General features: G+C 37.6%; 1 protein-coding gene across 1 annotated transcript; it reads left to right on the forward strand.

Moving 5' to 3' along the window:
- The first annotated feature begins 11,795 nt into the window (after nucleotides 1-11,795).
- Nucleotides 11,796-121,438, forward strand: MAN1A1 (mannosidase alpha class 1A member 1). The gene is made up of 11 exons (XM_027692310.1): nucleotides 11,796-11,892; nucleotides 22,212-22,327; nucleotides 33,026-33,106; nucleotides 58,155-58,249; nucleotides 90,804-90,927; nucleotides 93,249-93,342; nucleotides 98,323-98,438; nucleotides 110,567-110,786; nucleotides 111,592-111,764; nucleotides 117,130-117,245; nucleotides 117,905-121,438. Exons 1-11 carry the CDS (start codon nucleotides 11,796-11,798, stop codon nucleotides 118,029-118,031), a joined length of 1,359 nt encoding a protein of 452 aa, XP_027548111.1. The 3' UTR covers nucleotides 118,032-121,438.
- The last annotated feature ends 16,970 nt before the right edge of the window (nucleotides 121,439-138,408 follow it).

Below are 138,408 nucleotides of genomic sequence, written 5' to 3' on the forward strand. Positions count from 1 at the left end.
GTCAAAAGCTGATGGCATGAGGATGAGTAAAGTATTTATTGCCAGTACTCAGCATTTTGGAAAGCTCAAAGTGCCCTGCACTTGAATTCAGGGACCACATCAAGCTCTAGTAAGTTTCTCATTAACTGAGAAACTCTAATAGTTCTTATAACTGGTTTGTGTTTTTACTTACTATTATTAGCCATTCAATTAGGTTGGTAATGGTCCCAAATCTACTAATAATGCATGGCTCACTGTTTAATTTTCTTCCTTAAGAAAAAAAGCTACCAAAAAAAAAAAAAAAAGAGAGAGAAAAAGAAGATAAGTACTTGCTTCAATCAAATGCAATGAAATAAAAGAGAATACAATTAAAGAAAAATTTCTCTTAGGAAGTACATCTGAAATTTTCCCTTTCAGAGCTAGTCTGGCATTCCTATCACAACTAAGACTTCTTACCGTCAAGGATACTGTCTTGTCACTCCCAATTCCCTGGTAGAGAAACAAGATTTTGGGATGAATGTAGACTCATTCTGCAACAGGGAGAAACTTCTGGAGGGTTGTTACTTTTTTATTTGTTGTTCCTCTTTGGTTTTTGTCTTAAAGACATCCTGGATAGGCCTGGACATACTGATACTTTCCATTTAACAGGGTGGCCAAAACTCTGTCACTTACTGACTTTAACAGTAGAGTAAAATTTAGAAGCATGTAAGTGAGACTGAGGTTCAAAATGTATGAAAGTAAACAGGTTCTTTAAATCCATCTTACTTCATTTTTGTGAATTTTAATTGTGCTCTGAAACAGCAGCTTGAATCACCTTGATGTTAATCACTTCATGTGGCTGTGTCGTACTGCATAACACTGTGCTTATTTTTTTATTTGCATTACCCTGCTGAGATTGGGAACTTCGCTAGCCACATGGCTATGGAGTGCCAGGTACCTAATGAACAAGCAGGAGATACAGTCTATGCCATGAATAATTTATAATCTAATTAGAAGCAAACCTTATCAAATAACTTTTTAAAGATCAGTAGGAAAAAAATAGAGAACAAAAGCATGATTGTATCATGCAGTTGCAGGAACCTAACTGTTCACACTGTTCAGCTTGGGAGTTCTTGGAAACTGTAGCAAGTCGTAAATAATCAAGGGAAAAAAAATTACACTGAGTGGGATGAGTCTGTGTATACCTCTATTCTTCGTAAGAGTAGTAATTCCGTGAATTGTTTTCTTTTTTCTTTCCCTTTTTATGATGTTAGTCAAACTGCGCATGATCTTCAGAGGCTGCTACTAATTCTGCTTAAGATCAAAGAAATACATTATTTTCTTGTACAACACTTTAGTGCTTTTCTGTTTTAAGTGAAAATGTTTCAGCTTTCTTTCTGGTTATTGTCAGTAATGAACAATGACTTCAGTTCTTCCACATTACCTTATGATGTGATATGTTTCTCTTTTGATGGACGTTTCAGTAACAGAAAACATCTGTGTGATTTGGTTCTTTAAAAATTAGGTAACAGTGACTCTCCTTAGGAAAAGAAAACAGAACATTGGAGCATCACTGATTTGTCCATCACAGAGATTAAAAGTGTGAATTTGACTTTTTTGTTAAGTGTTTGAAGAAGACAACTAGGGAGAAATGCAGTGGTTTTGAGTGACAGGCTGTAGGCTTCTTTTTTTTTTTCCGAAATGCAGATCTTGGTAACTGTTGCTAAGTTGTAAGATAGAGGCTCTATAGCTCGTTCTTTAGACTGCTCATTTGTTTGTAACTGGATAAGTTGGACGGTTCATTTAAGATTTCCATCTTGTGTGTGTATGTATAAAGGCATAAATGGCAACTGAAATAAGTTGAAAATAGAACATCTTCAACATTAATGTAATCTATGCTCAATTTCATAATGCTATACTTCAGTGATATATTTTTTTCTTTTTCTACTGGTGTAGTTACTGAGAATGTGTAGTTGGTTCGCCCACTAGTAACTGAGAATTGCAGGACAAAGCAGTTCAACAATATCTTAATTCATGCTTTCAAGGCAGATGTTTTCAGGAAAAAATATTTAAATGCCTACAGAACATACTCAAATCCTAGCTTACCTGGGAGGGGAAATAAAAAATAGTAAGTAAAAAAAACATCCAAACCCCTCAGTTTTATAAGGAAATAGTGTTTTCTTGCATGTCTGTTTTGTTTACTTTGGGTGAATGAATCTAAAACTGAGCTAAAACTGATCTACTCCGGATGGTTCAAGGTAGCATTAATGCTGTTTTATTACATTTGGGTAACTATATGGGCAAGATTTTTGAACCACCTTTTTTTCTCTTTCTCTGAAATTGATGATTTCATTTGGCTGAAATTAGCCAGACCTTTGGTTATGGAAAGTGCAAGGATGGTGCTCTTTGTGGGAATGGTTGTACGCTGTTCTTGCCTTCACAGTTTTTGATTAGTCAAGGAACGGATCTCACACAGGATGCTTCTGTGCTTCATGAAATAGTTTGTTTTTCATGTATCTGTAGCGGTGAGACGGCCAGGGAAGAAGCAGGCTGTAGATATTGGCTTGTACTGTATGATACCAATACTTGAAGTATGCATATGAACTCTAGTCTTCCTTCAAGTTCCTCTGCCTTATCACACTGTGACTTCTATTAAAATGAACCATTCAATAATTAAAACACTATAGCCTAGCTCTCAGAAACTAATAGTAAAACATTCTGGTATCTCCAGTTTTTCAGTAAAATCATAGCTTTAGCAGTGTGTTACTCTTTAATGAAGAGAGGTATGCCTGACAAATGATTAAAACATAGCTTGTTATCATGTTTGGTGTGTCATACAGTCATTTTCAAATGAACTAATTTATTTCTTTTGGTGCATATCAAAGCATAAGAGCTGCTGTTCTTATTAGTTTCTTATATGAAATAGTCTCTTTTTTCTTGTTTACTTATGCATTAAATAAAATATGCAGTAATAGAATAAATGTAGAAAATACCTTACCTGCAAATTTCCTGTTCTCCTTAGTTACCTTTTAATTAAATTCTTGTTACAGAATTAATAGGATAATTGATTCCTTTTAAAATAAGTAACAGAATGAAGCACTGTGCAACGTCTGTCCCTGGTTAACAAACGATGCCCAGAACAGCATATGATGAATATTAGTTGAATAGTTTAATACACTACTAAAGAGGCTTACAAGCTACTGTGAGGAATAGAAATATAAGAATAGAAGCTTATCTGTAACTTAACACATGAGGGAATAATACTTAGCATTTCTGTCAGGCTTTCCATTTGAGGAGTTTGAAGTGCTTTGCAATACAAATGACAAATTAATCCTCAGAATAGGCCTTAATGTTTTTATTTTCCCTCTTACTTCCTTTTTTATATGGAGGTATTGGATTTTTTATTTTAATTTGTCTTTGCAGGCAGGAAGTGAATTAGTGTGCGGCAGTGCCCTACACTGTGGGCAGCACTGTTGGATGAACTTGTGAGTTGTTAAGAGTTCTTCGTTCCTTTCACAATGAGCAGTGAAGCAGTGAGCGCCTAAATGTTCCCAAAACTGCTCTCTGCTGCTTAGTGGAAAACACAACTGGGAATCCTTGTTGCTGGCCCATTAACTAATACTAAATACTCCTTTGCAGTTTTTCTTGGCTAAGTGGAAGTCCCATCAGGAAGCACTCACAGGATCTCCTCCAGGCTTCTGAGCATGGTTATCATCCACCTGCTAAATTAGTAACAGTGTCACTTTGGCAGTGACTGTTAAACAAACATTGACAGTGTGTACCTTGCTTTTAACTTGGGATGATGCTGTGTTAGGAAATGAGATTATAAATACGAAAAATCTGTCAAACTCCTGATCTGCAATAAGCGTCCTACTGACAGATAGGAAGTGGTTATATAAATGAAAGTTCACAGTGACAGGATTTATTTTATGTGTCTTGAAGGTGAAAAACAGATTTCTATTGCCAGTAGCAAAAGCGAGTCTGTCATTTTTATCTTCATCTGTCTGATTCAAGGGAGAAAAGTAAATAGTATCTACTGAGATGAACCTTCTTTGTACATTTGAGATTGTTTTTTCAGCTTTGTTTCTGGAATAAGAAATAGTAACAGAAAATGAATAGTTTAAAATTCATACAACTATAATTGCTAATTTTTAGTTTGAAAATAAAGTCTAGACACAATTTTACCTACAGAAAACATGATCTGAATATAAACCAGTTTTAACTAGTTTTCTAGTGAATCTTGGTCTTCAGTCAAGAAGTTAACTTTGAGTTTTTGTTTTATGGAAAGTTGCTTAAAACAAATGTTCTCAGCAGGCCAGTATGACAGTAGACAGTGTAACTGAAAAAGCCAAAACCAGACATGTATCACTCTTAGTCATATCTGTGTGTCTGCTTAGATAAGGTTATGAACTAATTAGCGAAGAAGTAACTGCAGTAGAACACCCTACATCTTAATCTAGAATTTCCAATATAGAGCAGGTCTGAGCAGGGTAAAAAGCTCTGAATACTGATAAAAATTACCTTAAAAAAATAAATCAAGGCAGTTATAAGTGATCAAAACACTTCGATATGGAAAAGACATTAGATTATGGTACAATTACAGTTAGAACTGCAAGAAAAGATTTAAATAAAAGGTTTAAAATACTACCAAAGCAATAATAGTGAATATTGACAAAAGTAACAAAGATCATGCTCAGAAACAAGGGAAATTGTGAAATTATTTTGCAATGTAGTTGTGCTTACTAATGCTAGAATAAGTGTCATGTATTGAGATACAGAGAAAAATTCACCTATTACTTCATGTTCTCAAGATGCTTATTATTCAAGACAAGATCAATAAACTCAGTTAATAACTTGTATTTCTTTAAAGTGCAATGTTACATTAATTACCATTGTAAAGATGATGAAACACAAATGTAATACTTTTGATAACTAAAGAAACACAGGCTGTGTATTGCCAAAAATTATTCACTGTTATAATCAGTAGATTCAGTAAGAGCATAGTAAACAGAGCTCTTGAATATACAGCATAGCTTTATGAAAACTGATAGTGAATCAGCTGAAGGAGATCCTGCAGTTTTTCATAGAGTAATCCTAATTGGTGGCGGTACATTCAAAGGTACATTTACTAATAATAGACTTCTGAAATGTGGAATTTTTTTAGCTGTGCTGCTATTTGACTGGTACTTGAGGGCTCTGAAAACAGCTGAGAATAGGTCTTTTGATAGGGTTTGGGCAGGATGACTTTGAGTCCCTTCCAACCTCAACCCTTCTGTGATTCCGATTCACCGAGTCTCAGGTAGCTTGTTGGTTAACAGTAATGGGAACAGAATGTGAGAATGTACGGCTTTCTAAAGCTTGAGTTTTTGCTAACAGTTAATGTAATATTGTCATCAGAGCAAAGAAACTAGCTTTTGTTGTGGTCACAAACTTCCTGCACTGAAGATACGAGACACTGTGTTGGGTTCACCTGGACCAACAGCTAAGCAACCACACAACTGTTGACCCAGGGCTGCAGGAGAGAACAGGAAGAATGAAAGTGAGAAAACTGGTAGGTCAGGATAAAGCCCATTTATTAGGTGAAGGAAGGAAGGGGCAGTGATGCAAAGGCAATGACTCACAACCTCCCACAAGCAAACTGATGCCCAGTCTCTGAGAACAGCCATCTCGGAAAACCCCTCCTTCTTCCTCTGCCCCAGTTTTTTTGCTGAACATGGTATTAATGTGGTAGGGAATAACCCTTTGACCAGCTGGGGTCAGCTATCTCATCTGTGTCCCCTCTCAAGCTCATAGCCATTCCCTCCATCCTACTTCTTGGAGGGAGTAGAAAAGGGGCAGAAGTTGGAAAAAGAGAAAACCTTGTTGTTGTACAAGTACTGTTCAGCAATAGCCAAAACATTGCTGTGTTACCAATGTTATTTCAGGCACAAATTCAAAAGCACAAATTCAAAACACCATATGGACTCTTCTAATGGATCCTAATTGCATCACAACCAGACCAAGTACAGTCATCAGCCATGCAAGTTGAATTGTACAGGAGGAAAGTTTAAGTGGAACATCTATTGAGGTTTCTTACTAATTCTAGGGACTTCCTTAATTTCCCTTGCTGACTGTGAGAGAATGACATTTTAGTTGTAGCAGCAAGGAGAGAAGAAGCAGGGACACTAGACTGAGTGAACATGTAGTTCTGGTAAGGAGTTTAAGAGGTGAGAATAACTTAAATGTGTAAAAAGATCCATGTAAATTGAGAAAGAAAAGATTATTTAATCTAACAGTGAGAGTTTAATAGATAAACTGTTACATTTTATTCAGAGGTTTGTTTTGGTTTTTGGGGGTGTTTGTTTTTTATTGACTTGTCTCTTCATTTCTGGAGCTTTCAGTACCTTAGTCTTCTGCCTTCCTCCTTTGTCTTGGCAACATTTAAATGGCTCTGTTGAAGGTCAGGATGGTACTATTTCATGCAGTGAATTATTTTTTTTCCTCTAATATCCCACTTCTAGAAGGTGCTTTAATTCTTTTCCTAATGTCCTCTGACATCTCCCCCACTCGCATGTAACTGCTAAAAATAAACCTTATTATTTTCATTCCACCTGGTACTGCAGTAGTTTACATCTAAATACCACTATTACTGTGCTGATTCAACATTACTGTTGTTTTCTGGCAACATTTTGTGCCTGAACTCATGAGTATTCCTTTTTGAATAGAACTATATTTTGCAGATTTCAAGTGACTTATGTGTCCTCTGTAGACAGTGCATTAAGAGTGCCTTGAAAGGTGGCGGTAACTAAAATGCCAGTGAATTGGAGTGCATTACCATCATCTTTTAGTTGTCCAACATTACAGCTGTAAAAAAACAGCTGTAATTTTGCTTCTGGAGAAAAAATTACTGGGTTTTGAATTTTACTTTTTTATTTTAATTTCAGTGGTTTGAGAAGGATTTTAAAATTATATTTCAAAATGCTTCTTTTAGAGGTAAAGAAATACAGAGGTCCTTTTGTGTATAATGTCAGATCTTCACCTTTTTCTTCTGAGTGACTTAGCTGATAGCAATTACAATAGCACAATTCATTATTCTTCAAGAGAAGTGGGTTAGTGTTTTGGCATTTTCTGACTTCAAAAGTAAAACTCAGTGCCCCATTTCTTTCTGAAGATGGAAAAGCAGCCAGCTTACTAGTGAAACAGTGCTAGCTAGTCAAACCTTCCACTACCACATCTGACTGTGAGGGACCTGAGATAGGACTCCATCAGAAAGAGACTTCGCTAACGTCGGCATATGGCTTCCCAGTGAGGTGTCAGGCTCTTCTAGAGTTTGAAGTTCAAAGAACAGTGTCCAGTTCTGGTCTTCGCAGTTCAGGAAAGACAAGGAATTACTGGAGAGTGTCTAGCAAAGGGCTAGGAAGATGATTAGAGAACTGGAGCATCTCCCTTATGCGGAAAGGCTAGGGGAGCTGGGCCTGTTTAACCTCAAGGAGAGACAACTGAGATGGGATTTTATCATTGCATACAAGTATCTTAAGGGCAGATGTCTAGAGGATGGGGTTCCAGGCAATGGGCAAAAACTAAAACATGAGGAGTTCCATCTGAATGTCAGGAAAAACATCTCTACTGTGAGAGTGTCAGAGCACTGGAACTGGTTGTGGATTCTCCTTCTCTGGAGATATTCAGACAGAATCCTGTGCAGCCTGCTCTGCGTGAACCTGCCCTAATGGAGGGGATTGGACTAGATGATTTCCAGATGATTTCTCTCTTCCAATCCCAACCATTCTGCAACTGTTAACATATCTTAGTAAAACTAGAAGGACTGAGGGATACCTCTATGCAAATGTAACTCTGCCTATTAACATCCTGGAAGGCTAATAAGGAATTATTTGAAAGCAATTGGGTGAAATAATTTTGTTAGTTATACTGTAGAGGAGTTTGAGAGTATCTGGAATCATCTAGTCAAAAGCTCTTAGACTCTCCCTCATTGGGAATTTCTCTTTTTAACAGGATTGGTAATGTTGTGTTGATATACAGATGTTCTCAGTAACAGGTCTTTATTTAGAAATTTCAGGTGATCAACAGTACTTGTACAAGTAGTCAGAGGTGTGATCAGAAGGGCCCTTGTGAATTAAAAAAAATAAATCTGGAGATAATGATTTGTGGATGTCTCATGCAAACAGAAGGGGGAAGACTGCAAATATAGATCGATTTATCCAAAAAGCTGTTAAAATTAATTCCCTAAGTACCAGTGCTAGGAGTTTTGCCTAAGCAAAGAATTATCAGTGGGCTGGGTCTATTAAAATTGCTCCTCAATATTTTAGAACTTTTTCATTCTTACATAGAAAATAAAATTGTTAACAAATAGGAAGTTAACATAGTGGAAAACTTAATATAGTTTTGTAATTTACAGAGGAGGGAAAGCATGTAGATTATTTCTGATGTATGGAATTCTTGAAATTGAGACTTCTTGATAGGTTAGATGCCCAAACTCACTTGTGCAGCAGGCAGTGTTGATTGAGGTAGGGTTTTTTGGCTCTCATATGTAGGGGCTATTTGCTCAGCAAGTAACACAGGAACACTAAGTCCTTTTGCTAAATTGCCATTCGCTTTTGTGTCTAGTTGGAATGACTCACGTTCTTTTGAAACGCTAGAGGGCTCACTGACTACTTTTGGAGCTGCATTTGGCTTTTATTGTATGCCCATAGACCTCCAAATATCTAAAGCAAGTATGTTCTAAAGGTGCATTTTCTTAGGAGTAAATTTACTTACTAACCTTGGTGGTTTTGTCTAAATCTAGGCTTTCTGGAAGAGTTCTTAAAAAACACTTTGATTAGCCAAAAGAGATGAATTGATTCTCTTGCTTAGTAGATTCTGGTGGGGGTTTTCCTACTGGAATATTTCCTAAAGTTTTCTTTTTCTTTTGTGGGGGAGAGGGTGGGTAGTTTGGGGGTTTTGTTTGGTTTTGGGGGGGGTTTATTGGTTTGTTTGTGGTTTGTTTGGGGTTTTTTTTTAATTACTGTGGGTTGAGGTTTTTTTCTGTCTGCTTGGCTTTATTCACACATTGTAATTTCCTGAGAAGTAATTAAACAATTATACCTGAGTAGTTACAAAATGAGACAACATTTTGGAAAAAAAACCCAAATCAGTTGTTCACTAGCACACAATAATAAGTATTATTAGAGAGTAGTGTCTACTGTCTTCCTGTCTTATTACCTAGGGATTGACTAACAGTAGGTAATCAGAGTGGTTTCTATTACCAAATCACACATGCATTTAAGATACAATATGATTGACACATCAATCCATTGGGAAAAACTAAAGGCAACTGAGTGCATATAAGACATCTTGTGGCATCATGCACTTCATGACTGTTGTGGCTAGACTGAACTGGGTCTGGAGTTGTTCCTGCCTTTCCCACGTGGTAACTCTGATACTTAGGAAAATCTGACTTGAGGATCAGATGGGACAAAAATGATCCTCAGAACAAAAATTTCACTTGCAAAAGTTTTTGTTTCCTGAACTGACTTGGTATGGAAATAGGTGAGCACTGCATTTCTCATGCAAGAGAAGGAGCATGGATGTGCTAGGTGAAAAAGGACAGAAAAGGGGAAGGATCACTGCAGTACTGTCTTGAGCAATTTTAATTCTGTTATAATACTGCATCATTAGACACTTTGATTCAGGCCACTTAATTACAAGTTTAGTTTTAAAAAAGCCCTTTTGTGTGCTGTCCCTGATTGAGATTAAACAAATGAAAAGATTCTGACGTGATTTCATGAGAAAATAAGCTTTTACAAAGCATAGGATTTAGCCTCCTGAAATCTTTGAGAATTTAAAGCCGAGCTTGGAGGTCTGGCACATGATGGCAGGGCAGAATAAGTCTTTCTCATGTAATAGACAAAATTACCAGAAAATTTCAATTGGTAAAATAGCAAATATGCTGTGGACAAATGGTTGGTTTCATGTAGTCTTGATTCTTGTAGCCAGGAATTGGGAATGCCCCACAGAAATAAAGTCTACCACTTGGCTGCCTATTATCAGTTCTGCATTGGGACAAAAAGCTCCATCCTTGGAGAGCTCCTAAGCCATTACGCAGTGAAGTCAAGCAATGGATGCTGCTCCTGCCATCTAGCATATTGGTGCCATCCATGGCCTGAGACCATTTCTTTGGGCCTCTTGCTGCCTTTCAGCTGAGATCTGACACCAGGCTAACCTTCTGGTTGAAAATGTTCATGTATTAAATGCAGTTGCCAATTTTTGCATTTGTAACACTGGGCCTGTAAGGGCTGTAGCATAGATTAACATAGATGAATTTTCCTGCAGGATAGATGTGCATTTATGATTCCATAAATAGCAAAGAAATGTTTATTCTCATAAGTATAGCAGTACTCTAGAAAATCTGTTGTCATCTATTATAGTATGGCTTAATGCAGACTTTTAATTGACATAATTTCTCTGTGATTTGAGCAAAGGAAAGAGGAAGGGAGAAAGTGCAGGATTACTATTATCAGCATGTCCCAAGGCTGCTGCTTTTAAATTTAGGATTATAACTGTTACTTAACAGAATTATCCTTGACACACATGGCCTCAAGAAGAGGTCTGAAAGCAAGGGCAGAGCCGTGTTGTCAGCTGACAGCCTGAAGCAGTATTTTTGAAAAGGTCTGAAATTGTCACTTTTTGTCTAGAAGATGACCTCTGGCATTCCCGACACTGCTCTGCCTTGTGCAAGAGGAAAAGAGGGACAAAAAGGAGGCAAAATCTTTTTTTCTGTTATGCAAAATCAGGCTGCTTGTGGTGCTGCTTCTTTAAAGAAAACTCTTCCTGGGCAGGTGTTAAGGGTGGTGGTTGGTAATGGGAGGTGTTAGACCCGCTGGAGTGGCAATGGTTCATCACCAGGCCTGCAGAGCTGCATGCATTGTTCTCACTGCGTGCATTGTTCTCACATTGTTCTTCGAGGAGGAACAGGTGGGCTCCTGGCAATGCATCTGGACCACCCTGGAAAAGGACAGTTTGGGCCAGGTGTGTCTGGTGGTGGTGGTGGTAAAGAGTGTGAAGTGATCTTGAGTCAACCCACTGCCCTGGCTTCTGATGTGGGGTGCCCTCTGCTCTTATCATGGTGCTGCTGTTCTGGGCTCCCGAGGCTGTTTCCCAAAGCAGTATGTATTTGTGATGCGCCTCTTTTTATGCAAAACATGCTTTTTTAGTGATGTGTTTAATTTGTAAAAGTTTTGCCATTTGTGCAAAATGGCATACGAAAGTAGCTACAGATGAATTCATAGTAACAAAAAGATTATATCATAATAACCTAACACAAAATCTTTCCTAGCTGTTCTGTCTAGCCACTTTAGCTTTATTTTACTGTTATTAGCCATATTGAGCTTGAGCCAGCTAGTTTTATGCAAGCAAGTCTCTGTCAGAATCTGAAAACTACTGTGAGCTTAATTTTGACCTTAAAAATTCCTGCTCTAGGAGAAAAAAAGCTTCTTTAAAAATGTTACTTCCCTCAGTTTCAGAGGTGTGTGCTTAAGGGAAATAAAATCTTAATTGCATTGATATATGACACGATGAATTCCCTTCCTAAAAAACTAATTATTTCTAGACTGTCTTGACCATAAGGTTGCAGATAACAGTAGAAGTGGACAGTCATGGAATTCTTATAGTAACCATCCCACTGCCCCCTGGAAAACAGTGCCATTGTTATTCTGTACTGAGTATTTCATAGTTATAGGGCATACAACAGGAATTTGGTTAAGAATTGAAATAAATGTGTTTAATACTGAGAATATTCTCAAGTTGGTATTTGCTGTGGCTTCTTGCTAAATCAACATTATAATCCTGCTTTCGTTTCCCTACAGATGATGAAGCATGCCTGGGATAATTATAAGCGTTACGCATGGGGATTAAATGAACTGAAACCCATATCTAAGCAAGGACATTCAAGCAATTTATTTGGTGAGTAGAGTGTATTTTTGTGCTTAGTGACGTTAGCATAAAACAGTAAATCAGCTGAAAAGCTTATAGGTGATAAACATGTTTTCTTTCTGCTCTCTGTCATGCAGCATGATGTTTGTTGCTTTTGTTATGTATAAAAAGTAACAGTAAATGAAGATGATGCTTTCTGTGACTTTTATAGATTCCTGTCTGAATGAGAATCAACGGAGCATGGCATTGCTGCATGATAAAGATATAGTTTTGTTGCATTAAATACTGCCCTGTCTTAAACTTTTCCTGTGGAGTGGAACTCATTGACGCTACATTCAATAAACAGGGAACAAAAACTCTAAGAAGGAAATCCTGCACAAGGAGCAAATGATGCTCTCTACAGTCCTGAAGGTGGCTGAAGCTGTCTGCAGTTTTCCGGAATTTATTTCCATTCCTTAAAAAAAAACTCGTTAATCTATATCAGTCAGACTCCCTTATCAGGCTTTCTCTTTCATTAATATAACCATTATTTGCTCCTGTAAGTGTTGTACAGGTAATGCTAAATAACACCCAAGTTGTTATCGGTGTAGAACAAATATGGGGCTGAAAAGTTCTAGTAGGAGAGGCACAAAAATCACTGCAGAATTCCAGTGTAAAGAGGCAAGACTTTTCCAGTGTGGGACATACAGCTGGATAAATATCTGGAGAGCAACAGCATTCTGAGGAAGCGTAAAAAAGCAGTCCCCTGAAGTGTAATCATCAGTTTTGCAGAAAAATGAAGAATTAAACTGTTTAACATCAATTTTTGTATTCAAATGGCTTCTGTTTTCCAAACAGAAAGCTGAAAAATTAACAAATTTCTATAACTGAGACAAAATCAATACATAATTTTGATTTTAACAGGAATTAACTTTGTTGAATTTTTTGAAAAGATAGTTTGAAGTGGAAACATTTCCTGAAACGGTCTAAATAGAGCACTTATCAAATCCTCAACTATATTTGGAAGTTGCTAAGAGACAGCAGTTGTGATTACAAAAATTATTTTGAAAATGCAACATCTATATTGATCTTGCTGCACGGCTTGTCTACCCGAGATAACATCGAAGCTGATACAAAGTAATTATTATCTAGTTAGTTGTTGGACTTCAGACCTGAATTGAGTGCTTGAAACTAGAGTACTTTGGGAGAACTTCAGGGTTCAGTCATGCTTCTGTTTCCTTCTGTTTTCTTAAATAAACTAAAATTATTTATTATCTTCAGGTGACTTATGCAGTTTAAATCACTTGAGGAACTATTTAATGCAATCCTATTTTCTTGGAGGACAACAAAATGGCACATAATTTCCTGAAAATTGAAACACTTAATGTAGTTTCAGTTGGAATCAGAAGTGGTATGAAAATTTCTAAGGTTCAATAATATTGCATGGAATCACAGAAAAAGCTGTAGATGTACTGACTTGTGAAATTCTTAAGCAGGATTTCTGTGGATGTTGTATCAGTTTAAATCACTGCAGGCACAATTCACTGTGAAACAGGACAAGTGTTAAATTGGAAAGTAAAACTGCACTTAAAGGAGTAAGAGCCAGAGTCAGTCTAAATGCAGATGACTTTCTCGTCATGGTCATCTGGTATAAGATCTTATTGCTGAGGAGTTTTCCTTAGAAACATCTTCACTCTTATTGATCTTGGTGACAAATCAAAATGAGCAAGCAGGTCTTTTTCTGCTGAATAACTTTACAGAATACCAAAGAGCAGCATATCTGCAAGCAGGTCTGTCTCATAAGTACCCTTTCCCGAATCCATAATTTCCTTTTGGTTTTTAGAAACAAAACCTCATTTCTCTGACTGTCCTGGGATGATTAGATCTGATCTGTACCTTCATGTTTGAATTCAACAAATTGAATACCTTCTTTTTCATAAAACGATAAGAGAAAAGGGTGATCAGTTTGCGTTTTGTTTTTTTTCTTTGTGAAAGGACTGACAAATTTCCTTATCTCCCTTGTTTCTGTTTCTTATTAAAAGAAAAAGAGAGATTACAAATGGTTTACTACTTTTAAGGTAATTCTGAATTGAATTATTTGAGAATAAGTTCGGCTCTGTGTCCTGTGAATTTCCTTATAATCTTCAGAAATCAAGACCTTCAGTTCACTGTCATACGTCATAACTATCTCCAATTTGTCATGATTGTCTTTTCTTCTTGCTACCAGCTCTCAATTTTTTCAAAATACAAGTTTCTGATTGTCTTAGTAAGATAGAGCATATTTCATTATCCAGCTCTTTAATTTTAAACACCTCTCCTTCTATGAATTAATCGCTGCAGTTATGTTGCTTTGCATATAATAGGAGTGCCTGTTATGGGACAAAGACTTTTAGTACCTCACTGTGAGGAACAACAGATTCCAGTGCTGTGTGGTGCTTTGTGTTGCATATGTTGCAAGTACAGCTCTCCTGACACAGAAGGGGAGAGTTGTTTTCAAATGATACTGCTTCTAAGCTTATTTTTAAAAGTATAAATGCATCGCTCCTTTCTATAATGATAAGTCATTTTGTAGATGGATTATAACAATGATTGTGTCTTGAAGGCAAGTCATGATGTGTTCCTCCGAAATACAAAAATAAGATGGCTTTTGAGAGCTGTAATAAACATAGATGTACCATCATGAATTTGGCAACTATATTAAAATTTTACTTCAACTAAGAAAAGAGGAAAATGGCCAATGGGATGGGACAAAGGATAGGGACAACTGGTGGTTCTGATCTTGGGGGAAGAAAAAGAACTCTTCTTTAGCACTCCATACAAATTAATAGTAGTAGAGCTATTCTGTAGCTGAGAACTTCTTGTTGAACCTGGAAATGATATTTTATTTGTCCTAATCCCTGGCCATGAAAACAACTTTTGAAGACAAGGGCCTGCCTTGATCTTACTGGTAATCTGCGAGCAGTGTGTGTATTTGATAAGTTGAGAGAGTCTTTGGACTGGTGGAGTGTAGATATGTTCATGTTATGAGCAGAAGTTGCTTTGTCTCATGTGTTCACACTAAGAATAATATACCTTTAGAGAAACACTGAAACATATGTAAACTGAAACATTTCTCTTTGAAGCCAAAGCCACATACATGCCTCTGACCATTGCAATGTCTTTTCAGCACACCCATGTACTGTCTTCATTTCCTTTTTATTTGCCACATTAGCTCTTACCGTGTTGTAACAACCATTTGAAAAAGCAGAAACAAAAAATCATCAGTTGTTGTCTCTGTGTCATTCTTATTAGTTAAATTCCATGAAGCATACAACTATTTCTAGGTTAATCAAATAAATTGGAATAGCTTAGCACCTCTTTGCACCCTACCTGTGCATCAGCAAAACAGGGCATGTCTCCTATGCTGCTATGGCTTCTGCTGTGAGTACTAATCATTCTCTGAATATACCCAGTAGAAAATAGGCCCTGAGTAAGTGCTGTTAATTTTTAACACTTTAACCTTTAAAGTTTCAGATTACTGTTAACAATGATTGCTAAAGTAGAGATTTATTAATCTACCTTCCTAGTGTGAAAGTGGCAAACTCACAATTTTGCCAATTTTTTTCACCGCACTCTACCACCAGCCCCCCAGCCCAAGAGCTATTCCTTTCCAAGCCTTCTGTATTAATTTTAAAACTAATGAGTGTTGCTGCACTAACAAAGAGCTATTTCTAGAAGTGTTTTCTGCACTTAAGTTACTGTTACTGAAGGGCTTTTTTAATTGTCTGTAGCTGTGTTTCATGTGCAGTATTGCCAGTTTAATAATATTGTAACTTGTGGGCATAGTATAATTAGTCTCTGCAAGGGAAAAAGGACTTTTTCTGGAGGGGAAAAGGGAGGCATTTAATAAATACAATCTGCAAAACCAAAGTCCTGCTCTTCCCAATTTGAAGTGGTTCTTTTGTAGTTTCTTTTATGGAGCATTGAGGTGTATGAAGATTTTTAAAGCCTGCCAAAAGTTATATTCAAAGCTGTCTTGCAGTGTATAACAATGTGTATCTTTAGACTGTAAGTTTGTTAATATAGCTCTAGACAATTAATTGTGCATGTATTTAAACAGTATTTTAATTTAAATTGAAAGGCTTCAACATCTTCCCCCTGCCCCAATCTTCTTTCTCTTCACTGTTCCTACTGGATTCCTTGAAATTTTGTATTTTGATATGTGGTCTTAATTTTGGAAGTTAGCCTGCCATCTATCTCAACTAAATTAATAGAAACTTGTGTCAAGAATAACATTAGCAGATATGTGGATAAATGACTCAACACAGCATTTGTGAGAGGAGATCATGTTGCACAACAGAGATGTGTTTATTGTCTTTTTAGGTTTCCAAAAGGCATTTTTCAGACTTATTTCTAGCCTCTCACAGGGATCTGTTGCTGCTGAGGTCACACTCTCAAATTTAACTAATTTAATTTCACAGTACTGAAAAATCGAATGACCAGAGTGAAGTTTGACAGCGCAAATAAGTTAGTTGGGGTAGCTTCACCAGAGGCAAACTGCAAGCAGTTCCACAAACCCAGAAGGATTCCCAAACAGATGAAAACTGCACTTAGAAATAGCAAATGAGAACTAACATTCCTAATTTTAACTGGCACTTAGTGAAATGGAAGATATAATTCTAAGTTAATACATGGAAGTGGAACACTTGATAATAAGTGGTAAAGGTTGAAAACTTTCCAGAACAATATATGGAGGTCCATAAAAAGTGACAGATGGGATGAAAAAGGATTTATTGTTCCTTGTGGGGAATGATACCTTTTGTAAGGGGTGGAAATACCAAATCACTGGGAGGCATGTTCAAACAAAAGAAGGTAGTTCATAATAAAACGTGGCTGAGCTGCATGTGTGCCAGAAGTTTGGTAGATGCCAAAAGCTTCCACAGAAAACAGAGAGATAAGCTATGAAGGAAAAATTAATCAGGCTCTATCAAATACAAAGATATTAGAACTGGCTCTAAAATGGAGAGATGTATAAAATACTAGAGATTAGAAGAATGTTCTAGAAATAGCACAGTATTGTTTCATGTTACACGTGGAAAGCTAGATCTGTCGAAAATTGAACTTATTGTTTCTTTTCCCACTCTTACCAGCTGGTAATAGTCACTGAAATAAGAAATGTTATTGTTGCTGAGGGTTTGCCAGTACTTGAGTAAGAGTTTCGTGTTTTGGCATAGCACACTTTAATAATTAATCATTCTTGACACTTTAAATTGGTAATGATATTGGATAGGAACCTTTTCAGTGAACTTTAAATAAAGGAAAACACTGTTTTAAGATCTGAGTCAGCTTTTGAAACAATGCTCCAAGAAATCTACAGCTCAAAACAAAATGTTACTTTAGTCAAACCTATGTCTATTCTTGAATATGTTGAGAATAATATAGTTCAGATTTGGTAATGTACAATGTATATGCATATAGAGCTGAAAAAGAATTGGATACGGGCTTGATTTTTTAAATTTGCATGTTTAATGTTACAAAGTATCTCATCTTACTATGTTAAGAAAATCAAAAGTGTTATTACTGGCCAGATTAAGAAAAAAGTTGTGACAGCTAATTTCTGGGGTTTGGCCTGGAATTTTGAATCTGAAATGGCAGACTGAAAATAGATTGTATAGTATACATCTGTTTTGACTGAGCTTCTCCAACTTAGAATAACTGGAAGGTGACAAAAAAAGTTTACCTCGCTGGCTGAAAACAGCAAAGAGTATAAGAACAGGGTGGGGCTGAGTGTAATTCAAGTACAGCTATGTATAAAATTTTCTTTTCCACAGAAATACAAAATAGCCCTAAAGAGCAGTTCTTCTGACGATAATAGAGGAAACTTCTTGGAACATTCACTTTATATGAAGGGTTAGCTGTTATTTTTTGTATTTGCTTGAATTTCTGTCACATTAAAAAATTACAAATATTAATGTCCTATATTAATTTTCATACTTCATATCAGAAACACAGAAAGGTAACTGTTTTTCTGGAAGAAAAATCAGCATTCTACTTGCTGTTCTATCTGTCTTCTACAGTCATGCAAGAATAAAAACTCCTAGCTTATGATGCTTGTTGGAAGGTGAACTGTTGTAGGTCGGGGACCTGACCTCAGACCACTTCATAGTTCATCTTTCCTTATCTTCCATTTCTGTCATGTGTTTTGCCACAGTTTCCTTCCATTCAGAATATGACACAGAGTCAGCAAAAGAAAAACAGTAGAACTTGAGAAGAGTAAGGCTTCCATCCTCTAACAGACAGTGCATTAGAACATGTCTGAAACTTTCCTCCATGTCATGTTCTGTATGATATCCTTGCAGATCATAAATCTTCATCTATTTCAAACATATATATATATATGTGCATCTGTTTCATGCATATATATACATGTATGTGTGTATATTGATGTATATGTGTCTCAAAATTTATTTACTGAAGAGGAATGTGCATCTTCTGGAGAACCAATCTTGGTAAAAAGCAATAGGAGGAAAATTGTAAACAAACTATTAAGTGCAGCAGTATGCATTGATTCTGACATGCTGGTAGTATTCTGTTTCAGACTCTTCTGGCCAAAATATAAACCATGTCCAAAAGCCTGGACTAGACAAATAAAAACTTATTTTTGTCACAGTCTCCGAAGTGTTTGGCAGTAAGCCAGCTGTGGTTCTTAAACCATATGGCCACATAAGCTCAGACACAGAGCTGTGCTAATAAGGTTGTCATTCACATCCACAGCAGTTCTCTCTGCAATGTCACCCTGGAAACTCATAAAAAGTTATTCATCCTCTGATCATTTTTTTTATTCTGCTATTCCTGCCCACCCCTGAGATGCTACTCCATTCTCTAATGTAATCTCTTTTTTTATTTGCATGCACACACCTTTGCATTGTTAGATATTAAAAAGCATGCTGTTTAAATGGACCAACTCTGCATTACTAGATGGAGACCTAGACTGCTCAGTGCTTCATATCACACTATTCTAAAATGCTGGGTGATAAGCCGTCTTGGTTAATAGTCCACAAATCTTGTTAGCAATACGTTCTTTTTATTTTCTTCCAGATCATTGCTTAAGATTTTAAGTGTTAAACTGGAAAAGAATCTCTGTAGGTGTTTCTAGATAGTCCACTGGAACTTTCATTTTGACTGATTTTTTTTTTTTTGCATTCTCTTCGGTTAACTAGGTTTTAGGCTAGTTTATGAGTTCTCTATTAATCACACACATGGACTAAATGATACTGTTAGTAAAGAGGAGAGAGCACAGCAAAAGTTTAACAAAAGAAGTAAAATGGAGCATATACGAGTTCTTGGTCTGGAGGTTTTGGTAGAGACTAAAAATGTTTCGCTTTGGTACGCTTGTACATCTAGTTCTCTCTTTTATCATCTAAATTACTCACTTTGAGCTTATGTTTTATGAGTTTCAAGTTCGTTTTCTCTACCTTGAGTATACGTTTTTTTGGTATTATCTGCAAGACATCTGTATTTACCTGAGGTGTATGAATTTGCTCCAGGTCTTGTTTGTGATATCTTCCTCCTGCCTAGGGCAACTATGAAACTCTACCATGGTGACTGCAACTTTGCTGGCACTTTCTGTAATGCAGTGCTCACCATTTGTCAAATTTATAGCCAGTACTGTAGGTGTATAGCAAAACAGTCCTCCTGTCCAAATATTCAGTATCATGTGAGTGTGTACTGTAATTGCCTAGCAACAAACTTTGCTTCTTGTAGATCATGACTGCCATGTAATTCCTTGGGAATGTTGTACAGGAACTAATAAGAATTATAACTGTATTTAATAATATATGTGCTGTGCTTTGAGAAGCATTACTTATATAGGCTTGTGACGTATTTGATCTTATCGTATAATAAGAAATGTTCATTTAACTTCTTTGCCTTCCTTCTCCCCCACCCATTTGTCTGACTGGTTATTAATGAACTGTTCAGCATCACAATTTCCATAATACTCTTATGTTTAGATTATGCTGTTAGCTGACTTAGTGTAAACTGCAAAGTCATAATTCTGGCCTCTAAACCGACACTTTAAAAATTCATTCTGTGTTCTTTTGTTTTTTATCAAGAATTTTGAAGTACAGCTGTTTGAGACAAACTTGACTAATTGTCACATTAGTTGTTTTTTTCTGTTTTCTGGAGCTTTCAGAATAACAGCAAAAGTTATTTTAAATAAAGATCTACTTGAGATTCTAGCATTATCTGTCTGTCTGCCTGCAAGGAGGCGGGCCATATAGGTCACATTCAGGGGGAAAAAAAATCATTCATAGTAAGGGGTGACTCCAAGGGTGATTTCTCAATAAGGTTTCTCCTTATTTTCTCCTCCTTTTTTTCTGACTTAGTAGTGAGTTGCAGCTCAAGTACTAATCCTCAAAATTGAAAGCTCAACTGTTTAGTGGTGGTGTTAGCTGTATTACAAGAGGATTAACACAACGAATGTCATTGCATGGTGCACCTATCGCAATCCACTCAAGCAAATCAGGTTACAGATGATTTTTCCATAAGTAGAGCTCAGATGTATAAGTTCACTAGGAGCTGCTTTTGTTGTGGAGCAGATGTCTTCCAGCAGTTTTTCACAGTCACTCTGACTTTCTCATGAACTCAGGAAAAATAAAAGTTGCTTAGCCAAGTTTAAAGGAATACTTTTCTTTTAATATGAGAGAAGGGCAGCCAAGCTCTAACTGAGCTCTGGGAAGATGTGATGATGTTCTTTCCAAAGTATGCTGCAGTTTTATTAGTGGAATATCTGGAGGAAAACATATAGATTAGTTCTTTCAAAGTGGGAAAGTGATATTCCAAAAAGGATGGTATAAGCAGCTTCTAAAATACAGAAAGCGTCTGATTCTGTTAAATGTAGCAAGTAACTGTTATAATAATCTTAAGTATTATTTTGTTTAGTATGGTAGAAATGGAAAATTATTTTATACCTGAAAGCTTAAGTTAAGAAAGTGATGTCAGTCCTGCTATATGGAGCTCTCCGATCACCTTGCTGTTTCATGTGGAAGCAGAAACTCATGATAGCAGTAAACACAAGAATTGACTGAAATAGTAGATTACTTTCTTAAATATGGAAAATTGAATTATGATATTTGATAAGTTTATAAAATTAAGTTTACTTTTTCATCCAGTGTTTCAAGAGACAAGATGATAATCAAGTTCTTTAAAGTTAATTGTAGCTACTGTCTTGTTATTCCCCCTGTACAATCAATGCCTGAATAAGTAGTCAGCTACTCACCTGATTCATTAGCCCTGCTGTGGAGGTGAGGAATTGGACCTAATTATTTTCTCTGTTGCTTGCAACCTAAATTATTTTGTAATTCCGAATGTTTACTTCTGTATCAGAGTCTTCTCTAAAGTATATCATAACAATGGTTTCCATTCATAATGAAAACTGCAGGAGCCAAGTTTGTAAATATAAATTTTAGTAGAGTGGTTGAAATTGAATTTTTGACACTATTGAGTAAATAGGAACTGAAACTCTGCTTAGACAAAAGTGGTGATTTGAAATGGTCATCATAAATTTGAAGGAACTAGTGGGAAAGTAGTTTGAGTGTATTTTCTCCCCCACCCTCCACATTAACCTTTCAGTACAAGATGATGAACATTTAATCCATCCCAGAGCAAACAAACTGATGATATTTCATCTTGCAGTGTTAGGTGAAGGTTAGCTCTTGGCCATCTCCATAACAGAGATAGAAGGATGCCACTTATCCAAACCACCAGAACTTGCTCTGAAAACTAGTGTCTTTCAGTCTCTCCTCAGCTGAGAAATCCATCTGTGCAAGTTTGCCCTTTGCCTTCCCCAGTTCTATATTGTGCAGGTTATATGGTGGTGCACAGTATCAGAAAAATTGTTTTTCAGAGAGGATACTTCTTAAAGGGCTTTCTTAACTGAAATGTGATCAGTACTTACCAGCTTCTTAAAGTTTTGTGTATATTACTGAGTATAAAAACAAAAAATGTAACTGATTTTTTTTCACTCCAAACTGGAAAATCAGTAATTTCTCCATTATTGAGATTTATTAAGTTATTTTATTAATTTTACTTTACCTTGAACTGTTCCATCAGTGTTTAAAAATGCAAAATTATGGCTGAAAATGCAGTGCATCAGAACCGCTTTTCAAAACTTCATTAGTGGAAGAAAAATATTATGATGTTGTGTTGTGGCATTAGAATCAAAGTTAAAGCTGTGAATTACTAGTTACCACTTGAATGCTTATACACCCAATTTTTAGTTGGATTATTAAGCTTGGATTTTGAAGTTACAATGAATTTAAATTAATTAGATCTAACTGAAAAGTCTTCTGTTGGAAAGTAAATAAATCACTGCTCTTCATGTATTTCAGGTAACATACAAGGAGCAACAATAGTGGACGCCCTTGATACACTATACATCATGGAAATGAAAGAGGAATTCAAGGAAGCCAAGGAGTGGGTTGAAAAAAACTTGGATTTCAATGTGGTAAGTAGTGTTCTGATGAACATTTAATGCTCTGTTTAGTCTCCAGGGACCAATTGAGGACTGGGTTCTAATATTAAAAGCATGATGCAAGGCTGCAGAATTTAGATCATTGATAGACAAAGGAAGGCAAAAAGCTGGAACATAAGTAAGAAACTTACTGTTGTATTTATATGCTCTTTTTCAATCTAAGAGATTTAGGTAGATGGCAAGCTGGACTGAAGAAAGGAAAAAGGAAATAGAGTATTTACCATTGTAAAGTAAACAACAGCCTTTTCAGCTCTTTTGGATAGAAGAATCCAGACACTTCAAGCATTAATTTTTTTGTTATGTAAACACTGTTCATTTTCACTTCATGAAATCTTCCACAAATTTGACTTATGTTTAGAGAAAGCTACACGCCATACATACTACTTAGGTTCCTTTGTCTATTCCAGTGAAGTTGAATCCCATGAGTTAGGCTGAACTGTTGGCACAACTGAGCTGCTTTAGTCTTATGAAGCACCAGGTCTTCACAACTGCAAGTACAAATCACTCTATTAACTGGCAAATATGCAGCTGAGAACAAAGTTCATTATTGAAGGTTTTATTCTAGAAAGGCCCTGAACAGGCAAAAACCTCTGAAAAACATCAATTAAACTGAGAAGTCCTGGCTTTGGTCTTTTTTTCTTTTTTTTCTTTTGTGGGCCAGAGGATTTATTGTAATTGCTGGGTATAGCGAGCTGATAGAGTACTTCTGTTGATCAGTGTAATAAAGTAAGAAAGCATTGTAGGCACAGTACACAGAGCACTTAAAAGCTCTTGTAGTTGACGTGTGTAATGTTAGAAACACTTTCTGAAAACAAAGTACTCTTTCTAATAGGTAATGCAAAAGCCAGGATTAATTAGCTTCTCTTACATGCTTCAGAATTAATTATCATTTTAAGAAGGAGTTAATAAGAGTGAATATTACAGTTTATATAAGCAGTAATTTAGTGTGCATTTATATTTACATGTGTAATGTAAATACAGGATATTAAACAGTGCTTCTGAGTAATGTCAGAAGCCTGAATGACATGCTAACTTTATTTTGTGCATAAATTTTTTTTTCCTAAAAGAATTTTTATAATACTAAATTCCTGTCTTATTAGCTTGGCATTGTTAAGATGTTTAAAAATCTAAGAACAAAACAACATAGAAAATAGCAAACTCCATTTTAAAGGATGAGCTGAGCTCTACCTGGAGAAATATTGTAGTGTTGTAGAGTGATTTATGTTATTACCACAAAAATCTTTGTGGGTACATAAATCTTGCTATATGTCATACTGGAACCTTATGGATGGTATTGTCTGCAATTTCAGATCCTCTTGTTAATGCATTTATTTTTTCTCAGTAATGCTTATAAGCTATGAAGTCTTTCAAAATGTCTGAAATCCTGTATTGCATTAGTTGATCAATGCAGCAGTCAAGCAGATTTACCAAAGCTACTTCATAGATAATACTGATATGCATCAGTAACAGTATCTTGTTCCTGATATTCCTCTAAATAGCTGTCTAGAGTTTGACACCTCACAAAATTATTCTCATAATGCTTCATAATCATATAGGATTGAATTTTACTTTGGCATCAGCAGCGAGTAGATTAATTTTCCCAAATTGGAAAAAGGAAATGGAAATAAATAACTGCAACACCAACTTCAATAAAGGTCGTGCATTTGTTTAGTGGCCGGATTGTCGGAAGCTACTCAGCTTTCACTCTTCTTTAGTTTTTCACTTTAAATATAAGTTCTAGTTTTAAATGCTGTTTTGTATTTGTATCTTACTGAGGGTCTTTTGTGTTTAAGCATTTATAGTGTATCAGGCATTGCTCAACATTTTCTGCATTAATGTTTTGTGCACTCTTACATGCTCCTGTTTTAGAAACCTTTCTCTCATGAAAGTGATTTGTTTTTAAAAACTGACACACTAACATATCCTTAATGGTTATTTCTTGTGAGTAGTATAAACTTGTGTTTAATATTTCTGGTTATTTCCTGGGCAGTGACTGCCTAATCAGGTTTTGAGGAGACATATTTGGACTTTATTTGCATAAATAGGATTAGCTTTTCTCTCCATTTTTCCTTAGAACTATGTATTTTACATGTTAAATTGTTCTTTACAAAAATAGCTGTGACTGTAGTCTGTAGCAGAATCTTTTCTCTGTGTTCCATGTCAATGCAGCTGGATAAAGGAAACTGTTTCAAACTCTATAAGATACTCATTGTACACATTGAATTATTTGGCCAGCACTCAGATTCTCATCACTTGATCATAAAAGTTTCCTAATGTCACTTTGTAAAGTAGGCACTAGTTTATCCACATGAAAGCATTTATGGAATAAAGATGACTTAATGGGAGATGTCATCATCTCTTTATGTGTTAGATTTCAGTCCCGCAATTCAATGAATTGGATGTCAGGGTTACTCTTATTTACCTTTCTGAAAATAGGTTTTGATCCTGAAGGAAAATTGTAGAAAAGTAAATGACACCTTTTTCAGCAAACTTGTGCATTTTAGTAAGCTTGTGAGTGGATGTGTTTGGAAGCTTCCCCTTTTGGAGTATAACATGCTTAGGCTATTTTCGTTATAGCTATAGCTGGTAGCCCTGTGATTTTATAACTGAGATATCCATGTTGCAATGCTTGGAGCTGTTTTTCTGTTCAAACTGCTGAAATTTTTTGTATTTGACATCTTGCTGAAGTTTCAGCCAAACTGAGCCATTCCTTCAGGCATTAAGTTACGTTTTCTGATTCTGTCAATGTTTTAATAGATTTAGACATACCTTTGGAAAAAGTTGGCCTTTACAGTGGCTAAATCCATGCTCTTGCACCATGGATGTGTGCTCTCTTTTCTGTTAAAGCACTTCATCTCCCTGGGGGATTTATTTTTGCTCTTCTAATTAATATAGCTAAGGATTTGTTCTGACCTCCCCATGCATGCTGCTGCCCACATGCCCTTTCGCAGTGCTCGCACACAGCCCAAGGCTGCACCCGGCTGGGTTGTATATCAGTACATTAGAACGGAGGAAAAAGGAGCCAGTCTTTCATGGGATCTCTAGGGAGCTTGGCTGTTTCCTAGCTACAGCTACACACTGCTACGTGCTTCTCTGCCCCTATTTTTTATCATTTGCTTCAGAACCTGCACACACACACACACACACAGAGCATTCATCCTTTTCCATGATCCCAGAATAGCAAATATTATTTGCATCTAATTATTAACACTTTCAGCATTTATCATTGGCTCACATCTATCTGTGGTGTGGCAGTCAGTAACAGGGCAGACTTTTAGAACCCAGTTTGCGTATTTCAAACTTTATTTACAAATCAAAGTCATGCTACTTTCAAACTGTAGGTATTATGGTTGACTTGTAATTATATTTAGCAGTCCACAACCTAATGTTCTTACTTGGAGGCAGTTGGTTTTTTGGTGCTTTATTCTTGGTGGGTTTTTCTCTTCCAGTGAGAAAATCAGAATGTTTCTTAATACAACAATTTGGAACAGAATAGCTTTCCTATTTAAAAAAAAAATAAAAATTGTGTGGGAGGTGTGAGTAAATGAACTTCAGCTACATGTATAATGGGTCAATGAGGTATCTTAAGAAAGCCAACAGTTGAATATAGTTGTTTAGTTTTTGGGACTATTTGATTACTAGTTTGCAGCATAACTTGCTAGTACACCAAATGATAGACTTCAGTGTGATTTGATTTTGTTTTGCTTCTGTGTAAGAACTTATTTTGATGGGCTAAAAGGAGATCCTGCAACTTTATTACTAAATGCGGTTCTTTTGCTGCTAGAGTTCATTAATGCCTTCGTAGCACTTTATTTTTATGCCTGTTGAAGATCTTGCAGTTTGCCATACAGGGACTTGAGCAAGGTTAAATACCATGTTATGCAATAACCAGGCTTTGATACTTGCAATAAAAAGGTTGCTTAAATTGTTTCCCATGTCTTTGGGAACTGAATATTTTAGCAAGCTGCCAGTAAATTTCATTTGTGGAATATGAATGAAACTTTTTTCCCCACAATTGCAAGTAATTAAAATCTTGTTTAATTACAGTAGCTGAAAGTGAGCTATTGTACTACTCTCCATGGCTCTATCATACTTCCTGGACTACTTGAAAATGCTAAGATTTGTTGCTGTTCCTAACCTTTGTGCTTCACCAGGGAATACTATTATTTAATAGTAATAATAATTACAAGTTCATCTCATTTCACAGGAAATGTAGGTCCTTTGTGTCCACTTTTTAGTCTAAAATTATATACATTATTCAGCATTGCTCAGTGTAGGGCCCCTGGTGTTCTCTTGCACAGGTTGTTAAGGGATATGGGCTGCTTGCCATCGTACAGTATGGAGTGCGTGCTTGGGGGGAGTCGCTGTATTCCCTGTGTGCAGGAGCAATAGGTGGAAATGCAGATGAAGTGACTGAAGTTCTATGCACTCTTGGTAGTACAAGAACAGGAGAACTGAAGGAAAGAAAGTTTTGAAAAGAATCTGTGCAATAAATAAGACCAAAACAAATTATTTGGTAAGATTTGTGATGTTATTTTTTATTGTCTTTATAAATACTAAGATATTAAGCTCTTTATCAAATATAAATTAAGGTAGCCTGATTATTTGGAATATATTCTTCTGTGTAAAGAGCAGACAGTATTTTCTCCAATTGAACTGTGAGTGGCAGAACAAGTAACCAGTGCTGGTGAGTGCCAGGTGGAAGCTCACATTGGATAAAAAAATCAAGTTGTATTTCAGATGTTGTGTTCATAAATGAGGGTGACTTCCCATAAGAAAACACAGATGGAAATTGTTTTTATCTTGGTCTATGCATTGTGGAGAGGAAGACTTGAAGGAAAGAGATTTTTGGGAAGCTGAAGGAGTCCAATAGGCAAAAGGCTTCAGGAGAGCCCAGTTGACAGTCGTTATCTGAACAGTGCTTTTGATATTAAATTCAATCACAGCTGACTGAAGCTTCAGTAATTTATCAGTTGTAGACTTAATCCTCCAGTTTACAGAAGGGTAAGGGAAGTCAGGTGGTGAGATGCAGCTAAGATCAGATTGGCCATGTCATAGGTTTGCAAATAAAATAGAAATGCAAGAGTAACACAAGTTAGCCAATGTTCTCCCCTGCATCCCACCCCATTTGGTTATATTTGTTGCTTTTTGAAGATGAGATTTCCTAAGGTATTGTCACCCTTCCTTTCTGTAAAAAAAATTGGTTTAATAGGTTTACTGGTTAAATCTGTAAAGTTCTGCAGCTTCCTGAGTGTTACTGGAACTACAGTCCCTTTGCTTAAACACCACCCCTCTCCTCCGCCCCTGTTTTAGCATTTCCCCTTGTCAGGACAAAATGTAGACCTCCAAATAGCAGAGCAAGCTGATATTTCATAGAAACAATAAGATATTAGCACAGTTGTGTACTCACAAAGGTGTTTCAGATATTCTCATATGCAGCACATGGCCATGCAGTCTAATTGGGGTATTAATGAAAGGACCATAAAACTAGAAATGGTATCTATCAAATTGGTCGGCACCATCTTATAAACTTTTAGGATCTTAAAAAAGGGACATTATAGTCATGTTGAAATAAGCATGCCCAATCACCTCTCCTTACAGAATTTCCATTAGATATAATGGAAATAATTCAACCACTTCTCAGACCTGCTATGTAATGATACAATGATGGTTTGAAAGAGAAGGCTAAATTTGAAAGAAAAAATAAAATCAGTCTTACCTCTCCAGGTGATGAAGTAGAAATTTTGGGAAATTCAGATCGAAGTTTTTTCTGTTATATTTTGGTACTGTTAAATGGATCATAAGGTATTTATGTACAGCTGGATCTGAGAGCAAAATAAAAATAATATTGCTTACTTAGGATTTGACTGCTGAGTAGAAATATATGGACTTTGTTCAAACTGTATGTGGATGATTAAAAGTATGAAAAGAGGGTAGTGATCAGGGTGTTGCATCTTCAATGTGTCATACAAAAAATTTTAAAAATCAAACCAGAAAGAAGGATAAAGTTGGTGTAGCAGAAATTTGTTACTTTTAGGAGAAGTTCACTTTTCTTAACAGACTGCTTCTTCACATGAGCTTTTCATGAATGTATCTTTGATATGAAATTATAAAACTTTGTTTTGAAAATTGCTGTAAATTCTGTGCTAAGAATATACTAACCTGGTATAATGAGTTTAAGAATAACTATAATACATAGTTATTAAGCATATAGCTTTCAAATTTACCATTAATAAAATGTTTGTCCATTTCATTGATTGCATTTGCTTCGGTGACTTGTATAAAAATTTTAGTGAGAAACAAGGATTTTGAACAAAGGGTCAGAGGTGTGTTCAAGTGACATATTGGAAATTTGATAACATTAAAACAATGGTTACCTTCAAGAAATGTCCTGAAAGATCACCCCTTCAACAAACATTCAAGATTACAATGTAATTAATCTTTGTGGCTCAACAGTAAAACCTTTATTCACATAACTTCCAAGTCATCTTTTTGTCTGTAACTGATTTCTAGAAAAAGATCGGTGCATACATACTGAGTTTTTTTTAAAGGGCCTTTGCCTTCCTTGAAAGATAACCCTGGCTTTGTGAATTAAGTGGTCATATTAAATCCAGAAGGGCAAAATGTAAGGTTCTGGAGACAAAATATTCAGGTCATACATCACTCAATTTACTTCAGGCAATTGAAAAATCAAAAAGTAATTTAATTCAGTCCTCAAAGGAAACACAAGTGTCTGGGATATCTGATTAACTCATTTCCTCATCTAATACCTACCTCTTTACAGCTTCAACTTTCCCATCAAAGAAAAGTTCTTGACGTATGCTGAGACTTAGAATTGAAATGTAAAGAACCAGAAGTTCTGAAGAAGGTTCTCATATAAAATATTCTTCATAGGAGTTTCAGCTAGCTCAAACTCCAGGGAAGAGAAATGGCCCCTGTCACTCATTCAATCACCCTTTCTTCAATTAGATCAGGTCAGATCAGCCTTTCTTAAGTCAGACCAATTCTTTACTAGCTGTCTCAGGTGTTGGATTTAGTTAAGGCAGACTTCTGTATTTAACATATATATAATGTAGAGTTCTGTCATGGTTCGAGCAGGCCCAAAATCCAATTCTGATTCCTAGCCCCCCACCCACATCTCAACCCCATGTGAGATGGGTTTTCCAGACAAAAACACGAGACTCAATATGGGGGAAGGAATATATTACAAAGACTATACACATAAATAAATACTATAATACACTGCATACAATCTTAACTCTATATCTATCTCTACCATGACAGTAATATTTACAATGGGCCAAATCTCTTCTCCCTCCAAATAAAAGTCCAGGAGAGAAGAAGAAGAAAAGAACCCTTCCAGTCTCTGAGCAACAGGTCTCTCTCTAGGCAGCAGGCTCTCTGTGTCTTCTCTTCCAGGCAGCAGTAGTAGTTGCTGGCTCTCTGCCAGCACACACGAGGGGGTCTCCAAGCCCCTTGGCCCTCCGTCCTCAAACGGGGGTCTTTCCGTGGACTACGTAACCCCAGACAAGGTCGTTCCACCACGGTCATATCACGAAGCACGGGGGTCTTCGTGACAGTCTGGTATCTTCAGGGGAAATCAAGCCCCTTCACAGAGCTTCTGTGCTCTGCCTCAAAGATGGCTGCCAGCTTCTCTGAAGCTGCAGCAAGGGGGGGGGGGAAGCCCAAGGTCACCCCCTCCACACACATTCCTTTGGCCATCCTGGCTGAGCTCTCAGGAGGCCGGAGCTTCTTAGCTCCTCTCTGTAGTGCATACTGCACTTTAGGACTCCACTCAGTCCACCACCCCCTCCTCTTTCTCAGAGGGGTCTCTAGCGAGTTTGGGGGTTTTGGTTTGTCCAGTTCTTACCCTCCGAAACTCTCTTCCTGCTGCTGGCTCGGGTCTCTTGTCCTGCTTTCTGCTGCTGGCTCTTTTCGTTTCCTCAGACAACTCTGTGTCTGCTTCAGTTGCATACCGGCATCTGCTGCTTCTCTTGGTTCTTATCAGTTGGCTCTTTGCCACTGCTCTTCGGACACTGCTGTTCTGCTGCTGCTCCGTCGCTGCTCCCAGCGTCTCCCACTTCTATTTACAGGGAAGAAACTCCCCCAGCTCCTAGCTACAGGCACTCAGTCCAGTCTGACACTGTTCCGAGTCCCTGCAGCCCCCAACCGGGGGCTGGGGGGGGCAGAGGCCCCCAAGGGGCCGGAGCCCCTTCTCCTCGTGGCCTCTACAACATGGCCACCTCTTCTTCTCACAACAAGAACCACTGCTTCTCTTCCGGTCTCCAGAGATATGTTTATATTTTGCAGGAGCACCGATTGGGTCAAGCCCCAAGGGTCACCACCCCCTGGGGGTTACCACTTTCTTAGTTTCAGGGGGAAAACCTGGCTCAAACCACTACAAGTTCTTACACAGGTAGCCTGCTTTGGAGGTGTACAGGTTTATTGTCCAGGAAGTTCAGATTTGTAGAGGATTTAAATGTTTTTATAGCCATCTTCCCAGGTTTAACATGTATTACAGTATAAGAAAAAGGCATGCACAGAAATGTTGAAGTTGAAGCAAATACCTGTTTCCAGTTATTTCGTTTGTCTTCTTGCTGAATTCAGTGAGACAATCACTGAGCACTTGGAAGCAGAAATACCAGATTTTGAAAAAACCAGAAATGTTGGAAACAGAAACTAAGCTGCTTTTTTCCTTTGTAATTTTTTCCCAGAAAGAATAAGATTAGCTCTGTATTGGAAGAGCAGTGACAGAGGAGAAACTACAGAGTTTCAGTACACTTAAAATAAACTTGAAAAAATGTTATGTTCTTAACACTGCAAGACAGCAAGATAACTTTTTCAGTTTGCAATTTTAACACATGATGCCAGTCTGAGTTTTCAATAGGTAGATGTATGGGGTGGCTTTACTTTGTCTGCCCCTTTGAATTGCACTTCATGTGTATTAAAAAACTGTACAGACACACACATATATACTATATGAATTATATATTAATCAGAGTAATTCTGTGAATGAAATGATATCCTCAGTTTTTAGAGAGAGAAGTGCAGAACAGATTTTAGAGGAAAAAAGGTAAGTGCCTGAGTGTAAACTGGCTAGTATTGTAGCAATTCTGTGAGCGTGTTTTGAAGTCTGTACTTTTACAAGTTATAAAACACTGAACAACTCTGCAATGTGTCTAGATACCTTTTCTTAATCAGAGCACCTTGCAAACTGAAAAGCATGAAGTAATATTTCTAGTAAGTAGCCTAGTGCTGGGGTTTTTTTCCTTTTTTTCTGCAAAGGCAGTTTACTACAATTGAAAATCCATAGAAAACAGGGGGCAACAGTCTTCCCTCCTACTTAGAGTGACATCTGAATGTTTAAACTGGAAAAGCACAAAATCTAGCTGAATAAAAAAAAGCCTGTAAGCCCTTCAGAGGAAAATCACGCAGCTCTACCATGCATTGATTTATATTAAATATAGCTATAGTGTATGTTAGCAAATAGAAAATGGAAAAGTAACTCAATAGAAGCAACAGTAACTCAGAACAAATGAAAGTCAAACACCTTATTTACATGCCAAAAAATTTTAGAGGATTGACTGCTGGGTACCATTTCTCTACAGAAATACAAAAATGTAAAAAGTCATATTACAGAAAAAAGCAAAAATTAAGCAACTTCACTAGATCACCTTTTCAACTGAATCCCTTGAGTGGATTGAATGTCATGGTTAGGGTAAAACTGGAGAGACTTGGTGAAAAACAAGAGCATGTAGTGATCATGAGACTCAAATTTTTCATTTATGTTTGAATATTGGAAGACAAGGAAGAGTGTGCTTTGAGTTTTGAGATAGATAATGGCTATACTGCTCATTACCACAGACCTAGTCTCTATCGTTGGTAAAGACCAGGCCAGCTTGGGAAGGGCCATCATTGTAATAGTGAAAGATCATCTGCTTCCTTGTGAATACACATAATGATTACACTTTTATCATGTTCATGTAATTAACTCATTCTAATGTTACCTCCTCTTTTACAATAACCTGCATTTAGAATGAAGTAGGAAAACCCTTGATATAACATTCTGATCAAGAGCTGAGAAGCTCAGTGTCTGAGAAGAGATGGTGTGAGGTGAGGTAGTGTAGGACACATGATCTGAGAGCACTTTTTGGGCAAGTGATGAATCATCTGCAAGGAAGTATTTAGATATGTAGATTTGGAGAAAGCCTTTTGTCCAAATGGAAGAGATGGAAAGTTAAACAGTATGAAGAAAATGAAGAGGCTATTTTGTTAACATGAGGAAGAGAAGGAAATGCTATAAAATGCTTCACAGAATCAAGAATATGCTGAGTTGGAAGGGACCCACAAGGATCATCAAGTCCAACTCTTAGCCCTGCACAGGACCATCTCCAGGAGTTACACCATGTGCCTGAGAGTATCATCCAAACATTTCTCGAACTCTGTCAGGCTTGGTGCTGTGACCACTCCCCGGGGGAGCCTGGTCCAGCACCCAACCACCCTCTGGGTGAAGAACCTTTTTCTAGTATCTAACCTTCCCTTTATCTTCTGTGTTTTGCTATGCACATCTGTTGTGGCTTAATATCTGCATGTATATATATTAAAAAAAAAAAAAGGACAAACCCAAACAAACAAACTTGTATAGAAATAAATGTTTGTTTATTTCAACAGAATGCTGAAATTTCTGTATTTGAAGTGAACATTCGTTTCGTTGGTGGACTACTTTCAGCTTATTATCTTTCAGGAGAAGAGGTAAGATATTTCACATGGGTTATCTGATGTATCATCATCTGGATAAGTTGTAAACTTTTAGTTTAATAATTTTATGTATCCAAATTAAATGTGTTTAAAATTTTGAAAACCAGTCCAATGGGTTTTCTTCTATTACTGTTGCTTTGTATAAGTCGTAAAGCTATTATTTCATTTGAGTGTTAAATGATACTCAGGTCCTTTTCCTGTGTTGGAACCATACCAGTACATTCTTATTGGGCTTTGTGCTATAGTGTGTAATTATGGAGTTCCTATGCTATGATAGTGGTAGATTTGGTACATCAGCTTCCTACTTCACAAATGGGTTTCAAGCATATCCTTGAATTCCTATAAACTCTACTTCTGTTGGCCTTCCTGAAAATGAAGCTTCAACTCCGGTGGAAAAGACATGAAACCATCCAAAACATGAAAACTTGTAGGCCTATGCATGTGAATGTCTTTAAAGCGTTAATGACTTATTGATCTCTATTGCCTTTTGTGGGTTCTAGAGAGAATGAAGATGCAATTTCAGCTAAGAGCTTTGACTAAATGCAATTCTGTAGTATTTCTGGAGAAGTTCAAAAGACTCACAGGTCACAGGTACCATATTAAGTCACAGGTACTATGATATTTTAAATTTTTAGCTTGTGTAGTGGGTTGACCCTGGCCAGATACCCACTACAGCCACTCTTTCACTCTGCCTCTGCAACTGGACAGAGGAGAGAGAAAAAAAAAAGCAGCTAAGAATTCATGAGTTGAGATGAGAGCTAGAAGAGGTCAATTACTGATTACCTTCACAGACAAAACAGACTCAAAGTGGGGATAGTGCTTATATTTATTACTAACAGGATAAGAGCCAAAGAGTGAGAAATAAAATAGTCTTAAAAACACCTGCCCCCCACCCCTCCTTCCATGTTCTCCCTCCTCCCCCCAGCAGTGCAGGGGGATGGGGAATGGGGGTTACAGTCGGCTGTTGTTTCTGCCGCTGCTCAGAGAGAGGAGTCCTTCCCCTGCTCCCGTGAGGTCCCTCCCACGGGAGACAGCCCTTGATGGACCTCTCCAGTGTGAGTCCATCCCTCCGGCAGCAGTTCTTCCCAAACTGCTGTCCCATGGGTCACTCCTCCATGGGGTGCAGTCCTTCACAAATGAGCTGTACCAGTGTAGGTTCCCCACAGGGGCCACAAGTCCTACCTGGGAAAAACCTGCTCCAGCATGGACTTCCCTTTCCATGGGCTGCTGGTCCCTGGCAGGACCCTGCTCCATCTTGGGCCTCCCACGGCGTCACAGCCTCCTTCATATATCCACCTCCTCCAGCATGGGCTCCTCCACAGACTCACCCTCCTGCAGGTGGGTCTCTGCACCCCGATGGTCCTCCATGGGCTGCAGGGGCACAGCTGCTCCACCATGGTCTGCACCACGGGCTGCAGGGGCCTCAGCTCCAGCACCTGGAGATCCTCCTCCCTCTCCTTCTGCACTGACCTTGGTGTCTGCGTTGTTGTTCCCATGTTCTCACTCTGCTCTTCCCTGGATGGAATTCTTTCTGTGCAACAACCTTCTGTTCTTAAATATGTTATCACAGAGGTGTTACTATTGCTCCTAATTGGCTCAGCCTTGGCCAGCGGCAGGAAGCTCATCCTGGAGCCAGCTGGCATTAGCTCCTCGGGACAGGGGAAGCTTCTAGCAACTTCTGACAGAAGCCACTCCTGTAGCCCCCCCCCGCTACCAAAACCCAGCCACAGAAACCCACTACAGCTTGGCACTTGAAAAGTCTTTAATCTTACTAGTTTAAATTCGTATTTTTGTCTCTGTATTATAGTAGTATTTTATTGTAGGATTACACGAGTTAATACTCTTTAACTGTAAGTTGAATTTATCATTGGATTTCTTTAAATCCACGGTAATTACTGGTGGAAACTCCACAAAACCCTAAAAAAGATAATTTTTTCATATGTAAATTTCCCAAATACTTGATAGAGTTCTGTTTTGAGCCTGTCACTTTAAATTAACTTAAATTCTATGGTGTATGTGTTGGTTTTTGTTAAAATTTCTCATTACGTTAAATCTGCCTTAGCAGGTACAATTGGGGTCATGTACCTGATAAAGCAGTTAAAAGGAAACAAAGTTCCTCTGACATTTTTATGTGTGAAGAAGACTTACCTGTTTGTTTTCCATGGTCCTGTCCTGAGTGTAGCTGGTATTGAAAGGACATTAATGTCTTAAAATAAACAGCTTTTAGTATTTTAACTGCCTTGTAATTTTGGGGGGAAAAAATTGCACTTAGACAATTAACAGTAATGAAAAAAACTGAGGTGCTTGGGAGATGGCTTCTTGATTCTTCCTAAATATTGTTTAACTTATGTTTCATCTCTGACTCTTGAAGAAAATCACTCATCCTCCTATAGTAACTCAGCACAGAAATAAACATATCTAAGCATGTCTCCAGTTGAAAGCTCTTCTTGGATTAAATAGTTGTATCTTTCACTGCTGATCTATTTGGCAAACAGGAGTGAATTTTCCAGGATAACCTATTTCTACACTTTAATTAACCAGTTCTGACAGAAGCAGAGAATATTTCTTGGCAGATGACAAGCTGGTAGATGAATGCATGTGAGCCTTTACGTCAAGCAACAAGAAATGCCTAAACCATTTGTCATTGGTGCTGGTGATTTCACATATATGTTGATGGTTTGTATCTAGTGTCTGTTAATGTGCAGTCTTGCTTTCAATCGGTGCTTATAGTTTCTCCTAATTAACACCTAGTCATTGCTTCTCAACCATTCCTTCATCCTTAGAGAGGCAGCTTTACCACCACCTCTTGGACTAGATTGATAGCAACACCCACGTTCCAATAAAACTCTTGTACAAATGAAATGAGGAGACATCTGAAGCAAAAGAAAGTGTTTCACAGAGTGGATAATTAAGTGGAACTCTTTGCAGTGGAATGTTGTCGATAATGGACGCTAATGCCCATTCTAAAAATGACAGACTCATTAATGAAATTAAAATGGGCTCTTAAACACAAAAAAGAGGTGCATAATTAAGGAGGGTGCTGAGCTCTTGCAGGCCAGGAAAGGCACCGCCCATGCTTGCCACTAGTTCTCATACTCTTCGGTAGGCATCTGCTGTCTGAGACAGAATGATGTTCCTAAACAGTTGTCCTGGTGGCTTAGAGAGTGCAACTCAGCACATGCTGCCTTTATTAGACTTGGGGAAACTTCATAATTTGTCTCCTAAATCCAAGATGCTGATGCAATAGCCAGCCGCTGCCTATGGAAAGAATGGGATGCAGCAGAGTGAGGTTTTCCATGCTGTGTGGGTCTTCCTTCACTAGCACTGTTGAGAGGTGTGGAAAGGTCTGAGGGCCCCAGAGACTGGCTGCTACCATAGAAAATATATATTTAATCATCTGTTAGTCCATTATATTAGTGAGTGTTCCTAAAGAGGTGGCATAATCTGTATGCACGCTGTTTGGAGGATTAAACTTTCTCAGTTAAAAGCTCAATTAATTCTTTATCAGATTAACTATTAAAAAATCTTACATTTTCTGTGCTCACTTATCAATATCCTAATTAAAGAAAGCTATGTTTCAGTAAAAGGAGTGACGGAAATAATTATTGTTTGTACTTCTTAATTACATTTCCATGGGTAATGATCCAAAGCTGCAACACATTGTATGTTCCATAATCATTTGTAAGTCTAACAAATCATGATTAAAGAATATCCTATCATATTGAGTAGTTCCTAAAACATCCTGCTCATATAATAGTTCATTTAGATAAAGGCACCAATGTGAATCATTCTAAAAATGAACAGATTGAATACTTTGCCGTTTGATAACTATGTGTACTGCTCGCTTGCAAATGGAGCTATGAGATGCATTCTATTAAACTTCCTACAGTTTCTGCCTTACTTGAATTAATATGAAATACCTGAAAGTGCTAGAAATGTCATATGCTTTAATTTTTTTAAAAAATTAGATTACTACCTAAATCCAAGCTAGATAGATTGCCAGTCAAATATCAAACTTCATTTATAAAACAGCTACAAATAGCAAAAAACTTGATTTAATGTAACTGTTTCAGCGCTGCTCTGTTTTTGTTGGTTGTTTTTTGGTTTGTTTCAGTTTTTTTAACTCCCTCATAGTAATATTGCATGCGAATGCTTTCCTGGTATTTTTTTATGAGTCTCAGTGACTGTAAGGGATTATTAAAAATAAAACTAGCTCTTTTAAAGCACTGCTAGTATTGACATGAAAGTATTGGTAGGAGCCTGTAATATGGTAAATGTAACCCATCAGAATGGGACAGATTTTTTTTTTTTTGCAAATTTCTTGATCATTTTCTTTAAATTAAACCTGAATTCATTACTAAGTAAGTAATTTTAAGCAACTCTTTGTTTTGGTGCTGGAAAATAAGATGTCTAGTAAGGGAGAAATTTGTTTTATAACTGCTTTGCTGTACTTTGCTAGTCTGACGTAAAATTCTGGTATACCAAGGGTCAGGAGTATTGGATGCAACAAGATCCCCTGTTCTGCAGACCCAGATATTCACAAACTTCCACATGTAGTCATATAAGGAGATAATTTGTTAACTTTTGGAGGGCAACAACATTGTATCCTCTAACAGCAACTAAGGGCTTTCTTGGAATTCATGGAGATGATAAACATTACTTGTGAGCACTGTAATTTTCACTGTTGGGAATAACTGTGATACTGGTGCTGAAAGTCATGGTACATGTATGGTGCTGCTCTTAGTCCGATCAGCCTTGTATATTCTCTAGCTCTTCTGATTTACTCATAGCTGGTTCTTAAAGGCACTGCTAAAGCTGTGTAATAAGGAAACTGTTTAACTTGAAGGTTGGTTCCACAATCAGAGAATACATTGCGCAGGCAGAAATAGAAGGAGCTTCTAATTTGCTGTTTGTCTAAATAGCAAAAAAGTAAATCCAAAATGCTCTGAAGTGAATAAGGAACACATGAGTTTCAGATCCAGCTGGTAAGTTTGCAGATTCCTTTGAAGCTTTTCTGGTTTTTGAATGGGATAAGTAACTTTTTTTTTTGTCCCAGAATCAAAATATTTTGCATTCAACAGCTGTTCTTCCTTCATAATATGCTTATATTGCCATTCTTCTTCATGGCATGAAGCAGAAATATGACAGATTTTTGAGGTTTTTTTTTACTCTGGCAGTACAACCTGTTTGAAGGAACGTGAATTTATCCTGATTAGGATGAAGGAAGAATAATTGAAAAACCAAACCAAAACAAAAAAGCAACAACAGCAACAAACCAAAAAAACCCCCAGACCTAAAAAAACAACCAAGCGAAAAACCAAACTGTTCTTCTTGATGATAAATGTAGGACTTTGACTCTTTACCAGCTGTTAATTAGAGGTTAAAAAAAAAAGTGATGACATATCACCTAATTAGTTTATATCTGCATTTAGAATCAGAGTTACAGTGCCACTATTTAACATCACTTGATGATCTTGGCTTCCTGTCTGACTTCAGACCTAGTCATTGTTCACTTAAAACCACCATCCCTCAGTGATTGTAGAGCTGTCTTACTAATGAGGAGGAGGCATGAAATAATGATGCAGATGCTATTGATCTAGAGCTGCCTCTGCGAGGTTGACCACAGAAGATTGCTGACTTCATATAGTGCTGAGGCATTATCCAGAATTTAGCTGTAGCTATTTTATCTGTCTCTCCCTCTCTTGTAGAGGTGTCTCTTCAGAGAGAATATTTAAGTTCCATAAATGCAAAAGAATATATAATCCATCATTTAGCAGTCTTGAATGTTAGGAAAATGAAATTTGTCACCTTTACAAAGGTATTGGCCTATTAGTGCAAATCAGAATGTAAGTTCCCAGTGTATGTGCCTTGGGGATCTTAGCTCACCACTGTGAGAATTGACCACGTTTTATCTCCTGCTTCCTCTCGCTTAATTTGACACTAATTAACAAGAGGCCTTTTCCTTTTATGCCTTGGAAGCTTGATTTCTAATGCTGTTTGAAACTGCAGGCATGCTGTATCAGCTTGATCACTTCTGTGTGAATGCCACTTAACTCCTCCTTAATTGTTTTCACAGACTGGCAGTAGAGCTCCCTTTGTGGTACAAACCAGAAGATTGCAATTACCTGTAGTTTTCTGCAGCTCTGTTTTCAGATTTGGGTCCTGTTTCCCACCTACCATCCATCTGCTGCCCCTTTTAAGCAATACATCAGTATTTCAGTGGTGTCATGGTTTAGTTCCTTTAGAGCTCTGAAATGATCTTTAAGATTTGTTTCATTTTTATAGATTTGTGATTGAATCCTGGAGCCATTCAACTTGGAAGTGACCTCAGGAGGTCACTAGTTCAGCCTCGATATTGCAGCAGTGCATTAGGCTTGTTCTTTTAAGAACCTGCTTGCATGGAAACCTGCCTAGGCTCTTCAAGGCAGAACACTGGGGCAAATTTATCTTTTCTTCAATGCCTTTGTTTCATGTACTGTGCTCTTTTACACAGATCTCTTATTGTTTCTTCTGGCTCTCTAGTAAGCCTCCTGTTTCTCTTTTTTTTTTTTTTAACTTTAAACACTTGTTCTTGAAAAATTACTTTTAGCCTGACTTGAGAGTTTTCATTTAACTTGTCAGGCATTATCAGTTTCTGTACTTCTTAGCTGGACTCAATATACTTTTACTTTAATTAACTTCTTTACAGTCATACCAAAAGAAGGTAGAAGTCATCTGAGCCTTTTGATTTGATAATTTTGGACTCTGAACCTCCTATTTTATTCTCCAAGACATCTCCAATCATTTTATGCATTTACCTGTTTCTTTCTAAGTTCATTGCAGCTGGTCATCTTGATTCTTTTTCCAAACTTAAACATTAGCAAAATGAACCTTTTGTTTATAACAGCATGTTGAATTGGAGTGTGTGGCCCCTGTTAGATAGTAATATGTCAAACTAAGTTAAGAGCTACTTTTTCTCTTATGGACTCTGAGTTTCTGCAAGAAGCTGTCATTACAGTGTATAAAAGCAAGGTTTATATCAGCTCTAATGTAACACTTAACAGCCTACTCAGGGACAGAGAAGGATTTAAAATCTCCTCTGTTTCTCACTATCACAGTCTGTAATCTCCATTAGTATTTCAGTCTCTTCACCACCTTTAATAAATCTACGGCTGTTCACTTTCTGTGCTAGCTGCATCAAAATGTGCTACAGACTCCCTCTGGATTCTCATTCTGGAGATAACCTTGACTCCTAAGATTTTCTTTTATGTAGACTGTTCTTTGCTGTTGCAAGCAGATTGCCCTTCAGTCTTCTATTTCTGTCTCTTAAGTTCCTGTGGTGTAATTATGCTGTCGCTGTTGATGAAACCCATCTCTCTTAAATAGGTTCCCTTTACTCCAAAAGCTTTCTCATTCCTAATACTTCTGTCCCCTTTCTCCCAGTGCTACTTGCTCAGCTGCTCTGTGCAACTCTGCTGCTCAAGCTGGCCCTGCACATAACTCTGAGAAAAATTTGAAGATATGGGTAACAGAGATGTGGATTTCCAGTCTTGCACTTAATTAAAATGTTGCTTCTTGGTTTTCCTTCTCTTCCATCTCTGCTTTGGAGTTACTGATGCCACATATACATACCATGACACTGAACTTTCTCAGGTCTAAGTACCTGAAGCCTTGTGGAGACTCTGCCACCTGTACCACAGTCAGGCACACAATTAGCTGTCATCACCAACATTTTTTGTGCCTCAGAATAAAGGCCCTCAGGCAACTCTACTAATATAAAGTGAGAATAGTGGCAATTTACATTAATTCCATGAATTGCTGTCTGCTAGAGTCCAGCAGTGGGTATGTTTTGCTTTCGGTTCTCTATCATCAGTGTGAATATCCACAGCAGGAGACTGAGAAGCTATGGTAATAGCTTGCTGGAGCTGCCATAATTAATCCTCTATGAAACCAGGAGTCAGAGCCCTGATTTTGGTCTGAGAAACGAGTTTAGAACTTCAACCTGTACATAACCGTGTTCATCACTTTTAATGGTTTCCCTTTTGCATAACTGAAAGGAGTTTGTTTGGGGAGTTTTCTCAAAACAACAAAAAAAATCTCTTTGTCCCATGGCAAACAACTTGACATGTTGACTTTAGAAATAACCAAAAAGTTAGTTGCTCATTACATTAATTTTAACTGAAATCCCTGCTTACCTCCAGACTGCCGTAGTCTGATGGTAAATTGCTAGAAAGGAGAATGGATGGTAATGAGAGCTAAGTATTACCTGATTGTGATTGTAACAGCTGTTCTATTTGACACAACCTCATGGGCTATATTACTGAGTAGAATTCAAGCAGCTGAGAAGGAGCTGTTTGTTTCTTCTGAGGATTTGGCTCTCAACAAGCTCCTACAGTTTCACTTCATTCTGGTTCTACAGAACAGTTGGAGAGAGATTGTCTATCAGAAATAGCAGTGTGTATGCTTTCCTTTTGAGCAGCGGCAGCTCCAGATAGACCCAAAAGAAGAATTCTTTGCATGTGTGTTAATATATCGTACAGAAGAAGTAATACGCTGTTAACAGTCTGTCCAGAGTCACCATGCATCTGCAAAGAAGTTGTTTCCAAGATATTTCTCTCTTTTATCTCAGTATTCACTTCTGTCACTTTGTACCACCAAATGCAGTTGCAATTATAAGGAGTCAAAGCAGGGTAAAATACAGTGCCTGAAGAGTTGGTGAAGTTGTTCTGCAGAATTAATAGAAAATGTACAACATACAGGGTTCTGTGGAGCCATTTGCAAGTAGTGTTTAGATTGTTGCAAATATCCATATCTAAAGAATAATCCTTATCTATAATATCACAGCTGAGAATATTACTTCTTTCTGCAAATGAAAACAACATAAAAATATCTCAGTCGGTGCTGACAGTGGGAATAGATCAGCATTAATTTATTCTGCTTAAATTCAAGGCTATGTAAAATATTTGGGAAAGTATATTCTCTCTGTGGATATAGTATAAAAGTTCAATTAGGTGATAAGTAAAAGATGTTATTGAATCATCGTACTGATTTTTCCAAAAGAAAAAAGTACATGTGAAAATATTATTTTACTCTGGGTGTGGAGTAATTCTTCATTTCTTCATCTAAATATTTCACAGTGTATTGCTAGTTTTTGTAAGAGTCCATTTTGTGCTTTGTCTCCCTAGACAAAAATAGTTATTTTTCATTAAGTTGGGAGCTAAGTAGGTGATAACTCTTATTAGCTTAGAGAATATAAAAGCATAAACCATCCAGTAGATTACCATGTTTTTGATTCTGTTGGCAGAAGGCATCTGAGGGCATTACATCAGATTCTCAAAGCTGAGAGCTTACATCAGATTCTCAAAGCAAAGAATCTTTCTACTTTTGTATCTTTTTGGAAAAATTTAAATTACTTATATTCAAAATTATGTAAGCATTAATTAATTCTTAGTATTTTAAATACAAATCAAACAAACAGAAATTTATGATGAAGTTGGGAAAGTTTCTTATCCAATTTGCTCTTTGAAGGATCAGATTAGAAATTCATTACAAAACACCACTTTGTGCCACATACCAGTTCGACTGTGTCAAGCTAACTGAAAATCATTGAGAAAATTGAATGCCTGAAATCAGAAGCAGACATCATTCCTGTTCTTGCATGCCCTTCATGTCTCCAGCAATAGATGCAGATAATAGTATCTTTGCTGCAGAAGAAACAGGTTCTCTTTTAGTCTCCTTTGCACTTAGCAACACACTTGCTAAGCAGATCAAACGTGAAACAGATACATACGAGGTTCACTGGCTTTCAGTTAGCATGAACTCTTGGGGTCAATTTATGGCAAGTGCTAATTGGCCTGTCTAGTGGTTTTTTTGGCAGGTTTGTTATTTTCAGACAACAGAAATATGAAAGATTTGTAAGATGAGAAGGGAGCTTTCTCCCGTGTCTTTCAGTAACTGCAGGAATCCACATGCTATTTGTTTGCCGTTTGTTTACAAAAATGCAACAGTTGAATAATGTTGATAAATGTTGTGGTTGATAAATGAGTGCAGTTCCTGTTTCTCTGGTTCCAAAAGCTTGCCTCTGCCATACACAGATTGTATTTGCACCCTATACGCAAATGATTGAGAAGGATTTTGGACATGATGTTCACATGAAAAATCCTGTGCCACTTCCAGCATGATGGATGCTAAGGGGAATTTGTGTTTTTGGCAGGTGATTGTCCCTAAACAGAGCTGTCATGAAGTATTTGAAAGACAAATCATTTTTTTTCCCTCAAATCAGTAAATATAAGGGCACATTTTGCCCAGGGCTAAATGCACAGAATTGTGCTAACTGCAAACTTTTCTTAAGCTACAGACTGAGAAGAGGTTAAACATGAAGATCTGAAAACTGAAAAAGTGGAGTGGTATGTAGTGCCAGTGTCTCATACAAATCTTACTTGGTTTTCTCAAGGAAAAATAATTTAGGATGTACTTAAATAGCAAATTCAGTTTCTTAGCTCATTGTTTACAGTGCGAGTCTTTTGTCAAGATGTATACAAGCTTTTGTATTCCTGGAAGTGTTAGCTGGTCTGCTATCTTACTCTTTAATTTCCTAGTAAAGCATAAGATATAAGGGAGGTCAGGAGGTGATAAAACATTTTGAAAAACTTGGATTTTTTTTTTATGTGTTCTGCTCTGATTTTCTTTACTCAATGTCTTTAATTGCTTACATTAACCCACCCAACCCTGATGAACTCCTTCAAATAGTGGCTAATTAAGACAGTACAGTATAAGGGGACTCTTGTCATTCAGCTACATGGAGGCTCAAAAGCTTATTTTAACATCCAAAAAACCCAACCTTATATAAACTTACAAAATTCTAAAGCAAACAAGGAAGATCATTCCAGCACCAGTGTTACTGGAGTAGAGTCAATCTTCAATTAACAGAAAGCTGTCTTCTTTCTGGCAGGGCCAGTTCCATTGTTTCTTATGCTTCAGATGCATTGAGCTATCAGAAAGGCTGTGTAACTGGTTAATCTGAAGAACTAGATGTGTCTGGTTTGTTTCTTTTCCTCAGTCTTTAGGCATTCATCTGCTTTTGCAGGCTAAGCAAAATAACCATACTAGTTGGTTCGGAAGCTGGTTCGGTCCTGTTAATGCTTTAAAGTCGTGTTGTCCCTTGGAGGGCAAATTGTCCTTAAGTTTTGCAAGCATGACTAGATAATTTTACAGTCCAATAGATCCTAAGGATCATCACATGAAAAGGATATGCTATGAACTTCACTCCTTCCATTTTTCTTTGAAAACTCTTTTTTGTTTTCTTCAAACCAACAGCTGCAGAACAAAGTCAGCAGCTCACAATGCCGTTTCTTAAAGGATGCTATTTTCCCCAACTTGTTCTTAAAAACACTATTCATAGTATACAGACAATTTCAATCTTTTTGCTTTTATCATGCAAAACCAGTGAATAACTCAAACCTTCTCATCAGCATTTGCTACTTGTAGGGAATCTCTTACAAACATCGTTCAATCTGTGCTCAGTCTTTTCTTTCCAGAGTTGCTTTTATTTCCATTTATATTCAAGAGGGAAGAAAAAATAATCTTCCAAATTTCAGGCAAGATCTATAACTGCTGAGATGCTCTAGGCCAACATTGCCACGCTGCTGCAGGAAACTACAGCGGTGGTTCTCAGCATGTCTGAGCAGAATTACTCTGATGTTAATGCCATCAGCCTTTCTGATTTGCTTGAAGGTTCTGTGTTAATATGCTTATTAACTGACACAAGGTCAAAAGTAAAGACTTACTGAGATAACGAGAAGAACTTGCTCAACCATTTTTTTTCTTGATGGACTATGACAGTTGGTAATAGAATTAATGAGTAGAGCTGGTGCTAAGATGCCCTTTTTCTAAATCATACTTGGAAGACTTTTTTTTGTATCTAGTTCCAACTTGAAATTACAGTTAAGGTAATCTAATGTTTTGATTTACGTACCATCAAATATGAAAATAATTTAGTGCAACCTACAAGGTATTCTCTAGGAATGTGAAGGGTTCAGTCAAAGAGTAATATAAAACACTAGAGTCATGTCATGGGTTTTGTTAAAAACGGAGAGAGCTTACATGACTGTCATGCCTTTTTTTCTTTCCTCTTGCTTCAAGTGGGGGCATGGAAAGCAATGTAATAATACCTACACATGCTAATATGCACGCTTGAAATCTTTATGAATACTTCTAACCATTATTACCTCCGAATACGTACTGTCTTCAAAAATAATGTTAATCTTTACAAAGAACAACTTATTGCTACTTAATTACAGGAACGATTTTGAGGTTTAGCTTTAAAAAAAGTTTTAACTGCAGGGAATTCAGAGAAGCAGTTGAATTGCTCATAAATGTGACATGCTGGCAGCTCTGCTGCTCAGTCAGAGGACTTGTTTCTGATTCTTAAGAATTGGAAATGTCTGCTTGCCTCCTTATATCTTAGTCACTTTAGTTTTATGGCTTGTCCAGTAAGAGAAGTAGGCTTACAGTAAACAGAAAGAAATTGAATTAGTCTGCCTGATGATTTAACTTACAACATAAAAGCAGCTTCTTAAATCATAGTTCTTTGCTCTTGAAGCCTCCTGTTTGGCTTACATAAAAAGAACTACAAGAGTTCACATTTCTTATATTTAATTTAAGGAAAATACACAAGTGCTTTATTTAGGCTCATTTTGGATGTACCCATTATTCATCAGACAATTCACTGATCATTGTCTGTCAGAGAAATCTCAACAATAAGAAAGCAAACACTGAGTTAAGAAACCATCATCTTTTTTCCTGCTATGTAGAAGTTATTTCTTGTTACATTAGTTATATAAAAAGTCAGCTAGATTGTGTGTCAGAAGTGTCATAGAGAAAGGAGCCTGCTAAATTTTAACCTGTCCCTCCCCCTGAAAAATAACAGCTTAAAAATGCATTAATGCAACTGTTAGTGTTACCAAACTCACCTGTCATGGAGTCAAGCTGAGCTGTTTACGTGGTTGCGAATCCAAGCTGAATTTACTCAAATGGCACCTTTTCAATCCCATTATTTTTAATGGAATTTACCAAAACAAATTTACTTGAACCTGTGAAACCACTAAAACATGAGGGCTGTAACAGATAGAACAGTTGATTTCTTTTCCATATATTTATACAAGTGAGACAGAAGTAGTCTGTAACTGCTGGTGGTAGAGAAAGATCAGTGAGAGAGTTTTATGATCAAATGGCTTGTTCCTAAGCAATCTAGGCTGTAGATCTAACAGAGTGACAGTTGACACTGTCTTTGTACTTGTGATCATTTTACTTGTTTCCAGTATCTGCAATCACATTTGGAAAGGTATTGCCTTCAGGCCTAGTGTAAGGATTTAAAGAAGCACTTTACTGTTTAAACATGGGACAGCCTTAATGCACAACATTAATTTGCAGTGAATACTCATTAAATTTTATATATGTTTAAAGAGTAGAAGAAACACTACAAGAGTAGTGCTTAATTTATTCTCCTTGTATCTATGAACACATCAAATTAATGGTCAGTGGGGTTGTCTGTGTGTGAAGAGGAACAGAGGATCTCTGGCAAAGGATATTAGAGTAATGCAAATGAACTCCTTAAGCTTTTTGTGTTTAATGAAGACTGTGTGAAGCCTAGAACTTGGTAATTCTGTGCCTAACATCATGATTTGTTTTTGAAACTTCAGTATTCAAACTTGTCGGTCTGGATTCTCATCATATTTTGTTCTTTGTGCTAATTCTTTCATAACCTGTATTGCATGTAGTTCACTGGTTATTAGTTGGTTTTTATTGTTGTTATTATTATGAGTTTACTGCTTGCTTCATTCTAAATCAAGCCACTACGACCTTATCAAACGAGACTCTTGATAAATACCTTGTTTCAGTGTCTACTGAAGATTTAACTTGGACAAGTCACTTAGGACTGTGACACTGCCCTGATGTGTCCTAAGTGTCCTAATGCTGTGCCACAATACATGTATAACATTTATATAAGACTTTCAGCAGAAACTGAAACACCAGAGGTTCCCTGTGAATATCAGGAAACATGTTTTTACTATTAGGGTGACTGAGCACTGCAGTGATTACCCAGAGGCATTGTGCAGTCTCTCCTTGGAGATATTCAAAATCTATCTGTACATGCTCCAGGCTCTGGGTTGAGCAGGAGGGTTGGACCAGATGACCTCCAGAGCTCCCTCTACATAGGTCTCTTCCAGCCTCAACCATCCTCTGATTCTGTGAACTTTCACTGACAGCTTCATCAAAACACAGCCCCTTGACTATTTGGAGCACTTTGCATGAAAAGAACAGGGAAAAGGAAAGCTTTTCTTTCTTAGGGCCACTGCCCTACAACTGCAGACCCAGGATGACTTCTGTACAGCAATAGGAGTAATTCCAGAAAAAACAGAGAACTGCTGCTCTGTGCTACCTGGTCTGAGGACACAGTCAATACAAATTTTAACTGACTTAAAATACCTGTGGGGATGTCAGATTGAGACTAGGTAGTGATTGAGGAAGACCGCCCTTCAGAGGAGAAGCAGAACAAAAAGGCAGAGTAGTTATTTTTTTCTGTTTGCTTGGTGAGCTGATCAGATTTGCTAGTGGTCGGTTAAAGGAAGATGATAGAATATGGGAGATTCTGAGCCTTGGGCACTTTTGTCCAAGGACTTTTTTGATTCAAACTACTGAGAGCCATTTCATTAAGCTATTGTTCTGGTTAGAGTAAAATATTAAAGTGAGTAAATGAAGTTAGAAAAATACGAGTGGAAGAACAATTAAAGTAGGCATCCTTGATATCCTGATCATATGGCTATACTTGTATATTTGATAACCGTCTTTTAAAACTCTTACCATTAATGCCATTACAAGGGTCATGTAACACTGGCTGAAACAAACAGCTCCCCATTTGCTGTTGACTTACCATTAAAAAGCAAATAGAATTCCGTTTATGTACACAGAGTGATTTTAGCCTTCTCTGTGCCTGCCACCATGGTCTAGGAGTGTAGTTTCGAGTGAAAGCATCACTCTAAATAACTTAATGGTATTGGAATTAAAATATACGGCCGAATTTACAAGGCTAGGAATGAATCTTCTGTTAGCACTTTATGCTACATTAAGGATGTAATTATTGATTCACCATGCAAAGTTTATTAGGCTGCTCAACCCCACCCCCTGCTTTCACACAGATGGTGTGCAAATCACTTCTCAATGGTCACCTGCTTGAAAGGAGAGTTTCATATGCAAAGTGCTATTCTTTGTTTAGTTTTGATAGCTTGCAAGATATAAAATGAGGCAGCCATTTAAATTTGTTGTTACAACACTTGGGCTGGGTACACAAGATTAAATAAAAAGAAAATTAGGAAGCAGATGTTTGTGGCTTAACAGAAGAATTGCGCTAAAAGATACTCTTCATTACTGTTGGATATGAGTAATTTTACTAAGGCAGCTGTTTCCTTAATCAAGAAAAAAACTCAAACCTCTGAGATGACATCCAGATGTTTTCTGTATTGCTTCACAGTATAATGAGTTTCCATTGTATGTGCCATATTTTTAATTTCATTCATATTTACTTACATTCAATACATTTTCAAATGCATGTATCATCTTCCTGAACTGTAGAAGACCTGAGGACTAAATATACAATGTATTTTGTACTCTTGACATCCTTGCCTGGTGTTAGTCTATGAGTTGCTTCTAGGGCTGACTGTGTCTCTCACCAGCATCCAAGCATATCAATGTCAGATTTCCATAGGTTGGAAAGGGTTTATTTTTGGGGGGACAGAGGGGTCTTGGGAAGGAGCTTTTTAGTGCTGGTGTCTGTTAATACTTTAGTACACCATACAGTTGTATGGTGTCTCTTACAGTGCTGCCTGTTGTTCAAAGCAGGACATACCATTGTGTTAATACATATATAGTGGGTTAATATCCAACTATATGGATATTGGGTAAAAGCAGATATTTAAAACTTCCAGTACCTCTTAGGTGTGGGGTTAGTCCTCCATCATGGGCTGCTGACATTTATAATGCCTGTTAGCTTGCCATCTGTCCTTGCTGGAAAAAACATGCTTTTTTTGACTGAAGACCCAGTATTCCAGGCTTTCTATTGCTGATAGGATGCAAAACTGGCATCCCAAATCTTTGACACTGATTTGCTGATGCTGAACTGTTTCATAATTTATGTATTTGGGGTGGTGTGGTATTTCAGAGTCTTAAGGTCTGAGCGTAGTTTTTGTAGGTGTTAGGCTTATTACCCGTATTTTGTGCCTCAGGAGCCAGTTACCAGCACGCAGGTAATCTGTATATATGCAGCAAATCCATCTTGTTACTCTTCGTACATTCTGTGTATTGCACCTCTTGAAAAATTAGGGCTACCCTGAGTTAGGGGTGAGGAATTCTCAAAGGCTTTTATAAGTAACAAATTCCTTTTATTATTACAGGCAATCATTAAAGTTTGTTTACTACATTCATCACCACCTTTTCTTGAATTATCGCTGCACAGATATTATTAAAGATTGGTTCATGAGCTTTCCAGCTACTAATGGGTTGTAGCTGATTGTAGTTGTTCAAGTATACATAAGCTATGAAAAAACTTATGCTTTCTTGACATTAGTAGATAAATTAGCAGTTACTTTTCCTCTTGTGTTCTAAAAGTTCTTCCTGTTAAATAGTCCTCGGAGTTTGTCTGTGTAAGCAATCTTAAATGCACATGAATAACACGAGATGAAGTAACTAAATATAACAGGAACAAACTCTTCCTTTATGATTTTTTTATTCTGCAATTATTTAGAAATTCATTCCTTTATTTGAGTTCTAAAGTGCAAGTCAGATATGGATAAGTTACTGTACATTAACATTTCTTTGGTTTACGCCTGGTGTTCTTTCTGATAGTTTGTACCATTTATTACTAGCCTTCCTAAAATAAGATTTTCAAATGCAGTAGATCTACTTAGAAATTCTTTAGTTAAAAACCAACTGAAGTAATTACACACGTTAGCTACTGCTGATAACTTGAGGGGGTTTATGCTTGTTGCTATGTGCATTTGGATGAAACCTGGAAATCTCTCACTAATCCAGTTACTTCCATTTGATTAAGTTCTCTACTGTCTTTTCTAAAGAGGGGATACTCTTCATGGTATTATGTGAGTTCTTTGGTACAATAGTCAGCTAGAAAAGAAAACTAATTTTCTTGCCATCAGTGAAACCATAAAAAAAGGCTAATTGAATAAAAGAATGTATTTTTAAATTTTATTTTTTTTAATCTAATATACTTTTTGTAATAAGCATCTTTTTAAAGTGGATTTTCTTCCATGATCTGGTGACCAGCATACTGGACTATTCTGGAAAGGGTGGTACAAATGTAAAAGCTTACCCTTCTTTGTTACTTCCTTGAGTTATGAACAAGACATATACTGTTCTAGCAGTTTGCAGGTGAAATAGAACTGTTGCTCACAAATACCACAAGCTGCTTGAATCTCTTCAGTAATTTATTTGCATACTTCTACAGTCACTGTTTTCAAAAGCTGGAAACTTATGTGCACCTTCCTAAATCCCCCCGTCATCTTGGGTGGCGAGAGCTTTCGCAAGGTTTGAGTGCTCCGATGTCTGCTGCTGGCACAGATGTCACATATGAGCTTTGGATTCCCATACTGAAGATCTCATTATAAATACTACCCTGTGGTTGTTTCAGCCTTAGATTGGGATGCTCTTTTACCAAAGGATCTCTATTTTCCATGCTGTCTCCACTGAAAACCATTTGTCTTTTAACACGTTCCAGCCCCAGCGCTGTATGATGGCAGATGCTGGGCAGGATTGTGAGAATGGCTGCAGATTGTCATTATTTTTGAATGAGATATATCTCCTGCTTTATTCAGCTGTGGTTCTGTTTATATGTGTGAGGGGTAGATCTGTATGAAAACTAGCTACTTTGAGAATTTTAATGAGGGGAACATCGGAGATTATTTCCCAAACTAAGTAGATTTTTTAATTTATTCATTTTCCTGGGATTACTGACGTTTCCTAACCCCAAGATACCCCTATGTCATGCTGTGTAACAGCTTCACTTGTGCTTCCTCTGCTGATATTCCAATTGCTAGGAACAAGAGCAGTTGTACCATGCTAATCTCCAGGAAGGGGGTGTCTTTTTTAATTCTTAATAAAATAAAATGCTGCTCTGTCCAGTTAATATTCTCATGTGAAGGTGTAGCAACCCCTTTGTGAAGGAGCTAAAGCATATTGTGTTTCTTCTCATGGTGCTTTTACAGAATTGATGCCAATATAAATTTCCAGCGCAGAGTCATCTCTTTGCTGCTGGGGGTCTGACTGTACCTGAGATGCCCCTAAGGGTGGGCTTGGCTTGGCCAGTACAGAAAGGGGGGTGCCTTAAGGTGTGTAGTGCAGAAGCCCCCCCATTGCCTCTCTAGGGAAACTCCCCACATCCAGCCAATCTTTGGAGCTCCATCTTGGTGCAACCCCAGGAGAGCCAGGTCTCAGCCATCAGTGACCCTCTGGTCTTGGGGACTGAGGGGAGGCTTATCGGCTTTGAGCAAAGTTGTGCTGATGGGCAAAGGTGCTTGCAAACTGAAAAGCCTGCCCAGAGAGGTGAAGAACGTGATGCTGACTGGTATCAGTGTGTGCCCTTGTATTAATTGTTCTGGCTGGTCTTTGACTACTATAGGTGTAGCCTCAAGTGAAGCCACTTGTTTTTAATGCACTGTCCTCCTCTTCTGTGTCGTGGTAGGAAGACTTGAGGTTGGGTGCAGTTCTGGGCTGGAGGTGGGCTCATGCGTTTGTGTGGCAATTCACATGCTCAAGTCCAACAGGAGCAGGGCTGGCCCAGAGCTAGTGAGATGGTCTTGAACACAGTCTGTTTCCTGGGGAAAATGCTCAAAACACACTCCCAGCACTTCAGGGTCTGAATGTACAAAAATACTACTACAGCTTTGTAGTAGTAGTAGTCCTCAATGAAGTCCATTTGGCTTCTTTTGTTGGTACTTATTATCACACTGACATGACTCATTACTATGCTTGTTTCCAAAAATGTTATTAACTGTCTCCTCACCTTTTAGTGCAGAAAATTCATAACTAACTTGGCTCAGCCAGGAGTGAGGACTGAATGAAATTAAACTCAAAGCCACCTGCTAATGTCAAGGTGATGGCAACTGTAAAAGCAGTAATTGCTGCTGAATTAATGCCAGCTTCTGGGTAACTTACCCAGGTGTCATAAACACTGAAAATGTATTATAGGAAATGGTTTCAAGTAATATGGCACTTAGATGTGGTATCACTAGGTATTGCAAATAGTGGCAGAATTAAACTTCCACTATTTCAAGTATTATAGTACGTCAGGTGGAGTACCACAATTTTTGTAGCATTTCTAATCTTTCATTGTAAAAATAAAACACATGTAAATATAGCAAAAATACTGAATCATCTTTCAGTAAAGAAGGTATTGTAATAAGCTCTTCTGAGAGAGTTGTTTTGTTAGCAGATCGCTTTGAACCCAATCAACGTTTGTTACGCTGGAAGGATTTCTATTCAGTGTTCTGAAGATCAGCAAAGCAGCCTGTCCCTGTTCATTTGTCTGCTCTCGTTTTCTGCTTTTGCACTGAAATATTCATTCCTTACCCTACTGGGAAAGGCAGTCGGGTACAGGAAAGAAAGCAATAAATCTTACTTAGTGGCTTGTCAGTTTCTGTCTGTAAATATAAAAACAAAAATAAGAAATGCTTAATTTGACAGATATAGAAATGTTCAGAAAATGTCTTTGTCAATTGAAAAAAAATTAAAAAATAGTATTATTTCCTTTGGTGTTAAATTTTTACTTCTAGTTTCCTTCATATGGAGGACTTTTTAAAGCAGAATTATGGCTGTTGTTTAATTTATGATACTGTACTATGTTATGCTCTTTTTTAATTAGACATGCCTCATACACAATTCTAAGATATTTCTCGTTTCCTATGTTTTCTTTTCTTCCTGATTAGCAACAGCAATTAAATCTACAATGAGGTAATCTAACATTTTCAAAGGGATTTGTCATTCCAGCCAGAGGAAACATTTTTGTTTATCCAGAGGAGATAACATTCTTGCACTATAATGAAAGCCAGTGCTCACCAGATGACAGGTCTGGTCTTAGCCCTGCAGTTGCATCTTTGCAGGCAGATCCTCATTTCTCTGTGGGAATGCTATTTTCCCTAATAAGATTTGTTAATGGATGGGAGAGTCTGCAAGATCTGACTGATTGTGGCGTTGGGTGTTCTAACATGAGCATCGCAGTTCTGGATGTATGATCTATTACTTAGCTTATTCTCTCTTACTAAGAACAAAAATACTTATATGTATTTTAAAAATAATTAAGAATATCTAATGAGTGAGAATATGATGGGTTTTTTCCCTTGCTTGGTATGTTCATTGCCTGTGGAATGAACAGACAGTAACTGTGTGCAGCAGTGAGGTGGATTTCGTGTTTTGGTATTAGTGTTTACTGAAATGTTGTTCAAAGAATTGCTGGCTTGGAGTAATGGTGATTGTTGGAGTGACTTTTGTGTCTGTAAGGCACTCCATATTGGTAACTCAAAGGACAATGAAGGTGCTGCTTTATTAACCCTGAGCTCATTTTAACATTTCACAGCCTACTAATATAAACAGAGATTGTGATTGAAAATGTTGTAACTCTGTCTTCTATATAATCTATTGTATGATTATAGGAAGTATCTAACTTGCTTTAGTGCTAATATTGAGTAGGACTTCAGTGCTAATTTTGAATAGGGCTACAGAGGAATTCACACTCATTTCATGGAGGAGTCAATTTTACACAGTGAGAATCAGTATTATACCTTTTAAAAATGTTAGTAATGCTTTAGAGTTTGAAAAGAGAATTATCTTACATCCAAAGCCTGGCAAAAATTAGGTTAGAGTGAAATGCTTGAGAAAGTATTTCATATCCTGCCCAACTTTATAGTGTTACATACTGATCATGTATTTCTGACTGGTTTCAATGATAATTTTCTTTCCTGAATCACAATGCTTTACTCAGAATAATTTTCTTTGTTATGTTATGGCATCTAGCTGACTTAAATTTATCAGTGAAATTTTTAGTGGTTTTGCTGCTTTTTAAGGGTAGTTGGAGTACTTTCCTCTGAATCCTCAGTTTAAAAGAAGGGCTTGATGACAGTGTGGCTTACTCTGTGCATCACCTGATAAAGGGACTGCCGACATGTCAGGTAACTCCACACTCCCTCTTCTTCAAAGAGTATGCAGTCTAGATATGATAGAGCACTGGAGAAAGTGATGGAGACCTTGTGAGAGGTTTATAGACTTTTAGACTTGTAGGTAAATATTTAAACTAAATGTGGGTTGGAGGGTGGGTGCAGGCATGGGACTGTGAAAGCTTCTGCCAGGTCTGATCCAATTGGAATACTTCGTGTAAGTAATCCTTCATTATTGCTGGCTCACCATCCGTGAGGAAAAGCCAGGAAAGGTTCTTGAGCCTCTAAAGATAACTACTGGAATGGGAAATTTTGCTGTAGATATTTTCCTTTATTATATAATGTCTCTCATTTTTGTGCTCTGTCATTTCTGCCTTTGCTTTGTGCTTCTCAGCACAGCTGTTAGCATTTGTGCTTACTACAGTGCTGACTTTACTGAATGAAAATCAGGGCTTGGCAAAAAGTTGAAATTCATGTCAGAAGTGGAGATAAGAAGTAGAAGTTTCTGTTGTTTATTTACTTCTATTATAAAAAAAACCCACCAACTTTGTCCTGTACAACATTTATTTCTTGTCCAATACTAGAAGTTTCTGCAAAAGAAAAATAGCGTGAATGTTGTGGATGGTGTACAATAATTGCAGCATCTGCTTTGCCTATTTTTTCTTTAACTGTTAAAGCTGCAAATTGAGAAATAAAGTGGTTCCTTTATTAATCTTCCCCCTTTTACCCTTGCTGAAAGAGTATAATTTTACTGCATGAAGCTACTATTTAGTCATGTTTAGTCATTCAGAGTGATGTTGTATTCTTGTCATTCTTGTCTATACCGTTCTACTTAATAGATAGTGATTTCGCAGTCAGCTGTTCAGCCATGTTAAATTAGCCTTAGAGATAAAATTGGATAATGTCCATAGTTGACTTTTATTTTTAACTTTGGAAGGGGAAGGAAAATCACTAGCATACATTAGTAATAACCTGTTGAAATTCTCATGTAAACAAGAAGTGCATCTTCACCTCAGCACTTGTGCCAAAATTGTATGATGATTTAAAAATATTTTTTAATTCTTTTTCCTAGTTGCCTACTAGGAAAATTGTTTACTGCATCGGAACAGGTGCATTTTGGACAAGAAAGAAGTTAGAATGTGTTCCAGTGTTGGTCTTCACTGTGTTCTAATGCTGGTATTCAGAGCACTGTTTTTAGCAGGAGTGAATTACATTTTTCTTCTATATCCATATGTGGAACAATACTTCCTTACTGCTTTATATGGGATGTATTTATTTTTGATAAGCATTATTTGTGACATTTCCATAAAGCAAGCAATTTTTATTTTGAAAGAATTCGTGTTGGTAATTTATAAAATAAATACAGTAGAATTTAAAAAATATGTGAGTTGATAGAAATATTTGGAAGTAAAGCATTGTTGCTGTACATCAAACCTTTTATTAAGACAGTAAAATGTCACATTTTTGTCCAGAAGCAATTATTATAACAGACCTCTTTTTGAGCTCTCATATAATCTTTTTAATGAGAAGGGTTAATACAGCCTGTAAGGTACAGCAGTTACTGAGCCTTTCTTCGTCTGCTGTGGTTAAATATGTATGTGCCTTTTGAAAGGGAGATCTCCTCTTGTCATGGCATACCTGTCTAAAAAGAATACACGTGGCGCATTTAACCACATTCCCTGAGATATCTATCAAGCCCTTTTACATACAGGAAAAGGTAGAGTTTTATGCTGTGCAGCAGATTCTTCTACAGAAATTCTGGGTCCTGGTGTGCCCATTCCTTAGGAGGATCATCATAGCCACTCTCCTGTCAATATTTCAATGTTTCTGGGCAGAGGTGCTAAACTAGGCTGATGAGTTGATCTCACGGTATGTTGTGAAAGGCTGAGGGAGGTCTCTCTTGTGCTAAAAAACTAAAGACTAGGTTTGGCTTCAACAGACCAAGGTGAAAAATGTGGCTATGTAGTGAAACAAGGGGAAAGCTTGTGTTCTCATAGTGGGTTACTGTTCTCTTGCTCCTCCCAAGGAAATCTACTAAGACATAATCGTTCTGCACCAACTGTTGTTGAGTGTTCATCAAGGTTTTAACCCTTGGGGAGACTGTATTGTGTGCTGGATAAAGATCACAAATCCATAACTAATTCTCATCAGAATGTACACAATTGGGAAATTGGGAAGTTAAAAATATCATGGATTATGAAGTGATTTCCAAGCAAATTGTTTTCCCTGCTGCTTTGCTCCAAGTTTCTCCCAGCACTCACATGCAATCCACTTGAGAAAGTTTTCTGACTTCAGCCATAATTTGGCTTGAAATTACTTAGCACCCTCAAAATATCTTGTATTGTAATTCTTAATCTTGAGATATGTATCATATGAAGAGACCTTGGACTGGGATCGTTTGGAGCTTCTTTATGGTAATATGATTATCCCAGAGTTTTATATTTACTCCTGATCACATATTTTCAATAATAGAAAACCTTTATTCAATGTGGCTTTTAGGAACTGGGATTTTATGAATTGTATTTTATATGTGTGGAAAGAAACTTCTTCATTACCTTGTTTTGATCAGCAAATGTATTTATGTATTCACATATGCATGGCTACACCACAGGATGCATCGGATGTACAAGCTGATTTCTAATATATAAATAAATATAAATTCATCATAAATGTGTCTGAGAAGAAAAAATTAATTGAAAGGAACCATTATTAGAAAGAGAGAACAATGAAGGTGACTTTGCTATTTTGACTACTACACCTGGGATAATCCCTTTCAGTGTTGCGCAGGATCCCAGTGTAATTCCTAGGAAATAGGCCTTAAACATCATCATATTGAAATCACTAAATAGATTTCTATATTTAAGTTGGAACAATATTGCTTCTAATTAAAAACTCTCTTAGTAGAGCACTCAGTTCTCAAAAAATCAGATTAGTGTAACCTGAGCTGAGCTGGCAGTTGAAGGAAAGCAAAATCCTCTTTGTTTCAGCTTTTTAACTCATAAAAGTTCCTCTTGTTAAATTGTTTATCATTCTTGTGGGCATATGTTAAGCATTTGGGTTCCTTTTACTTCATGTTTTTAAAATGAAAGCCGAAACTTTTTAGATGCTAAATATCAGTTAAGTCTCAGTTGTCTGCAGGGGTATATTCTAATTTTTTTATTAATTATGGCATTGACACTATCTGGGCATAAGCCAGCTGAGTCCATAAAGACTGTAGTGCTGCAAAATTATTTTTTTTTCGGTGGTGTGTATGGGTGTTTTTGCCACAGATTGCCCATGCAGCAGATTGGCAGTAGAGCAGCTACATGGTGATGCAGCCCCGGCTCCCACAGCCTGCTGAGCCGCTGTTAATAAACCTCATGGAAAGCAGAGGCAGCCTTTCTGCGTCTGTATCCCCACCGCTCCAGCAGGAGGTGTTGCTCGGGGTAGGGAGCTGCTGGGGGTAGGGAGCTGCCAGCAAGCCAGCCTGGACGCAACAGCGTACCTGGCTCATGGCCCCCACCCTGAGCCCGGCGTATCTGACAGGGGCAACCGGGAGCGTGTAAGCTGCTCTGCAACATCCAGAGCAGGTCTGGCTGCACTGATGGCTCTAGTTTGGTGGGGTCATGCCAGAGGCTGGTTATCTGGGCACTGTCACTGTGTGATCCTGCTATGTGGGTTCTCTTGTTACCAGCTGCAATGGAAAACAGGTCATGCTGCTTTGTTCCTTTGACGTCATTCTAAAAGAGCAGGAATGCTTCGTTGTGCTGAGGTGGCTTGTACCATATGCTCAATAATGGTATTATTTAAATTAATTTAGTTTGAGCACCAATGCATTTTCCAACACTTGGTTTCTTCTCAACTTTCAGGTTTTCCGAAAAAAGGCAGTGGAGCTTGGAGAGAAATTGCTACCTGCTTTCAACACTCCCACTGGGATACCTTGGGCATTGCTTAACATCAAGAGGTAAAACAACTGTTTTTTGGTGACTAGAACATATAAAAATTATGTTGAACCCATCTTTACCACAGAATTATTAGAATTGCTGTACAGTTTTTGTCTTTTTTGGTTCTACAATTTAAATTGGGAAATTTAAGTGGATACATGTTGTACACACAAGAATACACATAGAAATATATTTATTCATCTCACAACTGGCTGGGTTTTTGTCAGTTAACATGTTGTTCATCACTGAGGTCCTTAATTGCTTTTACGGTTGTTTTAGGTAGAGTAAGAGCAAAAGGGCATGTGCTACTCTGAAAGGATAAGTTTTCTATCCACTTGATTTTTATCTGTTCTCAAATGCACCATCAGCATGTCCTTCATATTGAGAAACAAGAGTAATACCTGCTACAAGTGACTCACTGTTTTGTACCTTCTCCCAAGGAGTGGTTTTGCTTTGGGCAGTTGTGGTTTGAAGGCACAACTTTGTTGTAGGAGGTGCATGCTTTCCTGAAATCATTCTTGCCTCCAGACATGTCAGCAATTCCTTGGTCCATCTCAGGACTGCTAGCTGTAATACTGTGCTGGTAAAGAAAATTCTTTCTTTGCACTGCATGGGGAAGAATATTGAAAGTTACACCTGTGGGGTGTGTTTGTGTATTCGTAAGGACACCTCAGCTTTCTTCATACTGCAAATAAACCCCAGCATCACTCATCACAAGAAAGTCAATCAGGAAGAATTTCACATGTGCATATGTTGGTGGTGTGGGGTTTTTGCATGGTTCCCTCCTTGGCAGTCAGCATCTTCCACTGTTCTTGATCTGTATTTATGAGCACACCTTTCCCCACAGTGGGACATACATTGACGTGTTGCTTGATTGGCTGTGTTTGTTTCAGGCTTCACAGTAAACTGCTCAGAGGCAGTCCTGCAGAAACCCCCTGGCATGTCAGTTCAGACAGGCTTTTCTTCCGTCTTCCTTTCGAACAGCAGTGAGGTAGAAGGCAAAAAAAGCACGTCTGTGTGCAGGAGCAGGAGGGAATTAACAAATCCTGAACTTTCTCATCATTGAAGGAGCTGATTAACTGCTGCCTGGTGATGATTCTTGGACTTTGGTTAATTACATACATGCTAATAATTTCTTCTCAACAGGCTTTAATGAGTTCTTCACAAGTTCAATAGTACAACAGCTTGAGGTGTGTTGGTTATTTGTTTGTAAGCTGTTAGAAAAACTTCTGAATACAAAATGCTAGCATACGTTTGAAATTGCAACACAACAGTACCTTGCTCTACATAGTATATGTAAATGTGTTTAAGGTATTCAGGCTAAAAATTTGTCTTTTATCTAAATCCCTGCTTAACTACTAAATAAATTTTTTTTGTATATAACTCAAATGGTGTGATAGATTTTTATGGTTTTATTCCTACCTTCTCACAACAACTGCTATAGGGCACTACAGATGTCAGCCACAAACACTTCAAGGTGGTAATGCAAAAGGGATTCGTTTATCTGGCATAAAAGTGGAAGAGGATCTGTGCTGAAATAATTTCTTTTGCTGTGGCAGAAAAATTTACATTAAATGCTGAGTTCTTGGTTATTCATTTTGAATCCTTCCACATCTGCCTAGATTTGACCTTCAATAGATGACTCTTCCATAATACTGTGAGTAAACAAATATGCTGTCATCCAGGCTTAGGAAATGCTAAGCCACTGAAGCCTGCATATATTACAGATCTAATACGCCTCATTTCTGATTAGTATTTTACTTGATTTTATTTTGATTTATGCTTCAAATTGGAAAATCCTCACAATAGATTATGGGTGTCAGTGGTTATTTTTAAATTACTATTTTTGGATTAACAGATGGATATTTATTTCACTGTGCAAATGTTCTTCACAAAATAGTTTGTTTTCTCTGCTCGTCCTGTATCATCATAGCCAGACTTGCTCTCTCCTTGCATGCCCCTGTGTGTAAACATATATATGTGCCTTTGTCTAACATATATATGTGCTTACATACCAAAGGCCGAAGTCTTTTTCTTTTTATCTTCTCCATTGTTTTTCCTCATCTTGCTTCTTTCCTCACTGCTTCGTGACCATAGGACACTTAGTGTTTTATTTGTGGAACCCTAATTATCAAATATAATATAAAGTTCATTGTACTATTCTACAGCTAAGATTACTTGCCAGTTCTTGAGTGTGTTTGCTTGTAAAATTTCCTTTGGTCTCTAAAGTACATTTTAAGTAATTAGATTGGTTGTTTGTACTGGGATTTCCTTTTCTTTCTTTCTAAAGTTTCAGTTGCACTTCCTTATTTCTAATGTTCTTGGTATTGCTCTGTATCTTCATCTGCAGCATCTGTTTTTCACTTCTGCTTGTACTGCCAAATTTGAACTTCCTTTTATTTAAGTAACCAGGGTTATATAGCACATACTGACTATTCTGGCTAAAAATGCTGGTACAAAGAGAGGCTGCAGGCAGAGAAGTGTTTAAAGCAGTAGTGGGTTGACAGACTGGTTTGAGTCTTATTCTTGGGAATAAGGAACACAAGCTGGCAAAGCCACTTTTATTTATTTATTTGCTTACTTATTTATTTTCCTCCCTCACACAATCCTTTATTTAGATAGTTCGTCTTCAATACTTGTAAAACACCAACTCTAAGAGTTTCTTGAAACACCGCTCATTCATGATCCTCTATTTTTCTTCTCAGTGAGTTGTGATCATGGGGCTTCTCCATGCTAAAATTGTCATTTCCCTTTCTCTCTAAAAACTTCAAGTAATTTATAACTGAACAATTGGAATGCTTGTGTATTTCTGTAATTTACCTCTCAGATTCATAGAAATAAAAAAATCTGAAATTGTAACTTTCTTAGGGAATTAAGTAAGCTTAACAAATACCCAGCCTTGCATCAAGTTTGCAGGATCAAGTAATCTTTTTAATGTATCTATTTATTTTTACCTCTGTAACTATTAAAAGGGAAGCTGTTCAGGGCTTGTGTTTATGGGATGATGCCCAGCTGTGAAATACAGAGAAGAACCCAGACTGATATTATTCTGTTGGATCGATCAGGAATTAACTTAATATAAGATGCTGTGCATTTTTTTTTTTATATGGAAATTGTGCCTTCATGGCGCTTTCCCCCCTTTAAAAGCAAACCTGTATCTGGGTTCTAGTCACTATTTTTCCAATAAGACCACATTACTACTTGCTAATAAGCATTCTTATATGAAAGAATGTATTTTCTGTAAAATGTTTGCTCTTTATACATTGACCAGTTGCATAGTTTTTATAAGTTATTTATTTTGTGTTTTGGGCTATGATGTAGCAATACTGTTAAGCATTAAGGTGTCTGCCTTTTTATGAAGAATCAGTGTAGCATATAACCTTTAAGTGCATCTGAAACTTTGAAAAATAGTTATGCCTTACCTTAATGAAAAAGTTTTCAACTGGAGTAAATAATATTTTTATTTCTGGAAAGAGAACAAACTGGAAATGTTATCTAAGTATCTAAGGCTCTCATGGTATGCAAGGGGTATACCATACCTGTTCCTCTGTCTCAGTGACAAAGCTGAATTATGTAAACATTTATAGCTACAGCAACCATGGGAAGTGTTGTATAAGAGGAAAAGCTTTGAGGAGTGGTTGGAGTGGGTCAGAGCAAAGAAGCTGAACAGAAACTAAAAAGGAGAAGTTTGAAATATGTGATTAATTTTTATTGGAATCAAACCACAGGGTGTGGTAAGATTTACTCAACATAAATGTAAAATGCTTACTGTGCCTGATGTCAGCTCAGGGTCTTTGCCTTTCACACATTAACACTGATTGTACATTAAAAGCAGACCTGAGTTGAATTCAATATAACATTTTTTGAAGTGAGATAGCAGAGGCCTTACTAAATTGTTTACACAAAGTAGTTACTCATTTGTAGGTAACTGAGGTTGGAAGTGACAAAGCTGCAATATATACCATTGGGATGTTGTCAGCATGATTTTTAACAAGGTCCCCTTTTGACTTTATTATTATTGTTATTGTTGTTATAATAATTATTATTAATAATAAATAAAATACTGCATTTTGTACAGAATATTTAAGTTGGGCCACGGGCTTTTCCAGGTGTCACAGTTTTCAAAGTTTGAACAAAAGTTTATTGGAGCTACTGGGCCCTTGTAGCTGCTATGTGGATTCAGAACAAGATACACTCATAGCTTCAAAAGAGTTTTTTGTCTCACATCACTAGGAAAAAAGAAAATAGCAAGGAAAAATACGCCCATAGTTTTTTATTTTGAATTAATTTTTACCACCAGCTGAGATTCCTGTTCCATGACAGTAGTGCCGAGTAGGATAGTTCTCCCCACCATCTTTGGCTTGCCTTGGAGAGCTGTTTTGGTGAGGGCTTTTACGGTAAAATGCCACAGCATTTGCCAGGATGACACAGGCACAGGTGGTGTTCTCTTATGGGGCACTCATTTTGATACTTCACACTATCGGTACTTTTTCTGGTACTTCAGACTACCAGCAGTGGTTTAGGCTGTAGGCATTTAAAGGAGCTTCTCTCTGCGCCTTCCACCTCAGTGGAAATGTGGTCAATAAACCAAGCACTGAGGTATGAAATGTTGGTCTTCAGACAACAGAACTTGCTCGAAAATATCTTAAAGTTTCAGAGTAATTCCCAAATTCAAAATGTGTTTGAGGTCTCATGTACCAACAACACTTGAGGTCTTCAAAGTGTCTTTAGTGTGCTACCTCGTTAGAAAAACTCTGGTATTGCTAAGGAAAGATTTTAGCATATAACAGAATGGTTCTCTTTGAGTTCTGGGACATTTTCCAAAACATAATCAATGCACTTAGGAGTATATACCTTTATAGTTTGTAAAGGAATCTTAAAAGTTTGAAAATATTACAAAGAAGGGATCCAATCATGTAAATTCAGTAAACCTTTTTGGACAGCTTAATTCTTCCACTTACATTGTCACAAAATACCTGAAATGTGATTGTTGCATTATTTTGCAAAACTTGTTGCAAGTTGTTTGTATGATACTATATTCTTTAAAATAATTAACAGTGCATGCTTTTACTTGTCCTAGTGATGCAACAAGCCATTTCTTGCAGAGATTCAACCAGGATGGATAATTTAATTTTTCTGGTTTGCACTGTTAACTCCAGTGTCTAAATTAAATTTAAAAAAAAAAAAAAAAAAAGACTAAGACTACAGGGTTAAATAAAGGCTTATTCTTCAAATTTGACTGTCTTTAGCAAAAGTAAACCTGTTTTTTAAAGCAAGTTTAGGGAGGAAAAACTTACATTGTCTGCATAATTTGTTATTGTAGGACCATGCAGAAGTTGTGTTTAGATGAAATCTTGAAATCTTTAATTTTATCCCTTCTGTGTAATTTTGGCATAATGTTAGAGGAAGAAATCAAAAATACATAAAGAAAAAAGCTGAAGGTAGCAGACATGGTTTATAAAGGCTTTTTGTGTGTGGTTTTGGCAAATGGCTCCACTAATGTAATAAAGTGGTAATAATAACAAAAAGGATTTTGATATTTAGTTAAACACTGAGATTTCCCCTGTAGAAAAACCAACCAATTGAAAGCAGACTTTTGCCTTCAGGCATTTGGATCGTGGTGTGGATTTGTATTAGCACTGGATGCAAAGAGCTAAATCCTAGCTGAACTTTACCTCTCTAAAAATTATTTATCTGGTGTCAAGCATATGTTTGGGCATAGAATGATCCTGCTGTCTAGAGATACTGATCTCTTTCCATTGACTGAAGAAGACTGTACACAAGTAATTGAAAGAACTAACATCTTGAGTTGAGGAAATTAATTCCATCCTAATTTATAAGTAACTAGTGACAGAAATGATTTCAGCAAAGGGTACATTTTTCAGCACAGACATTTCAGTTAATTGTATGATTCATAAACAAGTTTACATTTCTTGAGTCAGTACTGAATGCAAAGAAACCTGGAAAAATAGTTTTGTGTTTGAGGCATTTTGATATCACCATGTTATATGTCATCTGCTAAGAAATTTCATTGGTTTAGGACTTGTTAGAACACTAAAGTTAAAAGATTTCTTACCGTGTCTTTGCCTCATCTGAAATTAGTAGCCAGCATTGCGTAGTGCTTTATCATAGAATCATAAAATCAGCTGGGTTGGAAGGGACCTTTATGTTCAATAGTCAGTGTATTTGACCTGTGGTGATGTCTGATTTGCCATTAGGCAATGTAAAAAAAGTCTCATTTATAATAATATCATAAAAATTCCATGAGAAAGTTCAAGGAACATAGCTGTTTGGCAAGGAAGAAAAAGAACCAAGAAAAAATGTTATTTTTATGATAGCCCTTAATGATAGGCTGTATTACTCAAATACCATTTTCAGTTCAATATTGTAATGCAGAATTTGTGTGGGAGGCTGCCCTCTGGCAATAACACAGGAGGGATTTGGGACCTATTATTTCTATTGCAAAATATCTTTCTCAGTTGAAGTGCCTTCTTTATAGGCAAAAGAAAGAGATTCTATTCCCAAATTCTAAGTTTAAATATTAACTCTTTCCCACAATTTATTAGTGCAATGTGAAATGAGTATAAATACTTACAAGTTCATAATTATCATACTATTTATCTATGTAAAATCCTGTGTGAGTATTAGTAATGTGATTCCTCAGCTGTACAATTGCAATCACTTTATAGTTCTCTGTGGTGCTAACAATAGGTAATGTTCTTTTAAAAAACAAGAGACCTTGTGCCAAACAGCCCCACAGAAGCCAACTGGTTAGAGGAGGAGGCTCTAGGTCTTCACTTCATAGGTCTTGCCCCCCTCCTCAGCAGACAGTCTTCAGGGATGAAAGCCTTCCGCAGCTATCATAACATTTTGTCTTGGTGGTTTAAAAAAATGGGAAATGGCTTTTGTGTTTGTGTGTTATTTGTGAAGAAGATATTAATGTTTCTACTCTGGAAACAGGGAGGGATTTGAGTTAGAATAGGCAAGTTTAAATATTTTGTGTTTTGCTCTAGAAATCAGGATAGGAAGTTCACCCGAGTCACCTATATACCAATAGATGTCAAGTACCAAGCAGGTATGGCAAATTTTCTGCTAGTCTGGTTGTAAATTAACCAGTCCCTCTTCGAAATGCAATGACATAAGGTGGGAAAGTTGCATCAGGTCCTCAATTCGCTTCCTGAGAGTTAAAACCATTCTTGCTCCCCAAAGAAATCTGCCTGCAAGATTTTGAAATTGCACGTATTGAAAATAGAATTTTATAAATTAGTATATGGATGTTGGTGTTGCTTGTACTCTTGCTTTAGCTGGATAACTGCTGTTATCACCTTAGGATACTTAGGAGTTATTTGTATGCCATATGTAAGGATTGATAGGCACACAGGTAACCCCAGACACCAGGCTGTGGCAAAAGTTTTGAAGAAAATTAATTTTAATTGCTGAGAACACTGCAATATATCTAAGTGATAGATACAGTTGGCCAAGAAGGCAAAAACAGAAACCAGTTTTGGTGTTAACACCTTTTGCATGTGCAGTAAAAGCCCAGGCTGTGTTCTCCTGGTGTGCTTTTGGATGCCCTGCAGGAGCCTCTGGGCATGTCTGTGAGAATTTTATCACTTGTAGCAAGGGAGTTATCTCTCAGCAGACAGAAAGAGAACATACACAGCATCCTGCATGAGAACAAATTCCTTCCCACATTGAAGCTCTTCCCTGCTAGCAAACATTTCCTTGAGTGGGTGCTAGCCTCTCCCTCCTCACTATCTCTTCCAAAGATCTGTTGCACCTGGACCATACCTTCCTGTTGCCTAGGAGTTGCAAGGGAACACTTAGCCCTGAATTGCCAAACGTATTGGAGTTGTTTTTAAAGATGTGCAGGTTGAGGCTCAGTTCCAGATGAAACACGTTTGTATGAGACACCAGATGAGACCCCAGCGCAGCAGGAACAAGCTCCCACTACAGTGGGACACACTACAAAGGCACTATGAAGCAGCTTGAGGAGCAGTTATCCTTCCTTCCCTGAAATCAAGTATCCAATGCCCAGCCTGCAGAGCTGCTTCTTTTGGCCCTATTGACTGTGCTGGGAACACCAACACCTGAGTGCAGGCAAAGTAATCTTTGCACTGTTTGAAGATCGTTTCCCTTTCAATTGCTTGTACCGTGTATGTCCTAATTTTAATCTTTACAGATTAATCTGTATAGATTAAAATTATAATAAATTATAATATAAGAGTAAATTATATTCTTATAATAGACAAAATGTAACTGTTAGAAGAGGCTTCCTTCAGAGGGAAGGGAATCAATTCCTACAGATTTCAGGTTTCATTAAATAAATAAAATGAGCACAACTACTTTTCAGTCACTTCCACCACAATTCAAGTAATTTCAGGAAAACACATCATCTGAAAATGATAGTTGTTGTTAGGATTGTTCCACCTAGGAATTTTCTAACTGGCAAATTATAAAGGCACTTACAAATTGTTCACTTTGTGTATTTGATACAATGTATGTACATTTGCAGGACTCTGCCTGCAAGAAGGGGAAAGAGGTCATTTACAGTGTGCTTTGCCTGTGTATTTTAGCCAAAATTACTTTGAAACATCTACCTGGCTAAATTCTCAGATTGAGCAGGTCATTCTTAAAAATAATAATTTCAAAATTTAAAAGTATGTCTTTATGATCTACATTAGTAGATAAAAACACTGTACTTTGAGTAAATTGTTGGTATAAAGGTTCAACATTACATGACTGGAGAAACAAGGTTTTCCTTTAATATTGAAAAGAAGGACTATTTTAGATTCTAAAATAAGCAGTAGTTTAAATAGCTGATGTTTGTAGTTACTCTGTATTCTTACTGTCCTAAAATGATGAGCGTGAACAAGTGTTGTTAACTACATTTTTTCAGAAATCATTACTGAGAACAGATTCTGCTCATATCTTCGCAGAATACTGCATTTTTTCCTCACTGAAAAAAAGCAATTTCCTGCAATACTTTTTGAAGTACATCTTTTATTACAGATAAACACATAGACTTATGTAGGTATTGGTAAATCTTTATTCTTCATTTTACGGTTTCTCATTACTACTGATATGAGAGGCTCTCTCCGTAACCTCCTCTAAACTATAACCTTGCAGCTGGACAGCTGAGACCGTGTCTGTAACTGATACAATTCCAATGCATCATGTTTATCACAAATAACAGTTTTACTTATCTAAATTTTCAACTTCTCTTTATAGCACTTCATAATCCTATTAATACTGTGAAACTTGAATTTTGTATTTTTCAGTTTCATAATGGCAATGCTAATGGGGGTGTGTTATGCATTTTTTAAGCTGACTAGTCATAACTGCTTATGACATCTTTTGTTCTTCTGAAAGTCATGGCATATCCGTTTTCATGGATACATTGGATACTCTTGCAGTACAGTTTCCCATTTAATTTTTTAGATTGGCCTTATAGTAATAAATCAGCATAAAATTGGGGATTTTTCCCCTAGAAATCAGTCTATTATATCAGAATAATAACATTCATGCATATTTAATTTTTTCCTTAAATTTTAACAGAAACAAAAGTTTGTTATTTGTTAATTGTTTAGTTATGTTTAGCATTAGGTGAGAATTGCGGAGTTTGCTTTCTTTTCAGAAATCTTAAAATTATTTTCTTCCTTGCTTCCATAATTGCTGATCATAACTTGGACTTTCTCAGCTTTATGACTAGCTTCATGTGTTGAGATATATACACACTTCATGGCCAGCTGAATAAAGACCACATAATTGTTTTTAAACAATAATCTCATCATTAAATGATACCTGTAGTGCTGTGCTTTTCCTTATCTTGGTGATGATAAATGTAACAAAATGGTTTTAGGTTGGAAAACAGCTACACTGTTTCTCATAGTGTCTCTTAAACATCCAGACCTTAATTGAATGCTTAGTCTACTTGCAAGTTTTTATTACAACTCTGAGATCATCCAGTGCCTTTTAGTGCTGTGTTTTCTGTAAATCAAAACTATTGCAATCTGTCTTTGATCCTGCTCTTCTTTATGTATTTTCTAACCCTGCTACTCCTCTTCCATGCTTGCTGCCCTCTTCTAATCCATATTTATTTTGGAGGAGAAGCACAGCAGTGATCATTTTCAGCCCTGGTAGAAGTTTTCTCTACTGTGATTCTGTGATTTTTGCCCCACATAAGAAGTATCTGAATCCTGGATGCATCATGTTTTCCAGATCTGTGGGTTGCTTCTTTGAGTCTTTTTTCAGATTTTTCATTTTCGTAGCTTGTGAAAATTAATATTTGAGAACTGTACTGGATATTGTCCACATATGTCTTCTGCGACTTCTGGGCTGACTGCTTTTCAGTTTCTTCCCTTCCTCTCTTCCATCCCTCCTTCCATCCTTCCTTCTTTACCTCCTTCCCTCCTTCTCTCCCTCACATTCTTGAGGTCATCTAGTTGATCTGCTTCTCTGCCTCTCTCCAGTACCCCGAACAGGGCATATACTAGAGATGCTGCTTTAAGGTATGATGCTTTATGGAAGAGTTAATCCATAAATTCTACTTCTCCTAGAGTATTATCATCTACTACATTGTTCATCAAGGTCTTAAATATATTGAAGTACTTAAATATTCTGGAAAGAGTGATAATCAAGTTTATGTGTGTTTTGGTATACACTGTGAGGTAGACGGGGGCTCTGTGTGTGTATACATCAACACACGCATATAGATGTTTTATATATATAAAAAACATATTTATAACATTTGGCAGTGTAAGGCAAATTTGGCTTCTTTAGGGAGGTTTGGGAGAAGAGATGTATAACAAAAGACTTATGCTTAGCTTTGCTACCAGAGGCTATATATTCTTTTAAAATCCTTTATCTCTGGTCTTTCACAAATACAGAATTGCTTGTTCTTTACCATCTCCTGGAAGATTTTAGAAACATTAAAAAAACACAAACACCCAAACTAAAAATATTTTCAGTCTTCATTTGTTACTGACATTCGCTCTTCCCATTCGGACACCTAAGCTTGACCATATGAAGACTTCTATTAGATCAAAATAGAATAGGTTAGCACTCTTTGGAAGCCATGATATCATAATTCTTATGTTTCTACACTCATTCCTATCTTTTACAAAGGAAGGGAAGTGAGAGAAAAAAAAATTTAAACAGTAATGAGGCTGGAGAAATTAAACAGCTTTCGGGCATAATGGAAAATGAAAAAAAGGTGCATTGATTTTACTCATTTCTCCTTTCTTCACATGACAACCCATGAATAAACCTTTCCATCTTATAAAATCACCTTTTTATACTAATGCAGATATGGACACAGAAAAATATATGCTGCTCGAATGCTGCATTAATTATCTTGGCTATATTTGTAACTGAATGCTCCTGATGGGAGCTGTGATGTACTTTAGTCTATATCTCTGTAAAGTTGTTTTCATTTACTAGTTCTTAAAATGTCTTGCACTATGTGCTCTGGAAAGGCCAGACAAGTATGAAGCACTTTTGATGGTTTCTAATGACGAAGTCAGCTGATGAAGAAATCTTAAAAGTCTCAGCAGTGAAGGCTTCCAACAATGCAACTATAAGTAAACCCTCTTTTCGAGTTCAAAATATGTTGAAATATACTATCCACTTCTAAATTTGGTAATGAAGAAGATTCTTTAAAAATTCATTTTTAAGCTTATGTAGTTTTTCTGCTAATTATACTAAGTCAAATTATAATTTATAATTTATTTGCCTTATTACAACACTTCATTAAAATGTCAGAAGATAGAGTTTCTAGGCAGAGTATTACCCTAAGAACTATGCATGTGGTGTTTTTTGCATGTAGAAATAGCTATGGCAGTTCTGTTCTGCAGCATGAATTAACAAAGATTGATTGCAATCTGTTTTTATTAACTCAAGGAAGAAAAGCAGTGTAGTGATATTAAGAAAATTAATTATAACTTTCTAATCTGGTAATTAATGTGCAGCTGGGCATGAGTGCAGTTACTGCAATTCAGTAATTTGGCAGTCCTGACAAATTATTATCATCCATTTTAAGGTAGACAACTGTTCTTTAATGTTAGCTCAGATTTTTATAATCTTTACCATTTCAGAACAGTTTTAACAACTTAGATATTTTATAGAGCCTTTTACCATAATAACAGGTGCTGAAGTTCAGTTGTATCTTTCAGAATTGGAGTTCAGTTGTATTTTTTAGAATCCCCTTTTATTCTTTTCCAGTGTTGTACTGAAGTTTCTTCTGAAGCAGTTGTATAAAACAGTGATTACTGGTAATTGACCTGCATATGTTGAATCATCTTAAAATGCTACCAAGGATTTAATGTATCCTGTAAATTGAGATTATTCCAATTAAATAGAGTTCTTAGGATAATCACTTTCAAAACTAATCAAGTAATATAATAGTGTTACTAAAACTCTTATTGACTTAATTTTGACAAATTAATAAATTTAACTAATGCAGTTACTGTAATGGTCATACTAGTTTGCATTTTTCATAACCTGTCCCTAAATGCTTTTCAGAAACGCAGTAGAAATTACCTAGGTGTATTTAATTAGCATGACAAGGTGACTTGAGGAGTGGGGGAGAGAGTATTTGTGCCCTTTTTGCCTTCTTTTTGAGGCGTGAAGGTTATTGTGGATCACCCCATGCTCAGTGCCTCTAGTCTAGTAGGAAATCAAATGGTACTGAACAAAAACTACAACTCAGATCCTAGCAGTGGAATTGATAATAGAAAATGCTCTTTATCAGACTGCCTGGTTTTGCTACTATCAAATCTAATCTGCTAAAATATTCAGGTAAACAAAGTATTGTAATCTTGTCAATAAGGTTTATATTTAGTCTTATTTTTAACAATTGAAGAGGAAAAAGCACAAAACATCTATAGATTAAATGTTGAAAACTGTCTAAAACCATTCATTATCCTTAAATTGTCAGTGAACAGATAGTTGAAACAACCTGCTTTATTTACATAAGACTTGTGGGGAGTTTGCTTGTCTTGTTTTAGGGATTTTGTTGTTGCTGTTTAAGTTTTCATTAGGAATGCATTAGAGAAGGTGTTCTGGGAGACCAGAATCCATGAGTTTTCAGTCCAGTGAATCTGTCCTTTCAGTTGTTTTGTGACACAATTTCAACAAAAGAAAAGATGGACAGCATTTTCCAGAACAGCTTCTTGCCTAGTACTTAAAACATTCTCCAGGAATTTAACAGGCATGGGTTTGAAACTTTTCAGCTGGAGGAGAATTAATTATGAGGTTTTTTACTTCTCAGACATGTGGTTCAGCTCCCTAGGTTCTTTCTTCCTTTAAAAGAAAGCATTAGATAGAGTTTAAATCAGTCTGATCTTACTATAGGTGAATGGTGGGTATGTTATGCCTAAGGGCTTTTGAATAATTAAGATCAAGGAATCAATATGGGTGTCTTCATTAACAGGTTAGTTCAGCTCAGGAGATGAACTTCTGAAGTGTTTCTCCCAGTCTTTGCTCTTGCTGTGTTGTGGTTTATGGGATAAACATGAAAGTACCTAAAAGTGGATGTTTGCTTGGCACCATTGACCTGCTTGTTCTGACATGTCGGGGTCACAAACTTGGTCTTAGATAGCTAAGCAAAGCAAAGCCTTCTATGTCTTTTGATCCAGCTTTTTGATCTGAGCAAAGCCAGCCAAATCAAAGATTTTGAGCAGAAATGAAAAGATTTGACTGTTCTCTAATAACTAGACATTTGATAACTATTTTCTTTGCAGTTACCACTGTAACACAATTTTCGTGAGCATTTCCAGTAATAAAGCTTGGTTTGCACATGGCAAAATAAGAGTAGTTACATGACATGCACCTGGTTGGAGAAAGAGGTTTTTTTAAAGTGTCTTATGTATTCTTTGAAGTCATTCTGTGGTGGATTAGGCACTCCAGTAACTGTAAATCAGTTTGATCACACTGTAACTTTCAGTTAGATCAGCTGGACTTTTTTTTGTGTTTTCTTGTACTATAAGATATTATTACTGACAAAGAGTACACATTAAAGAATTAGTTTGTAGATATGCAGGATAAAATATAACCTTAAATGATATCCAGTGCTGTAACTCATTCAGCTGTAGTAATACAATGGATGGTTGTAGAACTGACATGAGTAGTAAAGACCGAGAGTTCCTCCAAAACCAAATTCAGTCATGTATGTGAATGCCTCAGGGCTTTTTGTAGCTATCTGAGATTTTTCCTCATAGCACTAAAAAGTATGGAATGTAAACTGCGCAATTTTTCTGTCCAGTTTAGAGAGATAGTTTGACTTTTAATGTATTCTCTCTTTTTTTTCTTTTTAAGGAAAACTTTTAGCTTTTTTTTTTTAATCTCTTGATTACTGATGAATTGCATATACATATAACTTTGGAAACTCATCCTTTGTCATATCTTTGAGTTTCTATTATGATAGCGAATATGATATTCATCTTGAGAAAGAAACTGTAAAAGAAGATGCTTAAGTCTTCCATCAGGAGAAGTACAGATTACCAAAGAATCTCTATCTGCTGTTTTCTCTATGCTGTTTTGCAGTGAGTTGATGCTAAAAATCCTGTATGCTTTCAAAATAACTGTTTGTCATTATCATATCAATGTTACAGCTCAGTGACCATTTGATGCAAGTGTTCCTTTTGCTATTGGAGCCTGCCAGTGTTAGGGTGATTATTCGATGCTGTGTAGGCTGACTGTGCTGTTTTTTCCCTAATATTGCCATATATTTTGGAATTACTATAGCAGAGACCTAATGCCTGGCAAGTCAACCTTAAGAATGAATAACCCAGTAAGCAATACCTTCATGATCGTGTTCTGCTCTGGCTGACCTTTAACTCATTACAGACTGAATTTTTTAAGGGCAGGGAAGAGTAACAGCTCACTAGTATGTCTTTATGTTGCAGAAAACACTCAACCTGACTTCTTAGTCCAGTGGGCTGATGTGGACTCTTATCTAAGTGTTGAGTTAGGTGGATGCACCTAGCCAACATCCAAAATAAATTGTGTTCTCACTTTAATCTCACATTAAAATCTGAGTGTCATTGTTTTTCCTTCTTTGTAATGAGCATACCTTGCTCATTGTAGTACATCATAACCTAACAGAGTAGACTTGGCTTAGAGGATATGGTATAACTGAGTGTAATTTTAAAAGACTTACCAGAATAGTCTGTTGCTCTGTATTAGATAATCTGCTGCTCACCAACAAGCAGTAATAAAACCCCAGCAGTAAATGCCATAGATGCATGGATGTTGCTGTAGGAATCTATATAGCAGAGAGTAAAGACAAAATGAGACTTGTACAATGATGAGGTAGTTTGAGACCTATTGAGAAGGAAATAAAAAGAGGCTAGCAAGACATCTGAGTAGTTTGTTCCAGAAATTTGCCTTCATTGGTTTAAACTTCATGTTAAAATGACAATTTTATTGTTAGAACACTGACACATCTTTAGGAGGAAGTTAATAGGAGAGACCAGTCTTTCAGCAAATTAAATGAAAGGCTACTATTTCCAGCTGACACCTGTGAAACTGCTGCTACATTCATTGCAGTACTGCTTAGAGAAATAAATGAGCAAGTACTCATTATAATTGAGCTTTAATGGTATCCATATGCTATATATCTTGTAATGGTGCTCATGTTGTGCAGTTTCTGTTTAGTATAAGAAAACTGAGTATTAGTCAAAGGCCCATTAATGTAAATGTCTTGATTCAATACTTTGCCTTGGAGAGGCTTATGTGTTTTAAATACATCCCAGCAAATTGTGGTTGGTGCAGCAAGTTTGACAGTCTTTCTGGTTGACCTTTCAGGTTGTCCACTTCATGTCCTACAGCATCCTCTCTAGGTAATCAAATCTACTGGAGCAAAAAAGATTTTAAAAGTATATAATTTTGATTTTAATTCTTTTCAAATGAATGTTTTCTAACAGGCATTAGAACATGCAGTCTTTCAACAATGTCGTTTTGCATCATGTCATAATATTCTACTGAGGCCATAATTAAACTATTTTTGCTATCTTCTACCCAGAATTCTTTTTGTAAATTAATTGAGTTTTGCTTAACTAAGTTTGTCAGCACTGTTTTAATGGCTAATAGCTTTTGAGCCAGTCTGTGAAGGCTTAAATCTGTCAGTTTGGTATTCAGCCTATTGTATGGTTAAAGTTTACTAGCATCTGAGATTTTCATGAGTAGTACTAGTTCACAAGCCTGCTTATGAGTAAGTAAACTTTAGACAGTGGTTCAAACTTGCTTCTTTTTCTCCACTTAAAGAAGTCTGAACTGTCCAGGTTTTGCATGATATACTGTTTCTTCTGAATGACATATCACAGATGCTTTGATAAGGCATACCTTAAAAATTTCAAAAGGACTCCTTATGGGCTTTACTTGATTCCCTCCTCCTGTAATGCACAGGGATGGGATGCTGTATAATTTTTATTACTATTTTTAAACAAACATTTCCTCAAGAATATATGATTTAGCTTTGTACTGCTTTATCAGATGTTTTTGGGGATGATTCAGGAATGATTTAAACACAGAAAATAAGACAGAAATCCTGTCATCAATCCGTATGTTTCAATACTGAACACCCAAGTACCATCTAAGTTATCACAAACGGATGTCTGTCTAGCCATTTCTTCAAGAACTGCAACATGGGGATTCCATGCTTTTCCGAGGGAGCTTATTCCAATGCTTATGTGTCTTCACTCTTGAGAGGTTTCTTTGAGTGTTGTTGTGTGTACTGTTTATTCTGAAACGTAAATACTTCAGTATTTTGGTAAAAGATTTATCCTCTTCTATGTGTTGGAAGAAGACTATTGACATACTTAATCTACTATCTGTTAACAAGATGACTCTCCCCTCAATCCTGCCATTTGTGTTCCTGAGAGTTCTTGTTACTCTTCTCTAAGCTTTCTAAATTTTTCCCTGTCTTTCTTGAAATGTAGTTGACATCCAATGTTGGATGCAGATCAAGGAAGGCCTTTCCGTGAGTGAGTAACATAGGCCTTACATCATCCTCATTCCTCAGTTTACATTTAAGTCACATCATTCACCCCATGACATGCCTTGTTTGCATTTTCCGTATAGCCTGCTCATTTCTGAAATATTCTTCCCCAGACCTGCTTCTCCAAGCTCGTGGGAATGCTTCAGTAGCATATTGTAATCCTAGGTAGTAGTCTCATGAATACTCCAGAGCTCTTTTCCATACACGTTCCATTTTTTTGAGCCAGCAAAATACTTGTCTTCTCAGAGCAGCTCTGGTATTCACTCAGCATTCTGTTTATTTCCCCTCACTCAAGCACAACAGAAAGAGAAAACAAACGTTGGACAGAACTGTGGCATCACCATCACTTTAATGTATTTTTGTATTATTCTATACCATATCAGTACTTGATTCTGTAATGTGGGAGACTATGTTTCCATATCTCTTGAGCCTCTTTGAAGTAAACAACCAGCTTACTTTTTCCTCTTTTTCCTTTATAATCCTTTGTGATTGTATAGCATTTTGTTTGCAAGCCAGATTAGTTTGTTGTTAATCAGTCATGAATTGACTAAACATGTCTTGGGTACTTTAGAGGATTAGAGAAAGACCTGTTACTGTCCACAGGGACTGCAGCTGTAGCAGAGATGGTTCTTCATGCTTGCTTTTTAGGGAGGAGAAGAGAGCTTGCATTCTATCCCTGCGTTCACCCACGCATCACAGAAAATTTGGACTCTGGTTGCTGGCCCTTGAAGACGCCCTTTGGAAATCTGCCTACCTGAAAGAGACAGGAGTCAGAAAAGAGAGGCATCTCAATTTTTTTAATTTACTCTGATCATTTTGACTTGGGCCAGGGTGTTGCTCTTAAACTCCAAAATATGTAATATAATGAGACAAGAAATAAATACTTTTAATGAAGTAGACCTATTCTATTTTAAGAGACCTAAAATAGTTTATTTTTATGGCTTTTGAGTTCAAAGTCTCTCTGGTACTAAAAAGACAATTGTGCACCTTACCAAAAGTACTTATTTTGACTGACATTATCTTTCAAAAGTTTCAAAAAAGCTAACTAGTATGCCATATCTATCCAGAATATACTCCATTCCAGACATGGAATTGTAGTTGAAGAACAGATATGGTGCTTCTTACATGACAATCCTTGCAAAATATTCCATGTTATATTATTCCAGTCTACAGCAGGACATACAAAAAAGAAAAAAAGTAAAAAACAGCAGAAAACAAAAAAGCTTAAAATAGTGATTCTTGCACTAAAGCCATTAAAAGCAGAGAGAGATTACAAACAACATTTAAAACCTTTGACCACATATTTTGCTGAAACTGGGACAGAAACCTGATTTTCTTAAATGCTTTATAAAACTATAGTATCATTGTTCTCATTGATAATTTATAAAAGAAAAATAGTAAGGTACTTTCTCTGTGTACGCTGTTTAATATGCAGCAGCTTTTTCAGCATGATTAATGAAACACTGTATGCTGGTGCAGGAACAAACAGTACACATATTGTCTCCAGCAGGATTCCAGAAGCGTGGGGGGTTTTCTGAGCCTTTTTATTGTTCTATTATTTTAAATAGTAATCCCTTCATCCTGATTTCACTTCATCCTTTATTATATATTTTCATTGTATTGATTAAAATCCCATTATTGTTAAGAAAAGCTTATTTGACTACTTCATGCCAGGTCCTTTATTATCTGATAATCTCTGAGTCTGAGAATCCTCCAAGGAATATCTTCAGTGTGGTCATGAGTATTAGTGCATGGATTGTGATTACATTTTAAAGTACTTTTAGAGTAAATGTTTGGTACTTCTCATTTTTCTGCTCTGCCAAGGTAGCAAATGTCCTTCAGCCTTTTGCAGCTCTATTGAATTGTTAGGTAATTAGATGGAAAACTCCTTTCCTTCTTCAGGATATTCACTGAAGTAAAGTGTCCTTGTATCATAATTTAATACATGGATTCCTGAAAAAAGATTATGGAACGAAATTACTTTTTGTTTAAGAGTCTTGCGTAATCTGACTTTACTGAGTTTTCGAGGTAATGTTTGTCCTTTTTTTTTCTTTTTCTTCTCTTTATGATGAAATCAGACTGTCCTGGATCATAATTTTTAGTGCAAATCTGGGAATTAAGCTGTAGTGCTCTGTGCCTTGCCATTTGAGATAATCAGCATCATTGGTTTCTTGTAAATAGTATGAGAAGCAGCTCTGTAAAAAGTATTTGTTGTTTGAAGTAATAGTTGATTGATAGTGAAGTTTGGGGTTTGGTGGAACACAATTGAATAACTGATAATTGAGACTATTACAGGAAAAGTGGAATAGGGTTATTTCCTCAGTTGAAAATCAGGTGTGTATTAGATTATGTGTCGTTTGTCGCCTTTTTTTTTATCTGCTACACAGTAGGAAATATTCTTGATCATACCTTAGTTAATGAATTTGATCATATTTTAGCCATTGGTTTATTTTCCTTGATGACACAAACAATGAGGGGCTTGATTCATCTATAAATATGTGATCCAATAAAATAACATTTAATGTTTATTAAACAGGGAGCACAAGCATAACATTCAGAATCAGAAACTGATAAATAGCATGTATATCTTCTCTAGCCTAGTGATATGCCTGAAACTAATGTCATTTGAAAAAAATAAGGATGGCTCTTTGTAGTTAAATTGCCTGAATTGTACTGAATAATACGTATCTTCCATAAATCTATAAAGTAGGAAAAAATATGTAAATTGTATGTAAATAAGTACTTATTTAAAATAATTGACTTTAATCTTGATCTTTATATAGCTAATAGACATTGAAGGATAAAACTGCGCATAAGTAAATGTGTCATTTGCTGGGGAAAGAAACTAGAAACCAGAGTCTTTCTTTTGCATTGTATTAACTGATTTCCAGAAAGAGAAGCAGGTTTCAGTTCCCAAATCTGAATGGTGCTAGCAGAAATGATTTATACTGTGATACTGGCGTTTCAATCTGGCTGCAGGGGTATCCCCGTATTCATATTAACTTGTCGTCTCTGCAGCAGGTTTAATGACAGATACAGGATTTTAATGCTTGATCAGCGCCTGTGGAAGCCACCAGGAGTCTTTCAGTTGGCTGTGAGTAAGGATCAAGCCTTTTAGTGACTGATGCTGAGAAAAACAAATGTTTATCTGATCCTAGACCAAATGGATTTATATGACACAGCAATGTGTGGGTAAAGAGGAACAAGGAGATTGAAGCAGACTGGAAAAAGGGGACATTTATACTTTTCTTAAAGCATTTGTCAAAACAGATTATGTCTTTAACAACACTAGTCTGAAAAAGGCTACTTCAGTATTTTTTTATGTGGAGAAGCTGTCCCTTTCAGTGAACCAAAATGCCATTTCAGTAGTGTTTCATACAGCTGTCACAGCATCTGTGAAAGCAGATACTGAAGAGAGGTTTCCCTTGACAACAGTGGTGTCTCTGTATTGTACGTTTAGATTGATACACATATCTGTAAATGCATATGCAAGTGTAATTTACAGCATTTGTAAGTTAATGTTAATATCAGCTGAATATCACAGCTGCAAGTCTTGTGACAAGCCATCCAGTATTTGAAACTACTGTTGATCCAACAGCTTGTATTGGTGAAATAGTTGACTGTCAGTCAGCAAGCCTTTGACGTAGTCTCCTTACGATGAATGGTAGCTATAAAACTGCTTAAAACAGAGCTTTGCAACTTATCAGCTCCTTATTTTTAATAACGGAGCCATGCAGTTAGTGTAATGATTTTGATTCTATGATTCAAATGTTCGATGGCACCACATGCAATATCGAGCACAAAAAATGTGACTAGATGCTTTGATAGACTTTTTTACTTAAATGACTGTGAACCCATATAAAATATTTTCATGACATGAGAAGCTAATACAAGCTAATTGAGTTCAGAGAAGTAAAAGATTAAACCCGCTTTTTAATTTTATCATCTGGTGGTAAGAAATGAATATGAACTGTATAAACAAGGTGATGCAGATATATTTAAAATGACTGAGATTGAGATTAGGACTATTTAGGGTATTGAAAAATTAGTGCTATGAAGTGGAAAAGTGGGAATTAGTGGCTGAGAAGTTTCATATAGCTGTCACTTGCCATCCTTGCTTTGGTCCTTTGAATCTTTACCCTTTCTTGTAAGTCCTCATCATACTGCAAAGAGCAAATTCTGGGATTTTGTCCTTTTCAGAAGATCAGTTGTGGCTTTCCTTGAAAACATGACTACTGCTCTTGTGATTGAGAAGCCATTGTTATCACAATATTTCAGTACACTAATATCTTTGATTGGGTTGTGAGTGTCCTCAACCCGAAATGGAGTTGATTGCTGTTGCAGGATCTCCATCATACAAACACATCTTGCTGCTTTCCACTTGAGGCTGTGTGGAGACAAAGATCTCCAGTGACTGGCAGTAAAGGGCAGAACATCTGGTAACAAGAAGGTCAACTGGGAGAGCAAGAGGAGAGTTTTGGGGTCAGAAAGGAAGAGCAGCAGCCAAAAAAAAAAAAAAAAGCCCAACAAACAAACACAGCAAGAAGAAAAAAAGAAATGATCAAGAGTGCTGAATGCCGTGGCTCTTGTGGTTTAAGGCAGCAAGGACTTTTGATGTGAGATGTAAAGTTCTGAAATAAGCTTTACACTTTAACAGTTAGTTTGTCTTTTAGTATTAAAAGGTATGGCAGAGAGGAAAAGAACATATATAAATAGCATTTCTCAGGGACTCTTCCAGAATTCTTAATTCTTTTCCTTCCCAGTGAATTTGTTAAGAAAGTGTTTTCCATTGGCTTCTCAGGAGCTAGTTTTTCTTGCTTTGGTTTGGGTTTTTTTGGAGTTGGAGAGGCTTGTTGTTTCATTGGGTTTGGTTTTGTGAGTTTTTTGGTTGTCAGTGACACTGAGTTAGACCACCTGCTACAGTAGGGAATTTCATTCTAATATCACCTTCTTTTACACCATCTTCACTTATTGCATGGATGGCAGAACTGTGAAATTCCATTCATGACTTTTCATTTCCTGTTATTTTCACTTTTCTTTGGGGACTTGATTAAAAATAGTCCATGCTAGTACTTATTATTTCTAGCCTTGCTCTGTTGTTTTGTATTCCCTCTTGCTTTTTTAGCCTTTGGAATTGATTAATTAAACCTTAGTGCATAAACTAATAGCATGCTTGAATTGTTTAGTTTATTCATTAGTGTGTTGTGGGAGACATGTAGGTCTGTGCTGTGCTCAGATAACTTTTATCAGAAATTATTATAGTAATAAGTACAGTTTTAGTACAGTTTTAGATGGTGACACTGAAAATTACCTTTAAGCACTTGACATGTCTCATAGTGATATTTCAGATCATGTACTGCCTGACTACTAATTGTCTCTCCCTTTCTCATACTCTTCCATGTGGGTGTGTACATGTGAGCTTACTGCTCTGTGGGTTTGCCACAGAATACCAGTTCCACAAGCTCTGATGCCCCTTTAGAGCACCAGTAACATGAGAAGTGTCAGTAGGCAGACAGCCATAAGGAAAGGGTTGTACAAACCCTGCCTGTAAAATCCTAAAGAAATTCAGCCTTTTTCCACAGAGAAAAGTTGCAGGAATTTGATGTAAACAAAGCAGCCCAACACTCTGAATGGACTGGTAAAAATAAGATACTCTGATTATTTTAAGCATCAATAGACACAGTATCACTAGATCCAGATGTTCAAAAACTCTATATCAGACCGTTAAAGAAGTTCCTAATGGAGTCTGGTGGGTTTTGGAGCCCATGGAGGAGGTGATTTATTTTTATTCTCAGCAGCTGTCAGACTTCAATGCATACAGTGAAGCATGATCTTCCCACAGGCATTTTCACTGGCCTTTGCTTATTCTCTATTGCTCTCCAGAGGCAGGTGAGATTGTTTCCTCTTCATCTTGGTTCTCTCTGGCATTTTGTTCTCCATCTGGGTCTTGGCTCCCCATGCTCCCTGTGCGGCTGTTTCCATTCACTGTGGTGTCCACTCGCTTCAGTGCTTCCCCAGGAGCCATCACTACTCTGACTTAATGGTGAGCAGATACATTTCACCACAGAGGATACTTAGCAGGCTTTCAGGTACTATGGCTTGGACATGGAGCAGATAGAAGACTCTCACCTCCCTGTGTCCTCCATTGCTGACTGATCCTTCTGGGAGGTGGGGACCTGTCCTGGCATAGGCCATAGCACAGGTTGGTATTGGAAATCCTGTACTTCATGCATCTTTTGCTCACTTTCTGGTTTCACATTAACAGTGCTCTTCAGTCTCTGTTGCTGTTCTGTCCAGTTTCAAGAGAAATTGCCTGTCAGATGGTCACCTCAATGAAGATCAGCCCACTGGATAGCATCCCATGATTGTTGAACATTTTAAACTTTTGCCTGCAAGTACCTTAAGGAAAAGTAGGACAGCTTTAGAAGTGCTGGGTAGGTTTCCTTATGGAGGTAAAAGGCAAAACTGCTGGGAAGAGGGTAACTTTTGTTTTTGAAAAATGTAACCACAAACAGTGCAACTGATGTGCCAAGGTAGAGTATCTGAAACAACTGTTAATTTTCAAGAACCACAAAACTATTATTATTGGTCCCATCTTCCTAAAATTGACGAGGGGAGCAAGGAGACTATTTCTTCTTATCCTACGCTGTTAACAGATGAACTTCAGGGAGAAAAACAGAGATCTTGTTTCAAATTAGTATCTTTTTGGAGCTGTGCTGGTAATTTCTCAAAAAATGAACAGTTAGCCATAGTAATCTGACTTTTCTACTCTTCTTTCCAGACAGATGATGATGTGCATGTGCCTCCAATACAAATAGATACATCTCCTGCATTGCCAGCACTGAAGTGGCCAGGAGATGAGTGTAATATTAATGCTGACACTGCATATGACTAGGCAAATAGACAAAATTAACGTTCTCAAACTAAAAGCTCTTGAGGCTGTACCTCTTCATTATATCACTTGTTACAGTAAAAAGCATTTGTGTTTTGTGTGACATTACAGCATAGAAATTTTTTTATTCCCTGTCGTACCACAAAATTGAGTAACCACTTCTGTTAGTCTTCCTATTGCGGTTGCTGATGGTACTAATTCATGTCTACCTCCTCCTGCTAAGTCAGCATCCCTAGGAATCACCTCACCAGGTGATAGCTGGTATTAGTCTTCAGAGAGGGCAGCTCAGTTGAGCAGGAAACTGCCAGCTGAGCAGTGATTAGGCAAGGGCAGTAGTTACACATTCATTGTCACAGCTGAAAAACTAACCAGCTGTTAGACTTTGCCTAACGATCCACCTTTCAAAGAGGAATAAAACAGATATCAAAAACTACCACATAGGCTAGCTAGCTGATTTTCAGTTTCTTTTTCAGCTGTCTCCAGCTGTCAGGACAATGAGTAAGAGGTGCTTAAGCAGATTATAATCATTTTCCTGTGTCAGGAAAGGGATACGGTGGAAAAGTCAGAGCTCCAGCAGGAATCTGGGTGCCTTGGGTGATGCTGGGACCACTTAGGCCCGCAAAAAGTTAATTACCATTTACTGGAAGTTGGACAGGAAGGTGTTTCACACTTGCTACTGGGGCTAGAAATACACAGCTACTATGCTAGTTCTGTCATGGGTTCCCCCATTTGACCCTGCCCTGACAGCTCCTGCCATGAGACTGGGGTGGAAGAGTTGAGTGCCAGTGGTGTGCACAAACATGGGATTTCAGTTCCTGTCTTTCTTCTGTCAAACAGGAGTAAGGATGGTTTGCCAGGTATGGTGAAAACAAAAACATATTAAATATCTTTGAAGTGTTAACAAATAAATCAGTGGTTTCAGTGTTTGTGAAGACAGGCCCTTACACCAAGATCCCATATATTGTACTCTTGAAGGTGGGGGTGAAGGAGGTAAATTAAAAAAAAAAAAGATCTTTTGAGCATGTAGTGTATCAAATATAGTAGTTAAAACTTTAGCAAGCATTACCTGTGTGCTCCGTGGTTGGGTTTGTTTTTTTTCTTTTGCTTTAAAAGTACAAGCCTCTAATTAAAAAATTTCTTTCTTCATTATAGCTTCTTAATAAATTAAATCATACACCATAATTTATTAGCATTGTTAGTCAGCTGCAGTACTAAAAGTAGAAAGAGGTAGCCCAGGAGTTTGAAGGGAATCTCTTCTAAAAATTAATAGCAGCAGATCATCCTTTAGCTTCCCCAGTGTGGTCTATGATATTGGATTTAGTAAGTTGTTAGGAAGGAATGTGTGTCTAATGTTCAGTGTTGATTTCTGGGAAAAGAAGAAGCTGCTCTTTTTTTTTTTTTTTGGTAACACATTGACAAATGGTTTCATTCAGGGCAAACCAAAAAATCATTCCTGTGGAAGCATTTTCAGATGTGGCAATCCTAAATAATTTATGAAACAGATATTCTATGAAAATGGCCTCTAAGAATCATCTTTTTGGCTGCCATTTGACTCCTTGAGCTAGGGAATCACAGAATCAGAAAATGAGTGAGGTTCGAAGGAACCACAGTGGGTCATCTGGTCCAACCTCCCTGCTCAAGTAGGGTCACCCTAGAGCACTCCTAGAGTATGCCACTACAGTATCCATGAAGTATTTTTTCCCATTATTTGATTATTTTTATGTTGAGGTGTGTGTCACAAAGTATATTTAGAACATATTAATTTTTTGGTTGTGAGTTTGTTCCTTTGCCTAGGAAATGCTGAAAGCAATTAAGTTTTATTTATTTTTAAATATATTTTGCTTAAAATGACAAATAGATACTGAGTATGTAAATGAAAACATGACGGTTTACTGACCTCTCTTGGTCTGTTCTAAGGGGACTGAGTTGACTTAATTAAAATATTATGAAAGACTAGTAGAGGCAGAAAAGAAATAGACTGAAGACTGGCAATGTATAGACTGAAGGCTTTTGCAATGTATAAACACTTTATTAGAAACACTGTGACTGGGCATTGGGTAGTTATACTGAGTTTTTGTAAAAGGAAGACATAGAAATAATGAGCAATTCTGCCAAAGTGGAACAGACCTTAAAATCATCTAGTTCCGACTGCCCTGCCATGGGCAGGGACATCTCCCATTAGAATGGGAAAGAAAATAATAAATTGACATGTATTACTTATGCGAGAGAAATTTTGGACATAATGCATTGTGTTAACTTATTTATTTTACTAATTCACAATATGTGGCACTGGCTGTATGACTTTGCTTGACTAGGTATAGAAGATTCATGGACCTTGAGATATCCTTTTCATGGCACACTACTGCAGAAAGGTTTTCTGTATTTGTTTTTGCAGTTTAACCTGCTAAAACTTATCTTGCAGTATTTTATAAAAATGTCATGCAAATGTGGCCAGTACCAAAAAAAATCACTAAAGATAAATTATGAGCTAGGAAAAATCTTCTTTTTTTATAATTAAAGAATTAAAAATATAATATTACAGAGGTTTTATCTCCAGTCCTTCTTTTTGTTATATATATAAGCCTGTAGAGAGTTAAAAAATTCATCTGGTACCTGTGAAACTAATTGAAATTTTGAGATTTGGGCACCTGGCAAGGGGTAACTGTAGAAGACTGGTCTCCCTGGGTTTACTCTGTAACCGGAAAGACTCCATCTTCAGCTTAATCTCCTCTGTGAGGTGATTTAATTTTGTTATCTCCCTGTACTGATTATCAGGGGAGTCCCAAAGAGATTAATTTCTGTGAGTTACCCTTGCTGGAGTTACTTGTGCTCTTGCATTTCTCCACCTTCTTTCATGGTCAGGCCTGTACCTGGCACACAGTGTCTGTCTGCTGAATTACAGTTTGGTATTTGAGTTGTGCAGCCAAATCACATGTGGTTGTAATTTTAAGACTAAAACATGGAAAAGTGTTCATATTATGCTTTCAAAATTGTCTGAGGACCACAGGCTTCCTTTGGGGAAAAAAGCGGGGGATGATGATGTTTTTCACACAAAACCTGATAATTCTACTTTATTTCTGTTTTCAAGGTATGTATGCTTGGGGATTGAGACTTGAGACTCAATGAGAAGTATGAAGTACATCCTGGGAGAGGGCAGAAGGATAAAAATAGCTGCAGGAAAGTTTTTGTGTCCTTTGCATCACTCTCTGCCTATTTCTTGACCTCCTTTTCAGAAGGTCCCTCTCCCTCCTGGGTCTGAGTGATGGCTGGTGGTGAGGACTGAGGCAGGTGAGCCAGGATCTGGGCTGAGCAGCACTCCACTCCGGCCGGTTGCTGTTAAAACAGGATTAAGCCCAACCAATTCCAGTCATAAGTTTGTATTCTCTGGGCAGATTCCCATTATCCCCTCAGCGCTGCAGGCACAGCGCTGCGTGCTCCACTTCGAGTCCCAGCTCTGGTGAATTTCAATGGATCCTTCGCAGCGCCATCTTTTCATTTCTCTGTTGAAGCGTTTTGTATTTTCACCCACCATCATAGTTGGGGTAGTTTCGTAAAAAAAAAATCAGCATTAGTAAAGTCCAAAGGGGCTATTGGGAGTTATTTTCATATTTAATCCTGAAACCTTTCACAGCAGTGGCACTTGGACACTTCACATTGTTACTGCTGCTTTTATTCTGGCCTTTCACTTTTTTCACTGGCTAAGTCTGCAGGAGGATGCTGACTATTCGATTGTACTTATGTATTTTGCATTAAATATTGAAATTCTGACTTCTTGCTCTACCTCCAGCTTGTGGAGTTGTCCTAGCATCCTCTAGGAAAGCTTGGGGTATAATAAACAAGATGTCTGTAGAGACAAACAGTTCTTCTCATTGGTGACAAGAATTTTGATAAGTGTTTTGACCCTTTGAAGTATTTGTGTGGTTTCCCTGAGGATTTGCTTTTCCTTTCAGTTGAAATTCAGCTGCTGCTTTATATATATTGGGGATGTGCTGTGATTTTTAAAAAATCTTTTCAATATTGTTGTGCCTCTGAATTTCAGTGATTTTAAAAAAGCAACCTTTGAATATTTATGTTTCCTCTATGGTTCCCTCTCTTGGTACATTCTGTACATTTTAGAAGAGATACTGATCTCATACGTTCTGTTCTTAGGTACAGAAGGACCAACAGCGGTCTACTGGAAAAATACTGAGTTGGGTTAGCAGCAACCCGGGTCAGTCAGGCTGACATTTCCTGAGAATGAATGACAGTAGAATTACAAACACTGATTTTCAGGTTCTGTGGCACTCGGTGCTCAGAAACAAAATTTATAAAATAAATGAGAAATGTTATAAACCAGTGATGATCCTGCTTTAATACACTTCTCTGATCTAGATCCTCACTTCAAACTTCACTTACTTACATAATACTAATTATAATCAGTCCTAAAGCTCTATGAATATGTTACTGAAAATTTTTATGTGTTTTAAGCAGTATGAAAAGTATGATTTAAGACGCAGTGATTTGAGACACATTAAAATAGTGCCCTGTAAACTGAACTTATTTTAGTAGTGGTCCGGATCTTCAAAGAAGTTTGAGTAGTGTGTCTCCTTCCTTCCTTCCTTCCTGAAGTGTAGGAGTTTTATTTCTGACTCTGGTGTTAGTATATGACTGACACTTAGTATAGGTTGTAGTCAGTATCAACACAGTAGAATTGAAAAATGCAGTGGCAAAGTAAATTACAAAAGGAAAGCAAGACAAAGGAATGTAGGTAATAGAAAGGGTATCGTACCTGGCCCCCTTTGTTGTCCTCCATCTCTTTCTGAAAAGTGCATTTGTCAGCTTACAAGACATTTAGGACATAAAAACCATTTTGGAAGAATAACTGAATGAAAATAAGATGCAAAAAGTTTTCAGCACTTTACAGATTTTGCTTTGATTGGGAGGAGTAATCTACACGTAAGTTTGTGGATCTCAGAGTCATAAGCCACCTTTTGAAAAATCCCCCAAATACCCTGATAATTTTTTGGGTTCAGATTGCTGCTGTAATTTCTTGACCTGAGTAATGGGTGCCCTTGGAAGAAAAACTGTAGGAACTTGCAGTGTTACATGGGTTTGCTAAATCTTGGGACTAGAAACAAAACCTTTCACCAGAGCCTCAGGCTTGCATCTCAAGACTTCAGGAAGATAGTGCATAACTTCATAACTGAAGACTAACAAGATACCCACCATTGATTTTATGGCTGAAGAGTAAATAGGTACCTAGCATTGACTTCTTTAATTTTACTTTTTTAAATTCTGTTCTGTTTAAAAGTATACAGTATTTAGGATTATTTTTGAGGGGAGGAAGGGGTTGTGGAGTGGTGAATAAAGAGACCCACTTCTTTTTTTTCTTTTTTAAGCCAAGAGACTGTTAAACAAAAGTCCAAGTCTACTTTCCTGGTCAAAAATATCTCGCATTCTGTCTGTTGAAAGCTGTGTTGAGTATCTCCTGAGCTCTAGTAATGTCTCTTCAGGAGCTGGCTGTCTGCATAGTGCACACTGGACTATCATCTTAAAATAAGGATGGAGTTAAATGGAATCAGAAGCAATACTGTGGCTGTTCCTGTTAGTGTGAGGGAATATGGAAAACTCACCTGTTCCATTGCTCCTTAAGATTAAATGTATGCTTTGAAGATTGATCAGAGGGCTGGAGCACCCCTCCTATGAAGACAGGCTGAGAGAGTTGGGGCTGTTCAACCTGGAGAAGAGAAGGCTCACGGTAGACCTTACAGCAACCTTCCAGTGCTTAAAGGGTCCCTGCAAGAGAGCCTTGTAAAAAGAGACTTTTTACAAGCACATGTAGTGATAGGACAAGGGGAAATGGATTTAAACTGAAAGAGGATAGGTTTAGAGTAGATACTAAGAAGAAATTCTTTACTGTAAGTGTGGGGAGGCACTGGAACTGGTTACCCAGAGAAGCTGTGGATGCCCCATCCCTGGAAGTGTTCAAGGCCAGGTTAGACGGGGCTCTGAGCAACCTGGTCTAGTGGGAGGTGTCCCTGCCCATGGCAGAGGGTTTGGAAGTAGGTAATCTTTAAGGTGCCCTCCAACCCAAACCATTCTATGGTATGAGAGAATACCAGACATCCATAGCAGAGGGTTGTATGAAAAATGGTTAAGGGACTGCAGTGCAATTCTTGGGTTCTACCACTTATTGAAATGAGCCTGTCAGTTTTGACAGAGCTCTCATTTGAGACTAAACCAACAGACAGCCTCATTATTTTGCAGATTTGCCAGAAATACATTCATGCCTTTTTTTTTCTAAGCAGCTGCCCTAACTGAAAAAAACAAAAGCTATGTTAAATAGTACAAAAATGCAACATGGATGTTTATTTCTACTTTTTTTTTGTATTAAGAGTAAAGAATGGGAATTTGTAATTTTCAAGCCATCTTAAAACAAGAAGAAGCTTCCACTCATGGTAAAACACATTGCTGCATGCAGAAAAGCTCTTGACAGCCATGCTTGGAAATTTTTCTGGTTAACATCAAAATGTTCTGAGAGGTTGTTTTGATATGAGGAGACATTGGGGTGGAGTGGAAGTGGGGACCGTTAACATTTTCTGTCACTTTTGGTTGATGCTTTACTGCAGGAACAGCTTAATGTGTCCACTTTGAGATTTACTGAGGAACTTAATAGAAAAAACAAGAGGGCTTTTTCCAGATGTACCATAACACAGTAACTTTTCAAAACCCTGAAATATTTCAATTCCCCCCCCCCCCCCCGTGAGCTTTATTTACCAGTAGTATCTTATATCAGCTCTTACAATCTGAGTGTTTTGGAAACAAGCTAAAATATTTTCCTCTAGAAGTCAGCAGTTAGAACTTGAGAACTTGGGTGTGTCCCAGATATGGTGCCTGTTCTTGGGTGAATAACCAGTCTGTAGCTGCAAGTTCTTCAGACTGTAGAGATTTCCACATATGTTGTCTGCTGTACTCACCTTGATCCTATTTTCTGTCATGTCTGATGGTTTTACTTTACCATTCAGAAAAATTCTAAGCCACGGTAGATTGAAGTGCAGACAGCTTGTAAACCAGATGGGGTTTTTTCTTCACTTTCTCTTTTAATCCAATGTAAAAAGCACCCTAATCTTTGTAAGATAGCTCTTAAAATGAGATATTTAGGTCCCATAAAACTTGTGTTCTGTTTCGGTCACACAAATACTATATCAAAATTGGATTGTGTGCATCTTTGCAGTACCCTGATTTCATTGTGTCATTGATTTTTGTCTGCAGCTATGAAGATTAGAAACATTTTTATCCTTTGGATTTTTGGGCAATCATTTGCATTCTAGGACTTCAATGTGCCCCAGCCTCCTGCATCTTTATGGTCAGCCAGGGGAGGCTCATCCGATCTCTTTCCTTTGTGCTCTCCATTTGTAGCTTTTTCTCTGCTGTTAAAGTTTAATGACTTGGTGTTATTTTGCATGTCTGGCAAAAATCTCAAAATAATGTGTTAATATAGCTAGTAGGGAAATTAATTTAATGGAGTCTTAATTTCCTTGTATTGGATAAACTTCAGCTACAGATGACCTTTTGAAAAAGAGATTTTAATATAACTGAGGACTTCCATCTTGATGAACTGAAGATGAGGTTTCTTGGGTTTTTTGCTTTGTTTTGTGGGTTTTTTTAATAATATGAGTCACATTTTAATGGAGAAGAATACCGTATTTTCATGGTTGTGCAACTGCTAATTGATGACTGTAGTGGCTGTTTATGTGTAAAAGTAAAATTAAAATTTTATTTATATATGTATATGTGTTTAATGCTGTTTACAACTTGCAAATAAGGAAGGCATTCCAGTATCTAGTAAGTGTATTTATATCTAACATTCATGCTAATAATATGCCACCTAGATACTCCAGAAAGTTGGCTAATTTTTCTTTAATTTCAAGGGTTTTTTCTGAATATTGCTGCTGGAAATTTCAAGGCAAAAAAGAAAACCATCTTTTTGTAATGAAACTTCAGTAGATTTTTGTCCCGAGTCTCAACCAGCATTAGTTTCTGGTGGGGATTTAGCAATAAATGTGCTTTTCTCTACTCTCAGCACAAATCCTGAGATTAACTTTGCTGTGAAGTATCTTTAGGTCTTAATGAAAACTGAAGTTACTCATCCTGGTAAGAGTGCCCAGAGAGACAATGCCTCCATATCCTACCCTATTAAATTTTCATGTATTAAGAAGGATATACTGCTTGCAGTACTTTTAACTTAAAGCCTATCCTGTATATATGCATTATTTTAAATTAATAAACAATTGTACTGTGGAAATAGGTGTTAGAATTGGAGAGTGTTGTGCTAAATACAGGGGAAAACAAGTGAAGTATGAGAATGTTTTCTCATAGTGTTTTTTAATGTCTTTAAATGTGATATCATGCAATGAAACAGTTACAGTGAGAAGTGTAATGGAGCTATTCATAAGCTAAAAGTTTGGGTTGTTGCAAGAAGCGATTTTAGTAGCCTAAGCAGAACTAGACTGAGGTAATTTAGGGCCCTTTGGTGAAGTCATGGAAGGCTGCTGAAGCATGACTCCTTACATATATATTAAATACATTTTAAATTAATTGTCTTCTCATTATAACAGTATAGCTACTGCCTGTTTTATTTTATTAGCATTGCCTTATAGATGCTTTGTGGTTATTTTCTGTCTTTCTCTTTCCCCTATCTTAGTGGAATCGGTCGAAATTGGCCATGGGCCTCTGGCGGAAGCAGCATTTTGGCAGAATTTGGGACTTTGCATCTGGAGTTTGTGCATTTGAGCCACCTGTCTGGAAACCCTGTCTTTGCTGAAAAGGTTAGACTTCTCAGTCAAAATCATGTTGTAAAAATCAGATGTTGGGAGATTAATATCAGTTGGGAGAGATTTGGATTTTCCTCAGTTGTAAGCATTTGTCGCATTTTCCCTAATCACCTTGGCATGGTTTTGTATTAAAAAGTCAAAAATCCCTTCCAAAATTATTCTGATGCATATTCTTGTATATGGCCTCATAAAACACATAATTTCTGTTTATGTTCTAAATTACTATCACATTAAACAATCAAACTGTAGAGCTTTCTTTAGTTCTTCACCTGAATAAGGTGTAAACAAATACTGACATTATATTGGGGATAATAACTGATGTCTAGAGAAAGGAAAGCACCATGGTGTTTTCAACAAGTTTATTCTTGAAAATGCTGTATAATATCACTGCTGTCAGCGAGGTCATATAGCGCTTCCATTGCACTGACCTATAAGAAATACACTTTGAACTTTCTTTGGGGGAAAGAAAAAAAAATCTCATCCTTTGACAAAACAGTTGTTTTTAAGGCCCTTTGACAAAACAGTTGTTTTGTCAAACAACTAATTCTTCCAAAATTTGACAACATTTTATCTACATGATAAACATGATAAAAACAACATGTTTTATCTACAACTTTTTATTTACATGAGCCATGGAAAGCAACTCCTCCTGCCCTTAATTCCCACCTAAACAATTTTGCTTTGCTTTTGGGTGTATAAATAGCCAGCAAGTCCGGTTCTTTATAATTCACTGATTCATTTATCTTCTTCTTTTTTTTTTGTAATTTAAACTTACACTTGTTTTGGTTTTGTATTCTTACTGCAGCTGCCACATGTTAGCTAAAACTGATATTATCAATTTAATAATCTAGCTAATAACAAGACTCCAAATGTTTAGCAGTAGGTCTAAAAGCAATGGTCAAATCTAAAATTATTACTGGATAAGGACTGAATGGCTTTACTGCAATACTGTTGTCAGCATTGGAATAAATTTTGTGAAGCAAATTCCTAGAAATTTTCATGTATTTAGGGGTGAATTTAAAGAGAATTTCTCTTAAAGAAATCTAATCTGCAGGGGATGTATGGGAAGGGGGTGGCAACACTGAGGAATAGCCAGAAACAAATTTACTACATAAGTTAATTATCTTTTTGACATTTATGGTAATGTTAAACATCTGTGCTACTAAGAGACAATGAAAGTGTGTATCTTAAAATCCTAGTCTGTGGTTCTCTTACAGAATGGCATCATGCTCTAGCTACAAGATGCTGGAAATCTGTTTATGTAATCTGTTCTGAAAACCCTTTAGAGATTGTGATTCCAAAGCCCTCCAAGGCAAACTTTTCCAGCACTGGTACACTTGACAAAGAAGAGAAAATGCTGGAATATGCTTTTCATGGAACTGTTTGTAGAAGAACTCATTAATTGAAGTCTAGGACACATTGCAACCTGCATTTGGGCAATGCATTTGGGCAGGAAGTAGTTTACGTACCACAACAGAAATCCTTCTGTATCTTGGTATAAGCTAATTTATGTTCTTTTTCAGTAGCTAATTCACTGGATCTCTATACATTCAGGGTGTTTTAATGAAGGTGTCAGTACCTTTTTGTTATGATTTCTGGCCTGCAGTGCTCAGGATCCTCATTCTCCCAAGTTGCTACATTTGCTTTTTCTGTGAATCTTAAAAGTATAACTTATTTCATGTGCTCTGCAATGGATTGTGCTGCTGGATGACTCCAGCTGCAGAGCATCTGGACTGCAATTGTTTCCCAGGGCATCTCATTTGTAGCAAGCTCCTTAACAGTGCCAGCAAACTGCTCAGGGCTGCCTGGGTTCCTGCTGGGCAAGCTGGTTGTATGAAACTCAGTTCCAGCAGTACTCTCCTTTCCAGGCAAAACTGCTTTAGAGTTCATTTCCACATCTGAACTAGGTGATAGGCTTAATATTTAATACCATTTCTGATTTAGGTATATGAAGAATATAATGCTGCCATAGGTTAACTTAGTTAAGGCAAATATTCTCAGTGAATTTCAGTATCCTGTGGAGGAGTGAGATAGTCTGTATGGCAAGCCCCGAACTTTGGAGCTTGCTTCTGTTGTTGTGTTGTTTCATTGTTGACACTCGACACACAAACTCCAGAGGTTTTGAGGGACTTGTTTGCGCAATGATATCAGCTTTGAGAGTCCTTTTTAATAGTAATACAATTGCATTGAGGTATTTGGGCATATGTGTTGAATAAGACTGGGGTTTTTATTTTTAGGCATATTGTACCAACACTGTTTTATTTTATGTGGGGGGAAAATGGGTCAGTGTTCAATGTTTTGTACCCTTCCAATAGGTAATGAATATTCGAAAAGTTCTAAATCGACTGGATAAACCAGAGGGACTTTACCCCAACTATCTGAATCCCAGCAGTGGCCAATGGGGCCAGCGTAAGTAGCTCAAGTCTGGTACTGTGACCTGTCTGTCAGTGTGCTGCCTGCAGTCATTAAATTCTTTCAGTCACTGTTACATGTTTTTTGTATATATATATGGAGAACTTTTATAACTATAGAAACTCACATTATATTTGATGTTCTATAAAATGTAAAAAATGCTACAAATATAAAACTAATAATTCTACTTGCTGTATTTCAATGTACATTTTTGGATCATTCAATATGGCTTGTGCAAGCAGGGAAATGTCTGAATATGTATGATTTTGGAAAGGAATTGGTAAACTACCTCTCTCTTATTAAAAAATCTAAAGTGCTCTCTGAAGTAGCTGTTTAAGAAACATTATCAGCTCATCTGAATCAAATTCCATATTTTTAGAGTGGTGTGGGTCCACTGAAGAAAAAAAAGCAATAAGACAAGTCTTCCCAGTTAGTACCAGCTGTGATTTCTGTTGATGTTTAATGCCAACAACTTGTTTGAGGAAGCAAATCAAACAGAACTGTGGCATGGCATTAATCCCCTTGGAACCATCGTTGAAGACACCAAAATTAGATGGCAAAGATGCACTTCACAAGAAGCAATGGATCCCCTACCCTCTCACCACCAGGCAGAGGGAGCGAACCTTATGGGGCATCCCTTTGCACCCCTACTAGGATATTGATACAATCAAATACTTACTGTAAAGTGCCTGCACACCAGTGCATGCAGTATAGGGAACAGGAGGAACTGGAGATCTGTGTGCAGTCATATGACTTTGACCTCACTGTGATTACAGAGACATGGTGAGATAGTGTGCATGACTGGAATGCTGTTGTGAAGGACTACACACTGTTTAGGAAAGACAGATCAGGAAGGCATGGTAGTGGAGTTGCCCTCTATGTAAGGCAACACTTGGAATGTACCAAGCTCTGTTCTGGGGTGGATCACAAGTGAGTCAAGAGCTTAGGGTTAGGATAAAAGGGCAGACAAGTAAGGATGACACTGTTGTGGATGTTTGCTAATGTGGAGGAGGAAGTGGATGAGGCTTTCTACAGGCACCTTGAAGTACCTTCAAAGTCACAGGCATTGGTTCTTGGGGGAGACTTTTAACCACTCTGACATCTGCTGGAGAAGCAACACAGCAAAGCACAAACAGTCCAGGAGGTTCCTGAAGAGCACTGATGACAACTTCCTGACACAGATAGTGGAGGATCCGACAAGGAATGGTGTGCTGGGTGACCTCATACTGACAAATAAGGAAGGCCTTGTTAGAGATGTGAAGGCTGGGGGCAGCCTTGTCTGTAGTGACCATGAGACTGTGGAGTTCAGTATCGGGTGAGGAGGAAACAGGAGGGCAGCAAGTAAGATTGTAACCATGGATTTCAGGAGAACTAACTTTGGCCTCTTTAGGGATCTTCTTTGAAAAATTCCATGGGAACAGGTCCTTCAAGGAACCAGAGACCTGGTTGGTATTCAAGGATCACTTTCTCGAGGTTCTAGAATTATGTATTCTGATGAGCAAGAAATTGGGCAAAGGGGGCAGGACACTTGCATGGATGAACAAGAAACTCCTGTTATTGCTCAAGCATAAGCAGGAAATACGCAGGAGATGGAAGCAGGGTCAGGCCACTTGGAATGAATATAGGGAGTTGTCAGAGTAAGTAAAAATGAGACGAGGAAGGCCACACCTAGGCAAACTTTACAGCCACAAGTCCATAGGCCCTGAAGGGATGCATCCATGAGTGCTGAGAGCTGGCAGACACCATAGTGAAGCCACTCAGGATCATCTTGGAAAGGTCATGGAGTTCAAGAGATGTGCCTGAGCACTGGAAGAAACCCTTCAAAAAGGGCAAGAAGGAGGTTTCAGGGAACTACTGGCCAGTCAACCTCACCTCAGTCCCTGGAAAGGTGATTGAACACCTCATTTGGGAGGCCATCACTACCCAAGAAAGTGGGGCAGGAGTAGTCAGCATGGATTCAGTAAAGGTAAATCATGCTTGACCAACCTGATTGCCTTCTGCAATGAAACAACTACCTGGATAGATGAGGGAAGAGCAGTGGATACTGTCTACTTGGAATTCAGCAAGGCTTTTGACACTGTCTCTCACAGCATCCTCATACACAAACTCAGAAAGTGTGGACTGGATGAGTGGACAGTGAGGTGGATTGAGAACTGGATGAAAAACAGATCCCAGAGGGTTGTAATCAGTGGCATGGGGTCTGGTTGGAGGCCTGTCACTAGTGGTGTCCCCCGAGGTTCACTATTGGGCCCAGTATTTTTTAACTTACTCATCAATGAATGACTTGGATGAAGGGGTAAATGCCTCCTCAGGAAGTTTGCTGACAACACAAAGCTGGGAGGAGTGTCCCATCCCTTCAGAAGGACCTCAGCAGGTTGCAGAGAAGGGCAGAGAACAACTGCACCTGTGAGCCAGATCCAGTTAACTCCTTCCTTGGCTTCTGTCAGCTTTTTGGTGAGCTGCATGAGAGTAGATCTTTCTAGTGGCCAAGGCAGTTAGTGGCTCTGCCTTATACACTTACTCTGCTTTATGATCTTTGCCATTTCCATATTTTTAATATAATTGCATCTTATACACTCCTCATTCACATGAATGTTGGTGTGCACAGGAAAATGTATAGCTTGTACTAGCTTTGCTTTCCAATAGAATGTAGTATTGACAAATAAGTAGCTTCCTGTGCATGCAAATGATGAACACAGATGTTGATGCAGGTCTATCCATAGCATGCTAAAGCAGCAAAAACAAAGTCCTTCTTGTTGCATCTCTTCCATATTGGTTGCCTTCATTCGCAGACATTGACAGACTAATTTTTTCCCATAGAGAAGATCAGTATGTGAGACTCAAAAGTTGTTTTATTTGGGAGTGCTTTTCTAGGCTGTTTTCAGTTGATTACAACAGAAGGAAAAAACAAACAACCAAGACCCTTAACTGGTATAAGACAGAAGTATTTTCTCTCAAACATCAAGTGGGGAGGGAGGAATGATTTCTGAACATTTCTTCTCCAGCAGTGCCATAACTGTGAAAGCCACTGCTGGATCTCTGCCATTGTTCCTGTAAATTCATTTAGCCCTTGTTATTTTGACAGTAAACTGACAGTGATTTGCTGCAGCATGCGTCAATTGGATTTGTCTACTGGAATAATGTATATAATAACAGGGCTTATTATTGATGAAACTGTGCTTGTGCTATTTAGTTTGCAAATGTCAGAGGTTTCTATGGTAATTTATTTAGGAAACCGTAAAGGTCATTTAAATGCTGCTGTTCAAAGATCAGCCTTTGATCATAGGAAATATTCCATTGTTTTAAGAAGCCTCTTTTCCTTTTGGATCATGAACATTTAATTAAAAAAATGGTGTAGTCTTCCCAGAAGTTTAATATATCTCATTCAAAGGATAGGGAGGGGAAAAAAAGCCATTTAAAACCCAGGTTTGATGGTACAATATATTTGGTAGGCACAGGATACATTCAGAAAGCTACATTATTTTTTGCATATCACTGGCTAGTGGAGGAAAAGGACACTGTTAGTAAAGTTTGAATAGAAAAATATATATCTTCTATGTTTGCACATCTTTGCAACCTGTTTGTAAGGTGAAAGGAGGCTTTCCATGAAGAGAAAGATACAAAGTAGTTTAAAAATAAATTCTCTCTGTTCTTTTGAATTCCACCAACAGGGGCATAACTTGGAAGCTAAAATGCAAGTTAGGTGTCAAGGAAGTTTGAGCTCAGTACCACTAACCCTTCTGCATCTCGCTTTATGAGCGGGTTGTTTTTGCTTTACTCATGCCCAGAATTTTGTGGTATGACTCATGGACTTGCTGCACGATCTGTGTAACTACATCTACATCCTGGATGTCTTGGGTGAAATTAGTGGATACCTTCCTTGCTGTAAAATTGACAGTTATAAATGAATAGTCCTGGTAAAGCATTTTGACATCCTTTCACTGAAGACACAGTAAATGCCAAATCACTTGATTTTACCAGGCAGCATCAAGTTTTAGAAGAAAACCTCTAGCTAGTGTTCTTAGTTTAATGGAGCTTAGAAAAACACTTTACATATGTATATAGTAGTAGTATTTCCTGTATTAAGGGGATCTATGCTGAAATCATGATAGCCCATTAAATTTTGCCAAGAAGCTCTTAGGTTCCTGCATAGCAAGTGGGTGCAACCTTGTACAAGCAGCTGAGAGCATCACTAACTTTCCCATCACTGGTGCAACTGATGTTGAATGTCTGACTTGTGTGGTGTTAGTGTTTGCAGAGTCACGTCCTAAATTGTGCAATTGAATAATCACAGCATCTGTAGTACCAGATCGTTTCTCGTAGTAAGCATAGGGCAGAATAATGCAGTATCACAGCAATAATCTTCTGTAGGTGTGGATAAGTCTTTTTTTTTCCTTCTAGAACCACTGCTGAGTTGTGAGAGCAGTCAGATGTTCAAAAATATAGTATTATTTTTAAACTTATGGCTCAGCGCTTTGAAATACCACTAAATAACCTGAAATTCAACTCTGCAGCAAGGAGCTAAAAGCCTTTTTTATGAAGTGGCTTAAATGGAAAGTTAGTGAATAAAAGAGCAAATAAAAACAATGCCTGCACATTAAGAAGGGAAAGCATTTATCAAATTAGAGAGCGCTTTCTACTTTTTTTCCTTTTTAGAATAAAAAAGACCTTAGTTTAACACATTTTTGTGTGGGATAGACTACATGAATTAGAACTAACAACTATAAATTCTTTTTTTCTTTGCCATGAACTCTTCAGGCATGTTATGGATATTAAATAACTATGGTGCTTTAGCTAGATTAAAAATTTAGAAAATAAATAAATAAATCTCTGCTTATACCAGTAAAGTTTTTCCTGAGGTTCCAGGCTTATGTTTACTGAAGATGTTGTAGAAAGAGATCATTGCAAACTGTAATTGTATTTTATTGCCTGGGCTGAAGATGAAATTGTTGTTCAATCTCTTTCTTCCCTATTAAGATCATGTCTCTATTGGAGGGCTTGGAGATAGCTTTTATGAATATCTGCTCAAGGCATGGCTGATGTCAGACAAAACAGATGAAGACGGCAAGAAAATGTATTATGATGCTGTTCAGGTAAATAAGATATGTAAATCTTCCTTTCCATAATAATCTAATCTATTGTAATCCTAAAGAGACAGGCTCTGGGGACAATGTGAGAGATTTATGTATTTGCCACCACAGGGTGTTTTTTTAAAGAATTAGTTTCTGTTTTAAAAAGACTTCTTCAAATAGAAGTGCTAGAGAAATACAGATACTGTGGGAAAGGGGAGAATCTTGATGGATAACTATTTTTTTTCAACTGCAATGTAGTCAGTTGTCTCTGGAGGAGAAAAGTATAAAATAAGCAACAAAAGATGCATCTACAAGTACTTCCCAGATAGACATTCAATTGTTTTTCCTTAGTCTTCTCTAAATATATATTACTCTTGTCTTTTTCCCTTATATCCTCAAGTATATTTCCACAAGAGGGAATTCCTCTCTTGTGTTTCAATCTCATGTTTCAGCCATCAAAAGTGTTTTGATTGTGGTCCGCAAATGGATCAATGTGATATGGTAGGTAAGTATAAATGAAAATAGGGGCTTTGTTGCACAATTACTTTTTGGTCCAAGAGCATATATTAGCCAGCGTCTGTGAAACAGCCAAATTGGACACAAGAGAAAGTTTTCAAAAATCAGAATTGTTCATACTTACATTTCTATGTGGTATTTTATTTATGGTCCTGCTGGTCTGCAGTTTGCTTTGTTATTGATGGTATTTCCTTAATATGCTGTTTTGGGAGAATTAATGGGTTTGCGGCACCAGATTGAGACTTGAGAAATATTAAGTTTAAATTCATATTTACAGGCTTTCCTTCCAGTCTTGGGCAAATGACCTAATTTCTCGGTTCTTTGCTTTCATATATATATATATATGAGATAATATTAGTTGGGTTTTTTCCCCATCCTTTTATCTGTTTTGACTAGAAGCTGTCTAGGGCCAGGACTTTTATCTCTTATTAACTGTATCTAGGTACACTGCCTCTGTAGACAAAGCTTCAAGATGCTAAGCAATATCTGCTTATTCTTTCATATATCTGGAAATGCACTGTCCCTAGGGAAGTTATAAGTCTCTTTTTACTTCTCATACACAAAAAGTTGTGACATTAAAAAATACAACTCTGACTTATTGCAACTATTCTTTTTTCATTAGAAAGTCATATGTGATGATTTGAGGGAGAGTGTGATTTTTGGTGGTAGGAAATTTGATGACCAAGTATCCCCTGCTAAGAAAATCTTGCCTTTAATTTTGTAAGTGCAGATTTGGATGCAGTTGGCCTCATTTTCACTGCTAACATGGTTTCAGCTTCAGAGCAAAAGGTGGATTTTAAATTAGATTTGAGTGCATTTGAGGCTATAGCATAAGAACAGTGCTACTGTAAATAGCTCAGCCATCGGGTTGGCAGCCAAACAGAGAGAACAAAGTGTCTGATAATACAATATCAATTCATCTTACCATGGAAGGCATTTTGAAGCACCTCAAAGCTGCTTCTAGCCTTCTGCTTCTGTTGGCTTAATAACGCCAGGTTTTTCTTTTAAATACATTCTCAGACATCATAAGTGCTAGTGCATAGATGCATACGGTAAAAAAACAATGTGCTTTTGTCTGTACAGCTATTCTGGAAACAATTGCAGGTAGACTGTCCCAAATGTGGTGTGACCATCACCCTTGCTGGCAGGACCCTGAGTGCACTGCCCTCCATCCTGCAGAGGAGGAGCAGGGGCGCGTTGATCCTAGCTGACAGCATTAGAGAGTCCAAGAGAACCCAATGCCTCGGTGGCCTTCTACTAAGGTGGAACTTCACCTTCCCCTGTTGTGAGCATTGCTGGAGCGAGGTACATGAGGAAGTCTATCTTGCTTTACACCACACAAGCATGTCCGCATCCCATGCCAGCTGCAAGGTGGCAGCATGCCTGTATCTCTCCTGAGCCAGCCCAAGTTGTCCATAAGCTGGAGAACTGCCTGTTGTCGGCTGGTCACTGGAGAAGAGGGCCAGGCACACTCTGATATGTGTCTATGCGGAGTGCAGGAGCATGCCTTTCTTTAAACTCACACCTTATCTATACTAGGATAACAACCTCCTTGGGTACAGAAGTTATCACAGGCATCTCGAGGTCGCAGTGGGAAGCAGAAGTGGTGATGGCCACCACATTACAGAATCACACAACAGTTCTCCCTGCTTGGGTTTGAGCTAGAGAAGCAGAATTGCCTGGTCAGCAGCATCACCAAATGTGACAATATCAATGACAGGGTCTGAGCTCTGTTGTATATGACTGTTAAAAGTACCTATTTTCTTAATACTTTTTAGTAGTACTAGCTCTTAAGAAGTCCAAGCATCATGTATTAGCGTTTGAGAGGACCAAGTGATCACTATAAAGATGTGCTAGATTTCCTTATGCTGCTGGCTGAATGCCACTTCCAGTATTTTCTGAGCAATGGCATTTCTCCTGTTGGCTCTTTTCTGTACCAAGGTACATCTGCACCAAAGTTGAAAATGTACATTCAGCATTAGGAGTTGCAACTTGATGTTGTAACGTAGCTTGTTCAAAAAGCAGAGGCAAAGTTGCAGTCTCACAGAAACTACAGAATGTTTGTGCCCTACTGAGATGCCAGGTTCTTCCCTGGAGCAACAACCCAGATTTGAAATCCATTCTGATATTGGCTTTATTGCTATCGATCCATTACTTATCTAAATTAAAGCTAATTTGAGAGTCTGCACAAGCTGCAGTCTTTCTTTAAGACTAAGCCTACACGGTTTGGGCATTCTGAGTCTGCTTCATATTTTCTTAGATAAATTTCCCCTGACGCTTTCAGAATCTTTTTAAGACTACGCCAGAGGGAACGGTGTGATTATTCCTGGCCGTTCGGTCCAGCACATACCCAGCAGATTCTGAAAGAGTGATGTGAAGGTTCGATGCCTAATTCAATATCATCTGCTATCCAGAAACCACAAATGAAAATATATGGTGAGTGATATAGTTCACTGTGAAAAGCTAAAATCTATTTGGATAAAGCTTTGGGATTATTTCTCACATTGTTCCGTAAATCATATTTAAAAAAAAGAGTTCTTTCTATTAGAATTTTTGTATCACCTATAGATCGTATAATGGCTTAAGTTAGAAGTAATAACTAAGATGTCAAACTACATTTACAAACTTCTTCTGCTTGCCATGAATAAGATGCATATTTGGCTAAAACCTTTTAAAGAACAGTTTATTTCTAATAGGAAGAGGGACAGAGATAGTCTTGTTTTGAATACCAGAGCTTAATATGAATATATAAGGCCATCAGAGGGGTTCATAAACTCTAGAATTCACACAAAAAGACAAGTGAATGCATTTTTAATGTAAGTTATTTTTTCTCTTTTGAAAAACAATACCTATAATGTCCTGCTTCACATAATACATGAAGTAAGAGATTTTTTTAAACAGGTTTCTGTGGATAGCATGCAAAATTTAGTTACAGAACAAATGTGTATTCAGCTTTTAGCCATATTTTGAGGATATAACTGCCAATAAAATAGTCTATGAGTCTTTGCAAGTATCCAGGACAGGAATCATCCCACTCTTCTCAGTTAAAAAGCTGACCTCTGAGACACAATCAAGTTTAATAAGAGAACATCATGATAATTTTGAGCAAAAATGGACATTGTGGGTTGACTTATATCTAGTCTGGCAACAGCAGTGTCATAAACAACTGCATCAAATCCTCCCCTCTTGAATGTGTCAGCCCTCATTTCTCATTGAAACAAGGGAGAGAACAGTGTTGTTAGCAAACTGAACACATGATGTTGGCAGAAAGGCCCTTTTTATCTCTGGAGTTTCATGAGGGTCTGTTTAATTGTGGTGACAGTCTGGTGGCTGGTCTGTGCTGATTGCAGTTTCCATTAATTTGCTTGAAGTGATTTGCTTTGTGATTGTAGTGATCTTAAAAACTACATAACCGATCTGGACAATGACAGAACTGCAACAACTCAGTCATAATAGTTTGTCATACTGGGTAAAGCGAAAAGTATATTAATGAATTGAACATTCAATACTTGAGCACTTCTTGGCATTGAAGAAAATACATAAACAGGGCACACAGGGTGCTGCAATAGGAGCCCCTAGAATGAAACAGGGGACCCAGCAGTCTCACTGCATAGTTTGTTTGGGGGGTTTCTGGTGTAGCAGTGGGGAGGCATTGTCTGTAACTTATATGTGTTAAAATTAATAAACAGGCAGTTTATTTACATTTTGTCAGCAGTCGCATTTAAAATATTTATCACCCAGGTGCACTGGTGTTCTGCACGTAGCGATAGTATAGCTGTTTTGTGTAGATTCATTACACTTTGCAGATGAGAATGTCCAGAGGACTCACTGCTCCTTGTTATTCTCTTCACTATATTTCCCCTCTTAACAAGAGTTTTGAGGCTCTCTACAACTGCTTACAGAAAGCATCAAGACTAAAGACAGGCTTCTATTTTTAAATTGTTTATAATTTACTTATGACTGCACAATGCCTTGTGTTTTGGACTATGGAAGGTATTTATTCAACTTTTTGCTTATTTATGGACTGTCAGGAGAAGCAGCGAGCTATATAATGTTGTTAGAAGTCTTTCAGGAGCATTTTAACTATAAAAGTCCAGAGAGAAATTGTCTGGTTTCTGCTTGTGACCTTGGTCGTCTTGTCAGAGCAGCCATGTCCTTACTACTCATGCTATTTTCCCTTCCTTTTCTGATGACAAAAGAAGCTTATCAGGAGCAATAGATACTTATTCTAGAATATTCAGAAAATGCATAATATAATATTTTGAGAGTGGCTTGATTTGATTCTTGCCAGACCATTAGTACTGCTTTAAGAATATGAATAAATTTAGCCTTCTGGTAACAGACAGCATTAACTACGTTTAGTACTAGGGCACTGGTGCTCTTAGAGACACTAATAGATCTATAGAGGGAAAAAAATAATGATTTTCAGACAAAAGTAAATTGTCAGCTTTCCTCTAGAATTTAATCATCTTTTTAGTGATCAGATGAATAGATATCATGGTAGTTAAATATTTGCCGATGTTTCCATTTTAAAAATTTAGGCATCTCCATTATGAGCACGCATATTTCATTGCACTTGTAAGCTTGTCTGCATAACATGTCTTAAGTCCAAAAGCAATAAGTGCTTTAGTGCTTTCAAAATGTTTCTTACATACTGTGTTTAAACAAATGAAAGTTCTTCTGTGTTCAGATTTCAGTTTTGATTTTTAAAGCTCCATTTAGTGAGCAATGAGGACCTCAGGATAAGATGCCACTTTTCTTTGGCAGAAGTATATTTAACTTGTATGTAGCAAGGGCTTGAACCTCCTATTCCAGCTATAAACTTTTCATAATAAACTCATTGGAATTTTTGATAAAGGATAAATTTAATTAATTATGAAGGTTGATAAAAAAAGTATCTATTGCACTAGATCAACTCAACAGAGAAAACATAAGGGAAGTAGCAAAGTCAAGAAAATAGACAATTGACTTAAAAAGTCACTGCATGAAAACCTTACCTGCCTGCTGTGTGCTGTTTCAAAGCAATAAAATGTATTGGTGCAAGCTGTAAATATTAAAATAAATAAGCAATTGACATTATACATCTATGAATTATTGGAAATATCATGTGGTAGAATTCTCTTTCGTCCTCATTGTTGCTTCAGATCATCAAAATACTGTTTATGGGAAGTCCTAGGGGAAGAAAAATATATTAAAAGTTTGAACTGAGATATTTTGTAGTGCTTTGTTATGAAGACGCCTGCAGAATTGTAATTATCCCCAAAACAAACATTATAAACCCTTGCAATTTAGAACTAGAATCATATTTTTGAAGTTTCAAATTTATTAAGGTATGGAAATATGTAACTGTCTTGGAGGGCAGTTTTATCTCCAGCTGCAGTGACATCTTGAGGTGGGAAATGAAACACCTGGTTTTTGTTAAAACAGCAGTAAACATTGAAATTCATTAATCATAATTTAGAAGTTACCGTAAAAGGAGAGGTAAAATGCCTAAGTGCTAGAGGTAGTAGAACTGTGGGATTACATGGCAATTTGAGGTTTGTAGTTTGTTATTTCTGCTCCTTTAGCAGAGTTAATGTTTTTGAGCCACATGTTTATTTTGAACTGAGCAACCTTGAGGTGATCATTTTTCCTAAGAAGCCTCCATCTGTGCTCTGTAGGCATCTCTGTTAGTGTTTTTATTACCTGTCAGTGTAATCCACCAAGACAATACATGTAAAAGTAAGCTTGTTGATTGGGGGGTTTTAACTCATTTGAACAGTGAGATGATTCAGTTCTCTATCTTCGGTGTTTCCCTACAAACAATACAATTTTATTTTAAACAACTCAAAGGGTAAACGAAGGACTTACCAATGACAAAATCAAGTCAGGGTTGGAGGAAGAGGGTGGTGAAGACATCATTTAAGCTGCATGAAAATCTTAAAGGAGTGAAGAACTGAATGAAGGAAAGTGGGTATTTATTAGGAGGATCCAGTTCTACTGAATTGTGCAAGGATAAGAAGTGGCAGTATAATGTATAGGTTAAGGAACAGGCTGATAAGCAGAGAACACAAAATGTTGCCTTAACAAAGAAGGCAGGAGGGGATGCAAATCAGGTTGAGAAAAGCTGAAGAGTTTCTCTTTTGTGCTGTCAATAACATAGATTACACAAACGTGCAATTTGCAATCCTGTAGTTAAAACAATTCCTAATGTCTCATTTACTGTGACAGATAGGCAAGGGCATAATTTTAACATGCAAACTCATGAGAAAGATGCCAGTAGTAATACAAGGAGCACTTGAGCCACAATGCAAATTGTAAAAGGGACTATTATTGTTTCTAATTGAGTGCTAAAGCATTTATAAAGTTGTTGTATCAAAGGAAAAATTTCCCACAAGATGGAGAAAAAAGTTATTTGGCTAAAGGCTTTACTGTGGTAAGGTCTGTAAGCAGAGCCTTATGTAAAAGCTCAAAAAGAAAAATTGCCAGGAACTGTATCAGCTGTAAAAGTAAGTCTGACTCTAAAAACTTATAGGTATATGTGAGTACAGGACAAAGTGTATTCCATAATGCATATCAGCTTTACATGTAGTAAATTTGTTTCTTTAAATATCTAGAAAATGTTTATTTACCTTTAGTTTCTCTTCCTTGCTCTTCTTTTTTTGTCCACTACAGTCTCAAGTTAGGCTGTCTCTATTTTTATTTTTTATTTTTGGTCACTCCCAGGTAGTGTCTGGTATTCCTACCTTCGGCAACATACATTGGTAGCCACCTTTTCTCTTTCCAGACTTTTATGTTGCACAGTCTCTCTGCTTTACCTTAATACATTCTGGAATGAAATTTCCATTTACTTAAAAGGAAAATTGTACCAGCTCCAAAAAACAATTATCCATCAGTAATGTATTTTCAGCTAATCAAAGACCACATTATTTTAGCTTTTTTGATTATTTTCAGATCCTGTATATTGGTTTTCATTGAGAATATTCATTACAGTGCAAAGAAATAATAATCTCTATAGTGATAAATATCATAGAATGGTTTGAGTTGGAAGGGACCTTAGAGATCAACCAGTTCCAACCCCCCTGCCATGGGCATGGACACCTTCCACTAGACCAGGTTGCTCAGAGCTCCAGGCAACTTGGCTTTGAACACTGTCAGGGATGGGGCATCCACAGCTTCTCAGGGCAACCAGTTCTACTGATACACCACCCTCACAGGAAATAATTTTTTTTGCCCTTTGCCTCAGTTTTCAACAGTAAGACAGGTTGTCCTCGGGACAACTAACTTCCGGAACTGGTAGACAGAGACAGGGAGGTGAATAGCCCCCCTGTAATCCAGGAGGAAACAGCGACCTGCTGAGCCACTTGGATCCTCACAAGTCTATGGGACCAGATGGGATCTACCCAAGGGTGACGAGGGAGCTGGCGGAAGAGCTCACCAAGCTTCTCTCCATCATTTACCGAAGTCCTGGCTCACTGGGGAGGTCCCAGATGATTGGAAGTTGGTGAATGTCACGCCAATCCACAAAAAGGGCTGCAAGGAGGACCCAGGAAACTACAGGCCCATCAGCCTGACCTCAATGCCTGGCAAAGTTATGGAGCAGATCATCCTAAGTGCAATCACACAGCACCTACAGGATGGACAAGGGATCAGACCCAGCCAGCACGGGTTTAGAAAGGGCACGTCCTGTCTGACCAACCTGATCTCCTTTCATGACTAGGTGACCTGCCTGGTGGATGAAGGGAAGGCTGTGGATGTGGTCTATCTGGACTTCAGCAAAGCCTTTGACACTGTCTCCCACAGCATACTCCTGAAAAAGCTGGCAGCCCATGGCTTGGACAGGGGCACTCTGTGCTGGGTTAGGAACTGGCTGGAGGGCCGGGCCCAGAGAGTAGTGGTGAACGGTGCTGCATCCAGTTGGCGACCGGTCACTAGTGGTGTCCCCCAGGGATGAATGTTGGGCCCAGTTCTGTTTAATATCTTTATTGATGATCTGGATGAGGGGATCAAGTGTACCATTAGCAAATTTGCAGATGACACCAAGTTGGGGAGGAATGTCGATCAGCTGGAAGGCAGGAAGGCTCTTTGGAGGGACCTGGACAAGCTGCAGAGATGGTCTGATTCCAACGGGATGAGGTTCAACAAGGCCAAGTGCCAGGTCCTGCATTTTGGCCACAACAACCCCCTGCAGCGCTACAGGCTGGGCACAGAGTGGCTGGAGAGCAGCCAGGCAGAGAGGGACCTGGGAGTTTGGATTGACAAGAAGCTGAACATGAGCCAGCAGTGTGCCCAGGTGGCCAAGAAGGCCAATGGCATCCTAGCCTGGATCAGGAACAGTGTGGCCAGCAGGACCAGGGAAGTGATTCTTCCCCTGTACTCAGCGCTGGTGAGGCCACACCTGGAGTGCTGTGTCCAGTTCTGGGCCCCTCAGTTCAGGAAGGATATTGAGGTGCTGGAGCAGGTCCAGAGAAGAGCAACAAGGCTGGTGAAGGGACTCGAGCACAAGTCCTATGAGGAGCAGCTGAGGGAGCTGGGGTTGTTCAGCCTGGAGAAGAGGAGGCTCAGGGGAGACCTCATCACTCTCTACAGCTCCCTGAAAGGAGGTTGTAGCCAGGTGGGGTTTGGTCTCTTCTCCCAGGCAACCAGCAGCAGGACAAGAGGGCACGATCTTAATCTCTGCCAGGGGAAGTTTAGGTTGGATATTAGGAAGAAATTTTTTACAGAGAGAGTAATCAGACATTGGAATGGGCTGCCCAGGGAGGTGGTGGATTCATCATCCCTGGAGGTTTTTAAGATGAGACTGGATGTGGCACTTAGTGCCATGGTCTAGTAACCATGGTGCTGTTGGATCAAGGGTTGGACTTGATGATCTTTTCCAGCATGGTTGATTCTATGATTCTATGATTCTTTTGGTTTGAATCCATTCCCTCTTGTCCTGTCGCTATATGCTCTTATGAATAGTCTCTCTTCATCTTTCTTGTAGCTCCCTTCAGGTACCGGAAGGCACAATTAGGTCACCCTGAAGCCTTCTCTTTTCCTGGCTGAACAAACCAAATTCTCTCAGCCTTTCCTCATAGGAGTGCTCCATCCCACCACCTGATCTGCAAACAGTGCAGGAAGGAATTACTTTTAGGTGGCAAGCAACTTGTAATAGAGCTGCAATTCAAATAAATGTGTCCCTTTGAATGAGTACATAATTATATCAAAATAAAAGTAAAGTGATTTTAAGTATGAAATGCAAAATTAATTATACCAGACAGAGCTTTTCACTTGGGTGAATCTTTGTCACCATACTACCTATTGTCCTTTTATAATAACTTGTTTTACTCACTTTATTTCCCTACCAAAACTGCACCCACAGCACTGCAGATACCAAGTAGCATTTCCCTATGAGAATGTAGCCCTACCTTTCCATCCGACTGTTAAACTTCAGATTTCATGTCTAGGTAAAAATGATTAGTGACCTGGCAGGCCAGGTATCTAGCACTCAGAGACCCATGATTGTACAAAGTATGACAAGGCAATCTGAGAGTCTGTAATATATCAAATAACTACGTAATAAAAATAGCTTTAAGTGAGATGGTTACATAATAAAATAACTTTTAATAGACATATGTACTAGTTCTTAATAGGACCCATTTATAAAACCGAGATGATTTGCTTAACGGAACATGAATACTTAAATTGGAAATATTTGTAACATTCTTGGCATCAATCAACATCAATTTGTTAGTTTCTTAACACCCATTTGTTAGAATAATTTTAAAATTTCTCAAGTGGAAGTTGTCTTTTTTCAGCCTGAGCTTTAAGCTTGAGCCACAAGAGGGGCAAAAACTTGCAATGACTAATTGGTATCACAAAATCCATTTTCATACTACAGGAATCAACTCTGGTCTAGTTACTATAGTTCAAAAGTGCATCACTGCTGTTATTTCTGTCAGTTACTTCTTTCTGTCTTGCAGTAAATATTTTCTTTAAAAAAATGCAATATAGGTAAATTTAATCATCGGTCTATTTTTATAATTTTTTGTTTTTTAAATAAATTCTGACCCAACAGCTAACTGACCAGTAGAGTTATCACCTGTTGCCAGAATTGTTGTTTTGGTGAGATGGGACATACTATGCTGAAAAATTTAATGAAATGTAATTAAAGTTTTTTCCTTTCTGAACTTGGTTTTAGGTAGCTTATTTTTTAGAATGCTTAAGTAGTCTGAAAGCTATTTCCCACAAAATTGTTGTGTTTTCTCACCATTCCCCTTTCGTGTATAATTCCTCTTTTTATAGGTGGAATTATGCAGGATTTGTTTAAAGGGGGATTTGTTTAAAGCACAGGAATCGTCATTATTTACTGCAGCTTAAAATTTAGGTATGCTTTCCAGTAGGTACCTAGTGCTAAAAAACATACAATCAAGGAGGAAACAAAGGGATAGAGGAGTTTCCTGAGCTAATAGTGACTCTATATCTTGGCAGAAAACATCCCTACTAAGTGCTTTGCACTAATTTTAGTGGAAAACGAAGTGTAGTTTTCAATGTGACATTCTTGGCAGAAAAAAATAGTACATCAAAATTGTACAATTATTCTCCTATTTCTGAAATCTTCTATTTCAGAGAAGATTTTCTGTGCTTATAGAAACAACCTTTGCAAATGTTTAAGTAAGAAGAAGTAAATACAATCATTACTTTCTCTTTATAACACTTAAAAATAAATCCTGGCATTTTTGTTAATAATTGTCTGTACTGATATTTATTAATGTTTTATTCTCTTGTATAAGGCATGTTGAGTACTGTTTCTGTATCTTATGATTTCAATAAAACAACCAGAGCACTGCTGGATAACTGATTGTATGATAGCATTGTTTATCTCCTCTCCATTACCCTTTGAAGAGTAATAGCTTACTTTCTTTGTGGGCTTCTTATTAACGTGCTCTTCTGCATCTCCTCTATTGTTTTAATTCTGTTCCTCCTACAAGGGGAGGTTATTTCCTGGATTTTGTAATCAGTGACCATATGCTGCTAGCATCACCAACTTCTAATTCTCTCTAGATCTGTATATTTTTATTCTGATTAGAGGTTTTTTTTTCCAGAAATCTCAGCGAGACCCTACTCTTTAATGATAAGTAGAGAATTTCAGTCTGGGAGGGGAAACTCATGGAACTTTGGGAATGCCATCTAGACTCAGAGGCCTGACATCATTCAGTGCACACACTGAGTAAAGTGTTTTGAATATGAGTTATGTCTGCATATAGTTTACATGAAATTATATCAATAACCATATCCTTTAAGTCAGAATTAAAATGGGAAGCATGGAACTCAAGTGATGGCTAATCACTATTAAAAATGAAATTACCTGAAACTGCTCAAAGTAGAAAGGGAAAGAAAATAATTCAAAAATTGAATTGTATTTTGTAGGTCTTTCCAACATTTTTATAAAATGTATCATGTAAATTGTTCAAAGTTTTAGCAAAATTAGTCACTATTACTGATATATGCTAATCTGCATTGGTTTGGCTTACTCTGATTGTGCTAGCTCATGTTATCCATTTTATTTTATAAACAAAGGCCATATGGAGCAAAAATAGCCAACATACAAGACAACTTTGTCCTTCACACTTTACCGATTGGTACCTTTGTTTTGAAATCATGTACTTTTGCAGGCCATAGAGACCCATCTCATTCGAAAATCAGGCGGGGGGCTGACATACATCGCTGAGTGGAAGGGTGGACTGCTTGAACACAAGATGGGACATCTCACTTGTTTTGCTGGAGGCATGTTTGCTCTGGGAGCAGATGGAGCACCCAGTGACAAGACGGGCCATCACATCGAGCTGGGTGCTGAAATTGCGAGGACTTGCCATGAATCCTATGATCGTACACGTGAGTAGTGTATTACAGAGTTTAGCTTCACAGCTTGACTTTGTGAAGGCAGCCATCGGTATTTTTGTATAATACTGAATGAAAATTGTAGCAGAATGAGAACTATTCATCTTTTTTGAGCAAATGCTGCTTTGCTTTAAGAGTAATTTTAAAAATGAATGCTCTGTTTTATAAATAATTTCTGTGCACCTGAGTTGTGCCTCCTCACCGCAGTAATTAACATGACATCTTTTTTCACTATGCCAATTTCTGAATACAAATGAGAAAGGGACCCTGTTCATTTATGCATCCATGTAGCAGTTAATCACATTTTATGCAGAAAAACCCCTATTTTACACTCAATTTTGTTGATACAATGCTGCAAACAATAGAATTACACAAAGAAAGTGGATTTCTGTGCAGGAAATTTCTTTGAATTCTTTCATCTTCTTATAGAAATAACCCTGGCAGTATTTCAGGTCCCAGAGTATATTTTCCAGTTTGATACAGAAAAGTAAATATCCTCATCTTTTAAGCAAGATTTCACATGTTGCTAGTTATATGAAGTCTTCCAGAATGCAAATGTTAGCATCACTGTTCAAAGTGTAATCCCTGTTTAAGGCATTGGTGAAGAACAGCTCTCTCCTACTCTGAATTATTTACAAAATATTAAAAACAGAATGTGCTGCAATATCTTTCATGAATTATGTACCTTTTGGGCAACCTGGATTTGTGCCACAGGAAAGGCTAGTTGATTTGGTATGTTACATAATTTGAAACCTTTTTCAATGCCTTTATTTTTAGCCTGTGTTTTTATATTGGCTAGGCATGAAACTGGGACCAGAAGCCTTCAGATTTGATGGTGGTGTTGAGGCCATTGCTACAAGACAAAATGAGAAATACTATATCCTACGACCAGAAGTCATAGAAACCTACATGTACATGTGGCGGCTAACTCATGATCCAAAGTACAGGCAGTGGGGATGGGAAGCTGTTGAGGTAATGTTCCATTGGACTTTTTTCATGTTAAATCCTAATATCTTGTTAAATGAGCTATGGAATGATATCTAGATATTGTTTAGCAGTTGGAGAGTAAATATTTATTTTAAATCAATAATATCAATTCAAATTTCCAGAGATTCATTTACTAATATATTAACTAAGATCATTTTGACAAAAAGCAAATACTGCTGGTATTGCATAATAGAAAAATACCTTGTGATTTCTCCTTCTTAAATACTTCTAGGATTAGAGTCACATTTGAACGTACTGTGCAAGATGTTGAGTATTGCTGCATGTGAATGGAAAGTGCAGACGTGTGTCAGATTTAAGCCTTCGGCATGGAAATAAGTTTTATGAAATATATTTTCAACAGTAATTTTACAAAGGAGATTTTAATTAAGGTGATGAAGGCCAGGATGAAGTAGTAGATAGTACTGAACATTTAAAAACTGGGTGACTTTCAAAAAGCATAGGTCATCTGGACAAAACTCCATAAATGATAGCAATCTCTTCTAGATTTAAATTTCTGTGTCCTACTAGCAGTTGATCTTCAACCAGTAATCCTGAATCTAGCTCTTTTGTGTTTGTCTAGCCCAAGCCTTCCAAGAGGGCAGCTAGTCCATACGGCAAAAATTAGCTTGCCAAATCCATTGTTTCCCTTATTTCAGTGGTTAATCACTCTTACTGCTAGGGATGAGAGCCTTTAGACTTACCATGTTTCATCCTCCAGGTATGGGTCCCTGTTACACTTACAGAGTTCACTTATTTTCTCCTCACATTGATGTTACCCATGTTAAATTATATGAGGTCTGATAGGAAATACAGGAAGCTAAAGAACATTATTTTTGTGGCTCTGTGTAATTAAGAAAAATTTAAAAAAAAAGGGAAAATAACCCCACCACACCTCTATGTGGTATTTTTTTGCATAGCAACCTCTCTTGTGCAGAGGTATTGCTTTCCAGGATTTAAAAAATGTCCTTTTTGTCAGTTTACCCAACACCTCTTGCTTCTAGGAGTGTATGATTACAACTTTCTTGGAGGGGCCTACACTGTTATTTGTAGAAGATTGCTCTATACTAAGGCTAGAACATGTAGACTTATGCCCTGAGGGACCCCACTAGAGAGCTTTTACTGGGTTATGACTCCATGTACCCAACTCCCTCAACAGCAACCAAGATCTGTAAATGTATTCAGTATTCACCATGTGAGATACTGAATGTATTGCAAATGCTGTGCAAATGTTTTTGAGCATTGTGAAAAAAAAGGCATTTCAAGTTCAATAATCAGTTATTCTTGAAGAATTATAGGCAAAATCTGTTTTGCAAAAAAGACTAATAGCATTAAGTGTACTTATACTCTCAAACTTCTGAATATTCACAGTCATTCTGTATCTTCAATGAGCACTCTATTCAGCTAGGTAGACTGTAGTTATTTAGGGCATTATATTTGCCTCTCTAAGGTATTGGCTCTGTGGTCCTGAAACACTATGCTTCTGAGTTAATGATTCCAAAGCAATTGTTTTTTTAAAACCTCTAATTTAGAGGGCTGTTCCCTTACTTTCTTCTTTGGTAACACCACCCATAGGCACACATTTTATTACTGGAATCTTCCCAGGCAGATTATAATTGGCAGTCATAAATGGAAGTCATCCCGCCAGGCTTCAGCAATTCCAAATGTTCCTTCTCCAGGAGGTGTTTTTCCTGACTCATTGTTACTGCCCACACTGATAACATTGTTATAAACAATTGAAATGTTTTCCTCATTATTATTCTTTACCCTGTTGGTTCAGTTTGTTTGTGTTTCTTTCAGGTTTGTACACTTGTTTACCTTCTTAGCACTCCCCATGTGTTCCTTGTTTAACATTCTTGTGGTTACTCTCATCTGGCTCTAACGTAGTGGATTACAGCCTGTGTGGGGGAGATGCAGCTGGTCCCATTCTGCAGGGGGCCCATCTTCCACTATCCTAATGTGCAGTTGTGTGTTTCACAAAAAGAAATCTTACAGCTTCACAGAAGTTATACAGTCACAGTTGAAGGCTTAAAATATTTTTCAATTTTTTGTTCTTTCCTCTTCTCCCTTGATGTTTATAGTACTACAGCTCCACCTTATAACGTTTTCTGTTCCAGCACTTCATGATAGCTTACCACAACTATTTCATAAATTCTGCTCCCTCTTGCTCCTTAATGTTGCCCCAGAGACCACGTAACTTCACCCTTTGTGAAGGTAGTTGGTTTAATTACCAGCACCTGTTGCATGAAACAGAACCTGAGACTGAAACAAGAAAAAAGAGGGAACAATCAGACCATTTGAGTTTTGCCCAAAAAAAGTTGTTCTTCAGGTATTTCATGTCCATTTTCAAGTCATTACTCTGGCAATAAGAAATCATTAGGTTTGTTTCCCGTTAACCTTGTAATACAAAAGGAGGCTGCTCTAGAGTCATGACTTCTAAACCCTCCAACAAGTCTATTAAGTCCTTCTCTAACTTTTGTAGACTAAAAATATGCTATAGCCTCTCCCTTTTTTCTTTGTAACTTGCTTTGCTGCTTTTAGTCCAAGATCATTTTGTATGTACTTCAGCAGCTGGAGAAAATGCAGTTATGACCACCAGCAATATCCACTGTTACTGAGTCAGAAAGGTTTTATCAGCTTAGCTCATGGAAGCCTCCCTTTCTGCATTATGAATGTGGCACATATTTTAAATTTGTAGCACTTCCTTTGTTTTTTCCCCTTTATGATTGTTTGAGACTCTCAGCCAGTTTTCACTGTGCTTGATGTTTTCCATTACTTTAGCATAACTGATCTTAGCCACCCTCATTTTCTGAGAACTACTAATTTAAAATGTGTTTGTTTCTTCCCGCCCACCACTATCCCCTGTCACTGTGAACATCACTGTACGCTGAAACTGCAGGTAAGGGCCACAAAAGCCCGTCACTGCCCATTAAAGGAGGTTGACAACCAAGAGTCTTTTCATCCTACTAATCCTGCTGGTGAATGTGCTTTAATTACATGGAAAGTAGCTTTGAAAGATAAGATGCTTCATATTTGCACCAAGCAAATACCACCAGATAGCTGACATGGTGCAAGTTAACCCCTTGGTTTACATCACAGCAGTGTGTTCTGGTACCTTTATGGTGTATCCCTACAGTGAAGTCAAGAGAAGACTCTAAGAGCACATAAACAGCAAATGCAATTTGCTTTTCTTTTACATTGCCCTGTTTAGAATGGATATTATTTCCTTGCATAATAGCCTTATCCTTCAAGTTCTCCTTCTGCTGTGCCTTGAAAAACACCATCTTGTGTTTGACATTGAAAATTGAGAGACAGATTCAGCATTTTGAATTCATTGCAGGTTGAAGTAGACAAGAGGGAAGGAGTACCAGCCAGGGGAAATTACTTGTTTAAACTTAAGATTATTTGTCACTTAGTAAAAGTATCCAGGAAAATTAAAGAACCTAAAGACACATAAGAAAAGACAGATAGGCTGTTATACTTTAAAAGGATCTCTCCTGAAGAAAAATCCCTTTTAAATATACAATAGGCAGCATACTCTCCAGTGAAAACTATGAAGAGCCTGACATGCAAGCTAAATGTGTGCAGACAGCTACAGGGACTCCAGCAAAATCAAGGACATTTAGGATATCTATTCATAGCAAACTACAGATCTCCAGCAGTCTTTAGAGCAGGTGAAGGTGATGGATACCTCAGTAATTATTAGTGACTTTTAGTCCCATCTTTCATCAGAAAATGCTTATTCTGCCTGTTTTAGACATACCTTCTGCCTTTTCATAGCTTTTTGCCATGTGTGTTTTGAAATGCAGCATCTTTCTCTAAAAATCTACATATACTCACTTCAGTGATATTAGTAGTAACTTCAGAAACAGAGAAACTAGTTACCTTCTGGCTCTCTGTTGGGGGTTGGATAAAGCCCCAGGTACTTCTGCCTGAAAGTTGTTACTCCAATACCATCTCCAGAGCAAACATCATGTTTCAGAGTAGTATGGTCCTGAGTGAATGTAGTAATCCACTATCCTTACCATCATTTTCATTATGAGAAATCATTTAGGGTAAAATACCATTTTCTGGATTTGTTTTTGAATAATGAGTTGTTTTAAATATAATCATCTTAGATTCTCCTAACTCCTTCATTATACTGCATGATACGAGAGAGTTATAAAACGGACTGAGAAGAATCAAGAGGCTAAGAATACTTGTGGCCTTGTTAAATAGGTCATTTATAAAGAAAAAAATGAATTAATATTTTTAAACAAAGTAGTGATAACTAATATTCAAATAAGGTACAAAGCAGTACATTTAAAGAAGTTATGGCTCATACATAGACATATGGGTTCAACCTTTCTAATGCAAACACCCGTCTAAAATAAAGAAAAGTTAAAGTTTGTTAAATAGTCTAACTGTATATACCTTCTACAGTTCTGGCACTAGATACATATTTTTTGCCCTTCTGTGAACACTATTCATCCGATCTTTTTTCTCCTTCAAAATTATTAATCTTCAAAATATAGGATATTCCTGTGGGCAGAAAAGAAATTGTATTTTAGGTGGTCCATGTCCCTTTTATTGTGAAATAGGCATCAGTCATCTGTTTTACACCTTTTAATTGAATACAGAGTTTGGAAACTAGTTAGAGAAAAACACAGTTATTGTTACAGCTAAAACATGTTTAGTCCAGCCACATACTGGCTTTCCATCTCCTGTGTAACAGACAAAGCTTTTTCAGAAACATAGCAAAGAAAAACATAGCTACTGCAATAAAGAAATTCAGTCATAGCCTAATATCAGTGTTTCCCATTGAAAACTGAAATAATTGCAAAGAGAAGACAAACTTCTATACAAAATGGAGAGTTGCCTTTCCTTATTTTAAAGGGACTTGCAGGTGGTAAGGAAGAGACTGATCTTTAGGATGGTATTCGATTCTATCACAATTATTTTCAAGTATTAAAATATGACCAAGAAAGGTATATGTAACGTGATCTCCAAAGGCTGATAGACAAGCTTGGCAGAGAAAGACTATTGTTACTCCTATTAAAAAGAGGAAAAAGAAAATAAGTGAAAATCCATGTCTTTACATACTCATACCCCTATATCTTTCCTTCTGAAAGCTGATTTGTGTTCACTTTTTATGCATTTATCATTTTGCTTCTCTTCCTAAATGTAAAATTAGACACATGTACATGTGTCTTTAAAAAAAGAGGTTTTTCTATCTGGAGCTTTATCTAGTTTTCATCTCTTTATCAAAAAGTTGTGACAATTGTTTTTGGCTAGTTTTATTGTCAAACAAAGAAAAACTGATAGATGATTCATTTTGTTAATACTACTGTTTTGATTTTTTCCCCTGCTTCAGGCACTGGAAAAACACTGCAGAGTAGACGGTGGCTATTCTGGCATTAGAGATGTTTATAACAATCATGAAAGCCATGATGATGTGCAGCAAAGTTTCTTCCTTTCAGAGACACTCAAGTAAGTTAAGAAAGTTGACTTTCATTAATGGGAAGTAGTTCTGTGTATCATCTTTACAGATAAGTATTTATCTTTAGTACCCTTGACATTCACATAACAAAATCTGAGTGGAATAGCATAGCTTTTCTTAGGTGACAGGAAGCCAAATTGCCTTTTTTTTTTTCCCCCATCTATGTCAATAAGCTAAGTTCCCTGACTTCTGGAAACTATCTTTACTTCTGATAAAGGTACTTGATAGTCTTTGAGAAATTGCATCTCCTATCTTTGATAGGATCTAATTATATATGCCAACACTAATGAAACAAATTGACTAGACTTATCAGGCTTGTATTACTTTTCATTTGAAAACTGTAGAAAGAGAAAAAGAAGTCAATTTCCATGGAAAGCTCGCAGGGCCTGTTAAAAGAAAACACCAAAAGATTTCATTATCTGTCATCATTTCCTAAGTTTTTAATGAGATGAACAAAGTTTTGGCTTGGTTTCCTCACTTGTTTTCTTTTGCTGTGCAAGAAAAAGTTGCAAGGACCAGAAAAAAAGCAGTCATGCCATTTCAACAGAAAATTTAATACTCAAGTAAATGAAATATCATATGTTTTCCAGAAAACTATTCTCATTTCACTTGTAGATGTGGTTGCATTTCCTGCTTTTTTTCTTGCCAGGTACCTGTATTTGCTGTTTTCTGAAGATGATCTTCTTCCATTTGAACATTGGGTTTTCAACACAGAGGCTCATCCTCTCCCTGTTCTTCACAAAGATGATGGGAATAAAGAAGAAAACCAGAAATAGATGAAGTTATACTTTGTTTCATTCCTTATATTTCTTTCCAGGACTTGGGCACATAATTTGGTTTTAAATTCCTGAGTTAAATTTTTAAATCAAGTGTTTTGCAGTCTGTTTTCTTTAACGGTAAATATTTATTAATGGACCCAAATTAATTATGATAAAACCTCAGTCCTCCAATCCAGATGAATAACTTTTTAGAAGAGAAATAGGACATCTCCACGGATTCTGTTAGGCTGCAGTGTTATCTTGGCCAAAAAGAGCAGAGAGTCTGCATGTTACTCATTTCCTGTTACACTTTTAATTTGACTGCAAAATTCTTTTCTCCTCTGTGAGGAGATGTATGCTTTAAGCTGTAATATTTTGCCATGTTGCAAAAAGCCATATCGAATTAAGTATAAAGAGCTTTTTCTTTTTTTTTTTTTTAATTTTTTTTGTTCTATGTTAATTTGTTTTGTGTTTCATCCAGGACAAATATTGTGACTGTGACAGCCTCTTCTTATGCGGGTCTATTATTACTTGGTAAAGTGTCTGTATTTCATTGTCAATGAAGTCTACATAGGGGTATTTTCATCTCACGTAGACACAACTCTGAAATTGCAGTATATGTTGAAGTTAGACTGAACTAGTTTTTATGAATTTAGCACATTAGTTAGCAGACCTTAGTTTTTCAGGTTTTGATTAGAATATTGTAATAGAATAAATTGTTTCTTCCCTTTTCTAAGTGGTGTTATTCTTATGTCTTTAGTCAAGCTACTATGGAGTAAAATAAGGTAGTCATTTCTTACTAAGAAGGGGAATATTAACCTTCTTTATATATTTAGTCCAGTAGCTTTCATTTGATTGGTTGGCAAAAAAATACTCAATGACATTTTCCTGGAAGCTGAATTATATCAGAGACAATTTGTTTCTCTAGGACTTTAGCAAGCATTTAGATAGGTTCAGACTTGGCACCAGACTTGATGGCCATTTGTCACAAAGCAATTTAACGTGTATATATATAAACAAAGCTAGATATTCAGATACCTTGAAGAAAACTTGGCTCCTCAAAAGAAGATAAGTCATTCAGAGAGGAAATTACGCTGCACGGAACGAAAACTTTCTGACAGCACTGTCTTAAGTAACAGAAATGCAATGGGCTTAAAAAATATTCCCTAGAGCAAAGGCCTGGCTTACTAAGAAAGGTAACAACTTTGCCAAAAAATGTTTTGCTTTGTGGCATCACCAAAGGGAAAAAGAAATGACACACTATTAATTCCTGGTTTTATTTAAGTCTGGTTTGAAGTGGTTTACGTGATTTTTAAGTCTACCTATGTCTTCATTTAATGACAGGATGACTCTCATAAATTTCAGGTAGGAAACACCTGGCATCTCATTCTGAGAAAGCACATAATTCCCTGATTTGACTGCAGCAAAACAAATATGGTTCTGAACAGTAATATTTAATGGTATTTAGTAAGATAGCTATGATTAGCAATGCTAGACGTGAGCTGAGGGAGCACAATTATTTAGGCAGTAACATTTGCATTTTGCAGTTACATTTTTTCTATACTAATAGAGGTCTGCAAGGGACATTTTCTTAGGTAGAAGCCAGGAGGAAAAATTACTAATTACATTTTTATATATAGCAGCTGGAAGCTGACCCATAGACTTCACATTCTGGAGTCTTTACAGGCAGCACTGCCTCTCTCCTTTCCCTGCAGACAGAGAAGATGGCATGTGCCACATGAGCTGCCAAAGACATTTATGTAGGGGGCAAGGCAAGGTAATGCTGATCCTTCCATCACCCTTCTGAGCCTGGGTCACACAGTGCTGGGAGAAGGGATAGAAATGCAGGTAAAGCTTGCTTCATGGAGACAGCACATAGACTCAAAACTTTTTGTTTTACTGCCTTTTTTCAGTTATTATTTTCTATTTTAAAGTATGGATTCCCTCATGTCACAGTAGTTTTCTGAAACCAAGCAAGCAAGGATGAAGTCTTTGCTCTCTCCTCTGTTGAAAAGCAGAAATTCTGCTGGATGCTCTAGAATTTGTACTGTTGGAGGACTATACTTCATTGTATTTCTTTGGAAATGGTATTTATAAGAGAGGTGGGTTTTTTTCCACCCCATAAAGTACAACAGAGAAATTATAGCTGTGGAATAAAAACAAAACCAAAAACTGTCTTCCCTCTTTAACCAAAAAAATAATAATAATTACTTTTTTCTTAGGTATCTTAATTAGGTCACCCGCTGCTGCTGCCTACCACATGCATGTGCTGTTATAGGCCTCGTCTCAAATAAGTAACTGCAACAGCTCAGACCAAAACAGTCTTTGAAAAGTGCGTTTTGTAAGCCTCTTCTCTATGGTTTTCTTAACCACAGTTTGTTTCCCCCAGATGTTTCTAGTGATCTGGCTGATACTTAACGAGCTGAAAGGAAACAGTGGAGAACCAGATAGGTCTTCTTCATGTTTCAAAAAGCAGGCTTCAAACCCGCAACTGTGTATGCATTGGGTCTTATGTACTTAAATAGAAGCATCACGACTGTTTCCTTGTCATACAGACATTTCATATGATTTTTTTCAGTGTGGGAGTTATGATGATTTGAAAGAGCACAAATTTGACGTGACTGGTATTGGTATTCAGGTTGTATGTACAAACTGCACTATACTGTACTTTTTGTAAACTAATGTAAGTAGACGAGAAGATTGTACAACGTGTAGATCTGCCAACTGTAAGAAAAAAAATTTTCATAAACTGAGAATATATTGATTTATCTTCTTTTTTTTTAAATAACCCCAAAACACCAAAGTTAGAGCAATCATTTTGAAACAGTCCACATTTACCATTGCTTGTTAAATTGCTGAAATAATATGCATTTTATTTCCCATTCACTTAACTAGCTGCATGGAAGTAGCTAGTAATGATCACTTTGTATTCCCAGTCATTGATAAGAGCAACAGAAATTGCTTGTTATTGGGGGGAGGGAGGAGACACACAGATAGGGACAACAAGGACATGGACACATTATCTTTGCATAAACACACTGCCCATACTTTTTCCATTTCGTTATAGCATGATAAGGCATTTAAATCTGTATATGTTAAGTCATAAGAGGTAGATCAGTTTAAATGGCACCCATAGTTTTTCATGGGGGGAAAAATAATTTTTGATTGCTCGTGAGATAAGTATTGCATATGTGTTGGTTGTACACAGATTTTTGCAATGCTCAATGGCTCACTGTTTCTATGGTGACTTCATACATATCCGTTTCTGTCATGTATTTAAATTGGTTTTGATTTGTACATATTCCATTTAGTCTTTTCATCTTTATATAAACAAATTATGGAATACATAATAGATCAAGATGCTTAATTTTTAAGAACTTATATTTGTAAAAATTTCTCTATTGTGAATAAAGTCTTTTAATATATCTGTTCAACTTGTTATAGTTTTTCTTAAGTGTGTTGCAGAAGTAACTACAGGAATCTGCTGAATAGTCTGGTTTGGCTGCTACACTCACAAGTTTTTGTCAGCAGATCAGTACTCTGTGTACTTGTTAAAATGCTATTCTTAATTAATGTCAGTGTATAGAATTTCTACCACTGAAGTAAGTTTCTAGAATTTTTTGTCAATAAAATTCAACATACCAACTGCATTGTGGTAGAAAGCGAGCCTACTGATGAAAAGTGGGAAGCTGGGAAGTCAGAGGTGGCAGGCAATAAGCAAAGTGAAGGTCAGCCACTGCAATTCATGTTCTGCACAATACAAGTGGGCTTCAGCTAAATGCTATTTAGGAGCAAACAGAGGAGTGGAGATGACAAGGCTGTCACAGTGCCCCGTGTTACATGACCATGTAATGAAATTCTGTCATTAGCCCATGCTCCAGAGGAGAGAGAAACAGTTGTCATAGGAACTGTAACTATATTTTGTTTCAGAAGGATATTAAGCTTTCCAATCTAAATATTGAAATAACAGCTACACCTCACAGATAACCTTGTTTTCTCCATTTAGTAGAAAGCCTCATCCCAAGATGATACTAAAATAAACTGCTGTGATTTTATGGAACTGTCTCAGTAGTATCAATTTCTGTCAAAGGACTTACTCATTAGACCTGCGTAAGTAATTTTTAAGGTTAGCTCTTAGGTTTTTTTCAACACAGTTGAGTGTGCAGCTACACAGGGCAGTCCTTGGGGTAGTCAGCAGACAGTCCCTTCCTGCAGCTGGCTCCACGACTATGCAAACTGCTACTCACCAAGTCAAACATGAGCTAATGCAAACCTTATTGAAGATCATTATTCAGAAGAGATGTAAATGCAAGCTGGGGTTAGAATTTCAACCAATTCAGTCACCTTAATTGGATGCTTGGTGGGGTTTGTTTTCTGCCGGAGAAAAAGGAACTACAACGGAGTTGACAGTTATTCAAGACAAACAGGATTGCACCTGCACTGCACCATCTGCATTGCCCTATGGCCTTGCTCTATCACAAGAGGGACTCAGCACTCATATGACAGCACCTGCTATGGAAACAGTCCTTCATCTGATCTGCCTTAATCTTGGGATTAGTCTGTCCTGGCTGATCTCAAATGCAGGAGGAAAGATTATGCATCAAAAAGCAAACTGCCAAACCCAGGAAACAGTCGCTGAGACTCAGAGTTCCTGCCTGAATACTGTAAGAGATAAACCACAGGGTTTTGCTCTCTCCTGGTTTTATGCATTCATTCATACAGAGTGGTGGATGGAGCAAGTCCCATACCTGCAGAATCCAGATAGAGCCCAGCAGGCCATTAGCATTCAACAGTATCTCAAAAGCCAGCACTTTGACCCTATTTCTCAGGTATCTGTTCCTCTATCTGCACCAGCTCTCATTCATCCTGTAAGTAAAATCACCATAATAAACCTTTAATTTGGAAGCCCCTCTCTAAAACGTTCACGCACTCTCCAAAATTTGTGCGCACTTTGTGGCCAACTTGTGGAGGCTTTGCCTTTTACCATTCCTATACTGACATTTTTACCAGGACATAAGACCCCTCTCATTTATCCCTTCACTCCGACTGTGTGTTGCTTTCACACCATCAGAGTAGCACAGAGCTACTATTAAAGAAAAAAAAACCAAAACTGGCAGTGTGATTTTAATATGGCATCACATTCTGGCCCTTGATTCATCTGCCAAGCAGCATCACCCTATGACAAGGGTACTTGCTGGAACGCCAGAAGCTTAGAGAGGTGTTATGGTTGGTGGTGCAAATGAGAGAAAAGCTCCAAGATACTTATTTCAGCAGTGAGGGATAGTTAAAGGATGCTGATGCTGCAAGAAGCAATCCTACAGTAATGGTAGGTTATGTGATTTTAAGAAGTTCATCAGCACATATCCAAGGGATCACACAGACCATGGCATACCAAGGCACCACATAATAGCCTAACCCAGCTACTCCCAGGTCTATGAGAATCAGCCCTAACACTCATCTCCACAGTCACAGAGTAGAACAGGCAGCATGTCAAACCCCTCAACTTCAAAAAACTCAGAATTAAAATAGTCACATAATCTTGCTGCTTTCACATTTGCTAAGTACAATTGTATATTCAACCCCATGGGAAAAAATGATTGTTACTTCGTACTACAAAGAGCTCTATCCATAAGCTTCATACCGTTCCCTCAATTTGCAATTTGAAATAGAACATTGTAATATTTTAAAAGTACAGTGCAAAGAATTGTATAGCAGGGACAAAGCAAGGCATGAGCAAAACTATACCAAATGCTGTATTTATAAGAGGTTTTATTATAGTTTGATTATCTTTTAGCTACAGCTAAATATTGGGCTACAGTTTCTTTCTGTTCCTTTTGCTTTTGGGTTTGACACAATTCCCAGCTTCTCTTGTTTGAAATGCTTTTCCTCAGACATCTGCATTTAGCTTCCCAGTGCTACCAAATATCCATAGGTGCTCCATGTTTAAAAAGAACAAACACCACTAACACAACAAACAAAAACCCTGGAAACAAGAGAAGAAACTACAACAAAAGAAAGCAAACACACATGGCAAAACTTAATATTCATGTAAATATTGAACTACAATTCCATGGTACATATGCAGAAACAGAACTCACTCTAAAACTGTATTTTTCACTTATTCTAAAAATCCATTTTTCATGTGCAGTCATCACAGTTTATACACCACCACCTAATCTACAACTGCAGCCCAAGAAAGATTCCTCCTTTATTTTCCGTCACTATTTTAACACTAAGTAGCAAATTGCTTTTTCTACCGCTAATTACAGTGTAAAGCCAGTTCTCACCATCACGATCCCTGTGTTTGAGGGTGACCACACAAACTTGCCTAAGAGCAAACAAAATCTACCTCATCAACAGTTAACAAGGACACATGATAAAATACCAACTGAGCGTTTATCAACCACCACCCATGGAAGCTGGAAACTGAGTGCTGCACTCTCCACAGTCCCAAACTCCCATCCTCATGTCTCAGAGTGTAGAAAAACACAAGAAGAAAATTCATAAAAGTAGGAGCAGCAATTTCTCACAGACACTGCATGGATAGCCAAGGAAACTTGTTTTGGTGATTTAGCTCCAATGCAACCCGTGCCAGCAAAAGAGCAAAAAGCAAAGGAAGAGAAGTCTTAGAAGATGAGAAAGCAGGAGCTTAATAGAAAGATGCTAGAAAAACCTGAGAGTCTAAAGAACTTGTTATTTCCTCCTTTTTTTCATGAAGCAGCTTTCTACTGTAAGTGTCATTGCAAAAATACAGATAGATAGAAAACTAATTAAACACCTTCATGGTCCAATGGGACAGAGATGGAAAAAGGGTGTTTATTATTCTATTGATCACCTCTCTCCTGCTACCCATGCATGCAAACAAGGGGCATAAGACAAGGCAAGACCTACATAACAAGCAATTACTTGGGAAGCCTCCCTAGGGTCTCCCAGCAAGACCAGACCAGCTCAGAGCAATGCAACACTGCCTCTTGCAATTTCTGCAAGGGCCCTTGGCTGCCACCATAACCATCTCCACCTTGAGAGCTCTGCAGAAAGTAAATTTACAAGTGTAGGCAGTTGCAACCACATCTAAAACTCTGAAAAACTACATTAAATTACAGAAACTTGAGGCTATAGAGAAAAATAATCCTGCTTTTGTCTTATGTTTATCTCTGACCAAATAATCAGGGAAGTATTCTTTGATTTTTTTTTTTTCTTAGATCCAGAATGGAATACGTTTGTCCAGGAAAATACAATTGTCCACATCTTACTTTGATCCCACATCTGAACATTTCTCAATAAAAAAGAATAACTGCAAGTACACGTAGACTCCATTCATGGATTACACTGAGATATATTTACAGATCTAAGCAAACCTTACAACTATCCACTTCTGCCATAGGATTTGATAGAGTGTAATATAGATCTCAATATCTAATTCTCATTTCTTTCTATTCCAAAGCAAAAAGGAGGAGGCAACAGCTTCACACTGAAGTGTATGAACATTTTCCAACTAGAAAATTAATTGGCTGCTCACAGTTACAACTTGTTCGGGGCACTAAAACTTCTGTCTTTATATCCACAGTATCACCAACAGGAGTTAACTGGGGAAAACTTCTTGCATTAATGAGCATTTTTTTTCTAAAAATAACTTATACAGCCAGAAAGCCAGCTCCATTTAAGTCAGTGGCAAAGCTATTTTAGTGAAGTCAATTTTTCACTCAAAATAAACAATATCATAGAATTTTACAGGGAGATTTATGGAGTGGATGCAGCCTAAGGAATGCTTGAGGAAAAAGCAGCACACATGCTTTTTTTTTCTTCTTTTCCTTCTTTTCCTTCTTTTAGTTTTTAATACCTTACAGGTGATCTGTTTCTCAAACATGGTTATCTTAAACAATAAACACTATATCTGTATTTATTCTCACTCTCCATTTTCTTGTCAGAGCTTGTTTTTCCAGTGAAAACAAATCAGTGCCTTCCATTCAACTGATGTTTGGCCTCTTTAATTAAAGTGTGCATGTCTTAACATGAATAGCTTCAGAATGATAGAAAAAGAAAGCTTCAAATTTTTTTAAGACATTTTAATATATCACATATTTAGGTCTGTTTCCAACACTGGCTGCCAACACACATAAAGCCAAATCTCCACTTTTCAGAATTTGCATACAAAATCCTGCCCCTTTCCATTTCTCAGCAAAAATTTAACAACCAGACACAGTAGTGACTTCCCATTTTGTGGGATTCCATTAATTTTAGAAAATATGCTGTGGACTACTTACAAGCATGTCATAAATATTATATGTTAAAATAAAAGTACACTTGTCAAATAAGAGACCATTTTGAGATGCATTATTAATAACAACCATTTACCTTTATAATGCCATAAAGGTAAAGCAAGTTACACAGACACAATTTCTTCCTAAAAATTTTTACAATAGAAGATAAGATAAATCTAAGTCACTGGGCAATTATTCAAACATGAAAAGGGCATAGGGAGATTGGCAGTGAAAAGAATAAGGCAAAATGAGTTGCTGACAGCACTGGGTTGAAAGGAAGATGGTGAGGAGAAAATGACACAATTTTTATAAACAGGAACCCCTACACTGGGCAAGGTGAACCATGAGAACAATGAGATACTTCAGAATGGAGGAGGAGAAGGAATCAGAGAGAACAGCTGTGTCTCATACACACACACACACACACAGACTGAGAACTTGAAAAATATCATGTTCAAACAGGCCAAGAATCAAAAAATGGCACCTCCTTTTCAGGGCTGAGGCACAACAGAGCAGATATGGTAAGCAAGAAAGCTGGAATGTGCCTATTCTGCATCTGCAGGGCTACTGATTTTGGAAGCCAAACATAAGAGTTAGTCATTGAAACCATTAACTACAACCAGATAAAAAAAATTTTAAAATATGACCCTGCACTGCAAGCTGCCCTCCTGTCCTCTCACAACTCCAAAATTTCCCTCCCTCATCATGGTGTGTCCATGATCTCTGTACTTCTCCATGGCACAAGAGGGTGCTGGTAGCACGAAAGGACCCATCTCCTGCAGATGGCTGAACACATGCATGTAGATGGTAAGTAGTGAATTAATGCCTTGTTTCACTTAGCTTGTGGGTGCAGCTTTTCCTTTCCCTATTAAACTTTATATCAACCCATGAGTTTTCTGGCTTTTACCTTCCCAATTCTCTCCCTGGTCCCACTGGTGGGGGAGTGAGCAAGTGGCTGCATGGGGCTTGACTGCTGGCTGGGATTAAACCACGACACCAGGAAAAGTTTAAATTATTTGTGCATAACTTGCCTTTCCTGACTTATCAAAGGTCTCTCCTTAGCTTCTACACTTCACATTCCCTTGAATCCCTCAGTGGATTTGTCCTTTCTCTGGGAGATGGGAATCTAGAGGCATTCTTCAACTAAATCACCTGGAGATGCACACCGACCTTTAAAGGTTAGGAGAGATGGAGATTTCCCTGAACTCACACAGATATTTCCTGCCTACCCAGACCTTGAGCATTTGTACAGCTTCCTGCATTTGAATAGGCTTTTATAAATCCCAGTGGCAAAGCCCAGGCTGCAAAGCACAAGGATTAGCATTCAGGATAGAGTGATCACTGGGGACTTCAGCAAGTCCCAGGCCAAAGCTGTTTGCAATAGTCAGCCAAGAGCCCCAAACTGTTGTAAACAATATTTTTCACAGATCTGCAGCATGATGAGCTGATTAAAAGCACAGAAGTAGCATGCACAGTAGTACTGACACAACAGCATCTTCAGAGTGATTTAGGAGAATGCTTTAAAGAGGCACAAGTCATCTTACTGTCTGCAGTTCCCAGAAATAATGTGTAAATAATTCATTAAGAAAGGCCAGCCTGCATATCATCACCACTCAGAGGAAACAGAAAGACCACAAAAATGAAGAGATACATAATCAGTATAATAATTGCTGATAATGTAAGGTTTAGCAACTCCATTTCATACTACAATATCCCAGCTTCAAAAAGACTGATGCTAACACTTCTTATGAAACAAAACACCAGTAGAAATAAGCCAGTCTCATTGCTTAGCTTTCTTAAGAGTTAAAAATGCTTAAAGTGGCCAGGTTAGGCAAAAATAGACATTTTGGGGGGATTAATCCATTCACACCAGTAAACAAGCATTACCCATACTGTGGAATCAATGCATTTTTGCTCATCCCATAGATTTTTATAAAGCACCCTCTTGAAACTTTCAAAGCCAGAGGCCATGTCAGAGCTAACCCAGTTTATCCTCAGAACTCTTCTCTCTCTCCTCCACCCTCAAAAATATAACACACACCACCATTTTTGTCTTTCTGCTCTACAATGGCAGAACAAGAACCTTCAAAGTTAGTTATGCAAAATCTTTATCTCTTTTCATTTTTCTTTTTTCTTTTTTCCTTAAATCTACCTCATCCTTGACAAGTCTCTCCCATTTCAGGCCATCCCTAGACCCTGAGGGAGAGCCACTGTTCAGCCCACACCACAGAGCAGCCCTGGCCATCCTTTAACTCAGGGACTTTCACAACACTTTCACTAGTAACAAGGGGAATCTTTCTTGCATAGTTTTACTCAGTCTCCTTTTTCCTTTGTGTTTTTAATAGGGAAGTCCTGGAAAGAACTTCCCAGGCAGACTTCATTCAGTCCAGCTTATTTGTGCAAGGAGGCAGGTACCTTAGAGGATGATAAAACTCATCCAAGTCTCATAATGCCTAGTCCCACAGGCCCTAATCTTTTTATCTTACTATTATATAACTTTAAAACCAAAGAATATTTGCTTTTCTTTCAGGATTACATTCCACTTTCTCAGTCCCTAAGAAGATGTGAAGGCTGAAATACACTTTTGGAGCAAGTATAATCAATCAGCCACAGAAGGAGAAGAGGAAAAACTCTTACTAAAATTTGGCAATAGAGCAGCATCACACTAGAGTCCTATTTTCTGGTTCTTCATTTGGGGAGAACAAATCCCTCTACAAACTAGCCAAGAATTAGGTCTATATTTACAGGAAGCATCAAGTACACCAGGCACACAAAATGACTCACCCAAGGTTACAGAGCCAGGCAGTCAAACCCCCTCAGCACAACAGCCAATTCTCAACTCCACTCTGCTTTCCAACTGCTAAACAATAATCTTTTTCCCACCCCCATGTAAGACATGAGCCAATTTTACTTTTATGAGACTAAATTACCTCTATTCATCTCCTGTCATGGTAAATGAGTTACTAGTGAACTCTCTCATTTCTCAACATTTTATTCACAAATGTCTTTATAATTCCATTTACCTGTACATGAAGAAATACAGGCTGTTTATACAAGCATAAATCAGGTATGATTTCCTTTGCACGAAGTTTATGTTTCTTTTACTACCAGAGAAGTAATAAGTTTAAGTAGTAAAAGAAAGCAAAAATTTTTAAAAATTACAAGTGCGGAGATTATGGCTAATATGCCCTAAATGGGGAAAGGTATTCCCAGTTTCAGGAGTGGGACTCAAAGAGACATCACCATGAAGCAACAAGCACAGCACACACCTCTCAACATGTGGGAGCTGACTCAGGATACTTCCTGGATCCTTTCTTTGCATTCCCCATGAGGGAAGGAGGAGAAGACATACACCATGCCAATTGCTCCACAAGCAGTTGGGTGCAATCAGGAGTCTGCAACATGAGAGTGTAAAAATAACAGTAAATAAACTGGTAAAAAGATATACCTAAAGGGATGAGGAAATACTGGTCTTCATCTTTCACCATGCACAATGAAACAGGGCAGCACATAAATGGTCATGCCCTGACAATGCTCCTGGAAAAACATTAGGTTTCTAACTATAATCCATTTCTAAATGGTTATTCAGTCTACCCATGTTTGTTGGTACCTCTAAGGGCTTTCTAACCTGTCAGATTGATTTCAGCCAAATTTTTCTCCAGAGATTAAGGACTCAAGTCCCACTAACAATTGCATGCCTTAAAAATACATCATTAAGAAAAGGAGAAGGTATTTACGATAGCTACAGGCTTTTGATCCCATCAGAGGTGGTGGTGGTGATAAATCAGTTGGGAATACAGAGCTGCTTATTTTAGGAAAAATAGGAACCACAGTCAAACATCAGTAACTCATGGCCCTGCCCTGCTGGCTGCTCTCAGCAAGAGGGGCACTAGAGATGAATGGGAAGGCAGCTGCACCCCAGCAGGAGCTGCAGCATTTGGAGGCAGCAGGGAGGGCACTCAAGAGGGGTCAGAGCCCTGGTTGTGCTGTCAAAGGTCAGGTACGGAAGGAAACATCTTTGAGCAAAGACTCTCCTCTTTACACTAAAGCGAACAAGGAGCTTCTTCCCATATATACCCGCAGCCAAGTTATTTTCAACTTGTAAGAATGCCCAAAATGTGCCAGGTTCTTCTCCTAGCCTAAGGGAGAGGTGATTTCTTCCCTTGAGAATTTACAATTTAACAAAATGAAAATGAAATCTCAATTACCAAATAAGCATCTCTTATGCTTACAAGAATTTTGTTTTCCTTGTTAACTTTTTCCAGTTGTTGTTTTACCTTTTTTGGTGACTTGGAAACTATAGTCACATTCAGCATTTCTGTAGCCAAAAGTTTAAAAAAAATAAAATCCTTGTAAGAACCATGTAAAGACAATGAATATTCAACAACTTTTTCTCCTTCACTAAACAGAAATAAGCAAGGCCTTGGGAGGTGTTTAGGTTTGAGTTTTATTTTAGGACAGGGAAGAGAAGGAAGAAAAGAATCTTTTACTAAAAAGTAAGTCTACTACAGTTCAATGGATTTTGAATTCCCACGTTTTTAATTAAAACCTGGATCAAAGTAACAATGAATGCCAGTTGGAAAGCCTGCACTCATCTGGAAATAGGGACCAACCAGTCCAGAGCTTTCCAAACCCACTGCATTCAGCAGCCCCACAAGGGATGGAGGGGAACAGCACAGACCTGCTCAGCCAGCTGGGCTGTCAAGTAGCTTCTATTTCCCTATGCAAGAGAGCAGGAAAGGTGTTGAGCAGACAGATGATGAAAAGATGGGGGGGAGGAGGGCAGAACTTCAGGGGAAACAGATTCAAAAGAATAATTTAATTTAGAACATAAAATTAATCCAACAAAATAGAGGAACAGATGCGAAGGGATTTGAAACTCCTTCTTGGATCATATCCCCTTAACTTTACTATACTCACAATTTGAATGTGATCTTATTTATTCATAATATTGAAATTATATTAATTAAGCAATAAAATACTCCAGACAGCTTATTGTTAGGATTATTTACATAATGTGTGTGTTAAGGGGGGAGGAGAAATTAGTGGCTCCATCCTGAGAGGTGACTAAACACTAGAGGAAACAATTCCAGGCTTTTTATAGCATGAAGGATTCCTCTTGCTGTTGGAGCACTTGCCACAGACCAAAGAACTCTCCTAATTAAGATATGTACTCATACAAGCCAAATATTTGGCTATCTCAGTGCTGCTGTTATCTCCCCAGTGAAGCTGGGAAAACCAAGGCAAGCAGGGGAATAAGGGGCTGTGAAACATTTCCCATCTCTGACCCCACTAAGGAGACTAAGTCGGTGATCTGCATTAACCACAAGGTCATTAGTACAGCAAGGACAGAGAGATACTAACCTAGATGAGCCCTCTGGAGAGTCTGCCAAGGAATATGCTGCCTTTCCAAGTGGAAGATATTCCACTCTTCACACTTTTATATAACTGATGTGCAACCTCGGGCAGTGAACTACAGATTTCAAGGACATTGGTTTTGCCTCCAAGGTAGCAGAATATAGGTCATATCATTAACTTTCTCTGCTAGCCAGGCCTGCTTGTTATTACAGAGCTGTGGTGTGCAGAACCTGGATGAATTTTGTCTCTACAGACAAATCTGACAAATAGAAATTAAGAGCAGGAATGAGAGGAGGGAGTCCATCAACAGATGTTTACCTGAATACTTGGAGCAACAGGCAATATGAAAGTCATTTTCCCTGCCCACACACAGAGCTCTTTACAACCCTCGCATTACCTTCAAGTTTAGCAGAGATGGTTCCACAATATCTTCCAGCAAGGAAGAAACGAGCCCTAATTCCCTTGAAGCTGAATTCACTTTTAAGGGACATCACTGATCTCCTAAGTACTTAACAAGCACAGGTCAGGCCTGTGTAATTTACTGAGACAGCTGCATTTGTGCTCTAGGTGCCTTTACGATTTTTTAATTGGGTTTTTTTTTGGAGAAAGAGGAACGATTGCCACCTGAACTTTTCTTCATAGTTTTAGATTTCCTAGTCCTGGGTATCATCCAGTCTGTGCAGAGCAGTGAGGAACTGATGCCTGAGCAAGTATAGCTGAGAGAGGAAGCTGGAACCTAACATCTCTCATGAGTGTGGGCTCAGCGTCCATGACTAGCATCAGCAAAACAATGCTTGAGAGAGCTTAAGTTTTTAATAACTTCACTGACTAACTTCATAGAACTTCAGGGCTGAGTGAAAGTAAAAGAATATATCTGTTTGTTTTAAACACTTCCCTTTTCCAAATATGAAAGTTTACCCTCTTTGCGGGACTGGAGATAATTAAGTATTTTTCCTCAGTATCACTTCTTCTACCAATCTTCTTTAGCTTGTTTGCAAGTGACTGTAGAGAAAAGCTTGGGGTTGTGTCTAGATAAAAGCAGCCTGTATGAGGAAGACCCTATTACTATTGTCTATTACTGGCAATATGCTAGGGTGCTGCAGTTATTCTGTCTAGCTTCGGATACAGCTGCTCAAAAAGACCTTCCTCCCCTGAGTTGCTTCCAAGGATTTTGTTTTCTCCCCCACTCAAAATGTTTACATCGAAAAATATTCTACCTTGCCCTCAAATAAGCATCTTGACTATACGTACAGTCACAGAGAGAAGTCTTATAGTCAGATTGCTGTGCTGAAACCCAGAAAGCTTATGTTCGGTCAGTCATGGAAAGACATGGCATAGAGGAATGAGTAGAAGAGTTTCTATCAGAGCAGGAGATAACTGATCTAACCCCGTTACCTGGGAGGCCCACATCTGAAATGCTATTTTAAATTGTGTCATTAGACAATAAGGAATTAGAATTATTCACCGTGTCTAACCTAACCTCATTACAGCTTCCACCGGGAATAATTATTTCAAAACATTTCTTGCTCTTCAGAACCTAAGGGCACAATTATTGAGTCTTCCTGAGCTTGGCTGAAATGACTTCTCTAGATCCTGGGGAGTTGTGCTGGCTCCCAGCACAAACTGAACCCACCTAAGAACTAATTTTCTTTGCAACAAAGAATCACAGCTGCTCGATACATTCACCTATTGGCCTGACCCCCACCATCGTATCACAGCCAGCAGCTGCGTCCCTTACATCCCTTTCCATCCCAAAGACACATTTCCCCAGGTGGGGGGATCCCACCTTTCAAGTCAGTACAAAGTTACTGCTACCAAAAAGATACAAAGCAAACCTGCCAAAAATCAGGTGCTTTCCTAGTTTGTGTAACCCTTGCCTGCAGAACTGGAAGGATAATAAAACGTGTCATTATATATAATTTGCAACTTATGTATGTTTCGGAGAAACCCCTCACACACCCTGCATCCAAACTCTGGCAAACAAAGCTATTTTAAAACAATGGTTCATAGAGCACACAATACTTAATTTGCAGAAAAGGGGTCATTGCAAATATTTCTTTCAACATCTTTTCTGACTAATGAGGATCAGTATACTTAATAAGAAATGTGAGGTCAGCAAAAAAACTGCATAAATTTCTGGTAATAATGTTAGCACAGCTGCATGAGATTATCAAATCAATGTTTAAAGGTGTAACTAGAAATGATCTCTCAGTAATATTTCAGATTCTTTTCAGTTCCAATGAAAATGTGTGCTGTGACTTCTATCAGTCAGGTCTTGACTTGTCTAGTGCCATTTTCTTTTTTATGGGTATAAATTAGCCTGTTCAGATCTGACCTTTGTCCTTTCAAGGAGTTTAATGCCTTTTTGACTAGAACTAGACATCTGCCATTCAAAAGGAGTTGAGGTGGAAGATGGTCTCTTCTGTTTTTTTTCATACTCAGGTGCTCTGTGTCCCTTACATTCCTTTCCATTCCAAAGAAGCATTTCCCTGAAAAAAAGGCACATTATATCTTCAGCTCACAAATGTTCCTTTGCATTGTTCTGATCTAAAATTATCACCAGTACAAAATAGGTATAAATATTGGTCCTGTTTCCCAGTAAGCTGCTTAAGACTTCCGGAGACAATTCAGAATCGAAATAACCTCTTCTGAAATTAGCAAACATAAAATAATTTCATCTGAACAAATAAACAGATTGTGATGCATTTCCTGATCAGCCAAAAGAGCCCATCAATACAAGATTAGGTAAACCAATAGATGCAAAAGCAAGATATAACATCTCATCTAAGTGAACAGTTGAAGCGCTAAATGAATGAGGACAAAGACATTCATTGGTCAAGTGTTTGTGTGTATGCTTTTTCTTTTTCAAAGAAACTCTTATTATAACACAAGTCATAAATAAATTATATTTTACTATCATAGAGTTCCAGTAACTATCATTAGGTAGTTAGGTTTGTTATCTCGGGTTTACAGGGATTTTAAAGCTACAACATTAATGTATTACACAGGTCCAGATCACATCACCAATTTTCAACAATACAAAACCTGTCTCTTTGAGCTTTGACCCGTGTGCTGCAGAAACTTTGGTCTGCCATCTGAAAGTTGACTTCTTGTTCAAAACACGAGACAAAGATTATTCCTGTTAACGAAGGAAATGGGCAAGGCTTCCTTTCAATGCTCAGCTAGCTTCTTTTAAGAAAAGCTAATTTTTGACAGTCATTCAGGAAACCTTTTATTAGTACTAAGAACTCTGAATTATCCGTCAGTTATTCTACTTATTGTTTTGTCAGATAACAAAGAGGGTTCAGGAATAATGTTCTCAACATTTGCATATCTGTATAGCATGGTATATATTTATACCAACAGCCCAGCACCCACCTTACCTGGGAATGTGAGAGAGGAATAAAGGCTGTACCAGTTTTTCAGTGGGGTTTATAGATCTGGTTTTGGTTTAGGAAGCTTGGGGGCTGGTGGGTTTTGGGTTGTTTTAGTACTGCACTCAGCACTGTAAAACTCCAACCTATTCCAATAGCACATGAAGCACCTTGTTATCTCAGTTTTTCCAATAAGGGAAAATGCAAAATGAAGCATTTTAGGTCTCCTGGAAGCATTCCTTCTTCTATTCTAGTGGTCCATTTCTCACTGCTATGATTTGTACCAAAATTCTTGACTCTACCCCAAACTAGATCTGGTTATAGCCTCAGTACCACGGTTTCTTGCTTACTCTTCCTTACACTAAGAAATGGACTGCTATTTGTTGTCAGGACAAGCAGCAATTTTATATCATTTAATAAGTTAAAGATCAGTGAGTGATTTCTGAGGCAAGTTTTTTCCCTGCACGCATACAGTATACACACAACTTGTGGCTCTAAACTTCACTGTGTAAGCTTAACTCAAACAATAAAACTCAGTTTAAAACACACCAAAACACACTAAGCAAAGAGAAGTTATTTTTGCTCCGTTGTGAAGCAAAACAAAAAATATGTACATTTAATTAGAAGCAATTGTGTGTGAAATGTTTTACACTTACTGCTGCCACAGCCTCTACAATGTGTGTGGGTGAGCTCTGACAGCGCTGTGCTGCCACCCTCTGTCCTCAGTCCTCTCAAGTATTAGCAATTAGTATTGGGGTGATACTAACTTCTCTTCAATCTGTGGGGGGTAAAATCTACATCATATAAGCAGCTGATGAGTTATCAAAGCATAAGAGAGAGCCTGTTTCACTTCCCAAGCATTTTAAGCCTTGCTGAGCATCCTGTGCTATACATAACACTGTGGCCACAGGACCATTTGGGAAGCCTGTGGTAAAAAGTCTTAGCTTAGAGGAAGACCCTTGATGAAGCAGGCTTGTGTGTACCTGCAGCTGCGCTCAGCATGTCAAACATGGAGCAAAACCTCAAGATCCTTAATGGACCCAACCAATTCTGCTCTGGTGATTTCATTTAAGTTCTTAGGGTCACTATGGCTGTTTTACTAGTCCACATCTATTCTGTGATAGTCTTTAGAAACAAATAAAGTTAAGCATTGTTACATACGTATGTTTCCTGTATTTCAGGGCATCTTTATTCAGTATGACTCAGGTTTGAAACAACTGGAGAAATGCACTTTCCCTTACAAGTCCCAAAATGTCCCAAAGGACCTCTGTTTTGCATGCCTTGTCACTGCGAAGAGAGGCTCAGGATCTTCCCCACCACGCTGACAGGCACTGACTGGCCCCAGGCATTTTCTGTGAAATCGAGAGCTAGGATTATTTTGTTCACAGTATCCTCTCCCACTTCTTAAAGCATTGGACTTCTTGAAGCAATTCAATTGAACATTTGTCATTTTGTGAGGGAGGGTAGAGCTCTTAATGTTGCTGGAGAACTGAAAAACAACACAGACCCTCAACCATAAAGGCAGAGGAGCAGTATCTTAACAACCAAGAGAAATGGCAAAGCAACTTACACCTTCCTGGCTAGAGTGTGCCTGACTCCAATCCTTCAACTCAATGCCAAATAACTCTTCCAGTCCCATGTTTAGGCAGGTTTCATCAAGAAATCAAGAACCATTACAAGAAAGACTAGATCAATAAACTTATTGAGCAGTAATTAGCTAAAATACACACCTTTCCAGCCTGGCTACATAATAACAAGAAAAGGAGCTGTGTGGCTGGTGACATGATAGACCTCAACAGAATATAAACAGCCCAGTAGCATCCTCAATCTGTTTCAGTTTTCCATAAGAACTGTCAGTGTCGCTTTTGAGGGTTTCTGTCTGCTCTGAAAGGAATGCATAAAGCAGATTGTTAAGCTGAAAACAAGGATAAATGCCAATAAGACTTTCCCTTCTGTGTGCTGTTTCCATGGGAAGGGAAAAATACATACCGTAATCTACTATAATGAGCTGGAGTTCAGAGAAAGCCGACTATTTCTCAAGAGGTTGTCAAGCATTAACATTATTACACCATAGAGCATCAAGCTTACATGAAGAGGATTTCACATGGTGTTAGCCAGGCACCAACACTTTGTGAGGCCTAACTTTAGGCACACTTGAAATACCTAGGCAGAGTTTTGTGAACTACAGGGTGGCAATGGGGGAAGGGGGAGCTAGATCTTCAGGGCGAGACAAAGTCGTTCCAAAGTGTGTAGATATTTCTAGATGGCTTTGCAGCATCCTGCTTGCCCTTCAGTGCTTTGCTGTTTCTGCTTATTTTCAGATTGTCTCTCTCACGGCACTATTATGCCTTGCAATGTTTGGAAGCCATAAGTGCCCTTTTGCACTCATTAAGTTCTCAGAACAAAGTTGCTATAAGTGTAAGATAAATCATGGTGTCAAAGTGTCTGGCAAGAAAAGAGAGCAGAAAGTGTGGAAGGAATGCAAGGAAAACACAAGGGCATGTGTCAGCCCCTCCTCCTCAAGGCAAGGGAGAGTTCATAAATTGGGCAGGGGTCACCACACAATTGCTAAAGCCAAACTCCTGTTAGCAGGCTGCTGAGCTATGTTTGGATAGGGAGTGGAAGGCAAGGACAGGAAAGCAGACATTCCTCTTTCACAGTTACAGATCCCAGTCATGCCAAGCAGAGTGACAAAACCACTGTCATATTACATTTAGGAAGGTCACGGTTGCAGCTGCTTGTGGCTTTATCACAAGCTGTAAGGGCCATAACAAGCAGTAGACTGTTGTGTGCATGCATACACGCAACCATATACACAGGTAAAGGTAAGATATAAAGACATTAGACTGGTGACCTGTCACTAGAGGGATTCCACGGGGCTCCGTCTTGGGCCCTGTGCTCTTCAACATCTTCATAAATGACTTGGACACAGGACTGGAAGGGATACTATGCAAGTTTGAAGATGACACAAAACTCAGAGTAGCTGTTGACTCCCTCGAAGGCAGGGAGGTCCTGCAGAGAGACCTCAACAAATTGGAGGACTGGGCAATCACCAACCATAGGAAGTTCAACAAGGGAAAGTGCTGGATTCACTGGGACGGGTCAACCCCAGATGCTTGTACAGACTTCAGAATGAGGTGCTGGAAAGCAGTGGTGTAGAAAGGCACCTGGGGGTCCTGGTCGATGGCAAGTTGAATATGAGTCAGCAGTGCCCTGGCAGCCAGGAAGGCCAACTGTGTCCTGGGGGCCATCAGGCAAAGCATCACCAGCTGGTCGAGGGAGGGGATTGTCCCGCTCTGCTCTGCACTAGTGCGGCCTCACCTTGAACATCGTGTGCAGTTTTGGGCACCACAAGATGTCCTGGTTAGAACGGCTGGGACCAATTCATCCCTGGATGGGTGT

Source organism: Neopelma chrysocephalum, unplaced genomic scaffold, assembly GCF_003984885.1.
Source record: "Neopelma chrysocephalum unplaced genomic scaffold, ASM398488v2 Primary Assembly neopelma1_23, whole genome shotgun sequence".
NCBI lineage: Eukaryota > Metazoa > Chordata > Aves > Passeriformes > Pipridae > Neopelma > Neopelma chrysocephalum.

Excerpts from the sequence above, each read along its gene's own strand:
- MAN1A1 (XM_027692310.1), top strand. The coding sequence starts at position 11,796 with ATGATGAAGCATGCCTGGGATAATTATAAGCGTTACGCATGGGGATTA. Across the intron at positions 11,893-22,211 it reads ACATTCAAGCAATTTATTTG|GTAACATACAAGGAGCAACA; the intron begins GTGAGTAGAGTG and ends CATGTATTTCAG. Across the intron at positions 90,928-93,248 it reads ACCCTGTCTTTGCTGAAAAG|GTAATGAATATTCGAAAAGT; the intron begins GTTAGACTTCTC and ends CCCTTCCAATAG.